This window comes from Artibeus jamaicensis, unplaced genomic scaffold, assembly GCF_021234435.1.
Source record: "Artibeus jamaicensis isolate MK-2021 breed Jamaican fruit bat unplaced genomic scaffold, CSHL_Jam_final scaffold_916, whole genome shotgun sequence".
Classification (NCBI taxonomy): Eukaryota; Metazoa; Chordata; class Mammalia; order Chiroptera; family Phyllostomidae; genus Artibeus; species Artibeus jamaicensis.
Genome location: NW_026522059.1, coordinates 57,640,848 through 57,785,026, shown reverse-complemented (window position 1 = coordinate 57,785,026; position 144,179 = coordinate 57,640,848). Strand labels below are relative to the sequence as shown.

At 36.4% G+C, this 144,179-nt stretch overlaps 1 pseudogene; it reads right to left on the bottom strand.

Moving 5' to 3' along the window:
* Window positions 1–124,514: 124,514 nt before the first annotated feature.
* On the bottom strand, window positions 124,515–125,228 carry LOC119056755 (histone H2B type 1-M-like; annotated as a pseudogene).
* Window positions 125,229–144,179: the final 18,951 nt, after the last annotated feature.

Below are 144,179 nucleotides of genomic sequence, written 5' to 3'. Positions count from 1 at the left end.
ATTAGGACTCAGCCAGACAGTTAAATATTTTAGGTTTGGGCAGCCACATATGGTTTCTGTTGCAACTGCACGACTCTGCTGTTGTGATGTGAAGGTGGCCATAGTCTATATGTAAACAAGTGACTGTGTCCAGTAGACTTTACTTTTAAAAAATAGACAGTGGGCCTGATCTGGCCAATGGGCTGTCATTTGCCAAACTCTGATCTAAATCATTAATTAGTCATTTGATCAAAAAGTCATTAATATAACTTGAAAATATTTATAATTTGACTAATTTCCATCACATCTCATCCTTTGGAACTTTGAAACAATTATATTGTTGCTGAGAAAATGCCCCACCCCTGTAATGGTGGCATTTTAAAGTGCCCTGACATTCAAAACAAGACAGAGCTCAACCCGGCCTGCAGGTCTTCCTGTCCATTGTGTCCCCACCAATGTTTTATTGACATTTTCTGGTCTCCTAATTCTGCCTGCTTCTAAAACCACGACAGTCATTGAGACATGATGTCGGAGTGGTAGTTTCTAAAGTTTGCCTTTCTGGGATCCTTTCTTATTTCTGAGCTTCCCAGATAGTTACATCTATAAATTCCTTTGGATCACAGAAATTTCAAATATATTTCAGAGTCCCTTTTTATCTGCCATAATTGTGTGATGCTCTTTGAAGATTCACTTATTAGACAGATATTTTGTTTTATCTTTCTTTGATTTTTTTGTTTCTTTTTAAGAGTGGCATATGATACTATAAATAAAGGTAAAATAGATGGGGGCAATAACTATATTATCATGGGGTAATCTGGAATTTCTGTATTTCTAATTAGGTGGAAAGAATGATAGGAAAAAGGATTGTTTTGCACTTGGGCTCTTCCTAGGCTCCCTTCTCTTATTCTATGCAAGCTTGTGACTTCTTTCTGCATTCTGTGGCTTTCTTGGCCTTCCACATAAAGCACTAACTCCCAAATTTATTTTAAATCAAGATCTATTTTCTGATTGTATATCTAGCCACCCACTAACATCTATACTTGAGAATCCAATGGCCCTAAAATATAACACTTACAAATAAAATCATCTCCAAATATGTATTTCACCTGGTATTTCTTAGTTCATTAAATGATATTGCAACTCACCTATTACTGGACCCAGAAGTCTTCCAGGCATCCTTACTGCTTTTTCTTTCCCCATCCCCCATATATTGTTAACCACAAATTCTGTTAATACTACCACCAAAGAATTTCAAAATTCTTTGAATTTTATCTACTCTGACTACCTGTACCATAGTCTATGCCACCATCCTCTTTCCCGGTCTAGTAGTAGAGTGGTAGTCTTCTAGCAGTTTACTTAGCACCCATTTGTGCTGTGTTTTAATCCATACAGTGTGAAGTACAGCCATAGCAATCTTCTTTGAAAAGTAAATCTGGTTATATAATTTCACTGCCAATAGTTCTTTGCCAGGAGGAGCACTTCATATGGCTCAAAAGTCCTTCAAGAACCTACTTCATAGCCACCCCTCTCTTTTTATCATTTACCACTTCTTCATTCATGTTCCACCTTTCAAGCACAGTGCTAATTATTTCTAATATTCTTTTTTAATAACCTTTGTACATATTTCTCCTCTTGCCAGGAATAGTTTCCTATTCTTTTCAGTCCCACAAACACTTTTTGCCAACATACAGCCTGATCCTCTTCAGTTCTCATCCTATTTCTTCAATAAACATCCTCTCATCACTCAGAAAAGTTAAGACTTTTGCTCTATGCAACCTTGAAATAACTCATTCAATGTCATTTCCTCCAGTGTGTAAGGTCATTTAGGGAAAGTGTGTTACTTGTTCATCTGGTATAGACATTGACTGAAGTAGGTACTCAAAAATATTTTATGGTTATTAAATGAATTTGTGAAATAAGTAGAGGAAAATACATTTCACTTAATTTTCTTTGAATATTGGGTCTGCAGAGGAATATCAATGTATTAATGTTAATATTCTAAGATTCTGTTACTATAAATTATGCTAATAATTAACTATTGTAACTATATTTATATATACTGGTATTAATAGAAAAGCTTCATCATTATACAGAAAGACCAGGGAGAATGAGTTAATATGGCAGATTTATAAATATGCCAGAAAGATCAACTCTCTAGATAGAACTGTAAGAACTAAACTCTCCACCAAATTGCTCACCATTTCACATATGACATTTTACTCCCATAAGTCAGAACCGGAGGACAAGTATTTCTTCTTTACAGAACTCATATCTTTATTCAACTGTCCAGTTCAAATGTCACTGCATATCTAAAAGTTCTTGTTCTCTCTACTCAAGCAGAGTTAATTACTTGTTTATGTCCACTCCTGTAATATTTTCATATGTCTCTGTTTTAATACCTGGCATATTGGATGGCAGGTGTTCTAGTTATTTGCTGAAATAGTCTTCCCCACCAGCCTGTGAGCTGCTTGAGGTCAGGGTTATTTTAATCATTTTTTTAAAAAAATTTTTAAAGATTTTATTTATTTATTTATCTTTAGAGGGGAAGGAGAGAGGGAGAGAAACATCAATGTATGGTTGCCTTTCATGCATCCCCTGCTGGGAACTGGCCTGCAGGGAACTGGTCTGCAACCCAGGAATATGCCCTGACTGGGAATTGAACCGCGATCCTCTGGTTCACAGGCCTGTGCTCAATCCACTGAGTTACACCAGCCAGGGCTTATTTTAATCATTTTTAAACATTTAATCACACTACTAAAAATTTCTTACAGAAGTGAGGGAATGCAATAATGTAAGCCGCTTGTATCATTTCCCCCCTTTATTTCTTTTCTACGTGAGTCTTAGTGCCTTTTAACAATACTGTCTTCTCAAAATTCTCTTCTCCCCTTTCTTCTAGATGGCTGCGCATTCTGCCAGTCATCCTGCATCCTGGGCTCTTCTACCCAGTCCTCATCGGGAATAGTTTTCCTCGTTTGCCCCCATGGTGGCAGAACCACCAAGCTGCATCCTCTGATCTTCCCCTTTTCGCTCTATACTCCCTTTCAGACAGTATCATTAGCTTTAATTAGTAGGAAGTAACTAGAATTTATTCTGTTGAATTTAAAGTTCACCAAAACAGGACAATGTTGATTAACCATAGGACTTAAGCAGAAATAAAGTGATAATTTTTCATAGACATGACTGAACAGATTACTGTTGGGGGTAGATTGGACTAGACAAGCACTTTAAAATAATAACAAAACTTAGAACTGATTCATTTGTAGAAAGCTTATTCACTCAACTATTTTCCAGTTGGGATTTTTAAGGTACCAGCTCAATGATTAAAGAAGAAAATTTAACCTTTTAGCAGAAGGGCTTAAAAGCCTTGCCCTCTTTTTCTCTCCTCAATATTTTTACAAATACATTAAAAACTTGGCTGAAAAAGGTATATATCAATGAAACAATTGAGTTATGACATTCTCCAGAGACCCATGTTTCATTAATTCATAAACTGCAGGTTTATTTACCACAAGTGATTTTTAGCCAGAGACATTCTACTGATATCATTCAATAATTAGCTCTTTTTTAAATAAAATAATAATAAGTTATTATTAGTATTATTATAGTGACTAATATTGTAATAATAACAACTGTTTATTATTATTATTATTATTATTATTATTATTATTATTATTTTACCCAGAGGTACATCTAGAAAGGAGATTGTCCAAGTCATCATCTACCTTCTCAAACCCTGTTGCCTCCAGACTCCTAAATGCCCAGGAGCATTCTTCAGGGAATGTGAGCAAATGAACCACAGGCCAGTTGCCTTCACTTCTCTCTTATTCACAGTATCCTGGGAAACAGAAAAGGTTATGTTTTGTCTGTATTGTATGTGCTCAAAAGGGTTTTCTCAAAAACTTGTAGAAATAATAAAATACATGTGGATTTTATATGAAATATATTTGTCTCTGACAAGGAAGATATTGTCATTTATTATAAATTATTTTAGCAGACCTATAATGCGTCAAAAGAACAAATATCAGTGACTCGGGGCAGGATCGCTCAAGGTGAAATTAAAAGGACAGCACTGTGGCGCACTTTTATTACACGACTCATCGCAGCAGCCTGAGTTGGAGAGCGGAGGCCGTGGCCTGTGCGACCTGCCCTTCCCCGTCCCCCTAGTTTCTGATTTGTTTATTGGTTCACCTGTTTGCCATTTTCCACCTAAAGCTGATAGAACAGTAAATATTTTTAATGACTAAACAAGTGAATAAATGTATCTTGTAAAAACCATATATTTCCCCATTTACATTCAATGTGTTTTATTTTGTGAACACCATTAAAAACATTATTTATGATTTTTGCAATATTCTTACTACTGCATGTGGGAACTTAACTTCTAGTCTTTGAAAAATACTTGTCTCACAAAATATGTTCAGTGATTTAAGAACATCTGAAAGAAATGTTAATTATCACAAGTGGACCTTTCTGCAAATATGACAAAGAGAATACAATGTTCTCCAAATTCTGCTTAATAGTTATTTGATTTTTAATAGGATTCCAGATGTAAGCATGCTCCTGAGTCTACTTTAAAATATTCAAAAATTCTGGTTGAGCCTATACAATTTATCAATTCCCCAGCACATTTCTCGATAATATTTCAAATTCTGAGTAATACCTTTCTTCACAGGCTTAATCAGTAAGGAAACATTATTGGACAGGCAGATGGTAATACTATAACTATGAATTCTTCGACATCTTTCATGCTTTTACCTTTTGAAAAATAAATCTTATTTCATAATGTAACTATTTCCATAAACATTACCTTTCTGCTTTAGAGAATAAGCAACTCCCAAATGTTAAGGTAGAAACTGTTTGTTAACTAAAATCTGAAACTATCGCAACTGAAGGGAGAAAGGAGACTGATAGCATGCTTATGGGAGTCCTTAACCAACTGGGGTTTTGATGACCACCTGCTCTGCAAGAGATTCTATTAGAGGCTTTTATTTGTCCTTTTCATGGCAGTTATTACAAATCTTTTAAATAATTCTTCATAATGTCACGGAGGGCATTATAAGGAAAGAATTCCAGAAGGGTTCATGCCATAGTCTCAAGAATTCACAGAAACAAGCCAACTTGTTGTTTGGTACCCATTTGAATCCCAAATATATAGAGGTTGTTTTTTGTTTTGTTTTTGTTAGTAAATAGAGAATAAAATTATACCAAGCAGAAAATGGTTCATTGAAATTACTGTGATAATTGCTTTATATCATGTTACACACTTATACATGCCCTTGTAAAATAATTCATTACAAAGTTTTATAATCTTTTCCTACTTTACTAAGTCTCTACTCATATAGCCTTTAAGTTTACATACACCAGCAAACAAACTCAACCTCCTTTTTGCCCTGGATCTAAGACATAAGACACTGAAGGTTTTGCTATTTGATTGTCTGTGCAAAGGAACAATTTTATAAACTTCTGTGTTTTAGGAACTTCTGTGTTACATTAGAATTTCTCAGATTTCCATTTCTCAGGTAATTCCTTGTCTTGATTTGCACTTTCCTGATGTTCACCTTACACTTTATCTCTATCCCTAGCCTGACACTTTCCCATAAAGACGATATCTGTACTTCAGCTTCCTAAAAATATTTGAAGTCTAAATGAACTTGAGCTTAAGTGGTCCAGCATTAATTCATGATATTTATTTTAGGAAAGAATTTTTCCTAAAATATTTGATCAGCACAGCTTTATATTTAGCCACAGTAAGCAGGTGTGTTATTTCCATGACTTCTTACATTCACACACAGAAGTTAGACATAACAGTTCAGTTCTAAGACAGTACCACCTCATCATTCCATTTCTTTTTTTGGTGGGAGTATGTAATGAAAGCAGAGGATATATGAATCCTTCTTAAACTTTGCCAACAAGTCCCTGATATTATAATGTTTGAGTCTACAATGTGACATAGTAATAAATCATGCATTAAAAAACAGAAATCAAACAATTAAAATGAAACAAAACAAAATTTATTTTAGAAGAGTTTCCAATTCACTTTCACAGTCATTTTCTGTGATTGCACAGTAGCCTGAAGTCATCAACTGCTGTTAATGTGGTGACTGGAAGACTATTAGATTTCTTCCCTATTCATCAGACCTATCAAAAGATGAGACAATTTTATTTTCAGGTGGCTTCCTTCATTTTCTCTCAAGACCTTCTTTTTCATTGTACCAAATTTATCCAAAGTAATGGAATCACACTGTTGTGTATGTTAATACAATTGGGATTCAAATACTGTTTATTTAGCCTCAAAAGCAATTCTCATTTGGGATTCTCCTTTTCTTATCATGCTGATTCCTTAGTGCACAAATTCCTCACCACTTCCATAGACCAAGGTTCCTCACTCTCAGTTCTATTGATAGTTTGAGCTGTATGATTATTGAGTTAGGAGGAGCTATCCTGAGCATAGTACAATGTTTAGCAGCATCACTGACCTCTACCAACTAAATGCTGGAAGCAACCCTTTACCACCTGCACTACCAAGAAGTCTTTCTTGTTGGGATTTGTGTTATGTATTGTAGGGTTCAGCAGCATCCCTGGCCTTTAACAATCCCTGCTTTCCAGCTTTCTCCGGACACTGACAAAGCTTCCCTATGTGATGAAATTGCTCAAGGGTGAGAATCATTGGCCTGTATAACCACAAACACCTCCAATATGTTCTCACTCTATTAGTCTCCTCCCATTCCCCCCTGCCCCCTCATGACTGCCCCAGATACATCCTGAGCACCAAATCGAATATGTCAATTTGTCCCTTTAAAGACTTTTGATTCTCAACTGCCTCTTAGGAAAAATCCACATTTCCCACAAGGCCCATGTTTTTGTTTGTTTGCTTGTTTCCTTACCTCTCTTCACCTTCTCTCCCCATGACCTCTCATAGGCAGTCTGCAGGTTGTAGCAAATCAGAGCTTTTTGTTGAATATGCTGTATCCTTTTGTGCTCTTGCAGGTCAGAGCATTTGGTCATAGGCTTCTTCCACACAGAATGCCCTCCTCTCACTTAATTCTCTTGCATGAAGAGAAATCTCCTCACCTAAAATCCTGCAATACACAAAGTCTTCACTGTGAAACCCTGACACTACAGAGCAATATTATATTCAGGTTCTTAGAGCACAACTACCAGTCAACAAGTGAGAAAAACTATTTATTGTTAGCATGAGGCCCATGTGAAAGTTTGTGCACTTTCTCTGGCCCTGAGCAGAGGTCTCATATGGCAAATGTATGTTAGGGGCACTAAGATTAGTTAATTGTTTTCGTACTCACAAACAGAAGTCAGTCCAGGAAAAGTAATCTAGTGTGGCTGCATTTTTCAAAACCCCAGTAATTTTGTGCTTGCAATTCTTCGTTACATAAGAGTCATGGAACCTGGCTGGTGTAGCTCAGTGGACTGAGCGCGGGCCTGCTAACCAGACAGTCACGGTTCGATTCCCAGTCAGGGCACATGCCTGGGTTGCAGGCCAGTTCCCAGCAGGGGACTCACGAGAGGCAACCATACATTGATGTTTCTCTCCCTCTCTCCTTCCCTTCCCCTCTAAAGATAAATAAATAAAATATTTAAAAAATAAAAAAGAGTTATGGAAGTTTGTTAATTCTTAAAATTACTAGCTTAATATTTTGGGGTTCCATGGCACATATTTTTATACCTTAATTATAGACTTTAAAAATATATATATTTTATTGATTATACCATTACAGTTGTCCCATTTCCCACCTTCATTCCCCTCCACTCTGCACACCCCGTCCGCCCATTTTGCCCTTTCCCCTTTAGTTCATGTCCATGTGTCACAAATTCTTTAGCTTCTACATTTCGCATACTATTCTTGCCCTCCCCCATCTGTTTTCTACCTACCGTCTATGCTACTTATTCTCTGTACCTTCTGCTTCTTTCTCCTCCTCCCACTCCCCTGTTGCTAACCCTCCATGTGATCTTCATTTCTATGGTTCTGCTCCTGATCTAGTTGTCCTCTTAGTTTGCTTTTGTTTTAGGTGTGGTTGTTAACAACTGTGAGTTTACTGTCCTTTCACTGTTCATCTTTTTTATCTTCTTTTTCTTAGGTAAGTCCCTTTAACATTTCATATAATAAGGGCTTGGTGATGATGAACTCCTTGAATTTGATCTTATCTGAGAAGCACTTTATCTGTCCTTCCATTCTAAATGAAAGCTTTGCTGGGTAGAGCAATCTTGGTTGTACATCTTTGGATTTCATGACTTGGAATACCTCTTTCCAGACCCTTCTTGCTTGTAAGGTCTCTTTTGAGAAATCTGCTGACAGTCTGATGGGAACTCCTTTGTAGGTGACTGTCCCCTTATCTCTTGCTGCTTTTAGAATTCTCCCCTTCATTTTAATCTTGGGTAATGTAATTATAATGTGCCTTGGTGTGTTCCTCCTTTGGTCCACCTTCTTTGGAACTCTCTGAGCTTCCTGGATTTCCTGGAAGTCTATTTCCTTTGCCAGATTGGGGAAATTCTCCTTTATTATTTGTTCAAATAAGTTTTCCACTTTTTACTCTTCCTCTTTCCTTTCTGGTACCCTTATAATTCAGATGTTGGAACGTTTAAAGATGTCCGAGAGGTTCCTAAGCCACTCCTCATTTTTTTGAATTCTTATTTCTTCATTATTTTCTGGTTGAGTGTTTCTTTCTTCCTTCTGGTCCACTCCATTGATCTGAGTCCCAGTTTCCTTTCTATCACTGTTGGTTCCCTGTGCATTTTGCTTCATTTCACTTAATGTAGCCTTCATTTTTTCATCTAATTTATGACCAAAATCATCCAGTTCTGTGAGTATCCTGATCACCAGTGTTTTGAACTGTGCATCAGATAGGTTGGCTATCTGTTTGCCACTTAGAAGTGTTGGCTCTGGGTCTTTGAGTTATTCTGCTTGAGCCATAATGTTTTCGTTTGTTGGTGCCTATTATGTATGAGGGGTGGAGCCTTAATTGTTCACTGGGGTGGGTCAATTAGGTTAATGGGTTGTGACTGGGGATGGAGTCAGAAAAGGAGAAATGGTATTTGTTCTGCTATCTCTCGAATTTTGGTCCCCTCCGCCACTTCCTACAAGCAAATTGGGCCCTTCTGGTGCTGGTTCCAGAGTGGGTGGGCTTATGACCCTGTGGGTCTCTTCAACGAACTCTTCTGTGAGGCTGGGAGCCTCTCCCAGCACCTCAATCCCTGAAAGTTTTGGGTTTTTTTAGTGTTATTTCAATGTGATTTATTTTATTTTTAAAATTTTAAACAATAAAATGCCAAAAACATTTTAATAAAAAGCAGAAATAAGAAAAACAGACAGATCCATTGCATTTCAACATCAAATTCTTTCCCTGAAAGTTTTTTCAGTTGGTACTTTTAGGCTTTATTTCCCAGCACTGGCACCCTGCTTTGCATAGTCTGTCTCACTATTCATTTTTTCACCTAGTTTATCTGTGCATGAATGTGTGACCTGGTCAGCCAGCCACCTTGCACCCTTACTGGGTCTGCCCTTTGCCACCCCATGCTTGGGATCTGCCAACCACCGCCTGCATGCCTGGGTTGGTCTGGCAGCCACCACTTTTCTGTACCATGACCCCTCTCCACCACCCACCAACTCTGCCCCTCTTACTGGTCTGGATGAATGGTTCATTGTTGTCAGACTTCTGTACAGTTCAATTTTCTGCCTGTTTTAGTTGTGTTTTTGTTTCTAAATCTTTGTTGTCCTTAAAGTTGGTTGTGTGAAGAGGTACAGTATTTCCACCTATGCCTCCATCTTGGCCAGAAGAGCCTAATTATAGACTTTGTATTTTTATGGTTTAACAAGATTCTTTAATAAAATTTATAACAATGAATATTTAAGAATAAATTTATCAGCTTGAATCATTTCCTTTTTCTACTGTCAGAGAAGGTGATAATACAAATTGTCAGCACCCACATACATACACACTTAAAATTATAGTAACAAGTTACACAGAACTACATTAGATAGGTTTTAAATTGCTGCAAAATCCAGACAATTGCAAGAAGTGGCTGCAAAGATGATTTTTTCTTTAAAAAATAGGCAGTAGACAGTAAAGCATTTGAGATAAACTTAGTATTTTTACCTTACATTTGTCCCAATTTTTAATTTTTTTAAATTTTGGGGGGAATGTTATTTTAAACCAGAAATCAGGTCAAAATGCATGCAGTGTACAAACATGACACTGACTTACATTGTTTCACATAATTTTTTAAAATGAAGGTGTTGAAATAATAGCCAAAAATAGTTTAAAAGATCACTTCATGCCAGTCCCCACAGTCAATGTAGGACAAAGCAAAGACAGTGTCTAATTGACCAGTTCTATCCTCAGGGTACATTGTACCATATATACATTGTATGTATGGTGACCACATATGGTTGTGTTATCCATGCACTGCCCAGAGGCGCTCAGGAAAAGTGGGGACTGGTGGCTAAAACCCTATGTCTGCACCCCAGTGAGGAGCTGTAACCTCTAGAGGAAAATTTTACTATGTCTCCAAATTGTAAAAAGATGCTAATAGGCTAGCTGTGATATTGTACTCACTTCTACTATATCTCATCCTAGGTACTCTCAAAGGTTGTTTAAATTCAGGTTACTCTCAAACAGCAGATTCAGGGCTCTGTCCAAGGGAGCCATCTCAGAGCATTATGTCCTAAAGTGACTGGTGGGAAAGTTAAAGCATAATGAGGATTATTATGTAAGGTCAGGCAAGGAGAAAGTTAGTTTGGAAGGGTAAGCCGATGAAAAGTCAGGGCACATCGTAGAGACCCTAATATGCAGAGATGTGACACTGATGATAGTAATAAACCAAATGCATCAACTACTGTCTGTTGAACTTTCATCTTTAAGAAGACAAACAAAAAAATCATATCTGACTTCTAAAAGTTACTATAAAGAGACTTATAAGTACTTTTATAGGAATACATGACATTGATTAATAAAAAGCAACCTGCAAGAAGGAAAAGGTGAAAAAACACTTATTTTTTACAGTCAAAGAGAGAAATAATAGAAAAATAAAATAGACACAATTTTTTTTTCATTTAACCCCAACCTGAAAAAAGAAACAATACAGGTTTAGATCAAATGTATGTGTTGGTAAAGTTCAAATTTTAGTGCAGTCTGATAATGGCCAAGTATTTATTCATTTGTCAGGTCAACTGGCTAAGAATCAAAATAAATTTTCATTTGGAAATTGTAAAGTCTATATAATGAGGTTTCCTTTTACTAAATTTCATTTAGGTCATTGAATAAAGTTTCATACATAAGAATAGATTAATAGTATTTTGATAAACTCTGGGAAGAATAAGGAAATACTAGGTCATTCAAAATCTTGAGAAGATTATTGTTTTTAAAGGATTTTATAGTGTTATTAAAGAATAATTTTTGCATAGAGTATGTTATTTTATATTCTATGAAACAGGTTACATTTCTTGTAGGCTAAATTTTGAGTAGATACTTATACATGCTATTTTCATGCTTGACAATAAGAATGGCCATCAGATACCCAGATGTCTGAAACTTGTGTATTAGTGAGGGTCCTTGTAAGAAATAAATACCACATGTATGTGTGAGGAGGTTGTTCAAAAATGAATTGCTGCAAGGCATAAGTGCATTTTATCTAAAACACAGGAACAGGGCAGTACTTCAGGAGCTAAAAGCACTGGAAGCCATTACTCTCCTTTAAGAATGAGAGTGTATCTGGAGGAACAGATGAAAGACATCTACACACTCAGGGTTTTTAAAAGTTACATATTATGAAACTTAATTGTACTTTTGTTTCTTATGCTACACTTTAAACTGTTGTTTCAATTAATGATATTTGTTTTCTTTTATTATATAATTAACTAACTTCTTATGAGATTGTTCATTTTCAACCTAAAAAAAGTTTTAAAAATAGAGATGTCTTTATATTTTTGTTTTTCTCTGACAAAGCAACATCAAGGGGAAAAACAATAAAAATTACATAGGATCTGCAGTAATTTTGCAAAATAATTTTACTTTGGCTCAGGTTTTTTTTAAATTTTTATTTAGTTATTTTTCAAGTACAGTTTTTGGCTCAGGTTTTAATAACCTTTTATTAAGATTTCATGGAAGTCGAAATTTTAACATCTTTAAAATTATTTTGTGACAACAATGAAAGTTGGTACAGCAGAGTACACACACTGGGGGCCATCGTGCCAGAATCATGAATTTTCAGTTTTAATGAATGTTCTCATGCGTGGTTATGAGGATTATTACCTGGATTATCTTTAGATGACTCAGATATATTCATTATCATCTCCCATAACCATTAATGTTTTTACTATGAAATATAACATTATAGCATGTAAAACAAAGTTTTAAATGAATATAGAATTGAGGATATTGCTAAAGAGTAGTGAACTTTTGCAGTTTATTTCTTTTATAACTTTTTTAGCCTTGTCCTTCAAAATGAGAATGTCTCTCTGATACTATACTAACTTCATGATTTTGTAGTTATGATTGTATCCACCAACAGATTTCTACACATTTAGGTTTTTGTGAATCTTGCTGGTATGGAAACCTCAGCAATTTGGTACATTTATACACTGGTGGTCTCAAGGCCAGGAAAAATTGCCTCATGTATAGAGTCTCCTTGCCAACATAAATAATGTTGCCTTCTTCGAAGTCACCAGAGTCAGAAGAGAAAAATGATGTAAGGTATGCATATGAACTACTTAAATTTAGTTCAACCTTATATGGGCAAAACATAGTTAGTCTTGCAAATCTTCTCACATAGTTTTGTCTATGACTTCTCTCCAGTTGGCTATGAGATTCTGTAACTCTGAAGTGATATATTCTATATTGTTTATAATACCATCACCAACCTCTATTGACAACCTTATCAAGTTGCTTTTTAGTTCTTAATGGTTCCATCCAACAATTTTAGTTTCATCTAGAAAAATAAATGTCTCCTGCTTTGCTACTTACTGCAACAATCATATTAAGGTTGTATTTAAAATAGTTCCTGTTATACCACAAATTAAAGCAAGATGCCTAAAGTTTGAATAAAGTAATACCTGTGCCATGCCACACAGGAAAATACACTCAGAATGAATTTAAGACTTGGACCATGTCTTCTGCATTATCCATTAACAGCCAATCTCACACAAAAGGTCATTATATAGAAATTCTAGAATACTGTCATTGGCATTGCTCAGCATTGGAAAGTATATGCTCTAATCCAAGATGGTCTCTGACTTGATGTCATACTATCACAGTCTCTAGAAGTTACTCCATGGTGAATCTCAGTATAATTTAGGCTTTATTTCAGTAAATGAATTCAGAAATGTTTAAAAAGGGACTTCTGGCCAAGATGGAGGCACAGGTGAGATACACTGTGCCTCCTTGCGCATGCGCACACACACACACACACACACACACACACACACAAGAAGGACAACAACAAATTTAAAAACCAAAACAACCAGAAATGCCAGAAAATCAAACTGTATGGAAGTCTGACAGCCAAGGAGTTAAAGAAGAAACATTCATCCAGGCCTGTAGGAGGGATGGAGCCAGGCCTGTAGGAGGGATGGAGACAGGCAGCTGGGGCAGAGAGGACTTGCAGCAAGGTGGCAGCTAGAGGACCAGGGTGGCTGGGGGCTGGCAGACTGGACAGTCTCACACTTACATGCTGATACACTGGAAGGATCAATTGGAGAATGAGACAGATCATGAAACCCAAGGTTCCAGTGAGGGGAAATGAAGTCTCAAAACCTCTAACTGAAAAAATCTGTGAGGGCTGAGGCAGCAGCAGAAACTTCCAGCCTCACAGTAATATTCATTAGAGAAACCCAGAGACTCCTAGGATGTACACAAACCCATTCACTTGGGAATTCGCACCTGAAGGGCCCAATTTGCTCCTAGGTAGTGGAGCAAGTGACTGAAAGCCACCTAATAGCTGTGTAAATAGCACTATTCCCTCTCAGACCCCTCCATCACATATGGCACCACAACACAGTGACATGGGTTGACCTGTCCTGGTGAAAACCTAATGCTCTGCCCCTTACTATGTAACAGGTGCATCAAGACAAAAATATGGCCCAAATGAAAGAACAGATCAAAGCTCCAGAAAAAATACAACTAAGCTATGAAGAGATAGCCAACTTATCAGATGCACAGTTTAAAACACTGGTAATCAGGATGCTTATGGAAAGGGTTGAATATGCTTGCAAAATACAGGAAAAAGTGAAGGCCATGTAAAGTGAAATAAAGGAAAATGCACAGGGAACCAACAGTGATTCACAGGGAAGGAAACCAGAACTCAAATCAACGGTTTGGACCAGAAGAAAGAAATAAACATTCGACCAGAACAGAATGAAGAAAGAAGAATTCAAAAAAAGTGAGGAGAGGCTTAGGAATCCTTGGGACAACTTTAAACATTCCTACATTGAAATCATAGGGTCACCAGAAGGAGAAGAAGAAGACCAAGATATTGAAAACTTATTTGAAAAAGTAATGAAGGAGAACTCCCCGATCTGGCAAAGAAAATAGAGTTCCAGGAAGTCCAGGAAGATTGGAGAGTCCCTAAGAAGTTGGACCCAAGGAAGCACACACCAAGGCACAAGATAATGACATTACCAAAGATTAAAGATAAGGAGAGACTCTTAAAAGTATTAAGAGAAAAGGAGTGCCCATAAGACTATCAGCTGATTTCTCAAAAGAAACCTCACAGACAAGAAGGGGCTAGAAATGGAGACAACTGTACTTGAATAACAATAACATAAAAATAATTAATTTAATTAAATAACAAGTTTTAAAAAAGGAGAAAGTGACAAGGCCATTCTACTTCTCATGGGTATTAGGCAAGACCTGCCAACAAGGTGACATTTGAGCACATAACTCAAGGGAAAAAGGAGAGAGATTAAGGTTAGGTGGGCAAGTATGTGCCTGGCAAAGGGAATGGCCAGTTCCAAGGCCTTAGGGAAGCACTGAAGGGGTTTAGTGATTTGCTTGAAGTTAATACCAGAGTATGTGATAGGCCTTGATAATATTTTCAGGTTGGTTTTAGGCAGTGGGTCTCAATCAGAAAGAATTTTGTCCCTAGGTTATCTGGCAATGTCTGAAGGGATACCACTAAACACCTACAATTCACACTCACACAAGCCCCTCCAATTATCACACCCCCCCAAATATCAATATTAAAAGTGACAGAACTTAGTTTAGAACTGCACATCTTGAGTTTTAACGTGCATATGAAGTCCTCAGGATTCCAGTTCAAATGCAGAAACTGATTCAGCAGGTCCTTCAGGCTCAGAGAAGCTGTGTTTCTGACAAGTGCCCAGGCGGTATTGGTGCTGCGTGTCCAGGTCTGTGGACAGCTCACTGAGAAGGGCTGTGGTTCTGTGTTACACACAGCTGCGGGATGTTTTAGTTCCTATGATCTAAATATTAACTTTGTAGTATTCTATTAGTTGAACAACAATAAAAAAGAACTTAAAAAAAGTATTCAAAGTCATGAAAGGCAAGGACCTACACCCAAGATTACTCTATCAAGCAAAGCTATCATTTAGAATGAAAGGGCAGATAAAGTGCTTCCCAGATAAGGGCAAGTTAAAGGAGTTCATCATCACCAAGCCCTTATTATATGAAATGTTAAAGGGACTTATCTACAAAAAAGAAGATAATCAAAAATATGAACAGTAAAGTGACAACAAAATCACAACTATCAACAACCTAACCTTAAAAAAACAAAAACAAACTAGCAAACAACCAGACCACAGAAATAGAGATCACATAGAGAGTTATCAGCCAGGAGGTGAAGAGAGGGAGTGGTGAAAAAGGTACAGAGAATAAGTAGCATAAATAGTAGGTACAGAATAGACAGGGGAAGGATAAGAATAGTATAGGAAATGTAGAAGCCAAAGAATGTATATGTATGACCCATGGACATGAAGTAAGGGGGGAATGCAGGTGGAAGGGGAATGCAGGATGGAGGGTAATAAAGGAAGGAAATGGCACAACTATACTTGCATACTTGATAAAATATATTTAAAAGAAAAAAATGTTAAAAAAATAGAATAACTTTTTCTCTCAAGGCTTAATCATGGTAGATTTTTAAAAAGAGATAAAAATTAATGATTTCAGTAAGAGTAATATATATTTACTTATTCATTTAAATTATGAAGAGCATAATAACATCTCAGTTTTAGATGGTTCAATTATATAAAAGCACATGTAAAATTTAAAGACTAAGTTCAAATACATTGTTCCCTTAAGCGAAGTAATGGACTGAAATGGAATATTACTAAATTCTTCCTTTCCCTTTATTAATCATTTTTGGCCAATTAACAAAGAGGCTCAAAATTTGAAGAACACCATGAATATAAAAGTGTCATTTTGATAAATTATTCCAGGTGAGTTTTGAGTATTTATGTCATGGTTTCACTTGTTTTATCTTATATTGAGAATCTTCTGCACTATTTGCCATGCACTTACTATGACTTACAACCCACAGGAAACTATTTAATTATTCATGCAGCTGTGCATTTGATGGGAAATATACCTCCATAAACATGAAATGCCCATAGGGAAGGAGGCTGTGATTTCAGATAAGCAAACTGTCTTCCCTCTCATTCATGCTTGCACAAAATTGGAAATTATGCCTTGAACAACCCAGTTTCTCTCTATCTTTGTGAACAGAAAACAAACAGATGTATTTCAGAAGGAGCCTTATCCAAGCTCCTGAATCAGCCGGATGACCCAGAAAAAAATCATGAACAATAACAAGAGTCCAGTATCAATTTGAAACTTTAATAAGAGAAGTTATTTGAAAAATTTTATAAAATTTGTTTGAGGTTTGTTGTTACTATTTAAAAAATGAATAAATGCAAAGTTAGTGTATAAAATTTTTCAACTGACATTGTGCTTATGTTCCTGAGAAATATTAGTTTGGCTGTTTCTTTTCAAGGACAACATTAAGAAAAACTATAGACTATGAAATGTTTTTATTCCAAAAGGATGATAAACAAATTTATAAAACTACCAAAACAAAACATAAAAGAAACAAAATAATTCTATAGGAAGGCATGGCTTTTTAAACTCTTTGCTATTAACCATGGGATTTATTGTACCAGGAAACACACCACATTTATGAGTATTCCAAAAATATGCCTATGTAGGCATTTAGTTCTATGACTTACTGTCTTTATTTTAGTGTCCTTTGGCATTATTTAAAATTTTAATTTAATTTTTATTTGCAGTAGCAGGAGATGTTTCTTGAATACTAAAGCAAGTTATCTGAAATTATAAAATGATATTTTCATTTTGTCTGTTCATTATTTCACACATTAAACTCTTTAGTACTAAAATTTTACTTATAAATAACTTTTAAATCAACAGGAAAGACTTATTTATTTATTTATTTTGATGATGAGGATTGTCAAAAGGCAGATGTGCAGCATTCCCTTTTATTATGGCCATAAATTTCAATTGCATGTGAGAAAAAAGAAGTTGACATCGGAAAACTAGGCTAAGCCTCCCAGTCACCTTTGTGGAAATGCTGTGATTTCATATACTAAAAACACTAAAGAAAGGACTCCTGAATAAAAGAAAATAAATTCAATATAGGCCACACTTTAGGACTATGATATGACAATGTGTTGGTTGTGTGTGTATTATATTTGAAACCAGTGAAACATCCAAGAGGAGATGTCAAAATGCCATTGTATTTGGAGGTCAGGAACTTGGAAAATAATTTTCTATTAAAATATCAATATTTATTAACCATCTAAGTAAAGATGTAATTAAAGTAGTGGGAGTGTATTAGTTTGCTATGAGAGAATGTGTAGGGTAAGATGAAGAAAAAAGCCTCAGAGAATATTTAAAGATAGGGCAATTTGGTCCTAAGGAGGACACACAGATGGCCCATAGACATATGTAAAAATGCTCAACATCACTACTCATTAGAGAGATGCAAATTAAAACCCCATTTAGACATTACCTCATAACTGTCTGAATGGCTACCATTAATCAACAAACAAAAAGTGTTGGAGAGGATGTGGAGAAAAGGGAACCCTAGTTCACTGTTGGGAGGAAGGCAGACTGGTACAGCCACTGTGGAAAACAGTATGGAGGTTCCTCAAAAAATTAAAAATGGAACTGCCTTATGACCCAGCAATTCCACTTCTAAGAATCAAAAAACACCAGAACAAAGAAAATGCATTCCCCTCTATGTTCATAGCAGCACTATTTCCAATAGATAAGATCTAGAAACTGTCTAAGTGCCCATCAGTATAGATGAGTGGATAAAAAAGCTGTGGTACATTTTCACAATGGAATACTACACAGCAATTAAAAAGGAGATTCTCTTACATTTTGTGACAGTATGGATGGACCTAGAGAATGTTATGCTAAGTGAAACAAGACAGTCAGTAAAACACAAATACCATTTGATCTCACTCACTTATAAGTGGAATCTAATGAATACAATAAACTAAAAGGAACAAAATAGAAACAGAAGCATAGATACATGAAACAGACTGACAGCTGCCAGAAGGAATTGGTGGGGGGGGAGAGGGCTAGATAAAAGATGGTGAAGGTATCAACCAAAGAACATTTATACATGACCCATGGACATGGACAACAGTGTGAAGATTGACTCAAGGAGGAATAAGAATGGGATTGGGTGGTAGTAGGAAAAGGGGAAAAAACCAGAAACAATAGTTATTACTGTTACATAAAAAATAAAAAAACAGGCAATAAATTTGTTAATATTTATATAAATATTCATATACTTTAATACAAAAATATCACTTTATAAATTTGTCTTTTAAAACTGTTCCTTAATTTAGAAATAAACCAATGTTTGAAAATGTTTATCATTTAAAATAGCCAAAAGAATACTTCCATTCAAGATGGAGGCATAGGTAAATACACTTTGCTTCCTCACACAACCAAGAGAATAACAACAATCAATTTAAAACAACCAGAACTTCCATAACATTGAACTGTAGGGAAGTTCAACAACCAAGGAGTTAAAGAAGAAACATTCATCCAGACTAATAGGAGGGATGAAGATAGACAGCTGAGGCGGAGAGGATGCATGGCAAGGCAGCAGCTAGCATGTCGAATAAGTAGGAGGATCAAATGGGAAGTGAGACAGACCATGCAACGCAGGGGTCTAGTGTGGAGAAGTAAAGCCACAAACCTCGACTATAAAATCCTGTGGGGGTCACAATGGTGGGAAAAACCCTGAGTCTCACAGGAGAGTCTGTTGGAGGGACCCATAGGGTCCTAGGATGTCTGCAAACCCACCTGCCCAGGAATCAGCACCAGAAGGGTCCAGTTTGCTTGTGGGTAGTAGAGGAAGTGACTGAAAGCCTGCCCAGAGCAGAGCAAGTGGCATTGTTTACTCTCTGACCCCTCCCCAACATACAGCACCACAATGTGGGTTGCCCTGCTCTGGTGAATACCTAAGACTCTGCCCCTTACAACATAATAGGTGCACCAAGACAAAGAAATATGGCCCAAATGAAAGAGCAGATCAAAATTCCAGAAAAAGAACTAAGCGACAAGGAGATAGCCAACATATCAGATGCAGACTTCAAAACACTGGTAATCAGGATGCTCACAGAAATGACTGAGTAGGGGTGCAAAATAAAGGAATAAGTAAAGGCTATGCACAGTGAAATATAGAAAAATATACAGGGAACCAACAGTGAAGGAAAAAAAAACAAGACTCAAATCAACAATTTGGAAAAAAAGGAAGAAATAAACATTCAACTAGAACAGAATAAGGAAATAAGAATTCAAAAAAAAGTTAGGAGAGTCTTAGAAACCTCTAAAACAACTTTAAATGTTCCAACATTGGAATCATTAGGGTGTTAGAAGGAGAAGAGGAAGACCAAGATATTGAAAACTTATTTGAAAAAAATAATGAAGGAAAACTTCCTCAATCTGGCAAAGAAACTAAAGATGCAAATCCTGGAAGCTCAGATGGTGCCAAAGAAGTTGAATCCGAAGAGAAACACACCAAGACACATCATAATTATATTACCCAATTGAAGATAAGGAGAGAATCTTAGAAGCAGCAAGAGAAAAGGAGAGAGTTACCTACAAAGGAGTTCTCATAAGACTATCAGCTGAGCTCTCAAAACAAACTTTATAGGCAAGGAAGGACTGGAAAGAAGTATTCAAAGTTATGAAAGGCAAGGACCTACATCCAAGATTACTCTATCCAGGAAAGCTATCACTTAGAATGGAAGGGCAGATAAAAATTCTTCCCCAAATAAGGGCAACTTAAAGAAGTTCATCATCACCAAGCCCTTATTATACGAAACATTCAAGGGACTTATCTATGAAAAAGAAGATCAAGATTATAAACAGTAAAATGACAACAAACTCACAACTCTCAACAAAATAACCTAAAAAAAAACCTAAGCAAACAACTAGATCAGGAACAGAAGAATCACAGAAATGGAGATCACAGTGGGAAGAGAGAGAATGGGGGAAAAGGTATATGAAATAAGAAGTATAAATGGTAGGTACAAAATAGACAGGGGTAGTTTAGAATAGTATAGGAAATGGAGAAGCCAAAGAACTTATATATATGATTCATGGCATGAACTGAGGGGCAAATGGTGCTGGAGAGAGAGGGTGTTCCAGGTAGAGGTGGAGTGCAGGGTAGAAGTGGGATAAAGGGAAGCAAAACATGGGGTAACTGTAATAGCATAATCAATAAAATAGACTTAAAAAGAACCAAAATAAATCAACTTAAACAAAAATAGGGAAATGGCTATCAGTGATGTTATATCCAGTTAAAGACATATTGAGTGCCTCACTTTTGTGTCTATTTTATTTTAATTGTGGTGGGCTCTCATGAGCTACACAAATTTGGGTATGTGCCATAAGCTACCAATCAGAGTACCCCATTTATATGAATATAGTTATTAGGGTATGGATGGGCAAATGATTCAAATAAGAACAATCAGTGGTCCTCAGAAATTTTATTGGACTAATTGAGAAATGGCATCCTATTCACTTTGAGACTATTATTCTAGAGGTGATGTAAATCTCCAACTGCTGGTGATTGTTATTGATTGATTGATTGACTGATTGATTGCTTAAAAATGAAGTCCATCAGAGAAATCAGAGCTTAGAGCTAGAGAGAATCCTATGTGAAACCCTGGATCTTGCCAGGCTAAAATGAGTCATCCTTACCTGTGTCTATTATGTGACGTAGCAATAGGGGAAGAAAGATGTAAGCTAGTTTGATTTTCTATCATTTACAAATGAAATATAAAACTATAATGGTCCCAAATCACCACCAAAGGCCAACTCTGATAAAGGCATATTAGAGGTTCTCTCTCCCCAGCTCTGATCCAAGGACTTTGAAAAAGACCAGATGCAGAGCAGAGGCCTAGGGGGAGCACTATGGGGCAGACATCCTCACCTGGGGCTGGACTGATCCATTTATACCTTCCTTGCTGAGATGAAGCCTGATACCCACATTAACATCAATATCTTCTTTCCACATCACACTCTACATGAACTTCATAACAAGAGATTGAAGAGAACACCCAGTGAAGACAAGTCATTAATATCTGAGAAGACTAACTAAGGATGCTTCAGTTTTCCAGCTTCTCTATACTGGGATTATTCTGATTAAGGACCAGCAGGGAAGAGATTAGATAAGCAATGATGGCAGATGTCTTTTATTATGCATCTTCTTAGTATTTTGTGTACTTGTCTTCTTAGGCATTTTTGTTTTCTTTTTAACTAGTAGTTTAATAATGCTCATTTTGGTTCATCCTAATTTATTTGCACTGAAAGTAGTGATGATTTTTTTGTGAAGTTAACTTTTATATTTTTATCACCATTTTCCCCCTGATACCTTCTTCTACCTCCAGCACCCCCCTCAATTTTTACATTTTTCTCCTAATTCCTAGAGCCAACTTAGAGAATACTTGGAGGAACACATTATATTTTTAAAAAGCTAAAATAAAGGTAAAAGAAAAAGAAAGAAAGTAAAGTAATGAAAGAGTACCTAGGGCAATTATTAGAACCCTGAATTAAAGAGACATAATGTGATTTAATAAAAATTAATCTAGTTACAACAAAAACTGGACAACTTTTTTATCTAATGAAATGTGGTCTATTTTTCACATGTAGTTTCTATTACCTGACAGATAATTCTGTTCGTGACCATCATACTATTTGTATTTTTTTCATTATTTTTGACAGTCCTTACTGCTTTACCTAAACTGTGTATAGCTTTCATTACCTGCCTTGTATGAATATTTTTTAAGCATTATAAAAATCTTGGGGTTTTTTTGCCAATCAAAAGTTAAGAAATTTACTAAATTATCTGAATATTTTATGATTTCAATACTTAAGATAAAGGTTATTAGCACTAATCAAATTATTTAAAAATTCAATTAACAATCAATACAACAGACAAGATTACAGTCATATGGATATATGCTCAAAGGGGTGATGTATGAATAAGATTCAAAGTATATAATTTAGTAACCTAAGTCACATATGTTGTTTACTTGACAAGTTAACCCACAAGGTAGTGTCAGAAAAAAATTGAAGTTACACAAGTAATAACACTGACTTTAATTGATTTGGTCAAAAAGAATGCATTGATGATGCTAGGGAAACTATTAAGAATATTAACATAAGTCACTACTATCTTTCCTGAGAAATTTTTAAATCAAATGAATACAAAAGGTTGTTTCTTCTAGGTCTACTTTCTAATAGTGAATTCACTTTGAAAAACAAATAACCAAAGCCCTCTTACTCTGTTTAAATTGTGGGTGTTTATTATTCAAAAGTAGAAAGATTTAATTTATTTTTCAGTCCAGGAAAAAGAATCATACTCTGAATGTCAATCACCAAAATTTATGCAGTTTTCAAAACATTGAAAAACAAATTCAGGCTCTTACTTGAATTAAGTTTGGCATATACACTACAAATACTCTGTGGCCAACAAAAGTGTTTACAAAGTAGTGGAAAGCTTAAGGATCACAGTAGTACTAGTTCAGAATTTTAAACAAAAATTTACAACAAATCCAGTGATTTCATGAAATGCTCACATTTCCCAGGAACATTTTAAGGTAATTGGATGCCAATTAGTAGTTACTTCACTGAGAAAGTTTCTATCAATGTCAGTGGATGAGATTAAACATTTGAATTTTAATGAGAGAAAAAATAGCCACTAGAAGACACTCTATGGGATATTTTTCTTCTCAGTATAGAATACCTTAATTATGGACTAACTTTCTAAGTCTCTCACCATTCATAACCACCTTGAAAGAACAAGTAAAATTTATTCATATTATTTCAAATATATCCTTATGAGGAAGGTCATAAGGATATGTTTTCCTCACAGTTGGTATATTAGTTGGTTCTGGTTTTGCTCGTTTAGTAGTAGTTAGGGTCATAGTGGCTCCCTGTCAATGCCTGGCCCTCTATTTCAATGAGTTCATGTGATACAAAGGAGTTGAGATATTCATCAGAGACGGACATGGTATCTATTTTTTTATTGGCTGGACAATCTGGGAAAAAATTAGTCTTCATGATGCTTCAGTTCAGTTAAGTTGTAAATTGGGTATTATAATAGCAACTGCACTTGATTGTTAGGCAATAAAGGGATTTATCAGAGTAAAGCACTTTAATCATGCTGCACACCAAGAAAGACCTCAGTGAAGTAGATTCTCTTTAGTATTTCAAGTTCCATTTCCTTTGCTCTCCATCTGTGTTCCATTAGCTGAAATTAATCACTTCCTCTTCAACACTACCCTTAATGTGGGATTGTATTATATCTGAAAAGATATCTCAGCCATTGTTTGGGACTTCCGCATCTATCACAGAAACTATATAGTTGTTACTAGTTTTTAATTGTTTAAATTTATTTTCTTAATTAAATATAGTTGATATATAGTCTTATATTTGTTATATTAGTGACGCGTGCAAAATATAGTGATACAGTATTTTATACATTATAATGTGACTACCACACTAATTTTAGTAATTGTCATAGTGCAAACTTATCAAAACATGATTGACTATATTCATCTTCCCTTTTCCACTTATCTCCACATCATTTCTTTTCTACTAATCATCCCTTTGGTCTCTCTATGATTCTCTTTTTACTTTGTTTGTTTGTATGTTTTGTTTGTTTCTAGATCCCACATATAACCGAAACCATAATGTATTTGTCTTTCTCTGCCTGACTTATTTCACTTAGCATAACACCCTCTAGATCCATTCACGTTGTTGCAAATGGCAAGGTTTCATTCTTTTTTGTTGCTTCATAATATTCCATCGTATATTATATAATCTTTATTCATTCATCTGAAACTATTAAATATTATGATAATTTTAAAAGATGAGAATAAGTTAAAATGTTAAAATTATAAAATAAAAATCATAATTAAAATTAGGAGAAAAATTAAAATTGGATGTAAAATTATTAAAATTAGAAGAGTAAAATGTATGAAAATAGAAGTATAAAAATATACATTTATGACAAGGCCAAAATTATAACAATAAAATCAGTAAGGCAAAAATTGAAGTCTACTAGTAGTATGACTATATAGGGACCAAAATAAAAGGGGTATGATAAGAAATAATATAGCAATGTTTATAGTAGCTTTTAAAGAGCTTTAGGGATAAATGAAAATAGGTAAAGTTTATGAAGCTAAAGAATAAATATTAAAATAAAGAAATGAATAAAAATTAAGATAGTTTAAGAAGCTATACAAAATAATAACCCAGAGATATTAGAGAGTAAAGAAGTATAAGACAGCATATAATATTTCAAAATGATAATATGAATAATAATTATTTGATTTAAAAATTAAAACTAAAAGCCTAAATTATGAGAAAGATAACAGTCCCAAGGAGAAGGTGATTAAAAATATCACTCAACAATTTGCACTATACCAAAACAGTACCCAAGTGCACAACAAATATTACTGTAAAGTAACTTAAACACCATACTTCAATAAAGATATGAACAACATATATCATATATATATGAAATATACAACACAGTAACACAGCAAACAATCAGAAGTAGAGTGAAGAAAAAGTCCTGGCACATTTTGTCTTGTGCTCCAAGCCCTGGAATTAATTTCTAACAACTGTCAAGGGAAAGCACAAGTTTAACCAATTCTCCTAGATATTTTGCTTTATGAATTCTCTATCTCTGCAAGGCCAAACAGTCAGGAAAGCAAGGTAAGGACAATGTATGTTCTATGAGGCTGTGTTTGTGTGTGGACACTGTAAGAGTGGGGAAAATATGAAGTGGTAAATGGAAGAAACAGAAATTCTTGAGTGGCACAGTGAGTATTTTTTCTACATAGTAGTAAATGAGAAGGTCTGAAGTGTATACACCTGAGAAGGCACCAAGGCTGTGAGAGATGGGCAATGAAAAGTAATATCAGGGGTCTGTGGACTACTTCTCATTTAGTGTCTTTTTTGAAATGTGAATTGATTTTGGAATTCCTTTTTAATTTTATAATTTTTTTGGAGTGAGGATGCTACTTGGACAGGGATTCCTAAAGCATAATGTCAATATGTAAAATCTTGGTTATAGTTTCTATGGTGTTTCCCTTTCCCATATATATACATAAAATGTTAGTTAGAATGGGGTTCCTGAAACATTAGTCTAGAAGGTCCATTACTTTTTAATCTGTTATACTTAGTACAATGGATTTATTGTGATATGGGGTCATTAAAATCGTCTTCTACTGGTGCTTTGAATTCCAGGGCTGTTTTTTTATTGTTTGTTTGGTTTTGTTGTTGTTATTAACAAGTATAGTTTATTTCATATTTCATGTGGGTAATAAAACTTATGAGTATTCTTTCAGTAACACAAAAGAAAATTCTTGATGTCATATGAGAGATTTGAGAAGAAATTATGCTTAAGAAATCCATATGGCCTTAAGAAATAAATGAAAATTTCCAATATTTTTTATTCAAAGTTGGGAAAATTTCATGAGAGTGAGATTATGGACAAAAGAGAAAATGTCTTTATATTAGAGCAGAAAGCATGATAAACTGAAGTACTTCCACTGTTTAGAGAGTCTGAATTCATATAAATGAAAGTTCTAGTAGATAAATGGAAGGGGCGTATTAAACTGTCTTAGTCCATTGACATTACTCTCTCCAGAATGGCATGTGGCCAGCTCCCATCTCATACCTGAGCAGCCTCCCTCCATTACCTAAATAGATGCTGGTTGCACTGCTAACTGGCTAGCCAGTTGGTGGCTGGACTATCGCAGGATCCCAGCATCTGGTAGTTTGTGGAGGAGCTGGAATGGATTCTGAGGTTCATGCTGTTCAGGGAGACAGGCAAGAGTCCAACACAGGTTTGAGCCAAAGTCCTGATTAAAATATTTCTTTTAAAAATGACTTATTAATTTAGAGATAGGGAGAGACAAAGAGAGAGAGAGAGAGAGAGAGAGAGAGAAATACCGACTTGTTGCTCCGACTTTTGATGCATTCATTGGTTGTTTCTTGTATGTGTCCTGACCAGAAATAAAATCTGCAATCTTGGTATATTGGGATGATGTTCTAACCAACTGAGATGCCAGGACAGGGCCCCAACTAATGTATTTCTGAAAAAGACTATAGTAGGTAGAATAACACTCTCCAACAGATGTACACATCCTAATCTCCAGAAATTTTGAATATGTTACTGTATTTTTTAATTTTTTTCCCCCAGGGCTTCTTTATACAAACATGTTCCCAAAAGGAACTTATCCACTGACTATGATTTTCAAGTAATCTTTCACATTTCTCACTTCCAAAAAGTAGAGGTTTAATACTGCAATAGAAACATGATAGGAAGACTGTAAAGAATTTAGCATTGCATTGTTGTTTCAACTATGTTCAACCAGTTCTGAGTTGATATATTTTCCTTTGAATAAAACACAATATTTTTTCAGAGTATATTTTGTACAATAAAATGGAAAAATACAAATACCAAAAACTGAATATAAGAAAATTTAGATAAAAATATTTTACTCTTTTCAAGGACACCAGAAATAAAAATTGTTTTATTATATTTTCTACTTACGATGTGTTTTAATGCCAAAATAAATAAAGTCATTGATTAATTAATTAAAAACACACAAAGACTGGAAACTTTCTCCAAGGTAATTTGCCTTTCACTAGTCTGTGCACCTTGCTTGAGTTAGTTTAATAGCAGAAACCCAATACTTAGAGTGTGTAAGATTTTTCTGTGTATAATTGTTTTAAATTTTACTCAAATTAATATAAATACTTGCTCAGTCTAAAGCCTCAAATAGCATATACGTCCCACCAGGAGCTTTTATTCCCCTCCTCTTAATTTTTTTTAAAAAAGTATTTTTATCATCTTCCCCACTTCTGTCTACAGGTTAGCTTTTGAACAAGATAAAAAACAAAGAAACCTGATCAAGTCTCTCTTTTTTAAGAAAAGAAAACTCCTTCCTCCTTCAATTTACCTTTCCCTCCAACTTGCCCCTCCTCTGCTGAAGGCTAAATAAACTTCTAGAAAACTTCATGTATGCAAATTCAGTCTGCTCACCTCATTAAGTAAGTCCATTCCAACACAATTTCTACCCATATGTCTCCACTGAAACTGTGATTAAAATTTGCTAATTATGTCAGGAAGTCAGACTGCTAGCACAGTGAGTAAAATTTGATTTATTTTTTTTAAGTTGCTAACTATGCCTCATGGATGATTTTTATCTTCATTTTTTGGACAAACATGGTAATATCTGATGCATGCTGCTGATCAGAAATTTCTTGAAAGATACTTTCTCCCACTCCCTGCCCACTTGGATCACATCATCACCAGAAATTTCTGGATTTTGTTATCTCTCTGGCAACTCCTCAGTCCCTCCTGCTCTTCATCTATTCAGACTCTGAATGTTGGAATCATGGCTTAATGCTGACCTCTCACACTGTACTACTATCTTGTGTGTCTATCATATAGCTTATTACCTATATGAAAAGGACTCTTAAAGTGTATAGTTCTCTCAGCTACAATATCATGTGCCTGCCTAGCTTCTTCCTCAACTTTCAGTTCAAATGGGTTTTGCTCAGGCATCTTAAACTCGATATATGACATGCTCAAGATAGATCGCATAATTCCAATTCTCCCTCCACCTCCCAAAACACTGGTTCTTCAATGCTTCCAAAGCAATAAATGGTACCAAGCAGAACCTTGGGAATCATCCCTAAATTTTAGTTTTCCTTTTGAGAAGAGAACTGTTATTTATTTTTAAAAAATGTCTTTATAGCCTAATTGGATGGTAAAAGCTTGCTCTAATTCAGGATCAAGGATGAAGGCCCAGTACAAAGAAAGAATAAGACTCCTTACATAAAAACAATGAGAAAAATAAGGTTTTCTTTTTTTCCCCTCTCTCTTCAGGAAATCAGTGTGCAGTGAGCCGCCCTACAAAAAGAGTGGAAGAAGGTTTGGATATCAGAACAAGAGAAGTAAAGCCATTTCACGCAGTTTGTGGACATAGCCTGAGGGGTAATGACAACCAGGGATAAACCTGTGATGCCAGGGAAGCCGTAAAGGATGACTAATGTTTTAAATTTGATACTATTCTATTACACTCCTGTGACTCCCCATTATGAACAAAAATATGACATATTAAATGTTTTGTGATATTACTGGTTACTAGAAATAGAGGAATGGCTTTTATGACACATTGGAGGCAAAGTGGGGAAGAAAGGTTCCGGGCATGGAAGGTATAATACAGACCGAGAAGTCAGAAGAGACAAGACTTCAGGATCAGATCAGTAGGGGACAGACATGTTGCTTACATACAAACCTTGGGAGTTGTTGCAAGGAGAAAGGGGAGACTAGATGTCTCATTTTGGGGGACTGGTATCTGTCAGGATGGGCAGGGTAGGACAAAATGGTGGCTGAACTAAAACCCAGAAAAGATGGCTGACGTCAAACCAAGGAGCCAAAGACACGGGCTTTGCCCAAATGGATATCCACGCAGCAACCTGAGCCCAAGGAGAACCACCAATGATATATCGCCACTTTGTTCAACGGGGACCAATCCCCAGCTCCCACGAAGAGAGCCAACCAAAATAAAACCCTACCACATTCCTGGCTTGGGCTTGACTTCCCCAGCCCCACTCTGTGGACCAGAGAACCTCACCCGGGTGAGCAAACCCCAATAAAGCCTGACTTTGTGGCTGATTGGCATTTCTTCCTTGGCATAGCCTAAGAAAATCTTTCATTTGGTGCCAAAACCAGGGAGGAGTTGTTGTCTGCTGAAGACTGCTCCTCTCCCTACTCCCGAGGAGGCCCCGTGGCCACCCCACCAGTCCGGACTAAGAACCAGGGTAAGTGCCATTGTCCTTAAGTTTCTGGTCCCCAGACGCTGATTCGGGGCCCCTGTCTTCTGGGAGAGGCTGCTCTCCCTCTGCTGAGAGGTTCTGGACACCAGAGGAGGCGTCCCTGGACCCAGACCCCCATTTTTACCAGACCGGATCAGCAGACTGGGTTGAGGGATGCCAATTCCCATTTTTGCTGATCCTCATCGGACCAGGAATGGGAGGGCAGAAGTCCAAGCCAGATCCTAAGTCACCTCTAGGATGCCTTCTGAAAAATTTGCCAGCAATTGACCCTGGCCTCAAGCAAAAACAGCTGATTTTTCTATCCATTATGGCCTGGCCATCATATCAGCTCGATAACTGTGAAACCTGGCCTTCTGAAGGCACTTTCAATTTTGTTACCCTTACTGACCTAGATAATTTTTGCAGATGGACTGGCAAATGGTCTGAGATCCCCTACATTCAGGGCTTTTGGGCCTTGTGCTCCCACCCAGATAATGTGCCCAATTATCCCAATGTGCTTTACAGCCTAAGTTCTCCTTGCCCGAGGGAACCCTGAACCCATCTGGCCTCCTAAGCCTACTGCCCCAGAACCTCCCTCCTCCTTTTCTGATTCCCCTGAAGATCTTTCTTTTCCTCCTTCTCCGCTCCCACCAACTGCTGCTACTCCAGCCCCCGGCTCTCCCCTCTCAACCGGATTCTCCCGCTCCCTCTGAAGACCTATCTTCCCCAGTTAGCTCACATACTTGCTCCCACCTGAATTTAGAGCCCCTAGACTCCCGTATTTGCCCCCTCCAGGACATGGCAGGAGCAGAAGATGTCATTTGGGTCCATGTCCCTTTTTCACTAACTGATCTCTCTTCAGTTGAAAAACGCCTAGGCTCGTTCTCCACTAACCCTACCAATTTTACCAGGGAATTCCAGTACCTAGTCCAGGCTTATGACCTCACATGGCATGAACTGCACATCATTTTAACTTCCACCACAGCCCTGGATGAGCTCAACTGTGTCCAGACTGCAACTAGGACTCATGCAAACCAAACCCATGCCACCAATCCCCTCACACCAGTAGGGGCTGAAGCTGTGCCAGAGGTGGAACCAGACTGGGACTACCAGGTAGGACAGGCGCCAAGACCAAATGGTCGAGTGCCTGATAGCAGGTGTGCACCAATCTGCCCAGAAAGCAGTCAATTACGATAAGCTCAGAGAGGTCACCCAAGGCTCTGGAGAATATCCGGTGCTGTTTCTCAACAGACTAACTGAGGCGATGGTGCTCCATACCTGCCTTGATCCAGCTTCTAATGCTGGGGCCACTGTCTTAGCTACTTACTTTATCTCCCAGTCAGCCCCAGATATTAGAAGGAAACTGAAAAAGGCTGAGGATAGCCCCCAAATCCCTACCCGAGATCTGGTAAAGATGGCATTTAAGGTTTTCAACAACCAGAAAGCAGAGGCTGAGGCTGCCCACCAGGCTTACCTACAGTAAAAAGTAGCCCTGCACACTCAAACCATGCTAGCGACCCTGTGGCCTATAGCAGTCACCGGCACAGGGGCAAAGAACACCACACTGGGGCCTGTTTCAAGTGTGGCAAAGAAGGGCACTGGGCCCACCAGTGTCCTCAACCTCGGTCACCAACAAAGACTTGCCCCAATTGCCCACAGCTTGGCCACTGGAGGGATTCCTGTCCCCTTAAAGGCTCGTGCCTGGCGCCTCCATGTGGGGGACCAGCCGATCAAGGTGTGGACTCTTCCCTGGCCCTGCCAGAACTTCTCAGACTCCTAGATGACTGAAGCAGCCCAGACTCGAAGACCCCCATCACCCTCGCTGAGCCCAGGGTAATGCTGCAGGTAGCAGGTAAGTCCATCTCTTTCCTAGTGGACATGGGGGCTACCTACTCTGTTTTACCATCTTATTCAGGACTTCTTACTCCTTCACAGATCCCGGTCATGGGAGTTGACAGGACCCCGTCTCGCCCATGGTGAACCTCCTTGCTTAGCTGCAGTCTGGATGGCTTTCCCTTTTCCCATTCATTCCTTGTCATACCCTCCTGCCCTATTCCACTTCTAGGACGGGATGTTCTCCAATTATTAGGCGCCGCTCTTCAGATCACGCAAAACCCAACCTCTTCCTCCTCCCTTATCCTCCTACTGTTGGAAAACCCAACTCCTCCTCCAGCTCCACCCATTTCCCCTTCCCTTGTCAACCCACAAGTATGGGACACTTCTACCCCACCCATGGCTTCTCATCACCCCCCCCCCATCGTCACCCACCTAAAATAGCCTGAGATTTTCCCATCCCCACCCCAATTTCCTATCTCCCATGCAAACTTAAAAGGATTACAGCCTATTATCACCTGCCTCCTAGACCAGAAACTTCTTGTCTTTGTTAATTCTCCATGCAATACTCCCATTCTCCAGGTCAAAAAACCATCCAGAGCCTACCGCCTGGTCCAGGATCTTAGAGTCATCAGTGAAGCGGTCATTCCTATCCACCCAGTAGTCCCTAACCCCTATACTATTCTCTCTCACATTCCTCCTAATTCAACCCACTTCTCAGTCCTAGACCTCAAAGACGCCTTCTTCACTACCCCACTTCTTTTCGCCTTCACATGGACAGACCCTAACACTACTCTGTCACAACAGCTTATATGGACAGTCTTGCCACATGGGTTTAGAGACAGCCCCCATTTATTTGGTCAGACTTTAGCTTGGTACTTAGCCTCCTGTGACCTAGGCTCCAGCAAGGTCCTCCAATACGTATATGACCTCCTTCTCTGCCGCCCCAGCTTATGGGACTCCAGACAACATACTGCAAATCTCCTTAACTTCCTTGCCCAAAAAGGATACTGAGTCTCTCCTGATAAGGCTCAGTTGTCAAGCCAGCAAGTCACCTACTTAGGTCTCTCTCTCTTTTGCCTACCTCACGCAGCCTTACAGTGGACCACACTCAACTCCTTTGTAATCTCCAACCACCTACGACAGGAGATCAAGTTCTATCTTTCTTGGGGCTAGTTGGATTTTTCAGACATTGGGTACTCAACTTTGCCCTACTTGCCAAGCTGCTGTATGAAGCAGCCAAAGACACTCCTACTGGCCCCCTCACATCCCCCAAGCTAGGACAAAAAGCCTTCACCGTCCTGCGGGACACTTCATTACAGGCTCCCTCCCTTAGTCTTCCCAATCCCTCCCACCCTTTCCATCTATTCACAGATGGGAGGCAGGGAATGGCAGTTGGAGTCTTGGCTCAGCTAGTAGGACCAACATACCGCCCAGTAGCCTACTTATCAAAACAGTTTGATCCTACCCTATGTGGATGGCAGTCATGCCTCTGGGTGTTAGGGAGCTCTGCAAAACTCAGGAAGAAAGCCCTCAAACTCACTCTATGCCAAGCTGTTACCGTATTTACCTCTCATCGCCCTACGGACCTGCTATCCCACCGAGCTCTCTCTCTTTTTAGCCCTTCTTGTCTACAGGAATTTCACCTTCTGTTCGTTGAGGGAATGGCTCTGTCTCTTCGGCTCTCACCACACCTTAACCCAGCTATCCTCCTTCCGACCCCCACTACAGACATAGAGCCTGCCCACTCTTGCCCAGAAGTACTAGACTTCCGTGGTCAACCTCTAGACCGTATATCTGACAAGCCTCTCCCCAAGGCAGATCTCACTCTGTTTGTATATGGAAGTTCAGTGCTTGGAGCTGACAGCCGAAGACGAGTGGCCTATGTGGTAGTAACTTTGACTGAAATCCTTGAAGCCAATAAGCTCCTGAAGGTATCACCTCTCAGAAGGCTGAACTCATAGCTCTTACACAGGCACTTACCCTGGCCCGGGGTAAGAAAGTTACCATCTACACAGACTCCAAGTATGCTTTCTTGATTGTTCACAGCCACCCGGCTTTGTGGAAAGAAAGGGGCTTCCTCACTACTAAAGGTTCGCCCATTGTTAATGCCTCCCTCATCGCCAAACTTCTCCAGGCCGCAGATCTGCCCGCTGCCATAGCGGTAGTCCACCGTAAGGGTCACCAGGCCTCACAGGACCCTGTTTCCCATTACAGTGCTCAGACGGATGCTGCAGTTCGAGAACTCACCGCACATGCGCCACCACACCCCATCCTCTTTCTGACCACTGATATTCACCCCGCCTATTCCCCCGAGAGTACTCCACATTCCTCTATCAGGGCGGGCACCCAGGAAATGAGGGATGGGTCTTCCTCAAAGGAAAAATGACCCTACCCCAAGAACAGGCCACTGCACTTCTCTCTGAGATTCACCAATCTTTGCACATTGGTCTGAAAGCTCTGATGAGGTTTCTAGACCCCTTGTTTATTCACTCCACTCTTTTCCAAGCCATCAAGGAGGTCCGCTGTAAATGTGCCATTTGCTCCAAGACATCTGCCCAGGGAAGAATGAAGCCTCAAATCCTGGGACATCAACTACGTGGACACCTCCCGGAACAGGATTAGCAGGTCAAATTTACACACATGCCTCCCCACAAGAAATTTTGCTACCTTTTAACTTTTGTTGACACATATTCAGGTTGGATTGAGGCCCATTCCATGAGAAGAGAAACAGCAGATACGGTAACTGACTTCCTCCTCAACCACATTATCCCATGATTTGGACTGCCCTCCTCTATCCAGTGGGACGATGGTCCAGGCTTCATCTCCCAAATCATCCAGCAGATCTCCACCTCCCTCAGCATCACCTGGAAGCTGAATATTCCTTATTATCCCCAGTCTTCTGATAAAGTAGAACTGGCTAATGGCATCCTGAAGACCCACCTAACCAAACTTGCCATACAAACCAGAAATTCCTGGCCCTCTCTGCTTCCTCTGACCCTCACTCGAATACAGGCAGCCCCACGGGAACCAACAGGACTTAGCCCATTTGAACTACTGTACGGCCGCCCTTTCCTTATTAACCATAACCTGCTAGTATGTACTCCCCCTGCGGCCTCCTATCTGCCCTGTCTCTCTTTCCTTCAGCTTCTTCTCCGTGAACATGCTGACAGAGTTCTTCCTCCAGTGACGGGGTGTCCAGAGACAGGCCCAATCACTCTCCTACAGCCTGGAAACCAGGTATTACTCAAGGAACTTTGACCTGAACTGCTCCAGCCCAAGTGGACAGTGCTATACCCAGCTAGGAAAATTACAGCTAGGGCATTACCCAACCCTAAATCTGCAGTTCCTGGAACAGGGTAATGAACAAACATCCAGGAACAATTGGGTTTAGAATTCTAGCCAAATAAGGTAACTAACCCGGGCCCGCCAGAAAGTGCCCGCCAGCAGCAGCACCCACCAATCAGGGACCCTCGCCGTTTTTAAATAAGCCAATAGCTAACCGCCACCTGTGCTTCTGTGTGCCTTTGCTTGCTTGCTAGAAAATATAAATACCCAGTAGTCTGTAAGCCAGGCGCGACTTCCATTTTGTAGCTCTGAGTAGCTACGTGACTCCGGTCACAGTTGGGGAAGTTTGCCCCTGTGCAGGAAAATCTTTGGCCATTAAAATTTTTATCAATTCGGTTCCGGACTCCGAGAGTGTGTATTTACCCGCCGATCGTCTACAACAGACAGGACCCCATACTGCTATTCTAACCACCCCACAGCAGTGAAACTAGTGGGTCAGCCAGTGTGGGACCACCTCTCCCAACCTTAAGTCAGCCCCTGCCTCAAGAAAGTGGTCAGCACAGCTCATAGGAAATACCCAAGTATTTCCGCTTAATTTGAACACCAGGTTCTCCTGATGAAATCTCTACAAATCCTCCTCCTCCTTCTTGCTTACCCATGCCTGTCAAAAATCCCTCCTAAACTACAAAGCAAATACATTTGGAGGTTCTTCGTATGCAAAATATATGACAAAGACGGACAGGTAAATTTTCATCCTGTCACGTCTGCGGACTGCCCTCCCTCCAGTTGCTCTACATCCATCCTTCTCTCTGCTCCCAAAAGTAGCTTTAGAGGGCTAGATGGCTGGACTGCTCCAGATGGATGGCACGCTCTCTGCTTCCTTAATAATCGGATGGTAATTGCAAACTCTGGCCAGACATATATGGAGGCTGCCCCTACTACTATTGCAAATACCATGAATGGAATATTCTGCAGCCATGGTGCTTTACCATTTATGACCCATGGGACTCCAAATGGAAGCAGGGAGTGAAAAGAAAACAATACCAAAGCCTTTCATCTTCACCTCCCCAGAGTTCCATTGAAATATACCAAGCTCTTGTTCCAGGACCATGGAATAAAACCCTATTGGCTAATACCATGTTAACACATGAACAATCCTTGCAAACACTGATCTGACAAGGAAAACAGGAGAGTGCCCCTTTCTCTTGGCTAAGCCTCATATGCCAAGGAATTCAACTCTTCAATACCACTGACACAGGAAATATTACCGACTGTTTCCTATGCGCTTTTCTTGACCGCTACCCTATTACGACAGTCCCCATACCCACTCCTCTCAAGGTCACAAACTTCCCAACACCTTTTTTCCTAAAAGATGTACCTCTCTTTCAAAACATAATGAATAGTCCCAAAGTGTGTTACACTACTGTGGGTCCTTTCTCCTGCAACCAGACTATAGAGATATCGGAAACCACCACCAGTCCCCCAGGTATGTTTTTCTGGTAAAATGGAATGGTGCTGTGAACCATTAACTCATCCTCAGCCTTCCCCTGCTTCCAACTGTACTGACCCCACAGCTTATGCATTATGGAGAACAAGAGCTCAAGGACAAACTAACCAAGCATAAAAAAAAAACAAGCCATCTTCCTGCTCATACCAGTAGGTCTAACCTTCACCACAACCCTGGCAGCAGCTGGGATAGGCAGCGCTGGGTTAACACACAATCTCCAAGCCACTCGCCAGTTACAGGCTGAGCTGGACCAGGCCCTTGATGCCTCTGCCACCTCTCTAGCATCATTGCAGAGACAGATAACCTTGGTAGCCCAGGTTGCCCTCCAGAACCTCAGAGCTCTAGACCTAATACCAGCAGAACAAGGGGGAACATGTCTTTTCCTGCAGGAACGGTGCTGCTTCTATGTGAATGAGAGTGGCATAGTAGAAGAGAATGCCCTACAGAACCTCAGGGACAAATTACGCCAAGACCCTACCACTCTCAAAATAATAACCCCGTGGTGGCATTTCCCACTCTTTACCATCCTGGTCCCAGTCCCAGGGGCCAGCCATAATAATCTGCGTACTATTAATGCTTGGCCCCTGTTTCCTGAGATTCCTCCAGTAAAGTATTCACGAAGCCCCCGGGGGTTACCTTTAACCAGGTAGAGGCTGGTTAAAGGTAGTGTAACATACTTTGGGACTATTCATTATGTTTTGAAAGAGAGGTACATCTTTTAGGAAAAAAGGTGTTGGGAAGTTTGTGACCTTGAGAGGAGTGGGTATGGGGACTGTCGTAATAGGGTAGCGGTCAAGAAAAGCGCATAGGAAACAGTCGGTAATATTTCCTGTGTCAGTGATATTGAAGAGTTGAATTCTTGGCATATGAGGCTTAGCCAAGAGAAAGGGGCACTCTCCTGTTTTCCTTGTCGGATCAGTGTTTGCAAGGATTGTTCATGTGTTAATATGGTATTAGCCAATAGGGTTTTATTCCATGGCCCGAACCTACTCGCCCCTCCCTGATAAACCAGAAATGGCTGACCTCTAGCCCCTCCCCTCTACACCGCTCTGACAGCAGAAGTAGCAGGATCAAACATGGTGCCCCTTATCCTATCAAAGAGGCCGAATGTCAGGATGGGTGGGGTAGGACAAAATGGCAGCTGAACTAAAACCCGGAAAAGATGGCTGACGTCAGACCGGGAGCTGAAACAAAGGGTTTTGCCAAAACAGGTATCTGCATAGCAACCTTAATGTGGGAAGCTTTGGAAAACCTTTGCTCACCCAAAACCCCAGGCGCTCTGGGAGAGTGATAAGGCCATCTGGGAAAAGCAAATAGCTGGATAGTCAGTAGGATTGGGACTAGCACCCCCCCGCTGATAGAACCAATGATCACATTCTGCTTCTGTATCCCACTTTTGTCACGTGGACAGGAAGACCCCTAAGCTATATAACCCCCCAAGAATCCTTTGTTCGGGGCTCAGAATTTAGAGATGACTCCTCTGGGCCCATGCACGTTACAATAAACCTCATACTCCAGAATCCCTCGGTGTCTGGTTGCTTCGTTTTCCTATAACAACCTGAGCCAGAGGAAAACCACCAATGATATATCGCTGCTTTGTTCAAAGGGGACCAATCCCCAGCTCCCATGAAGAGAGCCAACCAGAATAAAACCCTGCCACATTCCCTGCTTGGGCACTGCTTCTTCAACCCCACTCTGCAGACCAGAGAACCTCGCCCAGGTGCACAAACCCCAGTAAAGCTCTATACTGCCTGACTTTGTGGCTGATTGGCATTTCCTCCTCGGTGGAGCCTAAGAAAACCTTTCAGTACCTATAGTCAGTTATTTTAAAAGTTCAGTGGTGAAGGTAATGTCTAGGTTGTAAGATTTAGGAGTACATAGGTTTCTGGCTCTTGGATTATATAGTAAACTATTAAACTCACTTCCTAAGTATCTCACTAAAATATCTATGTTACTCTATTTCTATTCCCACCACCAACAGTGAAAAGTTCTTTGAATTTGTAATTCCCTTTACACTTCAATCCATCTTTAACTCCAATAACACACCTCCCTTTTGTAATTCTAGTCAGAATGAAAACTGTAAAAATTATAATGTTTTAATTTCTAGTCTTTTAGTAGGCAAGAATAATATTAATGTGGCTTATGATATATTTGGGCTTACTTACATCATTTTATTAAGGTTTTATGTTTCCTGTGCTTATTCTTTGTTTTTTCTCCTTACTAACAATAGTTAGGTAAAAATGTCCTTAACATTTTTACTTTCATCTAATACTTCTGTTACTTTAGGGGTATGCTTTACATTTAGCATGCATGCCCAACTTTTCTTGTTTTTCTAAGCAATTCTCAAGTAAACTTATATTTCTACCTGTGTCTACAGAACTGAGAGAGAATACATTTCTGTTTGAAGCCACCCAGTGTGTGGTATTCATTACAACAGCCACAAGAAACTGAGGCACACCATTTTCCCACTAGCTTCAGGTGTTCTTTTCTTGTCTTGAAAATGATGCACCCAAAACTTCTCACTAACTTATTTAACTCCATCTTTAAAATTTCATTTTAGTTGAATGTTACTTTTTCTTTGCTTTCTGTCACTAGGTCAGATTGTGTTATATACTTAATTGAGCTCTGCATTTCTTTTTATATATAGCACTTCCTGCAGATGTAACAGAGCCTTAACATAATTATCGTTTATTGTTTATGTCCTCCACTAGAATGTGAATTCTGTGAGCACAAAGACACATGCTCCCTACTACCCCCTTAGTGACTAAGACCAGATCTAGTTCATGATAGAGTTTAAATAAATAGATGTTAAATAAAGTAATTAATATGCTTGATAGCAAAGTTAAATTTTAAAGTGCTGACAATCCTAATTTTGAGAATATATCTAGTCAGGAATAGAGTTAAGATATTTTTAACTTTAAAACACAACCAAATGCTAAAATGCACATACCATTGTCAGGTTCATTTATAAGATATATTCCTTTTTTATAGTTCATTCCCTGAAGGGATTTAAATATGGTTTCCACTAATGCTAGCCATCCACCAGAATCACAGTCATATTTTAAACCTTGGTATAATTCTTTGCATCAATTCCCTTCATTGACAGAAATCTCATTTTTTTTGTTCTATCTACCTGAGTGTTTCTTCTTAAGCATTTGTATAAGCTATTCTTTACTCATATACACAGAGACCTAGAATTTCCTCAATGGCAGTGAGAAAAAAAGCATGTTAGGATGTGAAGAAAATAATCATAATAGCTATCAAAGGATTTCCAGTCTCAGGGAAATGACCTGGAGATGGTACTAACAACCAGGAAGTACAGGAAATGTCATAAAATGAGAGTTTGATTATGGGTGAGCTTGGCAATGGTTCTATAGAATGGCTTTGGAGAGAGAATTATGGAAATTTATGTAAGCCACAAATAGGCAAAACTTGGTCAGATTTGGCAGGGGGGAGTCTCTTCTGGTTTACAAACAGAACTTTGTAAAACATTTCTTGCCATGCTGCAAAATTGCCTTCCCAAGGAGGAGCCCTCATTAATCTCAGTGATCCTTGCTTTGTTGTTCAGTGGAGACTGAGGACAGCAACTATGTCCACCATGGCCTCTTTCTGGTGGTAAGTACTTAAAGCATTGAGCTTCTGACTCAGATTCCTCCAAACAGGAATACACAGATGAGAATATCCTTGACAAAACTGTAAGACATTTGAAGTAGGATAAGTGGGAATAAAAAGTTTATCTTTCACAGTATTAAAATGATAGGCCACAAATACTTATTGGTGACTATAGATATGAGAACTTCAACTTACATTCAAAGTAGTTTCATTTAATAATCAATATTAACATAATTTTCAATATTTCTATTTTACCTAAACACATGCTTTTGAGACTCCCATCAACTAAAATAAGCATATTTTTCTTCCAGTGCCACCCTGAATCTTGTAAGGACTGATGTGAAATGTCAGTGTTGAACTCAGAATAAGGTATACTATATAGACACATATCACTATTACAGTCTAAACCAAGTTCTCCTAGGACAGTAAAATAAATTGGCTTTCATTGGATGCTTGAATTACATTTCAGTGGATAATTAATTATGTAATTCCATAAAAATGAGTTATTCTTGGCCCCTTAACTTTCTAAAAACTTGAGTACATATCTTTTTATAACCCAAAATTTTTATAGTTTTACTCGGTGACTACACTTTTAGAATTATAGGTCATTAAGGTAATTGAGTTTCTGAGAAGGGCATTAGGGAGATCCACTATGGGCTAAAGACATGGACCTCAGTAAATGTGAACTTGTGATCATTATTTTAATCAAAAGTACACAGCATTAATAAGGTCTCTATAATAAAGTATCACAAACTCATAGGAAACAAAACATTTTTCTCATAAATATTCACTCTGTCTGAATAAAAATTGGCTGAAACACTGCAGTCATACCAAAGCTTCTTCATGAGTCTGTGTTTCAGTTGAGGATCTGCTGACCTAGTCTGAACTCTTCCTTAGAGCAGCCATGTAGCTCTTCTCCAAGTATATCTGCCTCTGAGGACCAAAGAACCAGCTACATAGTCCTCTCCATGGCAGAAGTTTAGGAGAATAAACCCATTCATGACATTGCTATTTTTGCCTTTAGCCATGTTACATTCACTCATATCTATGGGCCAAACCTAAAAGGGAGAAATTGAGGTAATTGAGGTAAACTTTTGTGGAAAAACTTGCAAAATTGCATGACAAAGGTTTTAAATACAAAGAGGGGTGAATACAATGATTCCCTCTACCACCCTCATCTTTTAAACTTTATTGATAATTTGATTTTCAGTTGTTCTTCAGTAATAGAAATGATTCAGTAATTGGTGTCATGGTTGAACTTAACAACTATATATCCTTAATTTATTTTACTTTTACTCTTCTTCTAAATGAGATCATTGTTGTACGTATATATTCTGGCCATGCAAAATAGGAGAATCTAATATTAGAAAGTATAATAATTATTAAAATAGTAGGTAGATAAGAATGGTTTCTAGTGTTCCTGAATATATGAGAGGACTGAAAACTGAAGTTTGGCTTTACACAGAAAAGCAAGTTAAAAGATCTGTACTACCCTAGAAAAACTACAGTTCTTATAACCCAAGGGTTGAAAGATTTATTTCCCTGTGGACCAAGGTTTCAGCAGATCAATTAATAGAGCATGTTCTCTTATGCTGCCATGCGCAGGAAGAAAAATGTGTTGATTATGCCATTTCAGAGTACTGTATACACAAAGTCAACTTTATGGACTAGTCTAACCTACAGTGCAGGGCTCAGAAATTGGGAACCAGAAAATAATCAGTTTCTGTCCACTTGGCAGCAGGAACTATTATGAAAGCCAATGGTTGGCAGACAGGATCTGGAGCCCTGAGTAGCTCTCGCTTCACAGCTTCTGATCAAAGGAGTGAAGCTCCCTTAAACTCAGTAAAGTCTGAGAATCAAATTACTATATAACATATGCTCTAAGATTTACAAAGGTCTTAGAGCAATGTAATCTTTCCCTTCTAGGCAAGGATATAACAACCATTAAAATGTTTAGGTTTCACAATACTGCAAAAGGAGGAAAATGCCATTAATATCATCAAATCAACCATAATGGGTTCTCTTTCAGCACAGGGCTAATTTTCTTTTTGGCTTCTTCTCCTACAGAATGATTTTTCTGTGTGGAGCCTCTGTTAGGTTAATGGCTGACTTCTTGTGTAGTAAAGAAATAAATTGACCCCTTACTATTAACCCAAGTTTCTTTAATTTTGTGATTTTCAGGATAGTATAAAAATGTGTATCATTCTTTGAACAATTTCCATGTATTCCAGTGGTTTATTAGTTCTAAAATACATAGTTAAGTAAAAATAATAGTTCTTTTCTAATGTGATGTGATATATTGCAAAGTATATTATTATGTCTTGGAGCTGAAAGTGATCTTAGAGACATTAAATCCAACTTTATATGAGGGTAGAAATCTCTTCCATAACACCCCTGAAAGAATGTCATCCACTTTCTTTCTGATGAAGAACTTTCAGTGAATGAAACTCTAAGCGACATGGAGCAAAATGAGGCAAGAAACCTGGCAATGTCCATTAAATTGCCCATCTGCTCATTGTTCCAACCCAGAAAATAAACTGTAAAGCAAAACAAAGAGAAAGAAAGAAATGAGAATTAATAGATAAAAATTTAAACTCCTAAATAAGAAATTTGTCATTTTCACTTTCATTGTTTAAATCTTAGTTTAATTTCTGTGTATTTGTATTTTTCTTCCAGCTTGTAATTTTGAAGAAAGGAGGAAAGATGTGAGAAGTGATTAGTCAGGTATATTTATGGTGTTGAAGGAAGAATTTCATTCTCTGGACCACAGCCTGTGATAGCAAGAGAATGCTTGGCAAGAAGCAGGTTATATTTGGCTGAAGAGTCACAGATCCTATCAAAAAACATTCAACTACATTTGCAAAAAAAGGAGAAAGACCCAAGCAAAACTGCAAATGGGGCCTCGAGTGCAGCAAAACAATGGAACTAATGTATGGTCTATTGGGCAATAAAGAGCTAACATGAAGTGAACAACAACAATAAAAAAATACCTGAAGGCTTTTCTTCAGACCTGGAGAATGAATGAAAGCAGGTCATTTTTGGAGAGTAGTCAAGACTTGGAACAAACATCCATGAGAGTGAGTTTTTTTCTTTGACCTCGACTATACTGTCAAGAGGTTCATATTCTCATCACCTTTCTGGAATCACAAGAAAGACTTTGGTGGCAACAACAGTTTCTGAAGATTGAGAGGAAAGCTCCAGAAAAGATAATCAGAGGTACTTAATTTTATGCATAAATTTTCAAGTTCATGATGTTCCCTGAACCACTTCTGTCCTAGGCAAACTGCAAGCAAGTAATAACTAAATCTTGAAGAGCTGAACTGGGGGTTTCCACCAAGATGGAGGTATAGGTGGAAGCATTGTGCCTTCTTGCACAACCAAGTTTAAAAACAACGAAGTTTTAGCAACAAAAACACAGCCAAAACACAGAAATTTGAACTATACTGAAGCCTGACAACAAGGAACCCTTCAGCTAAACTGGTAGGAGGGGCAGAGCCAGAAGCAGAGCGGAGCCAGGCAGGAAAGATCCACCAGACAGACCCAGGCGAGTGACCCAGGTGCACAAGCAGCCATGGGCGGATCCCAGGTGTGGAGTAGCAGTGGGTGGACCCACTGAGTACTGACTGTGGTCACACATTCACGTGCAGATACACCAGTGAAGAGGCGCGCAGTGAGATGGACTGCGCAGGCCCCAGCAGCAGGAAGCAGCAGAGGGGACCACTACTGTCCCTCTCTGACCCTGCCCCCACATACAGCATCACAAACAAATGACCTGGGTGGCCCTACCCTGGTGAACATCTAAGGCTCCGCTTCTCATACCTAACAGGTGCAAACAGAGCAAAACATTATGGCTCAAGAAGAACTCAAAGCCCCAGAGCCCATAACTCTAAGCGACCAAGAAATAGCCAAACTTTCAGATGCACAGTTCAAAACACTGGTGATCAGGATGCTCACAGAACTGGTTGATTTTAGTCACAAATTAGAGGAACATATGAAGGCTAAACTAATTGAAATGATTGGTAATGCACAGGAAACCAATAGTAATGGAAAGGAAATGGAGACTCAAATCAAGGGAGTAGACCAGAAGGAAGGAAAAAATGACCAAACAGAAAAATATGAAGAAACAAGAATTCAAAAAAATGAGGAGAGGCTTAGGAACCTCCAGAACATCTTTAAATGCTCCAACATCCGAATTATAGAGGTACCAGAAGGGGAAGAGGAACAGCCACAAGTGGAAAACTTATTTGAACAAATAATAAAGGAGAACTTCCCTAATCTGGCAAAGGCAATAGACTTCCAGGAAATCCAGGAAGCTCAGAGAGTGCCAAAGAAGTTGGACCCAAGAAAGAACACACCAAGGCACATCATCATTATATTACCAAGATTAAAATGAAGGAGAGAATCCTAGAAGCAGCAAGAGCTAAGGGGACAGTCACCTACAAAGAAGTTCTCATCAGACTGTCAGCTGATTTATCAAAGGGGACTTTGCAGGCAAGAAGGGGCTGGAAAGAAGTATTCCAAGTCATGAAATTCAAAGACCTACATCCCAGATTGCTCTATCCAGCAAAGCCTTCATTTAGAATGGAAGGACAGATAAAATGCTTCTCAGATAGGATCAAATTCAAGGAGTTCATCATCACCAAGCCCTTATTATATGAAATGTTAAAGAGACTTATCTAAGAAAAAGAAGATAAAAAAGATGAACAGTGAAAGGACAGCAAACTCACAGTTATTAAGAACCACACCTAAAAGGTTAGCAACAGGGGAGTGGGAGGAGGAGAAGGGGGGATAAGGTACAAAAAATAAGTAGCATAGATGGTAGGTAGAAAATAGATAGGGGAGGGCAAGAATAGCAGTGGAAATATAGAATCTAAAGAATTTGAGACACATGGTCATAAACTAAAGGGGGGGAATGGTGGGGGAGGGGGTGTGCAGGGTGGAGGGGAATGAAGGGGGGAAATAGAACAACTGTAATGACATAATCAATAAAATATATTTAAAAAACAAACAAAAAGAGCTGAACTGGTATCTGAGTTGCTGCTAATTTGTGCATAACCACATTAATTCCCAGAGAAAAACAACATATCAACACTTGGAACTTATAATCTGGAATTCACACTACATTATATTTATAATATTCAAGATAGAAAAGAAAATTACTTAGCATACATTAAACCAGGAAAATGAGACTCAACCTCAAGAAAAAAGATGATTACCAAAGGTAATGAAGATGCTAAAAATTATGTGACAAATACTTCAAAACACCTATTTTAACTCTGCTTCATGAGGTAAAAGCAAATGTGTTCACTATGTATGAAAAAACAGAAAGTCTCAACAGACATGTTAATTACTAAAAATCAAGCAAATGCAAATTTTATACTTAAATACACACTATAGAATAGTAAATTCATTGGATAGTCTAATAGCAAATAGGACTGACAGACGGAAGGGTTAATGAAGATAGATCCATCAAAATTATACAGTCAAAACAGAGAAGGAAATAAATTGAACAAAATAAATAAACAGATCCTCAGATATCTGTGGGGAATTTTCAAAAAAAGCCAATTTACAAGAGCAATGAAGTACAAAAAAAAAACAAGGAAAAAGAAGTAGGCAGAAAAATACATTGGAAAAAATGATCTGAAAACTTCCAAACTTTAATGGAAGACATACAATTACATATTCATTAAATTTGGTAAACCCAATATGATAAAATCAATGAAAACCATACTTAGGAACATCATAGTTAACCTGCTGAAAATCTTGAAAGCATTTGAAGAAGAACGACATTAATTACATACAAAGAAACAAGAAACTAAACAACAGCAATCTTCCCATCAAAAATTTAAAAGGCTAGAAACTAGTGGAGCAACCTCTTTAAACTGATAAAATAAAATAAATGTTAATAAAAATTCTATATCCAATGAAAGTATTCTTTAAAAATGAAGTCATATTTGGTAAAACTTAATTGAATGTTTTGGTCTATTTCTAAACTCTGTTTGTTTCCAGTGATCGATTGGCATATGCTTACACCAATATTGCACAGTTGATTGCAGCATCTTGGACAGTAAGTCTTGAAATCAGGCTGTATAAGTCCTCCAGATATGTTCTTTTTTTCCACCAGGATTAGTATAAGTGCCATAATTTTTTTGTGATCTACTCTGATGTACTGCAATGTGAAAATTTCCTCCAGCAAGAGATTAAGGGCAATTAAAGGGCTAACTTTTTCCTTTTTATCTGAGATCTAGTTCCTATGCTATTTTCTTCCAGTGTCTAAAAACAATTTCATTCTGTATTTTTTTCAATTTTCTACTTATTTACAGTAGCAGCTATTACCAGTCTCAATTACTTCATTATGGCCTGAAATGATGTTTATTCCTTCTCATATTGCTAATAATCTAAAAACAATATTCTACATATTCACTATCATTTTGTGACCCATACAATTTTGTTGCTCATTTACTTGTATTTCTTAGTGTGGGTACAGAGTAATCACCTCCCCCCGAAATGTTTTATATTTCATTACTTCAGTTTGTTCTAAAACCAAAATGGCAATAATGGTCCCAAAGCTATATTTGCATTTTTGTGAACCTTCTTTACAAGTACAAAGAAAAACAATGTTTTTCAGGTATAATTTTAACCAGTGCATATTTTTATAGAATAAACTAGTTTCTTAATCAGTTTTTAACCTCATAAGATTGCCACCATGTACTGCACTATGTATTATTAGGGTAATGACAAAAATAGAGATAAGCTTAATATGTAAAATAAGTTATTGTGCCAAGACAAATAAAATCATAATGACTTCACGTACTGTATAAATAAAGATTTTATGGTTCAAATACAGGTCAACAGTGGGAGAATGGAGTCAATCACAACACAGGTGCAATACACTCATGACAAAAGAATCTATAGCAGTCAACATCATATACCATATTTTTCAGACTACGAGTCACTATTTCCCCCCCAAATTTGGGAGGAATAATGGTTGTTAATGCTGCTGTTGAGATCTGTTTACATTTACATTGGTGAAATATTATGTTATTTATGTTATTAAATATTTTACCACATTTTTTGCTTCAAAATTTTTTTTCTTATTTGAGGCAGATCCTAGCCAGCAGGATCCGTGTGTTGTGGCTTCAAGGCAAAGACACACAGACAACAGAAGTCCTGTGGAGAAAAAGGGACTGCATGGCCGCCCTCTAAGAGAGACAGAGGGCAAAAAAGGGTGAGAGGGCCCTGGCCCCTGCCTGAACAGGCTTTTATTGCTTCTCTGGGTACATTACATGGAGGAAGGTCCTCATTTACTATGCAGTTTTGCTGCAAGTGATTACATTTTATAGATAACAAAGGCAAGAATGTTGCTAATTATGTCAAAGAGAAGGATGTTGCAGACCAAGAGGAAAAGTTGTTGAATGAGTTATACTCTATACTTGGGAAGTTACAGTAAGCACTTCTGCCTCAATTCAGGTTGAGGAAGTTTTAGCAAAAGCAAGCCTCATAGCGGTCTAGGTACAATGCAGTCCTGATTTGCCACAGGAAAAGCTCTCTGTGGGCATGGTCCTATGTGCTGACTCGCTCCCCACTGGTTTTCCACATGGGTGCTGAGCTACATTTCCATGCCATGTGAAACAGTTCCCTACACCTATTTTCCTCCTCTAAAACCTAGGTGCATCTTATGGTCTGAAAAATGCGGTAGTCACTTTTGATAGTTACTTCTGTCTTTTTTATGATTTGTTGCATTAAACATAATTATTTGATTGTTATAAAATTTGTAATTTTGTTGACTTTAATTGTGTCATGGAACAAAACTTGTACATGTTAATGTGTAGCTAGTTATAATATTATGTGTATTTCTATTATGTACTATTATGTACATACTATGTACTATTATGTACTATTCTATACAGTACTGGGTGTCCAAAAAAGTTTTATTTCCAAGGTTTTTATTTGCTTGTTTTTGTTGTTGCTGATATTTAAGAAACACTGATTTATAACAACAATGGGAAAGTGAAGTTTTTTTAAGAACTATACTCCTAACTTTAATAAAAATAAAAATGTTTTTAGGTACAAACAATTTGGGGTAAATTAATTAACTATGTTTGTTTAATATAACTAGACTGGCTATCTAAAACCCTGAACTTTTAAATAGAAACCTAAATGTTAGAGGGAAAAATATTAACTTTCCTAGTCATTATGGTTACTTACTATGAGTTATAATTTCATAGAAAATACTATTAGTAATAACTGTGTCTGAGTTTTCTAATGAATTTAAATTTGTTAATTAATCGACTATGATTTCAATCATGGGGCATTTTTAAATGAAGTAACAATTATACTTCATACATTTCTGTCATGGATAAGAAATCATTTAATGAGAGGCTAATTAACTATTCTAAGACTTAGGTTATTGAGTATAAATACCACAATTTGAAATTAGACTACGTTTTAAAATAGTTAGAAATAAAACCTGATAACTCTATTTATAGAATCAGACTCTTTGGACTGCAGTGAAGTACACCGAACTTGGTCGAATTTAAACAAGTAGAGGATTCGTTGGCTCACATAGCCACAATAAGATCAGCGAGAATTGGGTTTGTGGACACATTTGCAGTAGAATTCTCAATGTCTCTCATCCTTGATTCTCTCACGGGATTAAATTACATATCCCCTCCTCATAGAATTATAGGAGTTCTAAGTTCACATCCTCAAACTTTTGACAAAGGAGGAAATGGCTCTTCCTTCTCTCAACTCCAATTTGAAAATTCCCAGGAAGCAGTGTGATCGCTCAACTTCACTCTCTTCAGGCTCCAAGTATTACAATGTAACCATATTCTTCCATGGCTTATGACTCCACTAATCACCATAAACATGCAAGCAAATTATTTAGGAAACAGTAAATTCAGAAATTTTGAAGTGGGGTGTGATGATGGGAAAATAGTAATACCTCAAAAGGAAGGGAGTATTTTTCAAAGGAGAAAAGAGGACACTGAGAAAGAAAACAACTAATATGTGCTACGGTCTACCTTTGGCTCTCAGAACACACTCCAGACACTTTTCCCAAACACTGTGCCTATTCTTCCTACCACTTCATAATTCAAATAAGGTCACAGCTTTAACAAAATAGCTTATCGAAATAGTGGTGGGTTATTTTTCTCACCCAATGAAGACTCCAGAGTTAAACAATTCATTACTAATATAAGATCTCCATGATGCCATTGATGTTCTAGGTTCCTTCAACATGACTCTCTACCATCTTTAACTTGTGGCTTTCATTCTCATGTGTTTGAAAATTGAATCTCTTGGATCTGTTAAATGTCTTGTACAACATTAGCCTCACAGCCACAATGCTATTAGGAAAAATAATTGACTAAGAAGGGTGAAGCCAATATCAGAAAAGCAAAATTTTCATTAAAATAGCTATCAAATTTCAGCTTACTTTTTTTTGCCCAAAATTGTAACACATGGGTAATGAGATAAAGAAAGGTTGAAAATACAGTTGTCTTGCTGGGAAGATTGCTGTCTTATAGCAAAGTCTGATTTTATTAATAAAGAAAAAGTCTGACAATTAAAATTTATATCTAACTGTTTCTTTTAGCGCCAAGCTTGATATTTTTTAAATCCTCAACTGAGTACATGCTGAATGACTTTAGAGAGAGAGGAAGGGAGGAAAAAAGAAAGGGAGAGAAATGTCGATGTGAAAGAGAAACACAGATATGTTGCCTCTTGTATGCACCCTGAACAGTGTCTGAATCCACAACTTAGGCATGTGCCCTGACTGGGAATCAAACCTGTGATCTTCTGGTTTAAAGAACAACATTCTAACCAACCAAGCTATACCGGCCAGTGTTACCAAGAAAATAGGGGCCCATCCACATGGCACCTTGGTGAATAACCCAGTGGCTTGAACCTGATTACAGGTTCCTTTAGTCCCATCTAGGTTCTCCAAAATTGTAACCGAGCAGACAGGAGCCCATCATGTGGCACTTTGGTGAACTACCCAACAATTAATGCTGGAAGGAATAGTCTTTATTTACAACATTCCAACCTTGGTAGGGCTCAGAGCACTTCAGCTCAGAGCTCTGTTCTACTTTGAGACCCAACACTTTCCTTGATCCCCATCAGACTATAAACCAAAAATACCAAAAGTTCCCCATTTTCTGATTTGAATTTAGGCCAATTGCACAAACAGTCTCACAGCAGCTATCTCCTTCAGGATCTGGGGTACGTTGTCATCAACCTCCATGTAATAGTCCAGGAAAGCATGCACTGTGGTACACTGGATCATGGTGAAGTTCAGCAAAGACATAAGTCCTGAGAGTTCAGATAGAGTCTGGGTTTGCAAGGCAGCAGGTCTGTATTTTGCAAGGAGGAGTTTTTAGAGTCACCTAGAGCAGGCACAAGCATAGCGGCAACGTCTCCTTCCTTACCACACCAAGCCCCATGGCCAGATCCTGACTACAAACTACATAGTTGTTTGCTTCCTTCTCCCTCTCACATGGCTACATAATTCCTTCCTCATGGTTGTTCTACTCCTTTCCAAGCCACATGTCCGAATCCCCTCATGGCTGCCTGCCCTTAGTATAAATCCTGACCCAGAGCCTCCTGCATGACCTCACTGCAATGAGCTACATTTGCCAATTTTCTGTATAGTTTACTTTCATTTGGCTGTCATCCCTAATCAGGGCAAGAATGACTCAGTGATCCAGGGGGAGCTGCCTCCTTGGCAACATCACCAGTCAGGATATATCCTATAAGTCCCTCCCAACTTGCCCTGAAGCAGTACCACAGCTATTAAACTAGTCTTTGTTATGAAAAGTATCTTAAACTGTATTGTCTGCTTCCCCATCCCCCACATCATGGGCTGTAGGGGTTTTCTCCTATTTTCTTGGAAATCCCTTGATTTACACCCCACTTCACCAGGGCAAACTATTTCTTTATGATTTTTTCATCTATTACACTTGGCTGTGACTGTGTGATCAGGGGCAACTGTAATCACTCTGGACACAATTGAAGTGACTGAAATAGAATGATGTTGAAGATAAAAAGAAAAAATAACTTTTCATTTTGGCAAAAGTCAAAAAGCGGAACCAATATGCAGTAGTCAAAATCTACAACATACTTTGCATGCCAGTGGACAGAGCTAATAGGGACTCATTCCCTGTGATTGGACTAACCTCTTATCTGTCACTCTGCTGGTCACAAATCCTGCCCATTCTAGGAGCTTATTTTTACCAGCTGTCTCTGCAGCTATGACTTACCCACAATGAGCAGTAACCTTGCTCTTTGTAAGTTGCCATGGAAATCGTTCTGGGGCTAAGCAAACATAGCCTTCTCCCCCGACCTTTTGAAATCAGGCAAGATTAAAAGTGGCCCTTGACACTGGGTTACATCTCCATTATACAAGTGCATTGAAATCCCTTTGGTCAGACAAGGAGGACACATCATGGGCTCTTGGAAAAGCTCTGAGATTGTCAGATGTCCCTGGCTTTTTAGGCTTATTTGAAGTTTCATCACCACCACCATCATCATCATCACCACTGTTGGGAACCACTCTGCCTGGTTTCAGGAGTTGTAATTGCCCCCCCCCATGGCTAAGGCTGAGTGAGCGACCTCTAGAATGTGAGCCATTAAGGAGACAAAGCTTGTCTCTGGTAGCAATGCTGCTTCTGCTTCATCCCCTGCCCCCAACACTTGGTTGTTGAGTCAGAGACAGGTATGACCCCTCAGAGGAGGGGCAACCTAAGCCAGACACAATCACTTGGGAGGATCTCAAGGAAGGACTTGGGGGGCAGCAACAAAAAAGAGTGATGGACCCTCGCCCCCTGGCTATTCTGACATAGCTCAAGTCCCCATTTCTGTCTGGGAGAAGCTCTTACTGGTTCTAATCCATTTAAGCCTAAAAACCTATGATGGGGAAGGCGGTACAGCCCTTTGTTGGCTAGAGAGGGATCCGGGGTGATCAAGCATAAGAAAGAATATGTAAAATTTTGTGAAACCTGTTTTGTTTAGAATGCTCTCATTTAAATGATAAGGGTCCAAACAAGAAGTTTGTTCCTCCAAGTTTTATGGCTCTTTAGCTACCTTACCCTGACTGAGAATAAGCCCTCATAGTTCTTTGATGCTATCTACTGTTTGATCCTTACCTGTATTGTTGTGCAAAACAAACCCAATAAAAGCCCATTGAGGAAAGAGCTCTTGGCCTTTATCCTCTGAGAGACTGACCACCTCTCCTCCCCAAGCAGATCATGTCTTGGTAGTTTCACTTTCATCTGTGGCAGACCCGGGGACTTTGCGGCAAAGTTGCCCCCACACACTACTATCATCCTCCTCCTCTATTCTTCTTCCTTCCTTCTTCTCTTTACTCACTACCTTCCTCCTCTCATTCCTTCCTCTCATTCTAGGATTTACCCATGTTCCCTTTGTCTCTTTTTTCCCTCACAACAATTTGCACATTTAAGTAGTGTTCAGAATTTAGTTCCAAATCACAATAATTAATTAGCAAGGGGTACTTTTCCCTCCAGTACCACAAATTACATCAGAAATCTTTGAATCTAAGATGTAGGCATAGGTAGATATACTTTGCCTACTTGTACAACCAAAAGGGCAACAACAAATATAAAAACAAAAAATAACAAGAACAGCCAAAATAGAACTGTATGGAAGTCTGACAACCAAGGAGTTAAAAAAGAATATTCATCCAGACCAGTAGGAGGGGTGGAGATTGACAGCTGGAATGAAGAGGACTTGAGGTGAGGTAGTGGCTGGAGGACTGAGACAAGCAAGGTGGTGGCTGGCAGAGCAAGCAGCCCACGTTTGCATACAGATAAACCAGGAGGAACAACTGAGGAGTGAAATAGACCATGCAACCCAGGGTTCCAGTGCTGGGAAATAAAGCCTCAAAATCTCTAATTGAAAGAACCTGTGAGGATTGAGCAGCAGGAGAAAATCCCAGCCCCATAGGAGAGTTCATTGGAGAGATTCACAGAGTCCTAGAATATACACAAAACCACCCACCCCAAATCAGAACCAGAAGGGCCCAATTTGCTTGTGGGTGGCAGAGGAAGTGACTGAAACTGGCCTAATCAGCAAGGACATTGTTCCCTCTGGGATCCCTAACCCACATATAGCACCACAATGCAGTGACATGGGTTGACCCACCCTGGTGAACACCTAAGGCTCAACACCTTACTAGATAACACACACATTGAGAAAAAAATATATATACTAAATGAAAGAACAAATTAAAGCTCCAGAAAAAATACAACTAAGTGATGAAGATATAGCCAGCCTATCAGAGGCAGACTTCAAAACACTGGTAATCAGGATGCTCATGGAAATGGTTGAATATGGTTGCAAAATAGAGGAAAAAGTGAAGGTTATGAAAAGTGAAGTAAAGGAAAATGCAAAGGGAACCAACAGTGATGGGAAGGAGACCAGGACTCAAATCAACAGTTTGTAGCAGAAGGAAAAAATAAACATTCAACCAGAAGAGAATGAAGAAATAAGAATTTTTAAAAATGAGGAGAGGCTCCAGGACAATTTTAAACTTTCCAACATCCAAGTCATAGGGGTACCAGAAGGAGAAGAGGAAGAGCAAGAAGTTGGAAATTTACTTGAACAAACAATGATGGAAAACTTCCCCAATCTGGTGAAGAAAATACACTCTTAGGAAGTCCAGGAAGCCCAGAGAGTGTCAAAGAATTTGGTCCCAAAGAGGTTGGACCCAAAGAGGAATACACCAAGGCACATCACCATTAAGTTACACAAGATTAAAGATAAGGAGAGAATCTTAAAAGCAGCAAGAGGAAAGGCAAAGGGTGCCCACAAAGAAGTGCCCATAAGTCTATCAGCTGATTTCTTAAAAGAAACCTTGCAGGCAAGAAGGGGCTGGAAAGAAGTATTCGAAGTCATGAAAGGCAAGAACCTACATCCATGGTTACTCTATTCAGCAAAGCTTTCATTTAGAAAGCTTTTAAGAAAGCTTTTTAGAAATGGAAGAGCAGATAAAATGTTTCCCAGGTAAGGTCAAGTTAAAGGAGTTCATCATCCCCAAGCCCTTATTATATGAAATGTTAAAGGAACTTATCTATGAACAAGAAGATGATCAAAACTGTGAACAGTAAAATGACAACAACCTCACAACTATCAACAACTGAACTGCAGAAAACAAAAACAGAAATGAACTACGCAAACAATGAGAACAGGAACAGATTCACAAAAACAGAGATCACATGGAGGGCTATCAGCAGAAAGCAGGAAGCAAAGAATGTACAGGGAATAAGAAGCATTAATGGTAGGTACAAAATAGACAGGAGGAGGTTAAGAATAGAATAGGAAAATGGGGAAGCCATGGTTATGAACAAAGATGGGTGAATGATGGTGGAAGGGTGGGGGGTACAGAGCGAAAGGGAATAAAAAGGAGAAAAACTGGGACAACTGTAATAGCATAATCAATAAAATATATTAAAAATGAAATCTTTGAATTGCTAAAAAGAAATCCTGTATGAATGTGACATTAAAGTTTTTAAAGTTTTTCACATTTCCTAAGTGCACTAGCTTGTTTAAAACATTCTCTAAGTGTATCCTGGATCAGGCAGCTGGTATGAGTTTAGTTCTTCAGTGACAGAGTTTCATGAGGCAAACTTTGGCTAATGTTCTATAGCAGTGTTTTTTGGCAGTTTTTATTCTTACATTTATATTCCACATACTGCATTTCTGATGTTTTCCATTCTTGATTTTTTCTCTATTGACAAAGAACTTAAAGTTGTCATTGTCTCTTAAAGAAGTACTTTAAAACTATTCTTCCTTTTTTGACAGAGCTTTTTGAACCAATGCATTCGTCAATTGAATCTAACAGGTTTGACACTCAAAATTCACCAGATATGTTTTTAACTTACTTGGGTTTTATTTAAATACCTGTGCCAGGCTGCATCCCATGGACAGACATGCCATTTAATACTCACATAACCAAAGCCTAGTTGAGGCTTTTCAATGCCAATCCTAAGTGAAATTTTACCTTCAACCTGACTGAAAGTATAGAAATGACTATATTCTTAAACACTTTGTTCCCAAAGCTAATTTTCTGCAAAAGAATCCAAGTATAATGTTTGATTATTGAGAAAACTTTTCTCACATTATAAGTCAGCTTGCTTTCCTAGAACAAATTTGATCCTATTCTGAATACCATTATGGGAAGTGTAATATGTAGAGAACAGGACAATGAAAAGATTGTTTGAAAGTAGAATACTTTACAGTCTACCATGGTCATTCCCCTTGGTAAAAGTTTCCTCTAAAAATTTTAAATAATTCTGCTATGGCTATTATATGTACCTATAACTAAATAAGTTTCATCCTGAACTTGCCCTTCAGGTTTTCCAGCTTCCTTCTTTAAGAAACCCACACAAGCAAGATGGTGAAAATAGTGCTCTGCTTTTTATTTTTTTATTTTTAGGTTTTACTGTTGTTCCAATTACTTCTCCCTTTGCCCCCCTCCACCCAGCCTGAACCCCAATTCCTTAGTCAATCACTATTGCATTGTCCAAGTCCATGGGTCTTTCATGGATATGTTCCTTGGCTAATCTCAACACATTTTTTCAAACAGTCCTTCACCCCCTCCTCCCCTCGTACCTCTGTCAGTCTGTTCTGTGATTACATGCCTCTGATTCTATTTTGCTAATTAGTTTATTTTATTCATTAGATTCTTTTTATAAGTGAGATCATATGGTATTTGTCTTTCACTGACTGGCTTATTTCTCTTAGCATTAAAGTCTCCAGTTTCATCCATTCTGTTGCAAATGGTAGCAATTCCCTCATTCTTTCAGATGCCTACTATACCTTTGTATAAATGCACCACGTTTTTTAGATCCAGTCATCTACTGATGGACCCTAGATTGTTTCCAGCTCTTGGATATTCTAAATAGCACTGCTATGAACATAGTGCTATTTATTCTAGATCTGTGAATTATGCATGGTATTTTAGTAAGAATTGTACTGAATCCATAAATTACTTTAGGTAGTATGGATATTTTAGTTTGTTAATTATTCCAATCAATGGATGTGGTATATGCTTCCCCTTATTTGTATCTTCCTCAGTGTTCTATACTTTTCCAAGAACATGTCTTTTACCTCCTTGGTTAAATTTATTCCTAGGTACAATTTCTTTATTGTTGCTATACTAAGTGGGGCTTTTCTTGTTTTTTCTTTCTGATGGTTCATGGTTGGTGTACAAAAATGTCATCAATTTCTAAATATTGACTTTGCATCCTGCTACTTTACTGAATTCACTGAATACATCAACTAGTTTTTTGGTGGGGTGTATAGGATTTTCTATGTCTATTATCATGTTGTTGGCAAATATGGCAGATTTTATTCCTCTTACCCAATTTGGATCCTTTTTATTTCTTTTTCTTGTCTGATCACTGTGGCTAAAACTCCCAGTACTATATTGAATAAGAGCGGTGAAAGCAGACACTTTGCTTCTGATCTTAATGGAAAAGTTTTCAGTTTTTGCCCATTGAGTATGAGGTTGGCGGTAGGTTTTTCACATGTGCCCTTTATTATGTTTAACTATACTCTCTTTATTCCCACTTTCCTGAGTGTTTTTATTTTAAATGGGTGCTGATTTTATCAAATGCCTTTCTGCATCAATGATATGATAATGTGATTTTTGTCTTCATTTTGTTTATTTTTTCATGAATATTCTACCATCCTTGCATCCCTGGAATAATCCCACTTGATCATGGCATATGATCTTTTAGAATTTTTCTAGATCATGCTTGCTAATATTTTGTTTAGGATTTTAGCATCTATGTTTATCAGAGATATTGGCCTGTAATTTCTTTTTTTCTGTTGTGCTTCACCTGGTTTTGGGATTAGGATAATACTGATCTCCTAATAGAGTTTGAGAGTCTACTCTCTTCTTGAATTTTATTGGCATAGTTTGAGAAGGGTAGGTGTTAGTTTTTCTGTGAATGTTTGGTAAAACTCGAATGTGAAGCCATCTGGTCCAGGGCTATCCTGTGTCAGGAGTTTTTTTATTACTGCTTCCATTTCACTGGTTGTTGTTAGTATTCAGGTTTCCTGTTTCTTCTTTATTCAGTTTTGGAATGTTGTATGTTTCTAAAAATTGATCCATTGCACCCAGTTTGTTCAATTTCTGGGCAAATAATTTTTCATAGTAATTTTTTACAGTCCTTTATGTTTATGTGGTATCAGTTGTTACTTTTCCTCTTTCATTTCTGATTGTATTTATTTGGGTCCTCTGTTTTACTTTTTCTTGATGAGTCTGGCAAAAATTTGTCAATTTTGTTTAGCTTTTTAAAGAAACAGCTGCTGAATTCAGTGATTTTTAAAAAATTTTTTAGTCTCTGTCATTTAATTCTGCTTTAATCTTGGTTATTTCTTTCCTTCTACTAGCTCTGGGCTTTGTTTATTGTAGTTTCTCTAGTTCTTTTAGATTCAGCATTAGGTTGTTTATTTGAGATTTTTCTATTTTCTTTAGTTAGACTTGTACTGCTATGAATTTTCCTTGCAGGACTGCCTGTGTCCCATAGGTTATGGGTTGTTGTGTGTTCATTTTCATTTTCTTTCAGGTACTTTTTGATTCCTTCCTTGATTTTTTTGTTAACCCATTCATTATTTAATAATATGTTATTTAGCCTCCATGTATTTGAACATTTTTGAGTTTTTTTCTTGAAGTTGGTTTCTAGTTTTAAGCCATAGTGATCTGAAAAAATACTTGATACAATTTTAATTTTCTTGAATTTGTTAAGGCTTATTTTGTGTCCTACCATGTGGTCTATATTTGAAAACAATTCATATGCATTTTAAAATAATATATATTTTACTTATTTGGGATGAAATACTCTGTAAATAACAATTAGGTCCATTTAATGTAGAGTGTTGTTCAATGCTGTGATATACTTATAGATTTTTTTGTTTGAAAGATCTATCCATTGTTTATAGTGGGGGTGTTAAACTTCCCTATAATGACTGTATTACCATCAATCTCTTTCTTAAAGTCCTCTAGAGTTTTTTTTTATGTAGTTAGATGCTCCTATATTGGTTGCATAAATATTTACAAAGGTTATATCTTCTTATTGGACTACTCCCTTAAGTATTATGTAGTGACTTCTTTTGTCTCTTGTTATAGCCTTTTGTTTTAAAGTCTATATTCCCTAAGAATTACTACCCCAGGCTTTTTTTTTAATGTCTATTTGTATTGAATATTTTTTCCACCCTTTCATTTTCAGCCTGTGTGGATCTTTTTTTCTGTGGTGTGGGTTGAGTTTTCTTTTTTATTTCTTTTTCTTGTTTAAAGTATATGTTATTGATTATGCTATTATAGTTTTCCTAATTTTTACCCCTTTAGCCCCCCTCTATCCTGCCCTCCCCAACCCTCCAGTTTCCCCTCACCTTAATTCATATCCACAGGTTGTAGATATAAGTTCTTTTTTCAATTTATTTTTTATTGATTATGCCATTACAGTTGTTCTATTCTCCCCCTTCATTCCCCTCCACCCTACCCCCATCCCCACCATTACCCCCCCTTTAGTTTATCACCATGTGTCTCAAGTTCTTTAGATTCTATATTTCCCATACTATTCTTGCCCCCCCATCTATTTTCTATTTACTGTCTATGCTACTTATTTTTGTACCTTCTCCTCCCTTCTCCTCCCACTCCCCTGTTGCTAACCCTCCTTGAGATCTTCATTTCTATGTTTCCACTCCTGATCTAGCTGTCCTTTTAGTTTGCTTTTGTTTTAGGTGTGGTTGTTCTTTGAGTCATCTGTTTCTATACCATTTGACCTCTTCCCATCTATTTTATGCCTACAAATTATGCTTCTTATCTGTACCTTCCTCCTATTCCTCTCTTCCCCCTCCATACTGAAATCTCTCAATGTGATGTTCATTTCTATGATTCTATTCCTGTTCTCATTGTTTGCTTAGTTTGTATTTGATTTTTTTTAGGTTCAGTTATTAGTAGCTGTGAGTTTGTGGTCATTTTACTGTTCATAGTTTTTATCTTCTTTTTCATAGATAAGTCCCTTTAACATTTCATATAATAAGGGCTTGGGAATGATGAACTCCTTTAACTTCACCTTATCTGGAAAGCTTTATCTGCCCTGCTATTCTAAATGATAGCTTTGCTGGATAGAGCAATATTGGATGTAGGTCCTTGCCTTTCAGGTCTTCAAATACTTCTTTTCAGTCTCTTCTTGCCTGCAAAGATTTCTTTTAAGAAACCAGCTGATAGCCCTATCGACACTGCTTTGTAGGTACCCCTTGCCTTTCCTCTTGTTGCTTTTAAGATTCTCTCCTTATCTTTAATCCTGTGTAACTTAATGGTGATGTGCTTAGGTGTGTTCCTCTTTGGGTCCAACTTCTTTGAGACCAAATTTTTTGAGACACTCTGGGCTTCCTGGACTTCTTGGGAGTCTATTTCCTTCACCAGATTGGGGAAGTTTTCCTTCATTGTTTGTTCAAATAAGTTTTCAACTTCTTGCTATTGTTCTTCTCCCTCTGCACCTTTATAATTTGGATATTGAAACATTCCAAGTTGTCAAAGAGGTTCAAAAATCTCTCTTTGTTTTTTTTTTTTTTTGAATTCTTGTCTCTTCATTCTGTTCTACTTGGATGTTTATTTCTTCCTTCTTTTTTTTTTCTGTTTTTGTTTTTTTTTATTTGTTCTATTTTCTTTTTTTATTGTTATTATAATTTTTTTCCTTTCTCCTTTTTCCTTCGTCTTTTTCTTATTCCAAATTATTGATTTGAGTCCTGGTTTCATTCCCATCACTGTTGGTTCCTTGAATATTTTGCTTTATTTCATTTTGGGTATCTTTATTTTGTTTTTTCATTTTTTGACCAAGCTCATCAGTTCTGTGAGCACTTTGATTACCAGGGTTTTAAATTCTCCATCAGATAGTTTGACTATCTATGTATCGCTTAGCTCTCTTTCTGAAGCTTTGCTCTGTTCTTTCATTTGGGACACATTTCTTTGTCTCTGTGCACCTCTTAAGTTGTAAGGGAGCAGTGCCTTAGGTTTTCACCAGGGCAAGGCAACCCTCCTTGCTGCACTGTGGCACTTCCTCTGGGGGAGGGGCCAGAGAGGGAACAATGCAGCTCACCTGCTGGTCTGTAGCCCACTTTTCAATGAACTCTCAAATGAGACTGGGAGTTTCTCCCACCATGGCAACTGCCATGGTCCACAGCCCACTCTGAGTCTCAGTTTCCCCTTAAGTCAACCCCACCCTTGCAGCCCACTGCCTCCTGACAGGCAGCCCAGCTGGCTGGGTTGCTGCCTTGCTGCAGTTTCTCTCCATCCACTACCTTACCAGTCTGGTTGTTCTGGCTGACTGTTTCTTTAATTCCTTGCTTGTCAGAGTTCCACGCAGTTTAATTTTCTGGTACTTCTGGTTATTTATTGATTTTAGATTGGTTATTGTCTTCCTTTTTGTTGTGAGAGGAAGCAAAAGTTTCCACCTACACCTCCATCTGGGCCTGAACTCTGGGTTGAGTTTTCTTATCCATCCAGCTACCCTATGTGTTTTGTATGGGGGCATTTAACCCATTTACATTTAAGGTTATTATAGATAGATGTTTATTCATTGCCATTTTTTCACTTTGTACCTATGTTCCTCCCTCTCTTGCAAATTTTTTTGGGAAGGGGTCTGGAAAGCTCTTTATTTCTCCTTCCATTTTGAATGAGAGCCTTGCTGAATAGAGAAGTATTAGTTGCAGGCCTTTGCTTTTTATTACTTGGATTATTTTGTTCCTGTCCCTTTTGGCTTATAGTGTTTTTGTTGAGAAATCAGCTAGTAGCCTTATTGGAGCTCCCTTGTATGTTACTAGCTATTTCTCCCTTGTTGCCTTTTAGATTCTCTTTGTCTTTAAATTTTACCATTTTTATTTTGATGTGTATTAGAGCAGGCTCTTTAGGTTCATTTTGATTGGGACATTCTGTGCTTCTTAAACTCATGTAACTTTTCCCCTCAAAGAGTTAGGAAATTTTTCTGTCATTTTTTAAAACAAGTTTTCTACTCCTTGCTCATTTTCTTCTCCTTCTGGTATCCAATTGATGTGAATGTTGTTATGTATCATATTGTGCCAAAGCTCCCTTAAACTATCTCTGTTCCTCCTTAGTTTTGTTTTGTTTTGTTTTGTTTTGTATTGTTTTGTTGCTCTGACTGGATGGTTTTTTTCTACCTTGTCTTCCAACTCATTGATTCAATTCTTTGCTTCATCTAGCTCGATTTTAATCCCTTCTAGTGTACTCTTCTTTTCAGATATTGTATTCTTTATTTTCACCTGGTTCTTATTCATAATTTCTATGTCCCTTTTCATACTGATATAGTCCATAAAGTTCCTTGTAGTTCTCATTAAGTTCCTTCAGCATCTGTATAACCATTACTTTGAACTCTATGTCTGATAAATTGCTTGTCTCAATTTCATTTAGCTTTTTTTCTGGAGACCCCTTTTTTCCCTTTCAGTTGGGGGTTGTGTCTCTGTCTCTCTATTTTAGGTGACACTTTTTATTTGTTTCTCTGTATTAGGTTGATCTACTTTGACTCCCTCTCTCTGTAGGGTGGCCATCTGTGATAAGAGTTCTGTGGGACTCCCTGGCACATTCTCCTTCACCAGCCCTGCTGTTTTACAGGTGCTGACAGAACAAAACAAAATAACATAGAAAGCAAAACCCATACCAGCAAAAATGCCTTCCCCAACTATAGCAATATCATGGACAAATGAACAGACATTATTAAAGGTGGAAAGTGAATAATAATATTATAAGAAAGATAAGAAAGAATATGAGATGACTAAATACAAGAAAAATGTTTTTAAGAAGGTAGAAGGAGGAGAAATAATAAGATTAGGGAATACAAACAAAGTTAAGAAAGGGCAAAAATAAATTCTACAATGTAAATAAAGGAAGGAAGGAAAGAAAGAAAATGGAACAAGAGAAGGGAAGAATAAAATTGAGGTTTGAAATAATAATAAAAAGAAAAAATTATGGAAAATGGAACAAAATTGAGGAAAGACAACAGCCACAAAATATCAATGAAAAATGAGCAGAGATCAACAAAGGCAGACAGATAATAAGCATACTATAAAACAGAAAAAAACCATGAGATGACTAAAGGAAAGAAAAATGATTTAAAAGAATAAAATAAGAAGAAACAACAAGAGTAAAGAATAGAAACAAGCCAAAGGAAGGAAAAATAAACTAAATCAAAAGTAAGAAATGGAAAGAAGAAGGCAAAATGAATAAGACAAGGGAAAAATAAAATATGAAATTTGAAATAAAAAAGATGGTGAACTAATGGGAACAAAATTGAAGAAAAGAAGAAAATGTTAAAAAGCTACTGAAGGAAAAAAAACATGCAAACAATGAAAAGAATGAGGTGAAAATTGTCCCAGCAGAGTCCAGGGCTTGGCTGCAGTCCTCTTCTTCTGGATCTGACTCTGGCAATGTCAGGCATCATCCTGTCTAGCTCTAGGCATCGTCCTTTAAGCTATAAGTGATCCACTGTCTGTGGCTGTCTCCTTCAGGCTTGGTGGCAGGTGGGATGGTTCTCATTCCTCTGCCCTGTTATCTTTTATTCAGCACAAGACCTATGGATGGGTCATCCAATGTCTGAAAGCACCATAGGTAACACCTCTATTTGCTTCTATCTACAGTTCTCCCATTAGTCATAGGCTCACTACTGACCTGTCTATTTCTGAGAGTGCTTCTGGTGCAATTAGGAGGATGGAGCCCCTGGATCTCCTCTTGGAGGCACTATTCTGACTTCAGGGAAGATGGTGGTGTGTTCCTCCACCACTGCACCACATGTCTTAGTCTTTCCCAAATTATTTCCAATAATGTATGGTTTCTGATGAGTTAGCTGTCCGTTTTATATGAGGGGCCAATCTGCAAAAAAGGGTCAACTATTTCCTGCCAGGTGCTGATGTAGGCTCTGTATGACAGCTGAGGCTGGGTGGGAGTTGGAGGGGAGCTTAATTCACCTTGCTACACCAATTTCTATACTCTCTACACCTCTGGTTTCAATGGAATAGGGCCCAGGAGCCAACATGCCTTGTCACAGCTGAGAAAAGTTCAGAAAGATCCCCCTTGGAGTCTCCCTTTCTTTCCCCTGTGGAAACGCACCCAGCACTTCCTGAGGCTGACTGAACTATTCCACAGGAGAGGGCTGCCCATGCTTTTCCCTTCCTAGATATTTTTACTCTGTGGCAGGGGTGGGGGTCTGCCTACTAGCTGCAAAGAAACTCTGGTGCTCAACTCCTGCCCATCTAATTTTTAGCCCACTGGCTTTGCTGGAGATGCAGCCCTGAACTCTGTGTTCTGCAAAGTCCTCTACCCTCTAGCTGATCTAGGCAGGGCCAAGCAAACCCCATTTGCAAAACTCTGAACTCCCTATCCAGCTTGATTCAGTGGGAATGAACTGTACTTTCAATCTGCTCTCTTTCATGGATAAGCAGCTGTGTGAGTGGGTCTTTGCCCGGGCACATTTCAACTCCTTTTTTTAAAGACTCTATGTGGTACCCATACTGCTGTCTTGAGTCACTGTCTGGTTCTCTGCACATACCTGCTCCACGAAAAGTAAAATTTCTTTCATGGTCACAGCTGGCTACAGATTTCTGGTACCTTTGACTGGCCCAGGTGCAGCTACTGATCATATTAGGAGATTGAGTCTCTGTTTGGAGTTCTCTAGGTTGGTACTACCATTATGGACCTTGTGCTCCTTTTGTGTGTGTAACCTGGATCTCCTACACTCCATATATCCTCCCAAAGCTTTTCCAGTTAGGCTTGGGATCCCTATGTGGAACTAGGGCCCCTGCTCTGAGATGAAAGGGTACTTTTAAGCTGGATTTCTGTGTGGTCTCTCTGCTGCTGCAGGCATTTTCCCTTCAACTTACAACAGCTCCTTACCATATAGTATGAAGCATCTTCTGTACTCTTTGGCTTCAAAACTTCATGTCAGCTAAGATTGTATTGAGTGTTGATGTTGATTGACAGATCAGCCAAAAATCGAGTTGGGAGCAAGAGCAAGGGGACTCAGCTTCCACTCCTTGGCTCCCATCTTCAACCCCCTTACTCTGCTCTTTTAAACGGTGCTACCTGCCTTCTTTAATCTCCTCAGAGGAGTAGTATCAAAATGTTTCTTATGTTATTGTCATAAATGTATTTCACTGCTAATTCATAAATAACATTATGGTAATTTCACCTTTTTGTGCTTGCTTTGGTATTAATAATGGGTTTGTGTCTTCTCTCTCCCTTCTCCTCCTTCTTCTTTTTCTTCTTCTTCTCCTCCTTCTTTTCTTCACCAATATTCTCCTTGGCTATACCAAGTTTGTCTTCTCAAAGAAAATCTAAAATTTTCTGAACTTAAATATTTACCATGACAATCAGGCCCTAAATTATTTTGCTCCTGTGACCTCCCAGCCTCATCTGAGCCATTTTGTCTTTGAGTCCCTCCACCCCACCAGTCCGCACTCTCCTTCCCCACCACCCCTCATCCCCTGGCTGTGGAATTCAGTACCCAATTTTTCTCTCTTTGCATGCTTTTCAAGTTCTCTTGTCTCCCTCTTTGCTGCTTAACATTTTTCATTCTTTAACATCAAGATAAAGTACAAATTCCTGAGAAAAACACCCCATAATCTTTCAAATTAGATTAGGTGACTCTGTTTTATCTTCTGAAACTTATATTTGAGATGGAGATGGGAGTGAATTTGAATGCATTCAATACAATACAAATAAAAACCACGCTAACTGTTCAGTACAGTTCATGTGGGTGTCCTTCCTAGAGACTTCCCAATAGAACACAGGAAGCCCACACTGGCAGCAGTACTTTAATAAACTACTCACTTGTGTCCAATATAATTGTTACATTTATCTAAGTGACACATGAACATAATTTAGAGAATAATACAGTTTTACAAGTCTTGGAAGGAAAAGAGCAGTGTATCGTCTATCCCTCCAATAACTCATACTTAAACAGCAATTTATTTTAATACTTTGGTCACTTCTCTTGGTGATTTCCTTTATATTTCTGAAAATATTTTGCTGTATTGCTACTCCTTACAATTTTAACTTTTCTGTTGCCTTTCAATATGAATTATAAGGGTTTGATTCTCTCTCATCCTTCTGTACCCTGCCTCTTCCACACTTACTTCTCATTCTCCCCAAAACATCACATTAAAACTCTGGTTAAATCCATATTTTAAAATTTAATGTATATATTATTATAAAATACGCCTAAAAAGTAAGTCATAAATGATATCGTTTTTCCTCTTCTATTCTCCATTTAGTTTTCTTTCATTTGATTGCTCCTCCCTCCTTTCCTTCCTCCTTTCTGTTTTTTCTTCTTTTTTTCTTCCCTCCCTCCTTTCTCCCCCTTTCTCTCTCTCTTCTTTTTCCCTTTTTTCTTGTTATTCTGTTTGAAAAGTGTTTGGAATCTATGTGCAAGTTTATAAAACACACATTTTTAGGGCTTGTGTCCATTTCATTGTCTTAAAGAAAATCTTACAAAATCTGACCTGGTGCTGCAATCAGTGCTGATTGCTCCTGAGGTCTCTCCTTTTGATTATTCTTCCTGTTTCTAGGCTCATGTCTTTCTCCGTGTTGGTCTATTCTCTCATGTGATGGCATTTTCTTCCTTAAAGTAGTCTATATGAGTTATATTTTTCAGCTTTTTCTTGCCTAAAAATATAAGTATTTTACTCTTATACTAGTTTAATAATTTGGCATGGAATATAATTCCTGGTGGAATATCAGTTATCAAATTTATAAAGGAAAATTGTTATCTAGTTTTCAGTGTTTCTGATAAGAAGCAATAATATTCTGCTACTTGATCTTTTGTATGAAATTTTTTTTCTCTTTTCTGGCAACCCACAGCATTTTTTCACTGTGTGCAGCATTCTGGGTTTTCGCATTGAATTGTCTTGATTGTAAGTTTTTATCCATTTTGTTTGTTTGTTAGTAACCATATTCTTTCTGAAAATATATATTCCAGTGCTAAAAACTATCTTGAATCATTTTTGATGATTTGTTCTTGCCTCAGTTTACATTGATCTGCCTTTGTGACTTAAATTACTTAGATGTTAGAACCCTGGATTGGTTCTTTAATATTTTATATTTCTCTTTTTACTTATTTTTAAATTTGATCTATTTTATATATTTTCTCATATTACTTTCCATTTATTTTTATGATATTACATTTTTCCTAAATCTTTTCCTTTTTTTTTTTACTTTTTATGACATTTAGGTGTTTTCTATAGATGCATATTTTTCTTTCTTATATTTCTTAGACAATTATTGTATTTTTTACTTTTGTTTTCATTCTTTACATGTTGCCATTTCTTCAAATTTTTTATTATTTTTTTCCTTATTAGAGATTTTCCTTAAATGTTTCATGACCTGTGATAATGTGCTCATATTTAAGAGTAGGACACTATTAGTTGTTTAGTGGCTTTGTGTAAGTTTATAACACTTACTAACTTTGGGATCTACTACAAAATAAACTAGTTGGGTTGATTCTTCGGATACTCTCCCACATGAGTATCTTTAGATTTCTTTGTTGTTTTTTGTTGTTGTTGTTGTTCTGGTTAAATTCACTGAAGAAACAACTTCTAATCTTCAGCCTGGTGGTTAAGTATCTGGCAGCTTCTTAGAGTCTGCTAATTAGTTATTAACTTAGATTTTTCAAGCTTATGTACATGTCCTCCTTTTTTAGTTAATACCTTACAAGTAACTTTATTATTATTGTATTTACATTGCGGTATACAGCAGACAAAAATTCATGAGCTCATCTTGCCAACCTTAAATAGCAGTATACTTACTTGTTTCTAAGCATAGGAAACATGAAAATTGAAAACACATCTATAGTCCTAATTAAAATGAATACTCAGCCTTACTCAGAGATCCTAATCCCTACTTATTTCTTTTGTAGGCCCATAATAATAGTTTAAACACACATTGAAATATCTTCCTTTATGTGTATATGACAGCTGCATTGGATGGCCATGAGTTAGAGTCACGCAGCTGATGAGGGGTGAGGCAAACCCCTTCTCTCATATGTTATTTTACACCCATATTTATTTATGGTGTGGAATACTTGCTTATCAAAAAGTAAGTGCACCTTCCCATCACTGACATCCAGGAAGATATCAGAAATCCCAGCAAAAGTCGAATTTAAAGATAGGACATGGGTCTCTGAGAGAAAACTCTAGGACATTAAATGGCAATCAGTATTACCCTTGCACATTTCTGCTAGGGGGTGGGTCTGAATGATCTCTGACCTCATCCTGACCAGAGAGTTTGTTTTATGTACATCTGCTATGAGTGATAAATGACTGTGTGGATCAGGTATAAAGGCACCACTGTTTCTTCCAATATACAAAAACATGCAGGAAGAAAAATCTCTTTGCTGTTGCCCAGGAAAGACAATCGTGAGAGCTAATGCTCACGATTGAGAATTTTAGGCATTGCGTACAGTGACTTTAATTTGTACCAAGGAACCAAAGCACAGTAATAACACTGCATAGAGGGATATTAAGACCGCTTTTGTATTTTTTTTGGTTGGAGCTTTTATATGAAAATAGTACATGGAGGCAATCAAATAGAGTGGTTGAAAAACAATTAACTCTTCTAAATGGTAACTGTGTGATACCTTGGACAAGTTATATATTCTAAGAGTAATTTTTCTCATTGGTACAGAAAGGTTGATATTAATGTCTATATCATAAATATATAATCAAGACAAATGTTACCAATAGTAAATGCTCAGTAAATTTCAGCTGTTTTATTAATATTTTATTATTATTATTGTTCAAGTATATTTGATAAGGCAAAGGTACATTACACTATGAAATAAGGAGTCCTTCCAATGCAAGTTTTTCTGAAGATATTTTCCAACTAATTTTCAGAGCCACAATCTAGCCAGAATATTGAATTTATATATAAAGCACACTGCAATTTCTTCAATCATGGCAAATTTATAAGGTCTATAAAAAATTCAGGTGAATGCATTAAAAAAGAACCATCTGTTCCAGGCCCTCTCTTGTGTGCCTGACACCCAGATCTGGATTAAACATTTCTAGTACTCAAGGCATTGAGGAATCTGGGGGCCCCTTGAGCAAACTGTGAGAAAATTCCCTTGATAAATTGTGTCTATGTGGGTTTTTTTGGTAACACCCCTTTAATCCTAAAAATTTTAAAACAGTATTTAGATTTAAACAAGCAAATGCCCTTCCTGTCAAACCAATTCTGGAGAGTCTATAAAAGAGGCTAAGGGAAGAGATGGATATCTGTGAGAAGAGAGGTAAAGCAAATAGGAGATTCTAGCAAAAACTTAGAGATCAGAAGCAGCAAGTGTTTTCCTGAACAGATGTCTGCAATGTAGACAAAGACTTGAAGACTACAAATGAATCAGTCAACCCTACTTAGGCTACACTGGCAGTGGGCACAATTTTTCTGTCAAGGCACATGTAGCAAGAATTTTAGGCTTTGCAAGCCAAAAGCCAAGATCAATAATATAATGTAGGTACTTTTATAACAAGAGAAAACAAATTCCACAAGAATTTTATTGACAACATTCAAAATATAAAAATAGTAACTGAATGTGGCTTCTTTTTGTAATAAAATTCCATTAATGAAAAGTGCTATTTTTCTTGAGGGAGTAATACTTTGCTTCATTATGGTTCAAGGTTATTGTTCCTTATTACTAAATTGATTTTAAATACTAATTTGTGTTGAATTTTGCTCATTCGTGTACTGGTTTTTGTTCCTCAAAATTCAGAAGTAATAATTCTCAATATGATTATGTATGAAGGTAGGGCATATAGGCATGTATTCAAGGTTACATTGATGTCATAAGAGTAAGGGCTTAATACGATAGTACTGATGTCCTTATAAGAAGGAGAGACACCAGGAATGAATGAACACACATAGTAACAACAGCAAGGAGGCAGCTATCGACAAGCAAGGAAGAGAGTTCTCACTAGTATTATGTGAAAAAATTAGTTCTCACAGACAGGACAAGTAACTTATATAAGCAGGGGATCTCAGTGAAATTAAAATTTTGAGGCTCCAGACAAATCTGGACTTTACAATCCATTCTGATTTATATCATTGAGAGGACTGATAGAATAGGGCATTCATGGAATTCACAATCCCCTCTGTATAGTCCTGGTACACTTTATCAACAATTGATATATGGATTGCTTCTTCCTAATGTAAAGAAACCCCTTGCCAGCTCCTGGAGGTTTTTACCCCTAAAATGGTTTGATAAAATGTCCCTATTCACATTAGTGCATGTGATGTAATTGGTCTATAGAGCAGGGAAAGAACTATAACACTCAAAAAGTTTCTTTGATTCAACTGGCTATTCTGCAGAAGAGGGGATGAAGAACCAAATCTCAGAGGGAAGGAGTTATCATTGGGGAAAGAGGCTACAGCACAAGAAAGTGGGGCACACTCAGCAATCCCTGTTTTATCATCATCACAAAAGACTAATCCTTAGATACTTCATTGACAGAGCTCAGTGTGTTTCATCAATGAAGGTCAAGAATCTGAATTCTGAGAATCAGTTGAAGATTATATCTCTGACAATGTCATAGGGGATATAATTGCAGGGGGAAGAGTAAGTTTTTGTTTAGAAATAATGAGGCTCCAAGAAGGTAAAACAATGGAATTGCAACCACAGTTTTGTAATGGTTTTATTCTTGGAAATCCTCATTCCATTAGAACCAATAACTCAGTATAGCTAACTATATTGACACTAAAAATAATTAACCGAAATAATAATTTGATTTTAAATCATTGAACTAGAAATGTTAGTCTCTGTAAGATATTTTGATTTGCTGTAACTTGTTAATTAACTTGTTAATTATTCTACTTTTCAGAAGCTGAATGACATACATCAGAGGACACATTTGTTCATATAAATTTCTTAAATATATAACAGTGATGAGAGTTAGAACAGAATCATAACTCAAAGGCTTTTCTGGAAATCGTTTTTTTAGTTATGTCTTTAGTTTTTATCCTATTCAAAAATCAATTTTCAGATTTTACCTTTATCTCATAAAACAGTAGATTCTTCTAAGATAATGAACATATAACTACAAAGAATTCCTCTAATTGAATGCAATATAATTTACTTGCTAAATTATTTTAAAATAATTTGTATAGGATTTTATAAACTATTTTTATTGATTGTAGTTTGTTTATTAATAACAAGTTCTATGTATACGATTCAGGCAAAGTTATTTTAATTGATTACTAAACATAATAAATACTTACAAAAAATCTCTCTATCTTAAAATTTATCCAGAATTTGGTTTCTTTCCTAAGTGATTGATTAATTATATAAATAATCATTGTTTTTGATAGGTTTTAGAAATAACTAAGTTTCTTCTTAGGTATAATTAAATACACTACAAAATGTGTAATTTGGTTTCAGAATAATTTTGTTTATTTTAGAACCTATAAAAATAGTAACAAATTAGTATTATTTGTAGTACCCACCATTATTTTGTGACTTATTTGATGGTAAGCTACCAGAATGTACAATGCCCAAATACTGCGATGTGTAGTTCCTACCAACAAGGATAGTCTTTCTTATAATCACAGTACAACCAACATCATACATTGCTACATCTAATCTGCAGAGCTCAGTTAATTTTCATTAAATGCTATGGAATTCACCTAAGATCATGTTCCCACTAGGTTGCCATGTTTCTTTTAAACTTCTTCAGTCTGAAACAATTCTGTTTTTCCTTGACTTTCAAGATTTTGATCTGAGAAAATTACAGGTAATTTAGGTTCTAGAATTTGGATTTATCTGATGCATCTTGTCACTAGGTTCACGATTCACATGTTTTGGTGGCAGTTTTACTAAAGTGACATTGTGTCCACACTTTATACTATGTGGCAGTGTGCAGTATTGACAGGGTTCATTCTTGTTTTCTCTCTTCACATATTTGCTATTCTTGTCTTCAACAGGCAACCTGTAAGTGCCATTGCAATATGTGGATCCCTGAGTAGCCTTGCCAATACAGAGGATCCATTTGTGGGTCTCCAAGACCTTGAGTAAAAAAATTCCAATTAGTTTCAATAACTATTCCAATAACTGATTCCAATTAGTTTCAATAACTATTTTTATTGATCAATCTCTCTAAATGTAAAAAAAAAAAAGTTCATGTGAGTGCTAGTGCTACCCACTGTGGATGCTTTCTCCATCAGCTCCCACATAGTTTGCTGGGTGACTGCTACATCCATACCTCACATAGATGCTTCCTTCCCCTAGTCATATGGCCTCAGTACCCCGTTCACTCTAGGCAACCACAGCATAGCTATACCCATTCCCAAATAGATGATTTTGTCAACTTGATGGGATGACAACATCCTGCACTGGACCCTCCCTTTATGTGTGGATATACCTACCTTACACAGCCCTACTGAGTATACATTGCTCTGAATTACTATAGAAAGAAAGATAGAAGGAAGAAAAGAACAATGATAGAGTATTTGAAATCATATATCTTATTGTTCTGTTGAAATGTTTTATGTAAATACATACATTTAAATTATATATTTATTTCAAATTATGTAAATATAAAAACAATGTTGTTCACCTATTTCCTTTTATAACTAACACATTCTGTATCTGAGAAGTTTTCTTATAAAATAATTAAATTTATAAGAATAACAAATGCTAAAAGAAAGAGATCCTTGAAGAATATTCAAAATAAAAATTACTTATACCAGGTTATCTGCATATCTATTTTTCCCATTGGCACTTCAGTCTCAAGTGGTAAGAACAATTACACTATCCAGATAAGAGAAATTAGAGAAGTTCCAAAAATAATCCTCTACACCTTAGTGAAACAATTTTCTTCCAACTGCTAAAGCTAAGTCTTCCCCAACTCCTAATCAGCAATTTCTTAAATTAGAGATGATTATTTGGTTCAGAAATAATTACTAAAACATTTAATAAGATAGCTATTTTGCTATTTGGGGCCTTTTGTGATTCCATACAAATTTTTGAAATATTTGTTCTAGTTCTGTGAAATATGTCATTGGTGTCTTGATAGGAATTATGTTGAATGTATAGATTGCTTTGGATAGTATGGACATTTTAATGCTTGTTAATTTTTCCTATCCATGAACATGGTATGTGCTTTCACTTATTTGTATCTTCTTCAATTTCTTTATTCAGTGTCATAATTTTCTGAGTAAGGTCTTTTACACCACTTGGTTAGAGGTATTCCTAGCTATTTTATTCTTTCTGAAGCAGTTATGAATGGGATTGCTTTCTTACTTTCCCTTCCTGATAATTGATTATAGCCATATAAAAATGCAACTGATATCTGGGTATTAAATTTGTATCCTGGACTTTATTGAATTCATTTATCACTTGTAGTAGTTTCTTGGTGGAGTCTTTAGGATTCTCTATGTCAGCATTATTTCATCTGAAAATAAAGACAGTTTTACTTCTTCCTTTCCAATTTGGATACCTTTTACTTTTTCTTCTTGTCTAATTGCTGTAGCTAGGACTTCTACTACTGTGTTGAATGAGAGAGGAAAGCAGCCATCCCTGTCTTGTTTCTGATCTCAGGAGAATGCTTGAAGATTTTGCCCATTGACTATGAAGCTGTCAGTTGGTTTGTCATACATGTATGGCCTTTATTATATTTAGCTACATTCCCTCGATTTCCACTTTGCTAAGATTTTTTTATCATAAATGGGTGCTGGATTTTATCAAATGTTTTTTCTGTATCTATACATATGATCAGTGCTTTTTATTCTTCATTTTGTTTATGCGGTGTACCACATATATTGATTTATGAATGTTGCATCAAACTTGCATCCCTTGAATAAATCCCACTCAATTGTAGCATACGATCTTTTTGAAAGTATTGCTGTATTTGGTTTGCTAAAATTTGGTTGAGGATTTTAGCCTCTCCATTCATCAGGGAGATTGGCCTATGATTTTCTTTTTTTGTAGGATCTTTATCTGGTTTTGAAATTAGAATAATACTGGCCTCATGTAATGATCTTTGGGGTCTTCCCTCCTCTTGAATTTTTTGGAAGAGTTTGAGAGAGAGAGGTGTTAGATCATCTCAGAGTGTTTGGTAAAATTCACCTGTGATGCAATCTGGTGGAGGGCTTTTGTATGTTGGGAGTTTTTTAATTGCTGTTTCAATTTCAGTAGGTATACTTTGTCTGTTCATATTCTGTGGTTCTTCCTCATTTAATTTTGGAAGATTGCATGTTTCTAGGAATTTATTCATTTAGTCCAGGTTGTCCAGTTTGTTAACATACAGTTTTTCATAATATTTTCCTATAATCCTTTGTATTTCTTTGGTGTTGTTATTTCTCTTCTTTCATTTCTTTTAAGCATATTTTATTGATTATGCTATTACAGTTTTCCTAATTTCTACCCCTTTAGCCTCCCTCTGCCCTGTACCAACCCACCCTCCAGCACCCCCCTTAGCTCATGTCTATGGGTTGTACATAAATTTCTTTGAGTTCTCTGTTTCCTATGCCATTTTTAACTCATCCAGTATATTTTATGCCTAAATTATTATGCTTCTTATCTGTACTTTCCCTCCCACTATTTCTCCCTTCCCCCTCCCCACTGAAATCTCTTCATGTGATGTCCATTTCTCTGATTCTGTTCCTGTTCTAGTTCTTTGATTAGTTTTTATTTTCATTGTTTGTCTTTTCTATTAGGTTCATTTGTTGATAGTTGTGAGTTTGTGGTCATTTTACCATTCATAGTTTTTATCTTCTTTTTCATAGATAAGTCCCTTTAACATTTCATATAATAAGGGCTTGGGGATGATGAACTCCTTTAACTTGACCTTATCTAGGAAGCACTTTATCTGCCCTTCCATTCTAAATGAAAGCTTTGCTGGGTAGAGAAATCTTGGGTGTAGGTTCTTGCCTTTCATGACTTCAAATACTTCTTTCCAGCCTCCTCTTGTCTGCAAAGGTTTCTTTTGAGAAATCAGCTGATAGACTTATGGACACTTCTTTGTAGGTACCCCTTGCCTTTCCTCTTGCTGCTTTTAAGATTCCCTCCTTATCTTTAATCCTCTGTAACTTAATGGTGATGTGCTTAGGTGTGTTCCTCTTTGGGTCACTCTTCTTTGGAACCAAATTCTTTGAGACTCTCTGGGCTTCCTGGACTTCCTGGAATTTTATTTCCTTCACCAGATTGGAGAAATTGTCCTTTATCATTTGTTCAAATAAGTTTTTTTAAAAAATTTCTTGCTGTTCTTCATCTCCTTCTGGCAGCATCCATATAATTTGGGTATTGGAATGTTTCAGGTTGTCCCAGAGATTCCTCAGCCTCTCTTCATTTTTTGATTCTTGTTCTTCATTCTGTTCCGGTTGGATGTTTATTTCTTCTTTTTGTTCCAAATCGTTGATTTGAGTCCTGGTTTCCTTCCTGTCACTGTTGGTTCCCTGAATATTTTGCTTTATTTCATTTTGGGTTTCTTTCATTTGTGTTTTTTCATTTTTCAACCAAGCTCAATCAGTTCTGTGAGCATTCTGATTACCGAGGCTTTGAACTCTCAAAATATTTCCTCACTGCTTAGCTCTCTTTCTGGAGTTTTGCTTTGTTCTTTCATTTTGGCCCTATTATTATTATTATTATTTTTTTTGTCTTCAGGCGCCTGTTAACTTGTAAGGGGTCAGGGCTTTAGGTTTTCACAAGAGCAAGGCAACCCTCTTTGCTGTGCTGTGGCACTGCCTGTGGTTATTCTGGTTGACTGTTTCTTTAATTCATTGGTTATCAGAGCTCCATGAAGTGTGATTTTCTGGCACTTCTGGTTATTTATTGGTTTTTAGATTTGGTTGTTATTCTCCTACTGGTCGTGTGAGAAACTGAAGGGTTTTCTATCTATGCCTCCATCTTGGCCAGAACTCCGCATTTCTGATATTATTTACTTGGGACTCTTCTCTTTTTTTTCTTCATGAGTTTGGTTAAAAGTTTGTGATTTTTGTTTATCTTTTCAAAGAACCAACTCTTGTATTCAACAATATTTTGTATCATATTTTAGACTCTATTTTATTTATTTCTGCTTTAATCCTTATTTTCTCCTTCTTTTTACTCTGCTTTTTTGTTTTTTTCAAGTTCTTTTAAGTGTAAAGTTAGATTTTTTTCTTTATTCTTTTCTGAGATAGGCCTGTAACATCATGAATTTTCCTCTTACAATTGCTTTCCCAGTGTACCTATTTTGGATCGTTTTGTCCTCATTTTCATTTGTTTCAAGGTATTTTTTAATTTCTTCCTTGAGCTCTTGTTAACTCATTCATTATTTAGTAACATGTTATTTTGCCTCCATGACATAGTGTGTTTTTCAGTTTTTTTTCCTGTGGTTGATCTCTAGTTACATAGCATTATGATCGGACAAGATATTTGATGTGATGTCAATCTTCTTAAATTTATGAGACCTGTATTATGTCCTAATATGTGGTCTACCCTAGAAAAAATTCCATGTGTACTTGAAAAGAACATATATTCTGTTGCTTTGGGGTGAAATTCTCTATAGATATCAATTAAATCCATTTTCTAGTGTGCCATTTGAGACCAATGTCTCATTTTTTAATTTTCTATCTGGAAGATCTATCCATTGCTGGCAATGGGATGTTAAAATCCACCTCTGACATTAGACTCTTTTTGGTAAGACTCTAATTTTTCCCTTTTATTACCCAATTGTCCTGCTCCCATTCTGCTTTCTCCTCTTTTCCCTGCAGCTTCTTTTGTCCCCTCATTGCAAAGACTGGCAGTAGTGCTATCATGTGAAGATTGTTTCCTGGCCATTCTATCTTAGTCTTCAAGTCATGCTTAAGATGTATTTTTTATTCAGCTGTTTTGCTGTTATCATTGCTGTTTTATGTTGTTTTTCTTCTTACTCTTTTGAATTGTTTGAGCAGGGTATATTGAAAGATAAAGACTTAGATAGTCATCATTGTCTTCCACTACCTGGAAATTATTCATCTTTTAAGGTTTTATTTACATTTGGCATATGGCCCTTGATGCCCCAATGTTATTTAGGCCAAATTATGTACAACAAGTGAGTAAGTTGTATTCTTTATGATTATTACCAATATCATTTCCAATAATCAAATATGGACATTATAATTACTAGAATTAAATCTGCATTGTTATTAATTCACCATAAGCAATATAGCAAAACTTTAATAATGTAATGTCCAGTCCTGAAGCTGGAGATTTCCACTCTGTCCAACATAAGGTAAATATGCTGTGCAATCAGGGAGAGCATTTTACACCAGCAAATCTTACCCCTGCTGTACCTGTTTGTACCTACAGACAAAGGGGTTCAGTCTTCTGAATGCCAACTAAGGAGTTTTTACTAGTTATAAATTGTTTGAATACATTAAAACATTTAAATGAAACAGCATTACATTATCCCAAATGAGGTAGGTGTAGGTCATTAGAGCATAAATTATTACTCATTTTAAAAATTGCTAGTTTCTTGTTTTCTGGCAAGAAAACAGTGAGCCATTTTAGAGACTTGGCAAAGCTGAGTGTATTTTAGCACAGTTTCAAGATAAAAACAACTTGTCATGTCAATAGCTGAGGCAAAGAAGTTAATGAGATGTAGTTTAGTACCAATATATCCTATTTTGCCGTGCAGCTTGCAAAAAAAGGCAGTGAGAGGTTTAACTGCACCTTTCACCTGACCATTGACAAATTATAGTGATTATTGCAAATAATCCTTATCTAAATAATAAACAACAGTCTATTTTAAAATTTATTCTCACTTGTACTCAACTTCTTCTTTCTAGTATCCTCATTTAAAAAACCCATAATTTTCTTTTCTTCTTAATGTCTAAAAGATGCTGATGTTATCTGAAAACGGAATCATGAGTTGTCCCCACAGAAGCTCAGAGGCTTCTGGCACACACTGTCCCAGTGCCCACCTTCAGCCCTCCACAACCACCTCCTCCCTTTTTTGTCTTTCAGCACTTTGCTAAATGGACTAAATATTCTTTATTTCTACATTAGTGGTTGCAACCAGCCAATCTATCTTTTGAAGACTTCTCTTTCCCCAAACTTGAAGTAAAATGAGGAAGCTGTCCCCCTTGTTTGTTATTTTCTTTGTTGCCACTACAAATATATGAGCCAATGTACTTTACTACTAATCACTAAGGAAAAAAACAAGCCTTCACAAAATCAAATAGAAATGAGTTGCCAAATTATAAAGTTCCTACTTCATGGTTGCTGGAACATCATTAATTTTCCTTTCTAAAATTGAAACTTGAGGCTCCTATTTAACTTTGCCTGACTATTAGTTTTTATTCTTGAGCTAGTGCTCATCAAAGGGATTGACTTTCTTGTATTCCTGTCTCTAAAGCAATGCATTGTTTGAAGTGTCCCTATAAAATAGCCTGCCTTCCAATAAGAAAATACCCAATGTTCTGAGTAACACATTTCTTAAAGCTCCGTATTCAAAGACTGCAACACATGGAAGAAAACAACTTTTGGAGTCAAAATTTTATGAACATCTCTTTGAAAATGATAGTATGGGAAAGTGTACCTCCTTGCAGTGTAGAAGAAAAAAATTCTTTTTTTTCTCCTGCATTGGTGTTTTGAATAAAATTAATTTTTCTACCATTTTATTCTTTTCACAAACTTGGGATGGGTGGTAGGAATCCTGCTTTCTATCCCTTTGGGTAAAGAAGGCTGTTTTTTCCTCATTTTGGTCATTGTGTTTTCTAGGGCCAATTCTAGAAAATGTTTTCCTGCTTTGTCTGCCTCCTCACTGGTGGCTTCTGTGTTCTATATCTCAGGATTTACCTTATTCTCTCCCCTTAGATTAAAGAGTTCTTTGAATATTTTTTGTTTCCTCTAGACAAATAATATGGCCTAAGACAATACCAGTACAAAAACATTACCACACACGATCCAGTGTGCAATCAAGGAAAGGTTGGTCTTTAGAAGAAACTGGAAGAGAAGTAAATAATCTGTGAAATACATTCACAGGAATGGTAGTATTTATGTTGCAAAAGTCAGCATATAATTATGGGATGCTTCACAACTTGGCTTTTGACCTATGCACTTGATCAATACCATCATAAGAGTGACTTTGTCCTGAATGGTAATAACAAACAAAAACATCAGGATGCCAACAAGGTACTCCTGTGAATTTCCTAAATTGCACTGAAGATTACAATATATATGTATATATATGTATATATACATATATATAATGTGTTTATATACATATGTACATTTATATACACATATGTATATATACACAAATATGTGTATGTAGTTTACATATACATATTTATATATATTTGTGTATATACAAATGTTGCATGTGTGTGTAGTTTATACCATTTGCCTTCTAGGTCAGTGAAATTAGCAAATAATTCTGAGTTCTTGAGAGGAACTATTGAAGCTGACAAATGCTGTATGAAATTTCACAAGCTGCCTGTTCTACCAGAGAAAGCTGAGTGTGCAGTACTTCAGGCATCAGGAGGAAATAAAGACACCTGGTTACAATTTATCACCATTTTCTTTGGCTAGACTGACCTCCTTGTCTTGTGATCTTTTATTGCTCTTGACTTCCTTCATTAACTCTTTCAAACACACCACTGCATCATGTTTAAAAGTTCACAATGGCTCAGTAGATATGGGATTTAAAAACACTTTTTACTATACATATATAGATCAGAAGGTTTGTATATAGTATATATACTATATCAATTTTGTAATAGTATGTATACATATATACTGTTTTAATTTTTATTTAATAATATTATTGCATTTTTAATTACCATTTAGTCCTTTCATACCCACCTACACCAGGCATCAACACACTGTTGTCCTTGTCCATGAGTCCTTTTTCCTTTCTGTTTAACCCTTCCCTTTTACCACCCCCCACCCCCATCCTTAGCTGTCATCCTGCTATTTATGAGTCTGCCTCTATTTTGCTCATTGGTTCAGTTTATTCACTAGATCCCATATATGAATGAAATCATATGGTATTTGTCTTTCTCTGGCTGGTTTATTTCATTTAGCCTAATGCTCTCCAGATCCATCCATACTGTTGCAAAGAGGAAAACTATCTTCTTTTTTACAACCAAAGAGTATTCCATTGTGTAAATGTCCCATAGCTGTCTTACCCATTACTCTACTGGTGGACACCTGGGCTGCTTCAATATCCTAGTGATTGTAAATAATGCTACAGTGAACATAGGAGTGCTTTTGTTTTGTTTTTATTTTTGAATTATTGTTATGGATACCTTCAGATGTATTCCCAGAATTGGGATTCCTGGGTCAAAAGGCGGACCTATTTTTAATTTTTTGAGGTATCTTCCTACTGTTTCCCACAGTGGCTTTAGCAGTTTGCATTCCCACTGATACTGCAGAAGCATTCCCATTCCTCCACATCCTCGCCAGCATTTGTTGTTGATTTATGAATGATGGCTATTCTGACAGGTGTGAGATTACATTTCATTGTGATTTTAATTTCCATGTCTCTGATTATTAGTGACATTGAGCATCTTTTCATGTCTATTGGCCATCTGTTATGTCCTCCTTAGAGAAATGTCTATTCATGTCCTTTGCCCATTTTTAACTGGGTCGCTTGTTTTTTGGTGTTGGGTTTTGTAAATTATTTATACATTTTTAATATTATCCCTTTATCAGATATATCAAAGGATATGTTCTCCCATTCTGTGATCTGTCTTTCTATTTTGTTGATGTTTTCCTTTGCTGTGCAAAAACTTTTTAGTTTGATGTAGTGGCATTTGTTTATTTTTTCTTTTGTTTCCCTTGCCTGGGGAGATATATTTGGTAAAATATTGCTATGAGATATGTCTGAGATTTTGCTGCCTATGTTTTTTTCTTCTATCATTCTTATGGTTTGGGGGCTAATATTTAAGTCTTTAATCCCTTTTTAAATAACAAAATGAAAGATAAAAGCCACATGATCATATCAATACATACAGAAAAAGCATTAGATAAAATCTAGTGTCCATTTATGAAAAAAAACTATCAGCCAAGTGGGAATAGAGGGAATATGCTAAACAAATAAAGGCCATAGATGACAAACCAACTGACAGCACTATACTTAATGGGAAAATACTAAAAGTGTTCTGCTTAAGATTGAGAACAAGACAGGGTTGTCCACTTTCATCTCTCTTATTCAACATAATTGTGGGAGTCCTAGACACAGCATTCAGACAAAAGGAAGAAATAAAAGACATCATATTGAAAAGGAAGAACTAAAACTGTATTTATTTACAAATAACATGATACTGTTGACACAGGATCTCAAAGATTCCACCAACAAACTACTAGGACTGATAAGTTAATTTAGCAAAGTAGCAGAATACAAAATTAATATCCAGAAATCACTTGCATTTTTACAGTGCCAAAAATGAACTGACAGAGAGAAAAAATTTTAAAAAAATCAATTTCCAATTGCTTCAAAAAGAATAAAATACCTGGAAATAAAATTAACTAAGTGTGTAAAATACCTGTACTCAGAAAATTAAAAGGCACTAAAGAAAAAAATTGAAAAAGATACAAATAAATGGAAGCACATACTGTGTTCATGTGTAGGAAGAAATAACATAATTAAAATGTCATATCACCTGCAAACAGTAACACTTTTACTGCCTTTTCCCCAACTTGGATGCCTTTTATTTCTTTTTCTTGTCTCATCACTGTGGCTAGGACTTCCAATATTATGTTGAATAGAGTGGTGAAAGCAAACATCCTTGTCCTGTTCCTGATGTTAGTGGGAAAGCACTTAGTTTTTGCCCATTGAGTATGATGTTGACTGTAGGTTTCTCATATATGGCCTTTATTATTCTGATGTATGCTCCCTCTACTCCCACTTTGCTGAGTATTTTTATGGGTGTTATGGTGTTAAAAATGGGTGCTGTACCTTATAAAGTGCTTTTTCCACACCAGTTGGTATGATCATGTGATTTTTGTCTTTCCTTTTGTTTATGTGATGTATTATGTTTATTGATTTGTGAATATTATACTATCCTTGCATCTGTGGGATGAATCCCACTTGATCATGGTGGATGATCTTTTTGATATATTTCTGGAACAGTTTGCCAGTAGTTTCTTGAGGATTTTAGCATCTATGTTTATCAGAATTATAGGCCTGTAGTTTTCTTTATTTGTTGTGTTTTATCTGGTTTTGGGATTAAGATGATGCTGGCTTCATATATGGTAGGTACAAAATAGACAGGGGAAGGTTAAGAATAGTCAGAAAATGTAGAGTCCAAAGAACTTATACGTACAACCCATGGACATGAACTAAAGTGGGGGATTGTGGGTGGGAGGGGGTGTGCAGGGTGGAGTGGAATAAAGTCAAGAAATGGGACAACTGTAATAGCATAATCAATAAAAATATTTATAAATAAATAAATACATTTTAAAAATTTTAAAAGTTTTTGGGAGTCTTCCTTCTTGGATTTTTTGGAATACTCTTTGAAGGTTAGGGGTTAGCTCTTCCATAAATGTTTTTAAAAATTCTCCTGTGAAACTATCTGGTCCTGGGCTTTTGTGTGCTGGGAGTTTTTGTTTTTTATTACTGCTTCAATTTCATCAGCTGTTATTGGTCTGTTCAGGCTTTCCACTTCTTTATCCAGTTTTGGAAGATTATTATATTCTAGAATTTTTTTCATTTCACCTAGGTTTTAAAATTTCTTGGCATATAGTTCTTTGTAGTAATTTCTTACAATCCTTGGTATTTCTGTGCTATCAGTTGTAATATCTCCTCTTTCATTTCTGATTGTGTTTTTTTTTAATCCTCTCCCTTTTTTTCTTTATGAATCTGCTTAATGGCTTGTCAATTTTGTTTATCTTTTCAAAGAATCAGATCCTGGATTTATTGATCTTTAGCATTGTTCCTTTAGTCTCTATGTCATTTAATTATGCTCTGATATGGTTCATATTCTTCCTTCTACTTGCTCTGGACTTTATTTGTTGTCATTCCTTCAATTCTTGTAGGTGTAGAGTAAGGTTATTTGTAATGTTTCTATGTTTTTTAGGTAAACCTGTATTGCTATGAACTTCCCTCTCAGGACTGCGTTTGCTTCTCCCATAAATTTTAGACTGTTGTGTGTTCATTTTCATTTGTTTCCAGAAACTGTTTTTAATTTGTCCTTGATCTCATTGTTAACTCATTCATTATTTAATAACATGTTATTTAATCTCCATGAGTTTGAGTATTTTTTAGTTTTTTCCTTGAGGTTGGTTTCTAGTTTTAGGCCCTTGTGGTCAGAGAAAATGCTTGATATGATTTCAATTTTCTTGAATTTGTTGAGGCTTGTTTTGTGTTTTATCATGTAGTCTATCTTTGAAAATGTTCCATGTGCTTTTGAAAAGAATGTGAATTTTGCTTTGGGATGAAAGGTTCTAAATATATCAGTTAACTCCATTTGATCTAAGGCATTGTTCAATATCTTTGTTTATATTTTACTTGGAAGATCTATTTATTTTTGACAGTGGGGTGTTAAAATCCCCTAGCATAAGTGTGTTACTGTCTATATCTTTCCTGAAGTCATCCAAGATTTTTCTTATGTATTTGAGTGCTCCTGTGTTGGGTGCATATATGTTTATAATGTTTATATATTCTTGATGGATTCTTCTCTTGAGTATTATGAAGTGTTCTTCTTGGTCTCTTTTTATGGTTCTTGTTTTGAAGTCTATTTTATCAGACATATATATTGCTACCCCAGCTTATTTTTTCTTGTTCATTGGCTTGGAATATTTTTTCCAACCCTTAACTTTCAGTCTATATAGGTCTCCTGTTCTGAGGTATGTCTCTTGTAGGCAGTATATGTGTGAGTCATGTTTTCTTATCCATTCAGCTATTTTATGTCTTTTTATTGGAGCATTTAATCCATTAACATTTAAGGTTATTATTGATGGGTACTTACTCATTGCCATTTTATTCCCTTTGTACCTGTGTTTCTCTCTCTCTCACTCTTTTTCTTGTGATCCTCAAAGCAGTCCCTTTAGTACATCTTGCAGTGCTGGTTTGGTGCAGTTATATTCTTTGAGCCTTCTTTTGTCTGGGAAACTCCTTATTTTGCCTTCCATTTTAGTTGAGAGTCTTGCTGGATAGAATAGTCTTGGTTGCAGGCCTTTGCTTCTCATTACTTGGAACATTTCTTGCCATTCTTATCTGGCTTGTAGTGTTTTCATTTAGAAGTCAGCTGCTGCTAGCTTTACTGGGGCTCTCTCATATGTTATTTCTGGTTTCTCCCTTGCTGCCTTTAAGACTATCCCTTTGTCTTGAATTTTGCCATTTTAATTATGATGTGTCTTAGGGTGGGCCTCTTTGGGTTCCTCTTGATTGGGACTCTCTGTGTTTCCTGGATTTGTGTGACTTTTTCTCTCATAAAATTAGGGAAGTTTTCCATCATTACCTTTTCAAACAGGTTTTCCATTCCTTGGTCCTCTTCTTCTTTTTCTGATATCTCTATTATATGGATATTATTATAGTTCATGTTGTCCTGCAGTTTTCTTAACTCCTCTTTATTCTTCTGGTCTTTTTTCCTTTTCTTGCTCTTTCTAGAGATTTTTTCTACCTTGTCCTCCAGCTCACTGATTTGATACTCTGCTTCATCGAGCCTGCCTCTGATTCCTTCTACTGTGTTCTTCAACTCAGAAATTGTATTCTGCATTCCCTCTTGGCTGTTTTTGATAGTTTCTATTTCTTTTTTCATGTTGATATATGCTATCAACTTATTTTATTAAGTAATGGAAATTAACATTAATAAAAGAACAAGTGTACCATCTAAAATCACCATCATATCACAAAATTACTGATATTTTAATATAAAAACATAGAAAAGGCTTAATTCCTTAAATAGAAGCCTCCCTTTTCCCTAAAAGGATAATTGGCCACCATACACTGATATATCTAATAATCTAAAGGCATGGAAAATTATGAAGCACATACATAAATACAAAGGCAATAAAACCGTAGCCTAACATTTAATTTTATCATATTATGTCATATTTATTTGCTTATTTTTGTTGATATTTAGTGTGGGTATTTCTTTTCTGTAGCAGATAAAAAAAATATTTTGAATCTCATTTGCTCCAGGATTTTATTTGTTAGTCATTGAAAACCCAGCCCTACTGATGTATTTAGTTTGTCTGGTGGCTAAGGCAACAGACATGTATTTGTTAACAGTTCTGGAGGCTGGAAGGAAGTCTGAGATTGAATTGTCTGTGGGGTCGTTTTTTCCTAAGGTCTTGCTTTTCAGCTTGAAGAAGGTATTCCTAGTGTCTCTGTGTGTCCAAACCTCTTCTCATAAGGAAACCCAGCCAGATTCAATTGGGGCCAACACTAATGGCCTCATTTTAACTTAACCATCTCTTTAAAGTCTCTATGTCCAAATATAGTTACTTTCTGATGTACTAAGGGTTAGGGTTTCAAAATAAAAAGCTTGGAGAAAACACAATCAACCCATTGCAACTAACAATACCACTAAAATTGGAAAACCAACCTATCTAACATTTGTGTTTTCTCTGAGATTTAGAGATGGTTTAGTCCAAATGATATTAAGCTGAAGAATTTAGAGTTATATGTTAGTTGTGAACTCTGAGAGTAAGAATGTGTTCAGTTGTTTTAGGGGCTATTATGCTTTTACTTGTTAAATAATAATCACCCATTGTTCTGATATTGAAAGATTAATATGTGTTTTGCTAATTTTCACTTTTTAAGACAGCATTCAATTGAAAAAAAATCCCTAGCTGGTATAGCTGAGTGGATTGAGTTTAGGCCTGCAAACCACAAGATCACGGTTCGATTCCCAGTCAGGGCACATGCCTGGGTTGCAGGCCAGTTCCCGGCAGGGAACTCATGAGAGGCAACCACACATTGATGTTTCTTTCCTTCTCTCCTTCCCTTCCTCTCTAAAGATAATAAAATAAAATAAAATAAAATAAAATAAAATAAAATAAAATAAAATAAAATAAAATAAAATAAAATAAAATAAAATAAAATAAAATAAAATAAAATAAAAGATAGCATTAGCCACATTGCTTTAGTGCGTTTCTAACTCTAGCAATGATATCTGAATGAGAGACACATCGACACAATGCTTTTCTCTTCACAGCTCTCTTATGTCATATGTCTGGCATGGAAAACTTGGAGACTATTTAGCACAGAGTAAAATGGAAAAAAAATACTTTTAAAAGTAGCTGAGTTTTTGGTAACAAGAGAACTCATCTTTGTGCATTGAATTACAAAAAAACACCTTAGACCCCAAAATGCTTGTTTGTTTGAACATAGGCACAACATGTATCTACCGTTCTATTTCAAAGTTTCATGGTTTTCTGTGCATTTTTTTAATGTGCTTAGAAAAATCTTCTGTTTTGTATTTTTGGGGAGTTCCACATACTTTGAATGTATAGTAGATCAGAATTTTTGGTTGCAAACAATAGATAACAACTCTGAGTAATTTCAGCCAGAATCATTCAGTTAGCTGAGAGAAATAGCGTGTAAAAGAAGGCTTGTGATACTGTCTTATTTGAGACAGTATTTATTTCAGTGATTTCTGGAATCTAGTTCTGGCTTATTTCCTAAACTCAGCATCCTCATAAATGGATTCAGATCCTGTGCAAAGTGCTTCCAAAAGCCCTAGGATCCTGAATGCACACAGACTAAACAACCTCAAATCCTGCTTCAAATCTTGCTATGTACAGGCTGCCTAATGTCAAATACACCTAATAATCAATAAAGGGGATTATAATTTTAAGTAACTAACATTTTCTAAATTTATTCCCTGAGTATTTTTTGGTTATTGCTAAGAAATTCTAAAATGAAAAAATATTAAAAGAATAGATAACACATAACCATTTACCCACCAACTAGAATTTAAAGATGTTACAGTTTGGTCATGCCTGTTTCATCTGATTTTATATAATCACTAATATATATTATAGGTAAATTGAAAGGTCCTACCCCCATATCTAGTTATTTTCTCTTCCTTTGAGATGAATGATATTATGAGCCTAGTATATATACTTTCAATTGTTTTAACACATTTTCCTATACATGTATGAATATTCTGAATACTACATGTATGTAGTATTCTTGTGTTTTGCTATAAACATATAAATGGTGGACTTCCACCAAGATGGAGGCATAAGTGGAAACACTTTGCTTCCTTGCACAACCAAATCTAAAAACAATTAAGTTTTAACAAGAATAAACGCAACCTACCACACAGAAAATCGAACAATACAGAGTCCGAAAATAACAAACCGCTCAGCTAAACCTGTGAGAGGGGTGAAGCCAGCAGTGGAGCGGGTCGGGTACAAAAGATCCCCTGACCCAGGCGGTGTGTGGGCAGCCTAGGGCACAGATCCCAGGTGTGGGCTAGCTACAGGCAGACCCAGGGAAGAGGCATGGCTGGCTGTCTGCGGTTGGTCACGCATTTGTGCACAGATAAACCAGTGAAGAGGTAAGCATTGAGATAGATCACGCAGGCCCTGGCGGTGCAGGGTGGCAGGCTCGCACATTTGCTCTCAGATAAACAGGCAGGAGCGAGCAGTAAGGCCGACAGGGAGAGCGGAGAGGACCGCCATTGCTCCCTCTCTGACCCGGCCCCCACATACAGCGTGACAAACCAGCGACCTGTGTGGCCCCGCCCTGGTGAATATCTAAGGCGCCTCTCCTTATATGTAACAGGCACAAAGAGATCAAAACATGGCTCAAGAACAACTCAGAGCCACAGAGCTGATAAATCTAAGCGATGAAGAAATAGCTAAACTTTCAGATGCACAGTTCAAAACACTGGTGATCAGGATGCTCACGGAACTGATTGATTTTAGTCACAAATTAGAGGAACATATGAAGGCTAAACTAATTGAAATGAAGGGAAATGCACAGGAAACCAATAGTAATGGAAAGGAAACTGGGACTCAAATCAAGGGAGCAGACCAGAAGGAAGGAAAAAATGACCAAAAAAGTATATAAAGAAACCAGAATTCAAAAAAAGGAGGAGAGGCTTAGGAACCTCCAGGACATCTTAAACGTTCCAACATCTGAATTATAGGGGTACCAGAAGGGGAAGAGGAACAGTCATGAGTGGAAACCTTATTTGAACAAATAGTAAAAGAGAACTTCCCCACTGTGGCAAAGGCAATAGACTTCCAAGAAATCCAGGAAGCTCAGAGAGTCCCAAAGAAGTTGGACCCAAGAAGGCACATCATAATTATATTAGCCAAGATTAAAATGAAGGAGAGAATCCTAGAAGCAGCAAGAGATAAGGGGACAGTCACCTACAAAGGAGTTCCCATCAGACTGTCAGCAGATTTCTCAAAAGAGACTTTATAGGCAAGAATGGGCTAGAAAGGAGTATTCCAAGTCATGAAAACCAAAGACCTACAACCAAGATTGATCTATCCAGCAAAGCTTTCATTTAGAATGGAAGGATAGATAAAGTGCTTCTCAGATAAGATCAAATTCAAGGAGTTCATCATCACCAAGCCCTTATTATATGAAATGTTAAAGGGACTTACCTAAGAAAAAAAGGATAAAAATAATGAAAAGTGAAAGGACAGCAAACTCACAGTTATCAACAACCACACCTAAAACAAAAGCAAATTAAGAGGACAGCTAATCAGGAGTGAACCATTGAAATGAAGATCACATGGAGGGTTAGCAACAGGGGAGTGGGAGGAGGAGAAGGGGGGATAAGGTACAGAAAATAAGTAGCATAGACAGAAGATAGAAAATAGATAGGGGGAGGGTAAGAATAGTAGGGGAAATATAGAATCTAAAGAACTTGAGACACGTGTTCATGAACTAAAGGGGGGATGGTGGGGGAGGAGTGTGCAGGGTGGAGGGGAATGGAGGGGAGAAATAGAACAAATGTAATGGCATAATCAATAAAATAAAAAATAAATTTAATATAAAAATATAACAAGTGAAAAAAAACATATAATGGTACCATACATTTTTGCATCACATTATAGTGTTATAATTCTGTTACCATTGTGTTTTGAGACTAATTTTTATATTATTTTTTGTTTTTTCATTTTAACTGATAGGCTATATCCTATCTTATAAATATAACATATTTTATCAATCTTTTATTGATTAATATTTATTTTGTAACCATTCTTTTTTCTCTTTACCAGTAATGCTGCAATAAATATTTTATATGTATTTTCTGTGAATGTATCTGAGAGTGTTTCTAGAAATAGAAATTCTTGGTTGCAAAGGCGTGAACTTTTTCTTGTGCTAGACAATTGCAAATTATTTTTCATAGTATATTTGTATTTTTATATCTAATATATCATAGTATATCATATCATAGTATCTATGATTAATATCTCTTGTCAATAATTTTTTGTTAGTATTTCAATTTTTAAATGTATTTTTACTGATTCCTACAATTTTTAAAAGGCCCTCCTCTTTTTTGCTTTTACTTCACAGGAACAAATCTTTCTAATAAGATAAAATGAGTAATAGAATAGAATGACTTTTCTTAACATTTTTATGTAATAGTTTCATTTGCTGATGTGTTCATTTCTCCTTGCAAAGTAATTGTATTTTATTGGTAGAGTCCTTTTTTAAAGTTCTGAGAAAATGCTTACTCACTAAAATCATAGATAGAATTTCTTTTGGACAAAGTATCTCCAAATTTACCAGCAAAGAGAAAAAGGCATTTCTATAAAGGTTTGGGAAAACAAAACCTAATTAAAATTACTAAAATTAGACTCCCCCCAAAACCCTTAGTCAATAATTTTAAAATATACTTTAAAATTTTTTAATAGTATATATATAGTACTTGATTATGTAAAAAATAACATTAGATTTGAAAGAGAATTTTTTACAATGGCTGTTGGATATTTATATTTTCCTTTTCATCTCTTCAAGTAAAGATTTTCTTTTTTGTCTCTTTGACCAAGATATGGAGAAAAGTAGGATTTTGCATTTACCAGTATTTCTGTTACATTCTAAAAATAAAACATAAGCTGTTTTACAGCATGAGTGAATCGCTCAGCCTAATTTATCTAATAAAAGATGTTGGGGCATTCTTTATCATTGAGAAGCACTGTCATCAATTAGGGTTTATTTTCCATCTTTTTTCTTATTTCTCAAGAAATGATTTTCTAAATATATATTTTATAAAAGCAGAGTGGATAGGTTAATTCCCATATCCCTCCTTGTGACAGGACTGCCTCTGCAAAGTAAAAACAGGAAGTAGGTTTCAGGGTGTGTACATGTGTAAGAGTGTGTGTGCAAGAGTGCAAGGGTGTAGAAGTATGTGTAAGTGTATGTTTGTGTAAGTGGTTGTGTGAGTGTGTATAAGTATCTAAATGTGTGTGTATGTAAGTAGGTGTCCTACTTCCCTCACTGCTCCCTCCCACTCCAACAGAGAGGAAATGCCTCTTTACAGTTCAAAGATAGTATCTGGTTACCAGCCAACTATATTCTGCACTCTTAGACAAGGGGTATATTTGAGGTCTAGAAGTAGATGCTCTCAAGGGAAAGTAAAGTGGTTTTGTTAATGTAAAAATATATTTGGCTTGAATATTTGCATGTTTCCACTTATGCAGTATATTGACTTTCTTTTTAGCTTTGCCACAGAGTCTGGATTTCTTGAATAGGAAGTTCCTGACACTTGAGCTTTTTCAAGATTAGAAGGAGATTTTTCTTGACTCAGTGAACTTGTCAATACTAGTATTCAAGCCAAGTCTGATTAACTGTAATGAAGTGGTTGGAGGGATGAGTTTTTATCTGGAAGTTGTCTATTTTATGTAAGACTTTTTAATATTAGTGTTACAATTCTATCAATTTGTACAAAGGAGAGATAAGTTTGACTCAATATTTGGAAAAAGCATCAAAGGAGCAGCAGGTTCTGAAAAATCAAAGATGAGTAGAATTTTCATATATGATGGCTTATGTGAAGGGCAGTTCAGTTAGACAGCAAACCTAAACAAAGTATAACAGTAACTCATCCCGAGGTATGAATTTCTGTATGTCAACCACTGTTTTGAAACAAAACTAAGATTAGGAACAAAATTTTCCCACTCCTGAGTGCTCCTATTTTGTCAGCAGAGAGAGAAACTCTTGTCATTCACATGATTTTAGGCAAGTTACCTATCCCCTATAAGTAATATAGAAATTTAGATTTATTAAATATAATAAACCATATATTCATATACAAAAATATAGAGATGCTATAAAAATAGAAGGTTTTCTCAGGAATAAGTAATAGTTTAAATAAAATGTAATAAAGCATGTGATTTTTATGTTGGCATATCTTGAAAATTAAATACCAGGGGATATACTCTATGTTATCTACTCAATTGATCAGGACAAACTCATGTTTATTAGTTCAACTTAGGGATATAAATTCTTTATGAAATCATCATTACATTAAAGATCCTCTTTATCTCATACAAGAATAAATCTATAAGATATATAGATATATATATAAGATATATCTATATATCTATATATCTACACACTTTGATGTAACAATTGTCCTGAAGGTTAAATATAAATACCTTAGTGAAATTATTATTTGAGTCAGTAGAAAATTAACAGTTAATTACTTTTAACCTGGAAAAACAAAGATTTGGACACACACATACACACACTGAAAAGCTAAGTTTTCACCTTTGGGCAAGTCTGGTGTCAAAGCATTTTTACATCCTTCTAGCTAAGATCTAGCTAGGGCTCTCTTGCTCTTCTTAACCAAAATTGAAAAAAAAATGTTCATTCAATTTCATGGTGTTTCAATGTGCACCTCTTAAAAATGATGAAGTAAGAGAAAATAACCCCAAATCAACCAGCGAAGCTCATCAAAGTGGCTTGTTTGAATACTTTGGCTTTGTATGCAAATGAAGCCAGAACACTGCAGAATGAAAGAAAGCTACATGAATTTCTGGGCTGAGGGGCATACATCTGCAGCTGATATTTTTCTCTATGGCCCACTCAGAGTTCACATGGTAGCTAAGTGCTGCTGAGGGATGTGTCACAGATCAGCACTTCTTGGCTATCTGAGTGGACAAAGAAGTTCAGAAGTATTGAATTCAAAAACTTTCAGGGGTTCGAGGCCATTTGAAGTGTACCATTTAGAAAAATGCATCTCATGTTGGTATGGGTTCTTGATATTTAATGAGCACTCTTGAGATTTGACTGGGCACTGCATGATCCACCTTTCTTTTTTTTTTTTCAGTGAATACACAATTTATTAATAAACACAAGGATATGCATGTCATTTTTGGTTCACCACCAGCTTTATAGTCATTTTTGGGTCACAGTTTTATAGTGTTTTTCTTTTTCTTTTTTTTTTTTTACAGCTGCACTTTTCATTTTAATTTCTTTTTTTTAATGTTTTTTATAATTAATTTTATTTAGTTATTTTTCAAGTAGTTTTTTGTCTATTTTTCCCATCCCAGCCTCCTCCGCCCCTTGCTCCCCACCTCCCTCCCATTTCCACCCCCCTTAGTTCTCGTCCCTGTGTCCTTCCTATTTGTTCCTCCAAATCCCTCCCCCTTTTTCCCCTTAACTTCCCTTCCTTTCTGATGTAAAAGCAGGAGGCTACATAACATAAACATTGAAGGTTTATTCAGTGTAGAATTTCAGCTTGTGAGGGCTAATGCAGAGCCAAACAGCCTAAAAGTAGCGCATTTTTGCGCAGAAGAACAGGAAAAAAAGGCCTGGTGAGTGATTGACAGGTCAGATTCAGAGGGGGTGAAAATCACTCCAGCTCCTTTAAAGAGGCACCAATAATAATGCACTTCTAAATATTCAAGCAGATTCTGTTATTTTAAAGTTTAAGTACACATAGAGTGAAAGGATCACAAAATTAAAAACTACAGCTCAATCCAAGATAATCAGACTGGATCAGTTAATACTAAAATTATAGCTCCACATTATCAAAAGTTATATCTTATACCTGAAAAATTTCAAAGGTCTATGTTGTACAGTTAATGGTCAAAAACTTTTGGAAAAAGCCGGATTAGGCACATTGTTCCTCAACTTATGTATGTTTGAATACAGCACACTTACATTTGAGAATTTCAATAATCTGATGAATGCAAGTTAATGTACTATTTAATGTTTACAAATATAAAAACTTTTGCAAAACCATGTTTTTATACAATGTAATTTCAGTGTTATACATATAAGAATAAGTAGTGTGTTTACTTGGTCCAGTTGAAAAAAATACACTTTTGCCCATTCACCAGATCCAATTTTACAGTACTATCATTTGAAAAATCAAAATATTTAAAATTGTTTAATCATTAGAAATATGTGAGAAAACGGTGATTTGTAAAAAATAAGCACTTGCAAGTAGAAAATGTTTAAGCTTACCTGCCATTTTAATACCCATTTAAAATTCTATATTTATGTATATTTATGCAAAAAACAAATGCTTACTGGCATCTACTATATATAGACCCTCTTGAGATAATAGAAAAAGTATACATTGGTTTTTGCCCTGAATTCCTGACACTGGAATTCCCGACTATGGGATTTGGGATTCTCCAAATAGTTTACACGTAATAGTTTAAACTAAATAGTTTAAACTAAATAGTTTCCTATGTAATAAGAGCTAGAAATATCTTTTGTTCTAATATTTGGCCTTTGACCCTGGTTCCTGACACCTATCTCCTAACTATCTGGGAATTTACTTTTGTTTTAATGAGGCAACTGTGGGCTCCTGGATGGAGGCCAGTTAGCAGAAAGACCAAGCCATGGTTAGAGGCTTAGAATTTTCAGTCCCCTTCTCCCCATTCTCCAGAGAGGAGAGAGGGATGGAAATGGAGTTTATAATCAATCATGCTTATGTGATGAAGTCTCCATAAACATCTCAAAAGTGCAAGTTTAGAGAGCTTCCCAGTTAATGAAGATGTGGGGGAAGTGGCATGTACAGGGAGCATGGGAGCTCTTCCCCCTTTTAATTTACCTTGCCCCATTTATCTCTTCCATTTGGCCATTCCTGAATTATATCGTCTTATGATAAACCAGTAATCTAGTAAATAAGATGTTTCTCTGAGATTTGTGAGCCATTCTAGGAAATTACTGAACCTAAGGAGGGAATGATGGGAAATCTGACTTACAGCCTTTAGGTTAGAAGTACAGGTGACACACCCTGGATCTTATGATTGGCATTTCAAATGAGGAGGGGCTGTCTTCTGGGAGGTAGCCCAAAGTCTGTCCAGTCTGAAGGTAGCTCTTAGTTTACAAAAATCTTATGGTATTAAGCTATAAGGGAAAAATAAACACAACAGAGCTATTTTTTTAAACTCTCTTGAAGAAAAACGACCTTTTTATATAGGTGTATTAGCTAAGTCTTTAGAAGTACAGTCAAATTAAAACTTACTTATAGCAGCAGTCTTTCCAGATGAAAATAGATTGAGTAATTTATTGGTAAATTTCATAGTAGCTGCAGAGTCTACATGTGCTAAGTCCTTGACTTATGTATTCCACTCTCGTGAGTATAACAGAAACAATGCAAAAGTCAGATGTTCCTACAAAATCCAGTTGATTAAAGGTTTGAACAATAGCACTGATATGTTTGAAAACAATGAAAAATGTAATTGTATCCATTTAATCAAGGATACAAATGTGCCATCTAGGACTCCAACTGCATAAACTGCAGACACATGGCCCCTAGTAAATAATGAAGCAGGCATGTAGCACACTAATACAAGGTATACAAAGGAATAAAAATATGACAGTTTTTTATTTTATATGATTTTATGGATTATAATCTTATGTTGTTCTGATACATATTTAACTGCTTTTTGATCAGAAGGATTGTTATAACCCGGTGTATTCCTGTCAGTTTTCTGAGATTTATGTTTCCTAATACAATACAATCAACATCTGATGAAGTCTGGTGAAACTTAGGGAGAATACTAGTAACATAAAAGAGAACTTATATAGTAAATAATAATAATGGCTAATATATTCTAGGTGCTTACTTATGTCAATGTGCTTTGCTCTTTGCTTCAATTATCTGCAATACTCAGGCATTCTAAAAATAATCAAGGTATTATATTCTTTCTACAAAGATAATTGAAGTGTAAAAAGATTACCTAAGAAAAAGAAGATAAAAAAGATGAACAGTGAAAGGACAGCAAATTCACAGTTATTAACAACCACACCTAAAACAAAAGCAAATTAAGAGGACAGCTAGATCAGGAGTGAACCATAGAAATGAAGATCACATGGAGGGTTAGCAACAGGGGAGTGGGAGAAGGAGAAGGGGGAGAAGGTACAGAAAATAAGTAACATAGACAGTAGATCGAAAATAGATAGGGGGAGGGTAAGAATAGTAGGGGAAACATAGAATCTAAAGAACTTGAGACACCTGTTCATGAACCAAAGGGGGGTTGTGGGGGAGGGGTGTGCAGGGTGGAGGGGAATGGAGGGGGGAAATAGAACAAATGTAATAGCATAATCAATAAAATAAAAATATACATAAAAAAACAATGCTGTGTTGCTGGTAACTGTGGGGAGCAGTATAACATTCAGACATGACACTGAACTAGAGAGTACATGCCACCAAGCTCTCTAGTCCTTAAATGATGCCAACCGTCAAAGAAAAAAAAGACCATGATTAAAAATAATGAAATATGACATTTGCCTATTTGTGACCTTATAAATAAAATCATCTTAAATGTCTATATCATATAATTGTAATTATAATAGAAACTAATACAAATATTAGATAATCAAGTTATCTGGAAGTATGTTTGGCTTATGAAAGGATATTTATTATTTTAAAAAATATTTCATTAATTAATCAAATAACTATTGGTGTCTGTTTCATTCTAGAACATAGTTTCTCAACTATTGACTTAAGCACTATCAACATTTTGGGCTAGATATTCCTTTATCTCAGGGGCCATACTTTGTTTTTTCTGTTTTATTATTTATACTATTACAGTTGTTGCAATTTTTTCCTGGTCTCTCAAGTCCATCCAGCCTGCCCACCACTTCCATAGTCAATCCCATCCCTGTTGTCCATGTCTATAGGTTCTTCATAAGTGTTCTTTGACTAATCCCTTCATCTTCTTTCAACCAATCCCCATTTCTCTCTTCCCCTATTAATATCATCAGTCTATTTCATGACTCTATGCCTCTGGTTCTATTCTGCTCATTAGTTAATTTTGTGCATTAGATTCCTCTCTTAAGTGAGATCATGTGGTATTGGTCTTTCACCAACTGGCTTATTTCACTTTGCAAAATATCCTCCTGCTCCACCCATGCTGTAACAAAAGGTAGAAACTCCTCTTTTTTTTCTGCTGAATAATATTCCATTGTGTAAATATACCACAGTTTTATAATCTACTCATCTACTCATGGATACTTAGGCTGTTTCTAGCACTTGGCTATTGTAAATAGCATTGCTATGGACATATGGGTGCATAGTTTCTCTTGACTTGGTGTTTCAGGGTTTTCAGGATATATTCCCAGCAGTGGAATCACTAGATCAAACGCAGTTCTATTTTTAACTTTTTGAGGAACCTCCATACTGTTTCCATAGTGGTTGCACCAGTCTGCACTCCCACCAACAGTGAACTAGCATTCTCTTTTCTCTATAACTCACTAGCACTTGTTGTTTATTGGTTTATTAATGACAGACATTCTGACAGGTGTGAGGCAGTATCTCATTGTGGTTTTAATTTGAATTTCTTTCATGAGCATTTTTTCCATATGCCATTGGGCCTTCTGTATATCCTCCTTAGAGAAGTGTCTTTTCAGGTCTTTTGTCCATTTTTATTTGGATTGTTTGCCTTCCTGGTGTTGAGTAGTATGATTTATTTATATATTTTGGAGATTAAACTCTTGTCTGATATATCATTGGCAAGTATGTTCTCCCATATAATTGGTTCCCTTTTCATTTTGATGATGGTTTCTTTAGCCATGCAGAAGCTTTTTAATTTGAGGTAGTCCCATTTGTTTATTTTTCTCTTTATTGTCCAGGAGATATATTGGCCAAAATATTGCTACATGAGATATTTGAACTTTTACTGCCAATATTGTCCATTAGGATTTTTATGGGATCGTGACTTATATTTAAGTCTTTGATCCCTTTTGAGTTTATTCTGGTGTATGGTATAAGTTGGTGATCTAGTTTCATTTTTTAGCCTATACAAATCTACTTCTCACAACACCATTTATTGAAGAGGCTGTCTTTATGCCATTGAATACTCTGGTCCCCTTTGGCAAATATCAATTGACCATAGAGACATGGGTTTATTTCTGGGCTCACTACTCTGTTCCATTGATCTATGGGTCTGTTTTTATGCCAGGACCACACTCTTTTGATTACAGCGGGATTGTGTTATAGTTACAGTGGGATTGTGTTTTGATATCAGGTATAGTAATTACTCCAACTTTGCTCTTCTTTCTCAAGAGTGTTATGGATATTCAGTGTCTTTTTTGGTTCCATATACATTTTTGGAATAGTTGTTCTAGATCTGCAAGATATGCTATGGGTATTGAAATAAGAATCACACCGAATCTATTGATTGCTTTGGGTAGTATGGATATTTTAATAATGTTAATTTTTCCAATCCATGAACATGGTATGTGCTTCCACTTATTTGTATCTTCCTCAATTTTTTAGTTTGGTGTTCTATAATTTTCTGAGTACAGGTCTTTTACCTCCTTGTTAAATTTAGTCCTAGACAGTTTTTTTTTTGTTGTTGCTATAATAAATAGGATATTTTTCCTAATTTCTATTTCTGATAGTTTATTGTTGGTATACCAAAATGCCATCAATTTCTGAATATTGACTTTGTATCCCAGTACTTCCTTGATTTCACTTACTAAGTTGAGTAGTTTTGGGGGGAGCCTTAAGGTATCTATTTACACTGTTATGTTGTCTGTGAATAATTTGCTTTTGGGTAGTGGGGGAAGTGATTGAAGGTGAGTTGAGAGCCCAGGAAGTGGCATTGTTTTCTCTCTGACTCCTCCCCAACATATAGCACCACAATGCAGTGAAGTGGGTTGCTGCACCTTGGCAAATACCCAAGGCTCTGCCCTGTACAACATAACAAGTATGCTGAGACAAAAAAATATGGCCCAAATGAAAGAACAAATCAAAGAACCAGAAAAAACACAACTAAGCAATGAGGAGATAGCCAACCCCTTAGATGCAGAGTTTAAACACTGGTAATCAGGATGCTTGTAGAAATGATTGAGTATGGACACCAAATTGAGGATGAAGTGAAGAATATGCAAAGTGAAATAAAGAAAAATATACATGGAACCAACAGTAAAGGGAAGAAAACTGGGATTCAAATCAATGATTTGGAAGAACAGGAATAAATAAAATTTCAACTGGAACAGAATGAAGAAACAAGAATTCAAAAAAAATGAGGAGAAGCTTAGAAACCTTTGGGACAACATTAAATGTTCCAACATGTAAATCATAAGGGTGCCAGAAAAGAAAAGGAAGAGCAATAAATTGAAAACTTATTTGTACAAATAATGAAGGAAAACTTCCTCAATATGGTGAAGGAAATAGACTCCCAGAAAGTCCAGGAGGCTTAGAGAGTCTTAAAGAAATTGGACCCAAAGAGGTATACACCAAGACAAATCGTAATTAAATTACTCAAGATTAAAGATAAGGAGAGACTTTTAAAAGCAGCATGGGGAAGAGAAAGAGTTACCTGCAAAGGAGTTCCCCTAAGACTATCAGTGGACTTCTCAAAAGAAACCTTACAGGCAAGCAGGGACTGAAAAACAGTATTCAAGGTCATGAAAGGCAAGGACCTACATCCAAGATTACTTTATCCAGCGAAGCTATCATTTGGAATGGAAGGACAGGTAGAGTGCTTCCCATATAAGGTCAAGTTAAAGGAGTTCATCATCACCAAGCCCTTATTATATGAAATGTTAAAGGGACTTATCTAAGGAAAAGAAGATAAAAAAATATAAACAGTGAAATGATAACAAACTCACAACTGTCAACAACTGGACTTGAAAAACAAAAACAAAAACAAACTAAGCAAACAACTAGAACAGGAACAGAATCACATAAGTGGAGATCTCATGGATGGTTGTCAATGGAGAAGTGGAGGGAGGATAATGGGGGAAAAGATACAGAGATTAAGAAGCGTAATTAGTAGTTACAAAATAGACAGGAGGAGGTTAAGAATAGTATAGGAAATGGAGAAGCCATGGAACTTATATATATGACTCATGGACATAAACTAAGGTGGTCGGGGGATGGTGGTGGGATGGGGAATGCAGGGCAGAGTGGCATAAAGGGGAGAAAAAAGGGACAACTATAATAGCATAATCAATAAAATATACTTAAAGATAATGAAGAAGCAGAAAGTTGAATTCCTCTCGGCAGAATTCAGGGCCTGTCTGCTGGGCTCTCCTTCTGGATACAACTCTGTTGTTTACTGAAGTTGGTGTAAGCTAACTTCAGATGCTGTCCCCATCTAGCTCTAGGCAGCCTCTTCGAGGCTGCAAGCAATTCCCAGTCTTTGGCTGTCTCCTTCAGGCTTGGTTGTGTCCAGGATGGTCCTCGTTGCTCTGCACTGCTAGCTTTTTATAAGTACAAGGCCCAGGGGTGAGTTGGCTAATCACCAAAAGCACTATATATACCACATCCACCTACCTTTATCTTCAGTCCTGTTATTAGTCTTATTCTAGCCTCTGACATGTTTGCTTCTGAGAAGGTTTCTGTTGCAATCTGAGAATGAGACCTCTGGATGCAGGAGCTGTTCAGACTTCAGGAACAATGGTGGGTGTGTTTCTCCACCCATGCACCACATGCCCTGGTCTATCCCAGATTATTTCCAGTAGTGAATAGTTTCCAAAGGGTTAGCTGTCCTTTTCATGTAAGGGGCCAATCTGTGCAAAAGGGCAGGTCTTTTCTGCTTGGAGCTGATGGCAGCTCTGTATAAGAGCCAAGGATCCCCAGGGTCAGCCTCCCTCTTTCAGGCTTTCTGCCCTTCCCTGCAGTTGCCTGGCTGCTCTCCAGAGCCTTTGATGAGGGTCTGTAAGTTGAGACAAATTCTGTTGAAATAGGGCTACCAGGTTTCCACTGTTTTGGAACTACAGTCTGTAGGGCACTCAATGAAGAGAGAATAGTCCTGCTCTGAGCCAACCTCTTCAGTCTTTGCCAGAGATTCAGACTCTTGGTTCCCCAGGGGGGCTCACTGTTCGTTCACGATGGGTACATTAAACATTTTCCTTTCCAGGAGCGTGCTCAGCAGCTTTGGATTTCAGGGGGTAGGTTAAAAGAGACTCGTGTTGGGTTTGGGGCAAAACTGTACCATAACTGGGAATTAAACTTTCTTTTCCCAGTCTAAGACCTCAGTAGGAGGCTAAGCTCTCTATTCTGCTCAATATCCTCCAAAATTCTCACACTTTGAGAGTCCCCATTTAAAGTTTTTCTTTTATCCCTCTGTGGAAATGCACCCAGCAGGGGCAATCTTGGACCAGGCAGAGCTGATCTGCAGAAAGTTCTTCATGGAGGTGGTGTCTGTAATCCTGTGGTGGGGGGTGGGTGGGAGGTCAGGGGTAGGCACACCTTTCCCTTCTTACAAGTTTGTATTCTGTGAAGTCTGAATTCTGTGAAGAAAACTATCCTAGGCACTCAACTCTTGCTTGTCTAATTCTCAACCTACAACTATTGCAGGAGACACAGTCCAGAACTCTCTGTCCACGCAACCCCTATTTTGCTTTTGAGCCAAGCTGGGCAGGGCCCAGAATACCCTTCTTGTGTAAATTTCTGATCTCTCCACCTAGCTAGAGGCTATACTTGGAACAGTAGGATGAATATGATCCCCAACTATACATACCTGGCATGAGAGTAATGTTATTTGTGTGGTGTTCCTTGAGAAAGGACCTCTTCCAATAGTCCTCACCTTTTTATTGTATATAGACTCATCCCAAAATAATGTTGACAATATTGGCCTCTTAGAAAAGCAGTTATAAGACTAAGTCTCTATTTTATTTTATTTAATGTCTAATAGAGCATAATATTACTTTTATTCAAAGTTTAAGAATTACCTTATAACAGAAATTAATTATAAAATTATATATCTGGCAGTTACAGGCTCTAGTAAAATCTTTTCTGCAAAGGCCTGATCCTGACACTCTTGCATTTGCAAAGGCTAAGCATTATACATGGTGACAAAACTATAGAGTTTGCAAATGTGATTTTCCTTAATTTACACTGTTTTTAGAAAATTGATATGTATTTCTAAGTGGGATGTTTTACTGAACTGATAAAAAAAAAAGGATTTCCTTACCATCTCAATATTAAGGCAACCCTCTCTCTCATATATATGTATGTGTGTAGCAGAAGCAAGTTAGTATAACTAAAGGACTAGAGAATAAGCAAAGATAATCTAAATCTAGATGGTAAAAAAAGCAAAATGGCATAATAAGGAGGATTTGACTGATATTTCAAAGATAATTTTAGTATAAATTATAATATATTATCATTTTAAACTAGTATAACTATGGGTAAGGCTTCATAATATTTTTTTGGAAAATGAATAGATGAATTACTGAACAAACTGTTAGAGTTTTTCTTTCCTCCTATAGAAAGAAAAAGATTATATGTACTCTTGACATCACTCAAAAAACTAATAAAGTAAACTCACATGTTTATAAATAGTTCATTTGCAAAGATCAAAGAGGTATATTAAACTCTCTCACATAATTCTCACTCATATGTGAGAATTTTCATTCTGTGAAAAGGGGTATAAGGGAGGTAAATAGTGGTGGAAAATAAAGATGTATTTTATATAAATCTTCTCAAATCCTGATGCAAATATCAAAAAATGTACACAAAGACAATTGCTAATACCACTGTAAGAAAGTATTAGGCTATAACTTGGACAAAATTTTATATAAATGCCTTGTCATTCCTTTTCATGTTTTACAAATTATTTTAATAATATTTACTAAACACAACATTTAGTATTTTATTTGCAGATTCATTTATCTGCATAATTTTTGTTTTTGTGTTTGACCTCACCTTGCTAATGTCAATGGTAGTTCTAAAATTCAGTTAAGTCCTTTTTTGTAGTTAGAAATTATCACTCTCTATAACTTTCCCTCATAAAGTAACTGATACTTCTTTTACAGTTACATCTGTGACTTTTCTTCATCTTTATAAATAACAAAAGGAAACAAAAAGGAAATGCAATGCATTGAATGGAGAGTTAATTTGGTGGAGAGCATATATAATTTTGCTTGCAAACAGCTGACTCAAGGCTAAATTATTGGAAGTAAATTACCTGATGCGATATTATGTTACTAAGTCCTGGAAAGTTATGCATAAATTCAAAACCATAAGTTTAACACAATTATCTTGAGTAATACAAGAATCCTTCATGGTGAAGCAACTGAAGTAACAGCAAGTCTTCTGTAAGTCTAGTTGACTTTACAGAAGCCTAGTGATTATACACAGGCTACAAGCTATATGATACTTATTCTTAGTTAAATTTTTTGGGGGAAAATCACATCCAAGCATGCCAAAAATGTATTCAGAATACTACACATTCAAATAATAGGATAGGTATGGGTAAATTTTGAAATAACTTTTTAATGTACAGGGGAGAATCAACTATCAAAAGAAAAACTGAGGAATATTCTTGTAGAAAATTAAACTACTCCCTGTCAAGTAAAAATTCACCTTATTTCAACTGCTTTGTATGTTCATTTTTCTGGCATACTGTGTTTTCTTCAAGAGAAATACCAATTTACTTTGTAGTATGTAGAAACTTTCTGTTAGTATTTACAAGCTCAATGCTACCTTGTCTTGTGAAACATGTTATTAACTGTTAATCCACACAACACCCCTTGTTAAATAGGTCATTATTATTATCTTTACTTTCCAGCTGAAGAAACACACTGAGAGAGGTCATGGCATGAGTCAAGGCCAGGATTAGCAATGAAAAGCACCCAGTTGTCATTGCTTTCCTTGGTCCACCCGGCCAGCTAAATAGGTGAGATGGCTTGCCTGGATAGCCACAAAGAATGGGAGCTGACCCAGAGCTTGTATAACCAAACGCCTCATAAAGGCAGCCTGTGTAGTCCTTGCCTCTGGACCTCATACAAGTTACCTTAAATTTGAATTGGTGGGGCTCTCACTAATATGCTTGACCTAGATCCTGAACGTTGCCCTCACTACTCCTCACCTCATGTTGCCATCCCTGCTGAAGCCCTACAAGTTTACCTGTGGTTTGCTCTACCCTGAACCCATTTCTAAGGAAAGAAAGGTAAATAGTCCTGAGGGGATTTTACAGCCTAGGGTGATATTTCTGGAGGGACTGGGATCTGTGTTAATTCTCTTGAAAATACTGGACCAAATTTATAACCTTTGCGTGTATGTGTGTCCTAAATCTAAATATTTAGGAAGAAATAAATGCACATGCAGAAAATTATCTGAAATTCTACATATAGGATATAAGATATAGGCAATGGATATAGTATATTTTATGATATATTGGTGATATTTTTTAAATGATTCATCTTTTAATTGTTAAGTTCTTATGGTAACAAGCACTATACCCTTAAAAAGAAGCATGATCAAGAAAATTAAAATTAACTTTTAAGACCATCCAATAGCAAAAAATAATACTGCAGTTTGTTAGAAATATGCAGGTTTTGTAGTTCTTAAAATGTGGGAGACATGGGTTACCTATAGTATTAATGAAAAACATCTTATTTTAATTAATTTAATATATCACTGGGAAACAGACACTTGATCAAATTAGCATAAAAAGGTGCAGCTATTGGAAAAAATCCTATTAATATTATGTATATAATATATTTGATGTAACTGATAAAATTTATAGTTTTTATTTTTGCTTTGCATAATGAACTATGGCCCTACTTATTTTTCTTCAATTTGAATAAAATGAAAAAAATATTCCCAAGGGGAAAAATAAAGATAAAATATATCAAAGCTGATAGTAAAAAGAAATACAAATTCAAAATATCCTATTATCTACTAAACTAATAAAATATGTTATTAAAACATCTCACTTAAAAGAAGAAAATCCTGCCCCTGATGAATTCCCTACTGAGTTTTTGTACACATTTAGAAAGAAATAATTTCACACAACATTTTCAGAGAAGAGAAAAACAAGGAACAATCACAGCTCACCTTATGGGGTCAACATAGTCATTACTCTAGAATTTGAGAAGGACATTGTGAAAAATAAAAACTACAGACAATTTATTTCAGGAACAAGATAATAAAAGTCTGATATCATCACTTCTATTCAAGTTTGTACTGGATGTCCTATGCCCTAGCTTGTGCAATAGTATTATTAAAATAAATTAAAATTATAGGGTTGAAAATAAAGAAATGAACAGACATTGCTTAAAAAAGCATCTGTTATGTGTTATTAGAACCAATAAGTACATTTAGCATTGCCAGATAAAAACAATTTTAAAATAAAGCAATTTTATCATCAAGCACATCAAATTCTTAGATATATATCTAATAAAAATTATGTAAAATCTTTGAACACAAAATTACAAAATATTACTATAAAAATTAAAGAGCTAAATAACAGAGGATATATTGTAAATATATCAATTCTTGTCCAAATTTCACATAGATTCAATGTAATCCCAACTAAAATCACATTATTTTTATTAAAAACTTTATTTTAAAATTCACGTGAAAATGAAAATGGTCATGATAAGGCCAGGAAATTTTGAACAAGAACAAAGTCAGACTATTTATATCACCAGATATCAAAACTTTTTAAAAAATCACAATAATTAAGACTTTATGATATTGACACATGAATTAAAAAAACTGATCAATGGTATTGAGAAAGAGTTCTGATACAGTATACAGCCATCAACTTACAATAAAGGAAACATTGCACCACACTGGGGGAAAAAGTGGGATGAATGAATCTTAATCCTATGTCCTCAGGAAACCCAAATTGATTCCAGATGGAGTACAGAAAAACATGTAAACTCTTCAAACCCAAGCAATAAGAAAATGAACTACTGATTAAAAATGGGCCAAACATCTGAATGGATACCTTTTCAAAGAAGATATGCAGAGAGCAAGTAAAGCATATGAGAAGATGGCCAATGTCACATGTTATCAGAGAGATGCAAATTGAAACAGTTTTAAAACTATTACAACGACTATTACAAAGACCAAAAATCTAAAACACTGACACCACCAAAGGCTGGTGAGGATGTGGAGGAAAAGGAACTCTCATTTATTGCTGGTGGGGATGCAGAAGAGGACAGACACTTTGGAAGACAGTTTGGAGGTTTCTCACAAAACTAACACTCCTCATCATATGATCTAGCAATTGCACTCTTCAGTAATACCCAAAGGAGTTGAGAACTTATGTCCACACAAAAAGCTGTACACAGATGTTTAAGAGCAGTTTTATTTAGAATTGTCAAAATTTGAAAACAGCCAAATGTGCTTCAGTAGGGGGGTGGATTAATAAGCTGTATTTCCAAGCAATGTAATATTATTCAGCACTAACAAAAAATGAGCTATCAAATGATGCAAAGACACGGAGGATCCTTAAATACACATTACTAAGTGAAAGAAGCTAATCTGGAAAGGCTACATACCATATGATGTCAACTATATGACATTTTAGCTAAGACAGAGCTGTGGAAAGAATGAAAAGATCATTGGTTCCTAGGGGCTAGAGGGTAAGAGCACAAAGGATTAGTAGGGCAGTGAAAATACTCTGAATCATATTATAATGATGATACTATAACGGATCATATTATAACATGTCATTGTACCCTTTTCCAAACCCACAGAATGTACAACACCAAGAGTGAAAACCTTAAATGTAAACTGTGGCCTTTGAGTGATTATCACCTGTCAATGTAGACCTTCAGTAATGATAAATGTACCACTTCAGTGGAAGATGTTAATAATGAGGAAGCTATTCATGTATAGGAGGAGCAGGGAACATAAATGGAAACATCTCTGTATCTTGTCTATCTTGTCTTGTTTGCTGTGAACCTAAAACTGGTCTCAACAAAACACAATATTTTAAAAAAAGATTAAATGAAACACACACACACATGGTGTCATCACTATACTGGGGAAGAGTGCTGCCAGTGAGAGTGGAAAACAATGTCCCATGAGGACATTGTACCAGTTCTGTGGATGTTGTACCAAGGAATTGCCACGTAATTCCTTGGAAAGCTGTGTGATGGTATCTCCTAAAGCAAAAGATACAAATGCCATATGACACAGCAAATACACTAGATGTCAGAAATGTGTATATATGTACACTAATAGATTAAGTACAGAAGGGAACAATATTATTATTTGATTTAGTGAAAAACTAAAAGTAACCCAAATATCCATGAATAGAAAAATGTATATAATTTTAGAATATTGATACAATTAAATACATAAATAATCAAATATATAAATAAGCAACAACATTAATAGATTCATGGACGCAGCACTGAATGAAAGAAGCTAGACACACAGTATATATATATATATATATTCATATTTATATTTATTTACTTATTGTTGTGAATAAATATGTACTTATTTATTTACATTTATATAAATGTTCCAAACAAGCAAAAACAATCTCTGTGGTAGAAGTCAAAATAATTGCTCTCTTTGAAGGTGTGGGGGGTAGAGAGAGTTAGGAAAGTATAAGAGAAACTTCTAGTAATAGTGTACATCTTGATCTGGGTGGTGTTTATAGAGGTGTGACTAGTATGTAAAAATAATTGAGCTGAACACTTAACATTTTATACACATATAAATACATTTGTTAGGCATTATACATCATTATAAAAATTAAAGAAAATGCAGAGATTACTGCAAAGACAAAAGACATCCAACAGTTTCTCATTTTCATGACTATATACCAATGACTCTAAATTTGAGTAAAAAATCCAATTCAAGTAGATCCAGATGAAGCTAAGAGGAAGCTCTATAATATATCAATATCCAGTAATTTATATTACATTGAGCAGCCACTGTTCATAAATGCCAATTGCTTTCAAATGAGATAAAAATTTCCTTCCATAGGTAGATATTGTGTTTCTTAAATACAGGCACTATTTCACACATAAATTCCCAAGTCTTAAAGGAGATCAACTCACCACCAACATACCACCACAATTTAAAAAAATAAACCCAAGTACACATTTCTTTTGCCAGAAACCAAATTTAAAATGTTCATGTTATCTGTAGTGAAGCCTGAGTGAGTTTTATTCTTTTCTTGACTCAAAGCACCAAAAGGGCCCTTCATGCCAGCTGTTTGCCTTCAGAAGAAGCCAAACACAGAAATGAAACAGAAAATTATAAAGCTGCCTCCTACTCAAACACCCTGCCCTATTATCAAATGTCATACCGCTCCTCATTCCAACATCTTTCCCCTTGATCAGTGTCCTAGCATTTGACTTCAAGCACTCTATTCATAAAAATAATGAAATAAACCAAGTTTTCTAAATCTACTCCCTATATGCAGGCACAGATATTCTTTAGTTTTGCACACTGTTACTCATTTCCTGAGCTAAGTTTATGAAGGTCATTCTAATTATCAATACTTTCTTGACTAATCAATGTCTTTGAGCTCCCCTCTCCCCAAAACTCCATGCCTAAGCACATTAGCCAGAGCCAGTCTATCTCAGTCCCTTCCCTACCCCATTCCTTTGGCAAACTTAAGTTGAAAGACAAACAGACAGGGTCCTGTGGAACATTCTTACTATGTATACCGCTGTGAGTACACTGTGACTCAGGCCACAGACCCCATGATGACTTCATTATCATGAGTTAAAGAAGTTATCTCTGTTCCTAAAGAGAAACACATTCATATATTTTTCCAGTTGGAATAAGAGCATAAGAAATTTCCCTCTTGCTAATTTCCCTTTAGTTTAGTATCTCATATTGTTGAAGCATAATCTACAAGCAGGACCTGCTCTGATTCATATACTGTCTGTGTCTATTCAAAGCAACTCAATAAATATAACCCCACATTTTAGTAGCAATTGAAATAACTGCAAATCTTATCACTGAACAGAATACAAACCACATTATGAAATAAATTTATAAAGACATAAAGACTAAAAGAGTTGCATGATTTGCTCAAGATGACACCCCTACTCAGTTGACTATTAGATAATCTGCCTCCATTTTATTAATGTGTATCAGGTAGACAGAGAAACAAACAGTGTTCCAGCCTCTGGAAAACTTGGTAGTAGAAAATTGTCAGAAATATTTTACTAATGATGGTGCATAGCAACAATTTTGAGACACTGAATTAGGCCATACTTTTTTTCCAGCATGACATTTAGTAGAATACATTTCATTTATATACATGTATATATATATTATACATGTGTGTATATGATGTACAATTGGATATCCATGTCCACAGTTCTGTATCCATGATTCTCACCAATGGCAGATGGATAATATTTGAAAAGAAAAAAGGTATATTATTGCTGCCAGCTGACATGTACTAGGAAATAAGATCTACAATGGTTGCATCTGTACATGTACAGACATCTTTTCCTTGTCATTTCACAATACAGTATAACAACTATTTACATAACATTAACATTATACTAAGTATTATATGTAATTTAGAGGTAATTTAAAGTAGACAGGAAGATGTGCATAGGTTCTAGCCAAATACTACCCCATTTTACATAAGGGACATAAGCATCCATGGATTCTGGTATCCAGAATGATCCTGGAACTGATCACCACCCCCCACCCAGATACTTAGGGACAACTCTTTATACATACTGTTGTACATGTACTTGTATGAACTTATGTGATATTTGTATATGTATATCATTATATGTGTATCTTGAATGCACATATAGTCACATTTTTAAAAAGCTGAAATCTCACAAAGCACTTAGAAATTTAAGAAAGCATTCCACTCTAGACTAGGACTTTTTAAGCCAAGACCTTAGGACTTTAGAACTCAGGATCTGTGAACCAGCTGACATTTGTAGACTACTTTTATTTTTTTAAAGATTTTATTTATTTATCTTTAGAGAGGAAGGGAAGGAGAGAAGGAGAGAAACATCAATGTGTGGTTGCCTCTGGTGAGTCTCCTGACGGGAACTGGCCTGCAACCCAGGCATGTGCCCTGACTGGGAATCGAACGGCGATCTTGTGGTTCGCAAGTCCGTGCTCAATCCACTGAGCTATGCCAGCCAGGGCTGACATTTGTAAAGTACTTTGTATATACATGTATAGGGTGAAGCAAAAGTAGGTTTACAGTTGTGACTATGTGAAACACAGAGTTTATTCTTTTATTAGTATTTGTTAGTTATTATATTATTTCCATATGAACAACTGCAAACTTACTTTTCCCCACTCTGCATATAAACATATGTGTGCATTTCCACAGTTCTGTAACTTAAGTTTATAGCTTTTACTAGATTATCAAAGGTACCTTTCATCAAGAACAGTTCAAGCAACAATATTTTATACTCAATTTTGTACTATTTGTTCAGATTCACTTAGCAAAAAAAGTTACTTTCCTTTTTTGTGTAAAACTATGAACCTCTTGGATATAATAACCTACATTCTGCACTCTTCAGTGTTAATCTTTATCACATGAAGAATCTGTGGAAATTTGAGTTAGGTCAAGCCCTAATCAAGTTTAATTTCCACAGCATAAACTGTCCAAATTTAATTAATCAGTTTTGCTGAGTTCAGTAGAATTCTTTCAAAAGTGGTAACACACGTCTAAACATGCACACTGTCATTCAAAGCCCAAATCAGTCCACGAAACTGCTGCTAAATGGTGGAGGAGGGCTGATATTTTGTAGCACCAACACTAAAATATAAGTTGCTATAAGGAACAAATTGTATTGATTGTGAAACTAAACCTTTTTTAAGTTTGTTAATTTTATAATAACATTTTAAGACTCATTAAGTCATCTATCCTATTTGTTTATTGTCTTCCATGTTGTTTGAAATGTAAGCCTGGTGAAGGCAAGACCCATGTGTGGTAGTTATAGTCGACTGGCTCAGGTTCATCTGTCCCAACTTCCTTTTGCAAAAGCCAGACAGCCAAAGAGAAACCTTTCCAGAACACATTCCAGGTAAGTTTCCAGGTGTGAGTTATGTTCATGCATGCATCAGTTGAATCTGGAATTATGAGAGATGGAGATAGAAGCAGAAAATGTGCAAGGCTTCCATTTTGTATGGGCTGAGTTAGCAGGTCTGATGGGGCCTTGGAACCAATGCTTCTATCTCTTGTTTTTTATCTTGGAATTGTAGATCTAAGATGCTGAGATCTGTACATATCAGTTAGACAAGTCTTTTGGATTCTCATGTTCTCTTTTAAAATTATTTTTTAGAAATAAGAATTGTATATATTTAAGGTGTACAACATGATGGGTCGATTGCTTTTTTTTTCTGGTTGTGGCAGAGACAGCAGTTAGTCATGGGATCCCAGCCATTCCAATGGTTTGGAGGGACCCACTTTCTTGTACTAAATACCTTTTGCTGAAAATAGAGTAGTTTCTATTTTTCACATTTTTTCTGACTAACACTGGGGCACCCAGTTTTTGTTGATTGAATGAACACAGTGTAAAGAAGCACAAAATAAATTTTAAAAGAAATCAACACTACAGAGAAAGTTCATTCATTGGGTTCTCTAGAAAGCAAACTGTAAGACACAAATTTGCAGGCAGTTCATGGGGAGGTGCTCTTGGGACCGACATCTGGACTGGGCTAAGGGAAGGTGAATGATGATGCATTTGCAGAAAAGCCATCAGCTGATCAGACCGATGATCTAGAGCTAGAATGGTTCTTGTAAGTTGTCCAGAGCTGAGGAGAGTGGCAGGCTTTCATAGTCTTAAACCAATTGGATGTGGATGGAAATCCTCTCAGCGGGGAGCAAGGCCATACTCCTCTTGAGCCTGGGCAAGTCCCAAGCAAGACTTTCTGACTTACCTGAGAGCTATTAGCCAACAGCACTCCCAACCACTGGGAAAACAAGTGCTTGAGCTCTGGGAGAAGGCAGGAATAGGCCTGGGAGTGCACTGTGTGTTTGGCATCTTACAATAAGAGCTTTCAGGAAAAACAGATGTGACTTTGGATCACAAAGCCTGGATTCCAGTACTATTCTTCCACTTGTTAGCTGTGAGAACTCAGACAAGTCATTTAACTGTTTTCTCATCTATAGAAAGACAATAATATTTTACTTAAATATAATTATACATGTTAAGTTTTATCATAGATTCAAAAGAGCATTGTAGTCTGAAGATCATACTATTAAAAATTTGAGTTATTCTGCAGAAAGTGTGGCTTAAAATAATATGGTCAGTTTTTTCATCACTTCTCACTTTAGCCTTATGCACTAGAAATTGGAATAATATAGAGAAAATTAAAGAAAAAGCAAATCAAAGAGAAAGAAATATGGTTAAGGTACATTTAATTTAGTCAGTTATTTTTACATTTATTAATTTATCAAATAACATATTATTGTAAATATTCTCTGTGAAAAGAGTCAACTGTCATTAGGACATGCCTGTCACATAGAACATGGGTGCACACTGACCTTCTCTGACTTTAAAATAAAATAAATTATCCAACATTTTTATAGCAGTGTTAACATATATCAACAAGCCTGGAAGAACATTCCAAGTAAGAATTATGAGCTAGGTTCCCCAAACCAACCTCATATCCCCCTAAACTTTTTATCATTGCTATCTAGATGTAATTTAAAAAAAACATTAAAACCATGGTGCCTTGTAATCTTTTCAACACACAATCTCCCTCAGTCCCACTTTTGTTTTATGATCCACCACAGTAATCAAGGTATTATACTAAACGTGCCAAAGACAGAATGGCAGCAGTGGGGGAAGGGTGGTTATTTTACCACCTACACAATTTCTTGTTCGGAGAATTTATGGTCACATAGCCTGTATTATCTATCAAGCACCAGCTTGGTTGCCTCTTCTTCTTCTGGTTGGCAAACAAATAAGTGAACCATCCTTTTACTAAAACCGTAATACATCTCCTTTAAAAGATAGCCAACCACTGGTTTCATGAATATTGCACTAAATTCTTCTGCTCTAATTGAACTCTAGGTGAGCTTTTTTTCCCTTTCTCTTTATGAAGTGAAATATACATGTAGAAAAGTATACATATTAGGAATGTACATCTCAGTGAATTAAGTAAGCCATTTTAAGATCCATATTAATTTTCTTGTAACTACTTAGTTCACACTGAGTTTCTCAAAAGATTTCAAATTAAATAAGATTAAAAAATCAATTTTAAAAAACCCTCAAAACGTATTAAATAGATTCTCAGAGGAAACATAGGAGAACTACAAATAATGAAACTGCAATTTTACCAAGGGAAGACCATAACTTAAACTCAAGGGAAACTAGCCAGATTACATGATAACATACCACCCTTGCAAGCTGTATCAGTTATTTATTTCTGTGAATCAACCAGCCTAAAACTTGTTGACTTAAAAGACAGCCCAGATCCCAACTCAGAATGGCTTTCGCATGTCTGCTGGTATCTTATTGACTAGGGTTCATTGACCATAGCAAGTCACATAGGCAAGCCCAGGCAAGGGAAAAGAGCCACGTAAGTGCAGGCATTGTCCAGTGGAGGGACATAACCATAACAATCTACCAATCACACCAACAAAATTCACTAAAGTAGAGAGATTAATGAAAAGCTGAAGAAAACCGAGCCATCATCTATGAGGGTAAGACCCAACCCTCTACTACTCACTAGCCATGGAACTCCAGAAAGCCACTCTATGCATCTCAGGTTCCACCGAGGAAAAGTGACATATTCACAGAGCTAATAAAGGTAAAGTTAGCACCCACAGAAGTTTTATAAATTATTAATTTTCTATAAGAATAAATTATTAAATTCCTGTGTATTATGCTAAAAGTTCCAATGAATTAGCTAGTCATTTTCTCTATTGTTTAGAATGAGACACATTACCTATACCACCTAATATATATATGAGAAATCAAATGTACAAACTTTTAAAAATTTGCATTATATTGCAAGCACCTTAGTTAGAGAATTTTATCTTTTTTTCCCTCCCTTCCTTCCCTCCTTCCTTCCTTCTTTCCTTCCTTCCTTCCTTCCTTCCTTCCTTCCTTCCTTCCTTCCTTCCTTCCTTCCTTCCTTCCTTCCTTCCTTCCTTCCTGTTCACCTACAGTTATCTCTATAATTTTGGATCACAGGATGTGGTGCTAGATTTTGCATCAGGACTGCTCCTCAATACACACTTGCTGCCTTTTACTCAGAAGGCTCTTTATGGAATGCAAGTAAGTAGAATTGTCATTTCACTGTTAAATGTCAGACAGATAATTACCACTCCATTAAGGCAGCTTACCAACCAAATGAAGATTTTTTTTCTCCCTGTATTTAAGCCGAAAACTGTCCCTCCAAATTCTTAAACTGCAGTGCATAGGTACAGGGAAGATATGCTGCAGGAACAAAAGGAACCACAGTTAATTTTTTTAAGCCAGCTGATTTTCTCTTCAGTGAATGATGGGTAGGAAGTGGCTTGGACCCCAGTAATTCAGAAAAATCCAACCGATGCGCCCATGGATGCTTCAGATGCCAATTTCTCCAGCTATTGGGAAGGACATAGAGTCACTATGTTACAAGGGCCTTCCGTTATGTGAGATGGACCTCATATACATTTACTTGTATATATACATCATTGGTCAGAATATAGCACATGGCCATACTTGACCATGCCTAGTTATAAGAGAAGCTGAGAAATACAGTTTGGCTGAAGGACCATTTTCTTGGGGAAAAACAGAGGAATGGATTGAGGAGAGACCAGTAATCTTCTCTGCATAGGACATCTGAGTATGTAAACACTTCTTATAAACAGGATTTAAGTGTATGAAGGCTTTATTTATTTCTCTAGATCGGAGGTGTCAAACTCATTTTCACTGGGGGCCACATCAGCCATGAGGTTGCCTTCAAAGGGCCAAATGTAATTTTAGGACTGTATAAATGTAACTACTCCTTAACAGTTAAGCGAGAGCCTGGCACTGCCCCAGATAGAAATGAGGTGCCGGGCCATATAAAACAATGTGGAGGGCCGGACTGGGCCCACAGGCATTGTGTTTGCCACCTGCGCTCGAGATGCTAAACTCCCTCAATTGTGTGTATGTGTGTGTGTGTGTGTGTGTGTGTGTAATGTTGGGAACCACTCTGCCTGGTTTCAGGAGTTGTAACTACCCCCCATGACTAAGTCTGAGTGAGTGACCTCTGGAATGCGAGCCACTAAGGAGACAAAGCTTGTCTCTGCTTCATCCCTTGCCCCCAATGCTTGGTTGGTTAGTCTATAACAAGTATGACCCCTCAGAGAAGGGGCAACCTAAGCCAGACACAATCATTTGGGAGGCCATCATGTAAGGACTCGGGGGGCTGCAACAAAGAGGGAGTGATGGACCCTCGCCCCCAGCTATTCTGATGTAGTCTGAGTCCCCTTGTCCTCTGGGAGAAGCACTTCCTGTCTTTAATCCACTTAAGCCTAAAAACCTATAAAGGGGAAGGCAGTGCAGCCCTTTGCTGGCTAGAAAGGGATCCGGGGTGATCAGGCATAAGAAAGAATATGTAAAATTCTGTGAAACCTGCTTTACTTAAAATGCTCTCATTTAAATGATAAGGATCCAAGCAAGAAGTTTGTTCCTCCAAGTTTTATGACTTTTTAGCTATCTGACCCTGACTGAAAATAAGCCCTCATAGTTCTTTGAATGCTATCTATTGTTTGATCCTTACCTTTATTCTAGTGCAAATGAACCCAGTAAAAGCCCCTTGAGGAAGGGGCTCTTGGCCTTTCTCCTCTGAGAGATTGGCCACCTCTCCTCCCCAAGCAGATCATGTCTTGGTAGTTTCACTTTCATCTGTGGTGGATAGGGGGACTTTGCGGTCAAAGTTGCCCGTGCGTGTGTGTGTGTGTGTGTGTGTGTGTGTGTGTGTGTGTGTATATATATATATATATATATATATATATAAAGAGAGGGAATATTAGAGTTTTCTGTATTACCTACCTAGGTAAGTACATTTCACAAGAAACAAAGCAGTAGTTTGAAAATAATGTGATGATTTCTGGGGGTAGAAATGTATAAAGGGCCTGAATGGTAATGGGAAAAAAATACAATAAAGATCCAAGTTAAAAGTAAATAAATAAATAAAATGTTTATTTCTCTAAAAATTACTAAATATTTTAAGTGAAAGTTTATTTTCTAACAGTTTTCTTATAGTTTAAGATGGTGGTTGCTTATCCAACTGCGGACCTCAGAGCAGTAGAGCCAGCAACACTTGGTCGTTTTTTAGAAAAAGCAGAATGAGAATGCTTGGGCACAAACTCAGGTTTGCTGAATCAGATTCTCCAGGGGCAGAATCCTGCAATCTTTAAAAATGGGCTTAAGGACGTAGGTATAAGCTATGTGCACTGATTGTTTTGATGTAAGCAGGCAATAAATGCTAGTTAAGTTGCTAGTGACATACTTTTGTATTTACTAGAAAATAATAGTTCTTTGTTTGCTAAGTAAAGCAAGTCATGATTTTGTAAACATGTGTAAACTTCAGGCTGCCTTGCCTCTAAGGTAATGGCAGTAATAATCACACCTCCTCCATGCAATGATGCAAGAATGTCTAGGAGGTTTCCTGGTGATAATTTTCCTTGCTTTAATTGTTCCATAATTATAATGGCTATAATGAGCAAGCACAGTGGGAAGCTAGTTGAAGGGAACACTGTTTTTCATAATCTTTTTTCCCAATTTTCATTTGCCTGGTCTTGTTTTCCAATTGGAAATAGTGAAGTTCTCAATATTTTCTGAAAGCCAAAAACATTGTTTATATGACCTACATAATTTACATAGTAAATTCTACTAATGAGTGACTAAATTTTAATTTCAGAAACATATGATCTTCCTGAGTTTTCAAATGAAATAGCCACCTTTAAGCACGACTGAAGACAGCAAAGTCTCTCAGGTTTGAGTATTAAAAGTTGTATAAGATAATGATTAATTTTATATGTTAATTTAAGATTACTTTTAGGTTTCAGTAAGCCTTTGATTATCTGCTATATACCAGGAATTGATTCATACCATAAGTGAGACCAGAGCATGTTTCCCCTTTCTCTGTGGTCTATAAATTCTCATCATTGTCTAAACAGATTTGGACATGTGGGAACTCCCATAGAAATTGGAGGTGAAATAAAATATTGGGTATTGCAACCCAGGAAAATCAGCATAAGAGAAAGTTGTTTTACCTAGAAGAAAATTAGTGGACAAACACGAATTCATCTGAAGAACATTTATTTTCATTAATTTTGGGCTTCGATGCTTATATTTCCACATGATTGCTAGGTTAGTATGACTCATTACTAACCAATACAGAGAAAAGAAACCCCCAAACACTTGGATTCTAATAAGCACAGTGGTATAAAAGAAACCTTGTGGTAATTCATCTTAAAATACATAGAACAGGTGGCAGAGAATAATGAACATAGCTTAGTGGTGGGATTTACACTGAACTAAGTTGATTCCAAAGTCAACCCTAGCATACTAACTTTGACCACTTTACTTCATCTAACTGGATACAATTCCAAATTCAATTTTTAGTTGTACTACCTCTGACAAATTCATGTTCTTTTAGAAGAGTGCCCTCATTTGTAAGGTGATTATTAAAATATCTAGTTCATGTAAGTTTTGAAATAGTAACTGTGATTATGTAGGTATAGCAGAACAGGAGACCTGTGCTTCATACCCTTCACTTGATCCTCAACCCTGGTTGGCTGAAGTGATGCTATGAGAAGTGATCAGTATTAGCAAGAAAGATTCCTTCCTTTTGGTAGACTCCCATTTTCCTCCTGTATTGAAGAGAGGATTATTTTCCTTGTGTCATCAACAAAAGTCAGTATCTCTTTCCCTCCGTTTTTCTCCCTCTCTCTTTCCCTCCTCTCTCTCACACACACATACACACACACACAGAACATCTGGATACCCATTTTAGCATCAAGTAGGTCTGAAGACAATGTTATTGGAACAATAATAAAGTTCTAAGACATTTACTGGACTATAAGTGTGTTCCCAATAAGTTAGATGGCTGTGTGCTGTCTGATAATGTACTGCACTTGCATACCCACTGAGATGTGGTGGGGACACATGTCAAGAAATCAGGTCCCAGCATCATGCCAATCACAATGTTTGTTAAGTAGTTGGTCATGTTGCAGCTGACCTCACAGACTCGGGTCAGGCTTGAGTTTCTTCCTCAGGCCCTGGTGTGCAGTATAGACAGATCCTGGGTGGAAGTAAGGGTGAGGAGGGTGGATGTATAGGCAGAAGCTGTTCTTAAGATTTCTCACCAGCCCCTTACAATAGGACACATAACAGATAACTTCTGCTTTTCCCCATGGCAAAGGTAGGGGAGTTCACTCTCGGAAGCATTTTATACTGAAGTGTTTCACACTTCAGAATTATTATTAATTGCATTTTTGCCCTGAAAAATATAGGGACAAAAATTCATACAATGGTTTATCTATAAAAGTTCCATGTTGTTATGAAAGGTAAGAGCTCCTTCTTCCTTTCTGGTGCATAGTATTCCATTGTGTAAATTTATCACAGTTTATTGATCCACTCATTGACTGATGCCCACCTAGGCTACTTCTAGAACTTGGCAATTGTAAATTGTGCTGCTGTAAACATTGTGTTCATAGGTTCTTTTGCATTAGTGTTTCAGGATTCTTAGGGTATAAATCCAACAGTGAAATTGCTGAGTCAAAAAGCAATTCCATTTTTAGTTTCCTGAGGAAATTCCACACTGTTTTCCACAGAGACTGCACCAGTTTGCATTCCCACCAACACTGCAATAGGGTTCCCTTTTCTCCACAGTCTCACCAGGACTGGTTGTTTGTTGATTTGTTTATGATGGCCATTCTGACCATTGTGAAGTGGTATCTCACTGTGATTTTAATTTGCATCTCTCTGATGGCTAGTGATGCTGAGCATCCTTTCTTATGTCTCTGGGCCCTCTGTCTGTTCTCCCTGGAGAAGTGTCTACTCAGGTCTTTTGCCTGTTTTTTAATTGGATTGTTTGTCTTTCTGATGTGGAGTAATGCATGGAGCAGAAAGAAAAAGGAGTTCCTATCCTTCATGACAACATGGATGGAACTGGAAAGTATTATGCTAAGTGAAGTAAGCCAGTCAGCGAAAGACAAATACCATGTGATCTCACCTATAAGTGGAACCTAATTAAGAGAACAAACTGGCATACAAAACATAGACAAAGACATTGAAATTGACAATAAACTGACAGTAATCAGAAGAAAAGGGAAAGGGAAATCATGTGGGAAAGAAGGGAAAGGGATGTAAGTGCATGTGTATGAGGGACACATGGATGGAGCCAAGGGGAGTGGGATTGAGAGTGGGAGATGGGTGTGGGTGAGGCGGGGTAAAGTGGTGGTGGGAAAATGGAGACAACTGTATTTGAACATCAATTTAAAAAAGTAAAAAAAAAATCCAAGGTCTGCAGAAATGAGGAAAGAGAGTGTGCATGGGATTTGCATGCTGTGTGTTTCTCATAGGAAGTTCTCAACAAATCATAACTGTAATTGCCAGGATATCACACCTTGATGTCATACCATAGGTAAGTTATTTATTATCCATAAACATCAGTTTCCTTAAAAATGTCAAAAATAATAAAAAGAATAAAACTGACTTTATAATATGACAGAAAGAAAAATATGTTATTTTAAACAAAAGAATCTTACTCTTTTGAACCTTCCTTCTAATAGGGGAATGTCTCTTATAGAACATTGAGGAGAGAGAGGGACACCATTTCCAAGGACTCAATTATTTTAAATAAAAGGCTATAATGTCAATGCTTCTAGAAATGCTTTATGCCAATAAAGTGTGGAGAAACAAAGAAAGTGCTCCTTGTTTTAGAAAGTTCCTAAAAGCATTTCTGGATTTACAAAATAGACCTTGAAATAGTTTGGAGTAGAGAGTTAAAAGCTTAACATTTTTAATACCAGCTACTTCAGACCCTTGTGCTCCAGTATAAGACCAAAAACAAATTGATTTAACAGTAATCCTAGGAGGACACAGAAGATCCAAAAATAAGAACACTGCTATTCCAGCAAATAGTTTGTAACATCTTTATTCCTAACTCCTACCTTACCACAGTCCAGTGACTAATATCCCAACCTTCAAAGCCCTGTGAGAACCGTTTCCATATTCTCATTCTAGGACATTATTACTTCACACTGAACCTATCTTTGCTCAAGGAGTTTCATACCAACCCACTTTCCCTGCAAGGTGTTGTAAGAGAGATTTGACAAATTCTAAATGAGAAAAATGAAACAATTTTTTAAATGGACTATGACAGCCTTTTAAAGGAAGAGGAAATCTAAGAAATACGGAGTCCTTAATTAAACACACGGGGTGTCACTGGAAACCCACAAAGAAATTCCCAAGGTTGGAAAAAAGCAATGGAATTTTTTAATCAGCAAGCTAATAGTAAATATTTAATATACTTATTAAATATTTAGGCTTATAAGGTCAACCTACTCTGCTTATTCTAACTTTTGGGAAAGCTCAGCTTTGCAAGGGATCTCATGTTATTACTAATTTACTTCCTGGTGACCATGGTTAACAAAACTGTATGATACACTTGAATTGCTGAGAAGAGATCTTAAATGTTCTCAACACACACAAAATAGTAACTATTTGAGGTAATGGATATATTAAGTACTCTTATTTTGACAATCCTTTTACAGTATGTACATGTATCAAGTTATTACACTACACCTTAAGCATACAAAATGTTGTATGTCAATTATATCTCTATAAAACTGGGGAAAAACATCACTCCCTGTAGGGAGAACCAAGGATGTGATATTAGGGGGTTTTCCCAAGTTGGTGGTCCCATTACTCCAGCATCTTCTTCTGTCATCACCTCTCTTTCTCTGAGCCTGCATGTCTACCTCTGTTTCATAAGGACCATTATGATTATATTGGGCTCTCCCCCTGGATAATCCAGGAAAAAACTTCCCATCTTAAGATCTTTACTCATATCTCCAAAGCATCTTTTGCCATGTAAGGTAAAAAGAAGGAAATCTTGCCTTTTGTAACAGCCAGTCAGAAAGAGACAAGTACCATATAATTTCATTTATATGTGGAACCTAATGAAAAAATAAACAAACAAAATGGAAACAGACTCAGATACAGAGAATAGATTGATAGCTGTCAGAGAGGAGGGTTGTTGCAGGGCTGGGTGAAAAAGGTGAAGGGGCTAAGTAAAGAAAAAATGAAACTCATAGATGCAGACAAGAGTATGGTGGTTACAAAGGGAAAGGGGGCTGGAGGGAGGTAGAGGAGGATAAAGGTAGTAAAAATGATGACAAAAGGACACCTGACTTGAGGTAGTGAATTCACAAGACAATGTCTAGATGATGTATTATAGAATTGTACACTTGTAACCCATACTATTTATTAAACAATGTCACCCTAATAAATTCAATAAAAATTAGGGCATAGATATATTTAGGCTATTACTTTGCTTAATAAGAGGTGTCTTAATCATTACATAAATATAATAGGGCTGAGAAGTGCAAAAACCCATGAGAGGAGTGGCAGGTAGTGATATGTACACCTGTGTGCACACTCAGCAGGGTAAAGACAATAGAATTCTTGATGCTGGTCTTTACATTCAAGAGGCAGGGTGTAGTAGAAAGTGCCTGAAGTTGCAAAGATTGCTTTGAATTTAAATTCTACCACATTCTTTCTTTGTGGTACTGAGCAAAACATTTACCATCACTGAACAATAAGAGTAAACTTTTCTTAAGTGCAGCCATTGTACAGGTAAAGGCTTCCCCTGCACCCTCTCACTTATGCTTTATCACTCCTGTAAAGGCTGGCCCCATTGTAAAATGAAGAAGCTGAGAATCGAGATTAGTATCATTGGCCAAAGTTAGAGAAAATTTACCTAGTTAATAAATTGATTCTTGGTTTCTTTACTATTAAAATAAGAGCATGAATAATGCCTATCTTGTAAGCTTGTTGTGAGAATTAATGATTTGGGAACACCTTTTAAACTGTTATAAAATTAAATAGTGATAAAATATAGTATTTAAGTTCCGTGGGGATTAAATGAAGCAACACATGTAAGTTAGCCTAGTTGATGCCTGACTCATAGTGTAGTAGTACTTAAAAATATTATTTTACTATCCTCATACTTTTTTACATTCATTATAATTTTATTTTTTATTAAATATTTTATTTTTGTTCTATTACAGTTGTCCCAATTTCTTCTTATAGCCTAGGCCACCAACTTCCCTAGGATTCTCAGTGCAGAAGTAGCATCTTATCAGCTTCAAGTCTGCAGTCTTAACTATATGGCCATTCTGTGGGCATACTTTATTTTTCTACTGCTGCCTGGGCCCAAACATTGCCACTGGTCATCTATTGCAGTACAGAGGAAGGTGATTCTGGATCCATATACTATGGCTGAACTGAGACATGACAAGGAACCCCAATAAGGTTTGGAAAAAGAGCAGACATCAACATTTGTCATCATATAGAAAACGTTACTTATTTTGCCCTGAGGCCTCTATTTCTTCTCTTGATTTGACAGGAAGATGCTTTTTCTTCAGGAGTTACTCATTTCCTGGCCAATTGATATACTGGGGAAAGTGACAATAACATTTTTTAAAGCCTCTAGTTTATGCATTTTCTAACATCAGTCTTTCTCTTTTTTACATATTATATGCACATCTTATTTTTTTCTTTATTTAAAAAAAATTTTACTGTTGTTTAAGAAGAGTTGCCTCCATTTTCTCCCCCAAATTCCCTCTACCCCTCTCTACCTCCTACCCTAGATCCTATACCCTTTGGTTTTGTCCATGTGTCCTCTTTATATGTTCCTTGATGACCCTTCCCCTATATCCCCACATTATCCCTCTCACCCCTCCCCTCTGGTCATTATCTGTTTGTTCCTTATTTCAATGTTTCTGGTTATATTTGGATTGCTTGTTTGTTTTGTTGATCAGGTTCCAGTTACATGTGATATCACATGGTATTTGTCTTTCACTGCCTGGTTTAGTTCACTTAGCATGATACTCTCCAGTTCTATCTATGCTGTTGCAAAGGGTAGGATCTACTTCTTTCTTTCTGCTGCATAGAATTCCATTGTGTAAATCTACCATAGTTTTTCTATCCATAATTTACTGGACAGGGGGCACTTAGGTTGCTTCCAGCACTTGGGTATTGTAAATTGTGTTGCTATAAACATTGGGGTGCATAGATTCTTTTGAATCAGTGTTTCAAAATTCTTAGGATATAGTATTAGCAGTGGTATTGCCAAGTAAAAAGGAAGTTTCATTTTTACTTTTCTGAGGAAATTCCGTATTGCTTTCCACAATGGCTACACCAGTCTGCATACCCACTAACAGTGCACTAGGGTTCCCTTTTCTCCACAATCTCACCAGGACTGTTTGTTTATTTGTTTATGATGGCCATTCTGACCATTGTGAAGTGATATCTCATTGTGGTTTTAATTTGTATCTCTCTGATGGCTAGTGATGCTGAGCATCCTTTCTTATGTTTCTGGGCCCTCTGTATGTCTTCCTTGGAGAAGTATCTGTTCAGGTCTGCTTGTTTTTTTTAATTGGGTGGTTTGTTTTCTTGGAGTAGAGTCTTGTGTGTTCTTTATATATTTTGGAGATCAAACCCTTGTCTGAGGTATCATTGGCAAATATGTTTTTCCATATGGTTGGTTCCCTTTTCATTTGCTCATATTTTCCTTAGCTTTACAGAAACTTTTTATTTTGATGAAGTCTCATTTCTTTATTCTTTCCTTTATGACCCTTCTTCTAGAGAACATATCAGTGGAAATACTGCTACATGGAATATCTGAGATTTTTCTGTGTATGTTCCCCTCTAGGACTTTTATGGCATTGTCACTTATATTTAAGTCTTCTATCCACCTTGAGTTTATTTTTGTGTATGGTGGAAGTTGGTACCCAAGTTTCATTTTTTTGCATGTAGCTGTCCCAACACCATTTTTTGAAGAGACTCATTTTTCTCCATTTTATGCTTCTGCTTCCTTTGTTGAACCCATAGAGACATGGGTTTATTTCTAGGCTTTTGATTCTGTTCCACTGATCGATGTATCTGTTATTATGCCAGTACCACACTGTTTTGATTATCATGGCCTTGTAATATAGTTTGATATCAGGTATTTTGATCCCTCCAACTTTGTTCTTCTTTCTTAAAATTGCTGTGGCTATTTGAGGTTGTTAATGGTTCCATATAAATTTTTGAAATGTTTGTTTTGTATCTGTGAAATATGTCATTGGTATTTTAATAGGGATTGCATTGAATCTATAAATTGTTTTGGGTAGTATGTCATTTTGATGATGTTAATTCTTCTAATCCATGAACACAGTATATGTTTCCATTTATTTGTGTCTCCCTTAATTTCTTTCTTCAGTGTTGTATAGTTTTTTGAGTTAAAGGACTTTTACCTCTGTGGTTAGATTTATTCCTAGGTACTTCCTTTTTATTCCTGCTACAGCAAATGGGATTTTTTTCCTGATTTCTGTTTCTGATATTTCATTGTTGGTGTAAAAAAATGCCTTTGATTTCTAAATATTGACTTTGTATCCTGCTGCTTTGCCAAACTCACTTAAGTTGAATGTTTTTTTTATGGAGTCTATAGGGTTTTCTATGCACACTATCATGTCATCTGCAAACAGTGACAGTTTTACTTCCTCCTTTCTAATTTGGATACCTTTTTACTTCTTTTCCTTGTCTGATCAGTGTGGCTAGGACTGCCAATACTATGTTGAATAGAAGTGGTGAAAGCAGACGTCCTTGTCCTGTTCCTGACCTTAGTGGAAAAGCTTTTAGTTTTTGCCCATTGAGTATGATGTTGACTGTACGTTTCTCATATATGCCCTTTATTGAGGAATAAATACTTCCACTTTGCTAAGTGTTTTTTATCATAAATGGGTGCCCAAACTTTTCAAATGCTTTTTCCTCATCTATTGATATGATCATGTGATTTTTGTCTTTCCTTTTGTTTGTGTGATGTATTACATTTATTGATTTGTGAAAACTGTATCATTCTTGCATCCCTGGCATCAATCCCACTTGACATGGTGTTTGACCTTTTTAATGTATTGCTGTTTTAATGGATGCTGTTTGCCAATACTTTGTTGAGGATTTTAGCGTCTATGTTCATCAGCAATATTGGCCTATAGTTTTCTCTCTTTGTTGTAATTTTATCTGGTTTTGGGATTAAGATGATGCTGGCTTCATGAAAGGAGTTTGAGAGTATTCTCTCTTCTTGGATATTTTGGAGTAGTTTGAGAAGGATAGGGGTTAGATCTTCTTTAAATGTTTAAAAATTTTTCTATGAAATTGTCTGCTCCAGGGCTTTTGTGTGATGGGAGCTTTTTGGTTACTGCTTCAATTTCATCAGCTGTTATCAGTCTGTTCAGGCTTTTTGCTTTTTCATTCCGTTTTGGAAGGTTATATTTTTCTAGAAATGCATCCATTTCACCCAGGTTTTCGAATTTCTTGGCATATACTTGTTCATAGTAATTTCTTACAATCCTTTGCATCTTTGTGATATCAGTTGTAATCTCTTGTCTTTCATTTCCGATTTTATTTATTTGGGTCCTCTCTTTTTCTTGATGAGTCTGCTGAAAGGCTTGTTGACTTTGCTTATGTTTTCAAAATACCAGCTCCTGGATATATCAATCTTTAAATTGTTCTTTTAGTGTTTATGCCATTTAATTCTGCTCTGATGTTGATTATTTCCTTCCTTCTCTTTACTCTGGGCTGTCCTTTTTTTTTGTTCCCCCAGTTTTTGTAAATGTAGGGTTAGGTTGTTTATTTGAAATGTTCTATCTTTTTTAGATAGGCCCGTATCACCATGAACTTCATGCTCAGGACTGCCTTCTCTATGTCCCATGAGTTTTGGACTAGTGTGAGTTCATTTTCATTTGTTTCCAGAAACTTTTTGATTTCTTCCTTGATCTCATTCTTAACGCATTCATTGTTTAATAACATGTTATTCAATGTCCATGAGTTTGAGTGTTTTTGAGTTTTTTCCTTATGGTTGGTTTCTAATTTCAAGCCCCTGAGGTCTGAGAAGATGTTTAATATGATTTCAATTTTCTTGAATTTGTTGAGGCTTGTTTTGTGTTCTGTCATGTGCCACAATCTTTGAAAATGTTCCATGTGCATTTGAAAAGAATGTGTATTTCGCTTTCAGTATGAAAGATTCTATAGATATCTGTTAAGTCCATTTGATCTAGGACATGGTTCAATCCTGCAATATCCTTGTTGTTGATAATTTGAAGATCTACTCATTTTTGACAGTGGGATGTTAAAATCCCCTAGCATAAATGTGTTGCTGTCTATATCTTTCTCGAAGTCATCCAAGATTTTCCTTATATTTTTGGTGCTCCTATGTTGGGTGCATGTATATTTATAATATTTATGTTTTCTTCATAATTCTTCCCTTGAGTAGTATGAAGTGTCCTTCTGGGTCTCTTTTTATGGCCTTTGTTTTGAAGTCTATTTTGTCTGATATAAATATTGCCTCACCAGCTTTTTTTCCTGCCCATTTGCTTGGCATATTTTTTCCAATCCTTATTTCTCCATTTGTGTATGTCTTTTTTTGTGAGGTGTGTCTTGTAGGCAGCATATGTGCAGGCTATGTTTTCTTGCTCATTCAACTACACTATAGCTTCTAATTGGAGCATTCAATCAATTAACATTTGAGGATAATATAGATAGGTACTTATTTTTTCTTTCCCCTTTGTACCTGCTGTGTTTCTCTCTCTCTCTCACTCTTTTTTCTTCTTCTTCTAAGTGGCTCTGAAAAGAGCCTTTGTGGGTAAGAGTCAAGTGGCTTTTTTGCATGACTATTTGGAGCTGGTGTACTTGATAATGGCCTTGGTGCCCTCGGACATGGCATGCTTGGCCAGCTCCCTGGGCAGCAGCAGGCACATGGCCATCTGGGTCTCCTTCATGTGATGGTCAAGTGCTTGTTGTAACGCACCAGGCATGATGCCTTGCCCATGATGCATTCAAAGATGTCATTGAGGAAGGAGTTCATGATGCTTATGGCTTTGGAAGAGATGCTGGTATCTGAGTGCACCTTGTGCTGCATGAGCACCTTGTACATGAATATTGGGTAGCTTCCTTGCTGCTGCAATTGTGCTTCTCGATGTCCATCTTCTGGGCCTTGGTCACCACTTTCTTGGAGCCCTTCTTCAAGCTGGGTTTGGACTTGGTGGGCTCAGGCACGGTGCAGTTTTCTGATAGAAAACCAGCAGAGTTCTCTAACACCAGTCTTAATCCTGAGATTTTAGTTATTTAAACCAATAATTTCACTTTTAAAGTCAGTCTGAATTGCTTTTTCTTCCATTTCCTTCTCTTTTTTGTTTTATTTATTTATTTTTATTATTGTTCTTAAAGTCTAATCATCTCATTAAAAGAGATTCTGAACTGGTCTGTATAACATTTCCTTTGGTAATTAAATGTCACACTCTTCAACAGTCCAGGATCTAGTGTGTGTTCTCAAACCTAAACTTTGCAAGGGCCTACCATTCTAACACTGGAATACCTCCAAACATGATGCCTCAATATACATAAAGTATAGGCAAAGGCAACAATTTTGTTTCAAGTACTACCCAGAGTCAATTCAGCACTCATCACTCTCCCAGCCCATGGCTTTGGGCTCTTTTCTTTCTCAAATCCTCATACCTTTGCTCTCTAAATCTGCTTTTGATTGCTAACTTATCAGTCTTCCTCTCCTTGTCTTAGCTCAATTTTTAACTGTGCACATGTTCGTGGAGTGTCTGTACAGAAACTCCTTCTTCTGCTTTGATGTAGCTAATGTGCAGTCTCTTTATCGCCCTAACTACCAACAAGAAACCCTTCCTGGAGGGAGTTTCTTCACTGAATCTTATTAGGTGTGTCACCTTTCCTATGGAAGGATTTCATTATTAACTTAGAAACAAGCAATTTCATTATGTTAAGAAAACTTAGTGATGGCCATATACATTTATCTTAGTGCACAGGAATCTAAAAATTCAGAGCAGTTGTGTAGCTTGCATATATCACAAAATTAATTATAGATATCGCAAATCATGATTAAATGTGGTTTGATTGTACTTAAAATGTTTCTTATGTCCTGTAATAACAATATATGAGTAAACAACCATACAACTGTAAAGCACTAATCAGGGACAAGGAACTTCTCTGCCTTGTACCTACCTGAGAGTGAATGATGATTAAATTGTCACTAAAACTGGAAGTTCTTTTTCTGGTAACAGTTTCTTTCTTTTCCTAGGGTGTTCACCACCCCAAGTCAAGTCTCTGCCCATCACCATTTATCCCCCTTTACCTTCTTCTACCTCCCCTTACCCACCTCCCTTCATCAGTCTCCACACTGTTGTCCATCCCTTGTCTGCTTCCTTCCCTTAACAGCCACATTTACTGACATAGCTACGTAGTCTATCCAGTCTTTTCACCACCTGCTTACTTCTCAACACTTTTTATTGGCTTATGACTCTATCACTCCAAGGACTTCATCTTCTCACTGAATCACCAATGACTTCTGTATTGGTAAAGATTATTGAAACATATTTTTATGAAAATCATGAGAACTCTGAAGCTATTTATACAGTTGATTGAACCTTCTGGGATACTGTACTGTTTTGGTTCCCCCCTCTATTTCTGACATGTCCTCTAAGTCACCTTTGTGGCTAATGCAGATCCATGGTACCTGAACCACCGTTCCTGTTTTTATAAAATGGCAACCACCCCACTTATTTTCCAGTATTGTAGTAAAAAATAAAGGAGACATTATACAGGAAAGGCCTACCACAAAATCATAGAATACAATAGATCCTCAAATATCATTAAAATTTTTAAGTAAAAACAAAAATGTATTATTATATTATATAATGTCTTAACTGGCAATTCTGTTCATTCCTCAAACAAACTCTTAACCTAGAGACAGCTATTCTCTATAATTAATAGAATTATATAGCTCAAGTTACTTTGATCAATTCAACCATTTCAGAACAAATCAATGATATGCCTTTCTAATCATAAAAACTGAAATTAAGGGGCAGGACAAAAGTTCTTCAAAGAGTAAGTTCTTATATAAACTTAAAGTATGGTTTATAAAATTGATGTAAATAACATTTTTAGTTTTGAAAAATATAGATAAGACCTAATTTTTGACTGAGGAGTCCACAGTTTTTCACTTCTCTTCCTTTGATAACACATGGTGCCTTTACAGGCCAAGGTAGGATAATTGACTCTAGCTTATATAGTTATAGACCATAACCCCCCTTTATCCTGGAGGATAATTATAATAATATAATGTGTGGCAATAAATTGTCCCCATTCTTGGCATTAATGTCCCTGGATCATTCCCTTCCCTTAATTTTGGGAAGGAACTGTGACTTACTTCTAACCAAAAAGATATGGCAAGGTTGATGGGAAGTCATTTCCATTGTTACATTACATAAGATTATAACTTTCATCTTGCTAGAAAACTCTTTGTTGACTTTCTTCTTTGCTGGCTTTGATGATGTAAACCACCATATTACAAGATATGGTAAGGAAACAAGTGTGGCCTTCTTCACATAGACAGCAAAATTCTTCATTCCTAAAAAGTTCAAGGAAGTGATTCCAGTCAACAACCCTGTGGGCTTCATAGCTGACATCCTTCTCCAGCTATGTCAAGGGACAGCACAGCTCTGGCAGACGCCTGGGTTGTGCAGCCTTGTGGAGGACCCTGAACCAGAAGATCCTGCTAAGCTACACCTGGATTCTTGACCCACCAAACTGAAATAATAAATCTGTATTTAATCTGCTAAATTTGCGGTAATATAAACACCATGTGATCCAATCAAAGCTCTCCTTGAAAATATATGCATAGGAGAAAGGTAAAGTTCTTTTTCTGTGGCGTTGGAAAACTTTGCATTTCTGTACCCACCACATGATCTGAATGTTTATTTATAATGGAAAATATTAAATCTCACATTAAAGTGTAGAAGAGACCATGAAAGAGATGAAATGAAAAGGATAGAGGGGAAAATATCCAGTAGATCTAAAACCAAGTATCTCCTCCTGATACCATGATTCTTCCAGCATATTTTATTGTTGATTCTGTGACAAACCTCTCCAGCATTTTTCCCAGTTTTATAAGTTAACAGATTATTATATTGCTTAAGTTAGTTTGAATTTAAATTGAATTTCTGTCATGTGAAACCAAAATATGACTAAAAAGTATGAAGAAACTAATGAAAACATAATAGAATGATATTCTTCCAAATTTTGTAAATCCTCAAAGTTAGTGCATAAACATGAAGTGAGAAATTAGTATTACTGCTCCCTTAAGAACAGCTACAGTGTAAGTATTTCTACCACTTATAGCTATTGAATGTTATCTAACTTCTCTATACTTCTTTTTCCCTTTGAAAATGGAGATAATATACTTGATAGCATTATTATGACAAGAAAATTAGTACATGTCAATGTCAGACAAAAAACAAAAACTCAATAAATATTAGCTGCTATTAATGTTTTTGTCATTACTACCACTAAGAATGCAAAATAGGGTTTCTCTCCACTGGAGGCACAGCATTTGCTGAAAAGTAAGGCCTTAGTATGGAAACTGGTTAACCCTGTAATGTCTATTACGCTTTCATCCTTTGTTATAAGTTGTGAGAAAATAACAAGAAGATTTTTCACTGGACCAGAGACTCAGATCAGAGTAAAGGGGATTCTTTAAGTAAAAATTTGCATGTTTAACAAGCACGGTTTCCTGTAGAGAGGACCTCAATATAATGCTCCTTTAGGTTAGGAGTAGAATCTAATATATTGCAAATATACAAACTTAACTATTGAATAGTTTCACTAGCTTCAATAAAACTTTCCTCAGTGAATAGTTTTTTTTTCAGATGTGTTTAATAAGTCAAAGAATTAAGGAGAGATGGAAGAAAGGGTGAAAGAAGAAAGTGAGGGAAGAGAGAGGTGCATTTTTTTAATTTAAATTACTTTATTGTCGTTCAATTATGGTTGTCTATATTTTCTCCCAACCCCCTCCAAGCCCACCTTCCCCCTTGATTTTGTCCATGTGAGTTGTTCCTGAAAACCCTTCTCCCCACTGTCCCCTCCAGAGGGGAGGTGGGATACATTTTTATTGCCAAACATCATTCAAAAATATTTATGTATTCACAAAAACTCTACTCTCTTTGACATGAGTGTGACTTCCATCAACTAAATCTGCCCTACTACCCCTGTTTAAAAGAAGAACTCCATTGATATAATAACTAATTGTTTATATTAAAACCAATCAAGTAAAAATTTTGCAAAAATTAATTCAGAAGGAAATGCTAACTATTTTATTTTAGTTGGCCAGCATGACCCTAATATCAAAACCTCATAAAGAAATTACCAAATATATTTATATACAGATATATTTAAAAATAGAGTATTATAGATCACTCCCTCATAAATATAGAAAAATTAAAATATTATCAAAATAATTTCAAAATATATAAAAATTTAATACATCATCACTAGGCAAGATTTATCTTGAAGTTTCAGAGTGGTTTATTTTTTTAACATTTTATTTATTTATTTTTAGAAAGGGGGATGGGAAGAAGAAAGAGTGGGAGAAAAACATCAATGTGTGGTTGCCTCTCATGTGTCCCCTTCTCAGGACCTAGCCTGCAACCCAGGCATGTGCCCTGACTGGGAATTGAACTGGTGACCCTTTGCTTCACAGGCCCATGCTCAATCCACTGAGCCACACCAGCCAGGCAGAGTGGTTTAATTTTTAAACATTTTATTATGTTTATTGGAATTGCATTGGTTAATAAAATTATAAAAATGAATCAATGAAATTCAAGGTATTAATCAAAAAAGAAAAATGCAAAGGTGTACATATTTTTGTTTGATATAATTTAATTTGCATACATATTTGGTATAGCCCCAAATGTTTAGAGATTGCTTCACTTTCATAACTTTTCTCAGCCTCCTGAAATACATACTTCATAGTATTCTTATGAAAAGTAAGTTTTCCTGTAATTTGGGAGAGAACTTAATCTTAGAAAATAAAATATGAATTTTATGTCCCAGATAAACAAAACAAAACCATATGATCATTTTAGTAGATTCAAAGTTAACAATTCAATACCCATTTATGATAAAAAATTATCTACAAATTGAAAACAGGAGGGAGTTTTTTTATTCCAATAAATGATATCTATGAAAAATTCTATAAATTATGTCACATACTGTTGAAATAATCAACACTTTTTTTTTAATTTGGAAAAAGACCGTACCGCTGCTCTCCTCTCTATACGTGTGTTCAGAGCACTGATATATAACAGCAGAGGCCCTAACAATGTTTCCACACAATACATTTTTTTGTAAAGTGTGCAAAACCAAGATATTTTAACTGCATTTAATTAAGAACACTGTCTCTTCCCAGTCTGTCTTCATCAGACTTTTTTGGTTTGGTTGTGGTTATATTTTTTAAATTCTCCTAATAGGATTTTGAGTTAGAAAGACACTTAGTCAGGGTTTAGTGGAACATAAGTGAAAGAAGCTTACTTGGGGTTTCCCAAAGTTGACAACAATTATAAGATTTTCTACAAAATTATTAATGATGATTTGTAAGCCCAAGTAAGCTTTTCTAAATTATCAAGAATAATTTTTTAAAATTGTTCCACCCACCAAGGTAAAAAATAATAAAATTATATATTTTCTACTCTACTGAATCAATATTATAAAATAACTTTTTAAAAATTATTTTTCAGCTACAGTATTCTGTCTTTTACTCCCATCCCAGCCCACCCCCCATGCTCCCCACCTCCCTCCCATTTCCACCCCCCTTAGTTGTTGTCCATGTGTCCTTTATACTAGTTCCTGTAAATCCTTCCCCCCTTTTTCCCCTGAAATTCCCTCTCTTCTCTCCTCTGGTCACTGTCCCCCTGTTCTCTATTTCAGTGTCTTTGGTATTATTTTGCTTGCTTGTTTGTTTTGTTGTTTAGTTTCCTGTTAAAGATGAGATCACATTGTATTTGTCTTTCACCGCCTGGCCTATTTCACTCAGCATAATGCTTTCCAGTTCCATCCATGGTGTTGCAAAGGGTAGGAGCTCCTTCTTTCTCTCTGCAGCATAGAATTCCATTGTGTATATGTACCACAATTTTGTGATCCATTCATTTACTGACGGGCATCTAGGTTGCTTCCAGCTCTTGGCTATTATAAATTGTGCTGCTATGAACATTGGGGTGCATAGGTTCTTTTGGATTGGTGTTTTAGGGTTCTTAGGATATAATCCCAGCAGTGGAATTGGAGGACATATGGAGGATCCAAAGACACATGAAAAGATGCTCAATATTGCTAGCAATCAAAGATGTGCAAATTAAAACCACAATGAGATACCACTTTACACCAGTCAGAATGGCTATCATAAACAAAGCAACAATCAACAAATGTTGGAGAGGTTGTGGGGAAAAGGGGACCTTAGTTCACTGTTGGTGAGATTGCAGACTGGTACAATCATTATGGAAAACAGTATGGAATTTTCTCAGAAAACTAAAATAACTTTTATATAGAGGCTATCAAAGTGTATTCAGCTAAAAGTATAAGAAAAATATTATAGAGGTGTGTTATGTAATTAATTAATAAAATGTTATATTTTAGATATTGTAATGTTTGGAGCATGAATAAGCTTTTGCCTTTATTTTAATATAATTTTCATTTTAAATAAGACAGTTGCTCTTATATTTAATTCAGCAGCCATATTTTTGTATACCTTATCTTATAGAGAGAACCCAAATAGAAGATGCTTGAAGCTTCACAAAGCCAAAGTATACCCCTGCCTGGGTGGTATACATAAAAATACTCAGTAATTATTAGTTGTTTTTTAAAGATTTTATTTATTTAGTTTTGGAAAGAGGGGAAAGGAAGGAAAAAGAGAGGGAGAGAACTATCAATGTGGGTTGCCTCTTGTGAGCCCCTCACCAGGCACCTGGCCTGCAACCCAGGCATGTACCCTGACTGAGAATCAAACTGGCGACCCTTTGGTTCATAGCCCACAGTCAGTCCACTGAGCTACACCAGCCATGGCTGGCAAAGTATTTTTAAAGAATAAATTAACTGTTAATATTTCTGTACTTTGTATTCAGGACACTCTATTTCATGTTTTTACATACAGAAGAATTATGTGGAAGCCATTAACTACTGAAACAACAGGGATTTTCCTTTTCCCAAAATCAGTACCTCACAAAGTAATTCTGCTGTAAAAGATTTAGGTCAAAGATGAAGTAACCCTATTAGAAGATCTAAAGAAAAAAAAAGAGAAAATATCCAGAGGTTTTCTGCTTCTTTGGGTGGCAGAGTTAAGACTACAGTGTTCAAATTTTCCTTCACATGTTATTAACCAACAGTAAATTTTTACTTCAAAAAAGTAATGCAATATATATGAAAATGACAAAAGAATCACCATGGTGTAGTGATAACTATAAAAGTAAATGGAATAGTAAAAATAAGATAAACAGTTCTATCTATATTATTTATTTTCCTACCTTTTGGCCAAAAATACCTATAACTTACTAGGCTCTGAAATAGACTTGCTCCCCAAAAATTCTTACTTACCCATATCAGATAAAATATATTTCCATTTCTTGTCACCAAGTCACTCTCTCTGAACTAGCTGCTGGCACTTACTCCAACTAATATTTTTCTTTTTGCCTTATTGTTGACATTAAGATTTTATTATCTCTCATTATGAAACGAAATGTAAAATGGTCATTATGTAAGAGTGTAGAGTCATAATCCAGTAATCCAGTACTCCTCCACTATCTTGGTGGGGCAAGAAAGTTACAAGGCAGAGGTCATAATTGGAATTGTTAACTGACCAGCCTGATCAAAGGGATCCCAAACTTGGCTACAGCACATGTATAAGCCAAGATACAAGAATCATGGTATAAAAATGATCAGGAACTCTGTGCAAGAATGAATCACACATAAGAGAAGCTTCAGTCCCCAGTAAAAACTAATTTGACTTAATTCAACTAGTCCAAGACCAGATACTTTATTTCATCAAAGGTCAATTCAAGAATCAGAAAAATAATTTATCTAATTTGATAACTGCCTTTTGTTCTAAATACCTAATATTTCAGGGTGTCAGATTCATGCCTGTACCTCTGTCCACTGGAAGTAATTAATAAATACTTGTGTAATAAATGAGATCCAGTGACTTTGCTTTCCTTATAAAAACCTTAATCACAGAGTTGCATTAACATGTTTCTGAAAAATTGGGAAGAATAACAAATCTCAAAGCATCTGGTCCAATATTCACATTATGATAGACATGCAATGGGCATTTCAGAGTTTAAGAAACAGTAGCTTATTTCTTCCAGCTTTATAAGATATAATTGGTATATAAAACACTGAATATAATAAATGTATACAACTGGTGAGTTTGGACATGTATACACTCAGCTTACCATCACCACAATCCAGGTAATAAATTTATCCATCACCTTCAAAAGTTTCCTTGTATCTCTTCGGAGTTTTTTGTTTGGCTGGCTGTCTTTTATACACAACTTGAGATCTACCCTGTAGATTTTTTTTAATCACAGGGTAGTTAAAATATTCTATTTTAACTATAGGCACTATATTGTACGGCAGATCTCTGGAGTCTATTCATAACTGCAGTTTGACACACATTGAACCATTCCCCATACCCTCCTACTCCATCCTTGCTAATCACCATTCTATTGCCTACTTCTAAACTTTGACTATTTTAGACAGCTCGTATAAAAGGAAACTTGCAGTATTTGTTCTGTGATTGACTTAATTTACTTCACATATGTCTCCCAGGTCCATCAATAGATAAATGAATAAAGAAAATATGGTACATACATACAGTAAAATATTATTCAGCATTTAAATAGAAAAATTCTACTATTTGCCACAACATGGATGGACCTGTAAGAATACATATTTAAATGTTTAAAAAATTCCTGAATAACATGAACCTACTCACATCTTAAATATCAAGTAAACTAAGACTTAAATGAGAGTCCTAATAAATTCAAGAAGCATGCTTTTAATTCTAAACAATCAGAAGAAAAAACTAGTTTAACACATGACTACAGAGAATATTTTGGAAAAACTGGATCTCTTGCTCTCACTCTTGCCATTGATCTCTCCCTCTCCTTTCTTTTCTACAGCATCATCTGATTATGAATACCATTAACTTTTTGTCCAAATCTCTAATGCAAAGTAAGAGTGAACAAAATAAGTAAGTTAACATATTAATAATTGAATGAAGAAAAGAATACTAGGAATTCTACCTGAGAAACTATAATGTAGAATTTTTCTATAATGAATGAATAATAGAAACAGACCTAATGAATATTAGAGATAATATTTTGTTTCAATATCAACTCTTATTAACAGTTATAATTGGTTGAGAATGTAACATTTGGTCAAAACTTGTAAAATGCAATCCAAATTTAGTGTTTTAAATAAAGCAACAAGCAAAATTAAAAATATAAAACAACCTCTTTAAAATATATTTCATAAATAATTTAAAAGTTCTAAGTGAAAAGAGAAACTATTTCATTCAATATTAAAACTTATTTGTGGCATAATGTTTAACTTCTCACTATTTAAAATGGTCAGTGAAGAGTTTATGAAAAGTCATACATATGCAGACTCTTTAAAATTCATTTAAAAATATAATTTGAAATATAGTTTCTAATTTGACAGTATGAAAATATAATGAACTGAAATACTTCTTATAACCTACTGGTAAAAAATATTTTGAATTACTTTTATCCTTCAATAAATTAGCAAACTGGAATTTAATTCAAGCTTGAGAGTCATAATTATTTCCATAAAAGAAGACACTCATCTCTAAACCAAAAGCTATGTATGGGGTTTTGGTTGACAATACAAAAGCTTAAAGATATCCATTAAGTTATCTTTATATGTGAAACCTAAACTTAAGAGGTTTTTGCTAGCCTTCTAAAATTTTGAATTAAGACTTTTTCATTTAAAAATTTAAAGTTACAGGAATTTGTGTCTAAAATAATTCTCTGGAATAAAGTTTGGAAACCAGATTTAGCTGCTAAGTAAAAAGGAAAATATGTTCTATTTTGCCAAATGAAATAGAAATGGTTATTTAAAAACAAAAGTTAAGGTTTGAAAGTTTTCTTTCCTAATTAAACATTTGAATATGCCTCAAACCAAACCTCCAAATCTTGAATGTATTATACATATAAAATTTGCATTTATTAGAATATATCAAACATTGTTCCTATTGTGATCATTTTTAATTCTAAATAATATTTTACTTCAGTACATCTTAAATTTTTTAAATTTTTTTGTTTTAATATAGAAATAGTACATTTTTCTAGCTCCTCTTTGAAATATGTTTCTTATGTCCTGAGATACATTAACAAACTTTTCTTGAAAAGTGTACATCTTTTATCAATATGAATATTGTAGCCCATATATTCTTCTAATGTTAATATTTACCCCAAAATACTGACAATGTTTTATTGTAAAGATCAAGTGTAATCATATACTTTTGTTTGAACTTAATTTTTCCTGTACTCCTGCATTTCAGCCTAATGAGCTATATATAGATGTGCCAAAAAACATTCACTTAAGAATGGTCCTGCGTTCTGAAATGGGAAGACCATGCAAGATAGGTTTAATTTGTTTAGTCTAGTGCTTGCTGTGCTGTGAAAGTTACACTAATTTTTTGCTAGATTTTTACAATTTTTTGAGTTAATCTTTATAAAAATTGTTTTAGTAATATGGCTTTGAGGGGATGGGAAATATAGGTCATTGGCTATAAGGTGTAAAACTTGAAGAATGTTTTTCTCTTATTAAAGAAATGCTTGCTTAAAAACAAATGAGAGTTACAATATAGAGCCATCTGAGAATGTCCCTTCTACTCTAAGGAAAAATGTACATAGTCACCAAAATCATAATTCGGGGGGTCCTATTAGAGACCTAAGGTCACAAATCAATCAAGTGATTGGAATTCCAAAGCATGACAAGTACTTCCATGAGGGAAAGGAAGAGAAGTCAAACGTGAAAGTAAGAAGAAAAATCTACGTTTAAACAGTTTCTTAAAGGCTGAGTGTTGGCACACAGAGTTTAGAATCCTGGAGACGTGAAGACCGGAGAGGGGTCTACTGCACCTACTGTCCCCTGATTCCAGAGCTGCACAGGCCGGGCAGGTGCAAGGCAGAGCATGGGAGTTGATGGTGCAGGTGCACTGAGGGAAGCCAGTTCAATTCCTGACCCCTGCAAGTTACAAGGAGGGATCAGAGTCCACTGATCCACAGACTCGAAAGCCACCTTCAGGGCGGACACTTCTTGGACACAAAGGGAAAGTCAACTGCTCTTAGAGAAAGAGCAGGAAACAGGTCCACTGCTGGGCCCACCTAATAATGCTTTAAAAGAAACAGCTTCTGCCACTGGGAGAACGACAGGAAATGCTCCTGCCCCTAACACTGGGGAAAGTTCCTTGTCTCTGTGAAAACAAAGGGTAGAAAACCTTCCCCTGCCCCATCATCTAGCTTTGACACAGGGTAGAGCATCCTGCAGGACTGGAAATACATGCAGGCACTTGAATCTTGCATTGAGAACAAATAACAGCTGGCTGTTGCTGCTGGAGGGGCAAGATGGCACAGAGGTTGAAAAAAGAAATATAACTATTTAGCAAATAGCTATAAGAACAGAACTATAGTCAAAAATGAAACAAAGCCATGTTTTTTCTTAGATATAATATCATTTCAGTGTTTAAAATTGTCAGGCATTGTCACATCTGTATAAGAAATTGTCAAAGTTGACTTTTGAATAGAAAGAACTTTATATAGAACAACTGAAAATAATGATGCTGCTTTTAATGGCAATCATGTTAGTTGGTCTTACTCTGGTTTGAATTGCTGTATTATTCTCAGCACATTCCTCCCAACATTCTTCTCTTCTATTTGAATATTTTTATTCTGGCATGTAATTTTCTTGTATTGTATTGTTTTAATTTTACATGCCTATAGAAACTTTTTTAATGTAGTGATAATTTTGTGTCCTACAGACAAAAAATGCAGGACTTTGAATTTTAACTTTTCACTGTCAGTAACCGTGTAAGATCTTAGCTAAACAGCCTGAATTAAAGTTACACAAAATGTTAAGGGGACTTAGCTAAGAAAAAGAAGTTCAAAACTATGAACAGTAAAATCACAATAAATTTGCAACTATCAACAACTAAACCTAAAATGAAAACAAACTAAGTGAACGACTAGAACAGGAGCAGGAGCAGGAGCACAGAAATGAAGATCACATGGAAGCTTATCAGCAGGGAGAGGGCAGGGGGAGAGGAGGAAAAGGTACAGGACTAAGAAGCAAAGCTGGTGGGTACAAAATAGACATAGGGAGCTTAAGAAAAGTATGGAAAATGGAGAAGCCAGAGAACTTATATGTATGGCCCATTGACATGAACTAAGGGCAGGGGGAATGCTGAAAGGGATGAGAGTACCAGGTGTAGGGGGATAAAAGGGGGGGGGATGGGAACTGTGATAGCATAATAAGATGTACTTAAAATATGAGGAACTGTTTATGTATACTACATATAAAGTTAAAGAAAATTATGAATGCATGCTCAGATTCAATTTTGGATAATGACTCATATGCTTGGAAATATATATTTCTTGGAAATAAATCTATTCTAATTTCTTTGTATGGGATTACAGCTCTAATATTTTAAAATTATAATATAGTATATATACCACCTATGATTGGTCTCTATAATTAATTAATATCATAGTATCAGGAGTTTCCTAAAAGAGGGAATTTCTCTATTATAATTTTTCTCATGTCTAATTTTGTAGGTAAATTTTCATTCTCTTTTCAAGAATACAGATCTTCATTCAAGAATTCAGCAGCATCTGATAAAGTTAGAGCAAAACTGCAGCAAATACTTCCCACTGCTTTTCTTGCCATAGTTTGATGAGCAACCAGTGAGTGCTCTGTGGTTTGTGGGTACGTACAGTGGAACTTTATCTCAGGAGACCTGCATTTGATTTAATTTGATTTTAATTGCTGACACTATTACAGATATCCCCATTTATTTCCCTTTTATCTCCTCTACGAAGCCATCCACCCCCACAAACTTTCACCACCTTGCTGTCTGTGTCCATGGATTTTGCTTATATCCATATATGTTCTTTAGCCAATCTCTTACAGTCTCCCTCAACCCTCTTCCTTCTGAGATAAGTCTGGTCAAGTAGCCATGCCTCTGGTTTTATTTAATTCATCAACTTATTTTATTCATTAGATTCCACCTATGAATGAGATCACACCATTCTCGTCTTTCTCTGACTGGCTTATTTTGCTTAGCATAGTATTGTCCAGGTCCATTCAAGCTGTTGCAAAGGCTAGGAGTTCCTTCATTTTTACAGCCATGTAGAATTCCATTGTGTAAATGTACCACAACTTTTTTATTCACTCATCTACTGATGAGCACTTGAGCTGTTCCCAGACATTGGCTATTTATTGTAAACAAAGCTGCTGTGAACATAGGGGTGCATATATTCTTTCTAATTAGTGTTTCAAGTTTCTTAGGATATAATCCCAGAAATGGGAGCAGTAGGTCAAAAAGCATTTCCATTTTTAATACTTTGAGGAAATATTTTAGGCACAAGTCACCATTTTAAAATTAATTTTTAAAAAGATGTTATTTGCTTCTTTTTAGAAAGAGGAAAAGGGAAGGAGAAAGAGAGGGGGAGAAACATCAATGTGTGGTTGCTTCTCATGTGCCCCCCCCCCACCAGGGACCTAGCCTACAACCCAGGCATGTGGTGTGACTGGGAGTTGAACTGGCAACCCTTTGGTTCGTAGGCTGGAACTCAATCCATGGAGTCACACCAGTCAGGGCAATAAGTCACCAAATATTTAAATTGCCTTAGACATAGTATTTATTTATTTAGAAAATAATTATTGAGTGCCTCACTGCTAGACACAGGGATTACTACAATTAAAGACAAAGTTTGTCCTCAAGTTGTTTAGAGCCTGATAAGCAAGTTGAGTTGTTAATTTGAAGTGAGAGTAATCAGATCTTGAAGAGCCATTATCCCCTAAAAGAGCTGCGGGGTTTATCCTGAGGGCATAAGTAGGAAAATGGGAGGCTCTAGGAAAGGGGGAAATGACAATGCTTATTTTTTTGCATTGTTGACAATGGACTAAAGAAGGGGAAAGAATGAAGACAGAATCAAGGCATGGTTTTATAACAGTTTATGGAAGAAAAATGGTGGCCTAACCTGAATGCATTGATAGAATGGAAACAGTGGAAAAATTTGAAAGGTAGGAGGGAAAAGAAATAGGCTTTGGTGACTGACTGACTGACTGGATGTGGGAACTGAGGGGCACGGAAGGTCAATGGTAATTTCTTAGTTTCTGACTTTGGTAACTGGATTAATGATGTTACCGTGGCAGAAGAAAGAGGAAGATAAGTTTATGGAATTTCTAAATGAAGATGTTCAATAAAGAGATTAATATGCACATCTTCATGCTAAGGAGAATGATTTGGGTAAGCAGTTTATTTAAAAAGGAAATAATTAGAATAGATTAAACAATTTAGAAATGATTTGTAGAAAACAGCAAAGATATTATCATTTATGGTTATGTTACCGAACAAGAGGAGGTCCGAGGGAGGGGCAATACAATATTTGGCCCACCTAGGGATGCCCAAAACTGCTATACAACAGGGGCCCCTCCCAAAAACAGAATACTAAAATCTACTGGGCCCTTCTGTCCGCCGCCAATTGGAAAGAAATCTATTAATGCCAGAGATTTGTGAAAAGGAAACAAAATGTTTATTTAATGCTACTCAGGCCTAATGCCACCACTAAAATAGCAAAGTCCTTTAGGGTATACACCTACACCCACACAGCGCTCCCTTCTCCCACTGTCCCAACTCCGGGTACCGTAAATCAGGAAAAGAGCACACGTCTGTGTTGCAGGCCGCTGGCACCGTCAGCTGTGTCACTGTGCAGGATCTCGAGTTAATCCAAAGTACTGTGGTACCCTCTCATGGTCCACTGGCAAGAGTCCTTTGTACCCAGTTCCAGTCAAAGTCTCTCTTGCTTTTTTAGGCCCCGCAGCCAAAGGGGGCACCCCAAAGCCGTGTGGGCCTCTTCTACCAAAGCTGCAGGAGTCCGCACTCCACCAAAAGCATGTGGCTTTCTTCTTCACCTGGCTGCAGGGATCTCCATTCTGGCAAAGCTGCGTGGTTTTTCCCTTTCACCTGGGAAAGAGGGGGTCCGCACCCTGCCAAAACCATGTGGCTCCCTCTTTCACCTCACCAACAGGGGGTCCTCACTCTGCTGAAACCGCGTGGCTCTCTCTCCCAGGCCTTCTCACTCAGGAGCGCAGCCCTTCGTTACATCCTGAGTCCTCAAGCCCTTCTCACTCAGGAGTGCAGACCTTGATTACATCCTCCTGAGTCCCCCTAGTTCCATTCTCAGTCCGGAGAGCAGCCCTTAGTTACATTCTGAGTCCCCCTAGTTCCATCCTGAGTCCCTGCTACTCCCTTCTGCTCCAAACTTGGCCACTGCTATTTAACATATCTATGAAACCAGTTAAAGGTTATAGATATGTTAAATAACCATTCCTCCAGAGGTTAGCTCCAAAACTGTTGCTATGCAAAATAGCTCTCAATGGCCCTGGCTCTATTCATCCCTTCCCCCTTGGGGGGGGGGGTGAGGACATCTTATATGTCTCTCCAATATTTCTATACACTTTGAATTCTGGACACCTTTCTAAATCTTTTTTTGGGGGCCCCCCTGGCTGCACCCTGTATCAGTTACACTAAATAAAAAGAACCAGTGAAGGATTTATGAAGAAATTATAAATTTCTTAATTTTAAAAAAAGAGTAAAAACTTTGAGAACTGGCATATTGCTTCTCCTTTGTTCAATTTGAGAAGGTAGTAAAATTTTTGATAGGAAAATTCTTTGAAAAAAAATAAGTTACTATACAAACTATTTAAGTGACTATTTAATTTATATACATTCTTCTCTCACCACTCCTTCTTTGTCTCTTTCATGTTTTTTTTCTGCCAAAACCTTAATTTAATTTGTATCTCAGGATTCATTCCTGCTTCACTAATCTTTCTCTTCAGTCCCATTTCTTGGGAGTAGAAGAGATAAACCATTTAGCTATTTAGAAGTTTGAAATATTTCTAGCTCTGACATATTTTCAGAGGCTCGGACTCACATCTTAGGCTACGTAAAGGGAATCCTCCATGATGTGTTTTCCCAAATCCCAATTTAATTAGCTATATTCCCCAAAACTTATATTAATATATAGTTGGAATCATACAGTATTCAAGCTTTCCAGATTAGCTTCTTTCAGTTAGCAGTGTGCATTTAATATAACTCCATGTCTTCCCATGGCTCATTTTTTGTTACCACTGAAAGCTGATGTACCATAGTTTGTTTATTTATTCTACTACTGAAGGGTCTATTGACTGCTTCCATCTATTGGCAATTATGAATAAAGTTGTTATAAACATATGTGCAGGTTTTTCTGTAGATGCAATATCTCAACTCCTTTGGGTAACTATGTTAGTTTTTATGTTTCTTAGATGTTAGTTTTATAAGAAACTGCCAAACAGTCTTCCAGACTGTCTGTACCATTTTCAGCCCTTCCATCCTTGTCAACATTTGGTAATGTCAGTTTTCAGGATTATGGCCATTCTGATAGGTGTGTGGTGGTATCACACTGTTGTTTTCTTTTATAATTCTCTGGTAAGTATCTTTTCATATGCTTACTTGCCTTCTGTATATCTTTTATGGAAAGTGTTTGTTCAGATGTTTGGCCTATTTTTAAATATGCTGTTCATTTCCTTATTGTTGGATTTTAAGAGTTCTTTGTATATTTTGGATAACAATCTTTTATCAGATGTGCCTTATGCAAATGTTTTCTACCAATCTTATCTTCACTTTCCCTTGGCCTTGTCTTACACAGAGCAGAAGTTTTCCATTTTAATAAATTCCAGCTTAGCCATTCTTTATGTCATGGGTCATACCTTTGGTGTCATATTTAAAATGTCATCACCATATCCAAGGTTACCTAGATTTTCTATGTTATCCTCTGGGAATTTTATAGTTTTGCATTTTGTATGTGTGGTCTATGATTCAGTATGAGTTTATTCTTGTGAAGTGTGTAAGGCCTTTGTCTAGATTCCTTTCTCTTTTTATAAATATATCTTATCCTCATAATCTTGATTACAATTTTCTTAGTCATTGCCTCATCATCTCTTTCTGAATTATCTCATTATCCATTTAATTTTACTCTCTTTAAATTCATCTTCTACCCTGAAACCAGGAAAATATGTATAACAAGTAAATTTACCATATAGCTGTTTAAGGCTTCCCATTCTTAAAATATTTTTAGCAAGATCTTTAGCATATCATCCAGAGATTTTTGTACTCTCTTCCTACCTCTCTAGTTTCAGCTATTACAACTCCCTTCCATTACAGGTTCAGCTTATTCAACTGCAATTCCTTGCATGACACTTGTAACTCACATCACTTTGCATTCATGAACATTATTTCCTCTGCTTGCAACTCCCTACTAACTTTTTCTTTGGGTAACAATAGAATTCTTCAAACTTCCATCTATGCACCCCTTTTCCAAGACAGCATTACCTGAACCCACAGCTTATTTTGAATTTTGAACCCCTTCTTTGAGCTTTTATAATGCTCTATACATTCCTTGATATTAACACTTCATAGACACATATGAGTTTATATGTCTATATTCCTAATAGACTATTATCTCCTCAAAGAGAAGGACATCTAAGTAATATTTGTGGCTAAGTAATCATGTAGAACTGAATTGAATAAAGTAAATAATAATACTGATGCAGTACTACTACTGCCTGAATCATTCCAAACTGTCTCTTGACCTTTCAGATTCTATATTTCTAACAGACCATTGAGAATATAAGAAGAGATTAAAGAAGGGTAAGAAATCAAATTAAGCTTAGTAGTATGTTTTGCTCTGGGTTTTATTTTCCTTTCTTTGTTTCTGTGTTTGTTTCATTTTATTTTTGTGTAGATGTACAGTTGACATATAACATCGTATTAGTGTTAGATGAACACCATATTTTCCTTTAAAGCCTATTGTTATACGCTTGCTTTCTTAGGCTGCAAAATTAATTAAAAAGAATGACGCCAGGATGGCTCATCCACTCACTGTCAGACAGGGACTGAAATCTGGTGATTGTGCCAGGACTTGGAGTGAGGAGGCCTATTTACTATTCCTGGCTTACAGTCCAACTTGCTGAATGTCCTTGAGCAACTTTCTTAACCCATTTGTGTGCATTTTCATACTATAAAAGATGCCTGTGAGTATTTCACATGTGACTCAGGGGAGTCTTTAGTTGAAAGGCAGTACGGAAATGTCCTTATTCACATCACTTTGAGAGTAAGGTACTTGAATATCAGCAAAAGCAAAGGCACCTTCCCAAAAGATTAAAATCTAGAGCAGAGAACACCTGAAATTAAGTTAAGTGATGGATTTATTGTAAAGCCTATTCTGCTTTGTAATACCACTGAGTTTGTTACTCCAAAACCAACGTACATCAGTTCAAAACAAGAAGGCTTTATTTTCCAGTCATCTAAGGCAGGCCAACCTGTGTGGCCACCCTACAAGCTAACAAAATATGTTTTTGTACAGCAGCATGTATCCTGCTTTTATGTTTATACAGTCATGTACAGTACACTTGCTTAAAAATGATTTTCCTTAAAAATGACAAGTTGTTGAAATTCACCCCCTTAATTATATACTTTTAAACTACGCAGACAGTTGGATACATAAAACCTACTTTGACAAGATGTAGAGAACAAACAGGACATAATGATAAGGATTTTGTATATGAACATGTAGAAGATTTTATTAAAAATTATTTTTGACATGAATGCAAAAATCTAAGAAAGTACTCCACATGACTTCTATTATACATGCTATTCATTCTTCTTCTTTTGGTTCTTATCAAAACAGAAAACAGAGTACTCAGGAACAACTATAATTTGTCAGAACACATGAAGTTTGTGATAGCATAAATCATGTATTTTCCTATACTCTGATCCAGGTATCCATTCAGGATCCACTTTAGAGCAAAGTGATACAAGAATTAGATATTTGCATATTGCTTATAAATAATCCTGCAAATTAAGGGCAGTTGTTCATCACCAGTAGCCTCTTCACCTGAATAAAGGGAGTCTTGTTTTAAAATAGAAAAGACTTTTCTAACTCTAGTTAGAAAAATTATCTATCTCCTCTACGTACCTACATGTTCAGGCTTTCACCTGTGTCTTGCTGTGATTGTTGCCTGAGTTAGTGCTGGAAAACCATGAAAGATAAAGTCCACAAGGTGATGAAACAACTTGGAGGACTATATTTTTAAAAGAAAACTACACACTTAAAGAATTGAACCTTTTATAACTTGCTCCTAAT